This window comes from Solanum dulcamara, chromosome 10, assembly GCF_947179165.1.
Source record: "Solanum dulcamara chromosome 10, daSolDulc1.2, whole genome shotgun sequence".
Taxonomy (NCBI): Eukaryota; Viridiplantae; Streptophyta; class Magnoliopsida; order Solanales; family Solanaceae; genus Solanum; species Solanum dulcamara.
Window position 1 is genome coordinate 71,955,999 of NC_077246.1, and position 141,416 is coordinate 72,097,414.

Genomic DNA, 141,416 nt, shown 5'->3' on the forward strand with positions numbered 1-141,416 from the left:
ATCAGAAGTCAAACATGTTGAATTTATGGTTATTTTCAATTTTTAATGAATATGAACACTAACATAATCACGTTATTCACGTATAAACTTACTTTAGGGGTATACGCAAGTCGATTTCGTTCAATTTGTTTTGCTCAGATTTCAATAATATCGAGAGGAGAGGAGCATGTCAAATCCTCCAAAAGTAGAGTACTTTTGAAAAAATCCAAGACAATGTGACAACATTTTTGAAAACTCTAATGTAATCTCAGCAAACTTTAAGTGAATTTCATTCAACCACTTGACTTTCACCAGAGAAATGCAAATTGTTCTATTGTCTAAATTAATAAGAAAAAATTGAACAGTTTGAAATACATTGATTAAGATTAAAATTGCTTACATTAATGCAATCTCCAACAGCTACATTTCGATCGAGTCTACTCCTTTTTCGATTTGGAGAGAGCTTTCTTTCTCTGTCCGAGCATGTAACCATACATGTGAGGACTGCCTGCAATTCCGAATATAGCAAACTAATCAAAATCTAAAATGGAAAAAATCGTCATGACATATATCATTTTTGGATTTTTTCGCGAGGAAAGGTATAATACAATGTTGAACTAAAAGAGCGTATGTTTGAGGATACTAGCCTGGGACATAGATACCGAGGGCCACAAGTCCTGCATAGTAGTAATCGAAAGAGAAGTTCCATTTGTTTGGCATTCTAAGAGAATACTTATCCGATCCCTAGAAAAAGTAGTTTGGTTAGAAGATGCTCCATGCATATAAACAGAACGATCAGAGCTCGTGGCAAGGAGCAAAATTCCAATTACAAGAGCCGAATAAACATGGTATATATAGTTGCAGGAACTTATGCACAGGTGTCTCCGAAAGGCCAAGATAAAAACTATAGAGTAAATCATTTCTAATGTCAAGACAGGAGGGGAAGCCAGGAAAGGGAGCAACTGGAAGGCTATGGATACAACGTGTTGCTACTACACAAATAATCATTCCGTACAACATGAGTCGAAAGAGAGACATGTTTCATTACCTTGAGGTAAGGCAGAGCGCTATATATCAAACCAACTTCACTTGTGATGCCACTAGGATACAGAACCAAGAAGGTACTGTACCTGCAAGAAGAAAATCGATACCCAAACTTCAGCTTTGAGGTGCAAATCAAACTAAATTGTACCTGCCAGAAAAGGTATTTGCCACTACTAGAGAAGGAAAAATGGGCACGAATCTGATGGGTTGTCCATTCATATACAAGGTTTGCATCTTAATCCCATATGATGCACTTGTGAAAATTTTCTTACCCATTTCTTTTCACTTATTTTATATTCTGTTCCATTGTCGATCATCTATAATGGCGTCATTTTTTCCTCTATATAGAAGACCATAACGATTAAGATAGCATTTGATAATCCCATATATGATGCACTTGCAAAAAATTTGCTGCTCAAATGAATTGATAAGTCTCTTTTGTGTGGTTAGTTGATAAGAAAATAGGTGGTTCATTTTTAAATGGGTCAAAATTAGGTTGATGGGTTTGTTAATACCAGATTACCAAATACCTCCACTCCATTTATAGGGGAAAACTCATTTATGAGGCTCACAAAGTTAAAAGGGTCATACCTTAGCCACAAGAGCCAAGAAGGTGCAGAACCAAATGCCTCCTTTGTCCCAAAAAATGAATATCGAATGATCTGAAGTTTGACCAGACAGAATATACCAATAATCAACATGTTGCTTAACCATGAATTGACAGGAACTATCAACACATTATTTAGATATGAGTATGAGCAGTTAAACAGTCATGAAATGACGTCTAATGTGCTCTCACAAACTTAATGAGAGCATCAGGGAACATAAGTCTGAATTACAAGATTCTCTGTTAAGTGTTAACTACATGGAGTAAGGATAACTGGGGGGAATCTTTGTTGCATTACGATAATTAAGTGGACCATTAGAAAAAAACAAATCCATCAAGCAAACCACTACCTTTTGTCGACTGATATCCCCTGGTGTAGAGTATTTCTGAATAATTGTGTTAGAATTATGCTTTTAAACTGCAGTTTTTGAATAAATCCAAGTTAATAGTTGGTTAGCTAGTTTTTTCTATTTATTAGTAATTAGTTTATTAAGATATTTTGCAAATATATTCTAGGCTAGTTTACCATTATTTTTTTACTATTTTTCTTCGTATAAATGTAGAGTCCAAGAAAACAAAATAAAATAATTCTATTTAGCCTCATTGCAGTATTTTTCTCTCAAAGACTTTCTCTGTTATTTTCTTAATTTCTTTATTGAAAAACCAACAAATTGAACATCATCCAATTTCACAATGCACAAGGATGCTTTAGTGGAAGTTTTTCATTTCAAAACATAAATGTTGGCCCTTTCCAATAGAGAAAGGAAAAGCAAAAGACAAGGATAGCTAAGCTAGCTTATTTGTAAAAAGAACTGTCTAATTTTGTAATATCATTGCGTACTAAATATATTTAGCTTCCCCCACAAAACACTCTACAACTTTTGAAACTAAGAAGAGAACTCTGGTGAGAGGAATTCAGAAAATTTTCCCGTCCAGATACCTCTCTATCCTCTTCTCTGTTCTCTTCCCATTTCTCCTATCTCTCTTAAAAAGAACTCTTGTTTGTCACTCCAATTGAAGAGACTGACTCTTTATCCCCATAGGTCTCTCGTTGAGAACAAATAGGACTTGCTTATAAATAGTAATGTCTTTTGACAGGATCCTCAGGAAGGATGATTGGGATGGTTAAATCCTACTCATCTCCCACCCTCCCTTCCCCTCCAACCTTGAATCTGTTGCCTCAAATAGGCACATTTGAGTGTGGGTCTCATGGGAACCAACTCAGCCTCAGGTCTTTGCAGCTTCACTGATCTCCACAACATATACGGAAGATAAAGGCTAATATCTATATGTTGTGTCGGTTGGAAGGTTAGTAGGCAGTAGAGCGTTGTCTTGCTTATCTTTCCTTAGTAGTTGTAGTATTTCTTTGTAGTTTCTTGTCCTTTGATTTCTGTTAGTATCTACTATCTCTTGTACTTTGATTATCGCACTATTTTGTTGTAGTTATGCCTTTTTTCTAGAATGTTTTGTCATGCTTTCCTTAGTATATGATTTTTCTTGAGTTGAGAATCTATTGAAAAACAGTCTCTCTATCTCCATGAGGTAGGAGTAAGGTTTGAGTACACTCTATCCTCTCCAGACTTGTAATGACCCTGAAAGTCATTTTTGAAATTTTTCGTAAGAAGACTATTTTACCCCTCCCTGTAGTTTCTCCGAGTCATATCTGATTGATATCTGATGTTGATTCCGTAGTTTTCTTGAAAAGTTGAGATTTTTGGTAAAGTTTGAGTTTTAGAGGTTTAGATGACTCAAAAGTGGTATTTGAGGTCATTCGGAGTTGCGAGTATCGGAACAAAATTGCGTCGATTCCATCAGTTTCGGAACGTTGAAATTTATCTAGGAGAGTTGACAGAATCACATTTGGGGTCATATCGAGGATTTGAGGGGTTGGGTTGGAAATAGTTGAGGTTTTGGCCATAGGTTTGACTTAGGTCAACATTTGAGGATCGGATGCTCGGAATTAAATTCCGACGACTCCATTGGATTCGGAGGCCTAGGGAGAGTTCTTGTGTAATTTTCGGAAGCTCCGAGGGCGTTTGGTCTTTTGAGGCATAATGTTAGTCTAGTTGCGACTTTTGGTTTCTGGGTCACGGAGGCCTTGAAATCGAATTCTCATGTTCCCTTTAGTCCGGAATGTCGAGTTTAGTGGGGATGCATATATGGTTTGTGTAAACGGGATCCCGAACGAATTCCGAGGGTCATTTGAAAACTTGGAGACTTAAGTAACATTGCTGTCATCTGGTGCCTGAGAGTTCTCCACGTTCGCGGAGGCTTGTCCGTGTTCGCGGAAGAATAGTTGTCCCTCCTCTGCGTTCGCAGAGCTTATGCCGCGTTCGCGGAGGGACATCTGGTTAGCCTCCACGTTCGCGGAGAGCAAATGACCCCTGAACAGTGACAAAGTCGGGGTCTAGCCTATTTTCACCATTTTTGGTGATTTTGGAGCTTGGGGAGGCGATTTTCAGAGGAGATTTCGTGGGAAAACTTTGGGGTAAGTGATTTTAACCTCCAATCTTGATTACCCATTGATTATTTGAGAGTTTTAGCATGAAATTGAGGTTTTTAAATTAGAGAGGTTGGGATTTTCAAGAACTTGAATTAGTTTCAATGTTTTGATGATTGTGAGCTTTTTTAAGTCCAAATCATCTTTCGTTTTCACTAGTAAACTCCAAATACCTTGAGGATGTTGTTTATGTAAAAATTTCTGAAATTTTCTGCTCATTTCGGAATAGGGTTTTTTGGGCATTTCGGGTCAATTTCGGTCCGGTTTCCAAAAATATGATATGGATATTGTTGGTTCCGTATTTTGATTGGGCACTTGAATTTGTATAGATTGTGGTGAATTGGAGTGCATTCGGAAGGGGAAAGCTCACGTGGAGTGACCGATCGAGTATTGGCTAAGACAAGTGGACTCTTAAAACTTTGTGAATCTCTTAGAATTCCCGAATATCCCGTTGTACATGTATTGGGGCTAATGGGGATGAGGTTACGGGTTTAATTGTGATACGAATTAATCTAAAAATGAATCGATGGGGTTAATAAAAGATTGTGTGTGATATTGTTGAGTATTGAAACTTACATGCCGTAATTTAGATATCTATGTGTATTTGATGAAATACTTGATAGTCTAATTGTGATTGCGGTTTGCGTGAATTGATTATTCCTCATTACTTGTGTGAGCATGTTGTTGCATTGGTTCTGAAACACTGTGATTAGAGGTATATGATTGTGAGACCGAAGTCATTTCCGGTCAGAGATATGATATGGCCAAGGTCATTTTCGGCAAGAGATTGATAGGATGAGGTCATTTCCGGTGAGATTATATTGCCGAAGTCATTTTCGACGAGAGATTGATATGCCGAGGTCATTTCCGACGAGATTACATTGCCGAGACCATTTTCGGCGAGAGCATATGGCCGAGGTCATTTCCTGCGAGGTTGTGGGACCGAGATCATTTCTTGTCAGAGTTTATCATGCCGAGGTTTTTGCCGGCAATTGCACACATGCATGATCATTGAGTGTGCATATACATATTCTGCATATCTGTGTTGACAGTTTGATGCTTGTTTGTGACTTGTGAGTACTTGTACGATACATCTTGTGATATTGAGTTGTGATCTGTATCTTATTGAACTGTATAGTATGAACTATTAGGTTAGGCTGATTTCTGTGCAAGTTGTAGTCTGGAGGTTCAGTTGGATTGGAAACGGAGTTCGTGTATTCTTTTAGATTTACTTAGTTTTTCTAGTTAGCTTGCTGGGTACCGCGTTGTTTGGTACTCACCCTTGCTTCTACACTTGTGTAGGTTCCAAGCCTGGATTTTGATCACTGTCCCTTTTCTTGATCATTCGAGGTTTCTAGGGGTTGAGAGAGGTAGCCATTGATATCCAGCCAACTCTCGTACTTCCTGTATTTTTATGCTTTACTCTAATTGAGAGTTGAAGACATATTGAGACTTGTACTTTCATTTCAGTATTACTTTCTTTAGCGGCTTGTACATGTGACAATCAATCTTTGGGGGAATTTTAAGTTGAAAGACTTCCGCTTTTGTTTATTATTTACCTATTTCGACTATTTCCACTTTATTTATCGAAATGTTGGGTTTTAGGCTGACTTGTCTGTTGGAAAAGGACAGGTGCCATCACACCCGAAATCGGGTTGTGACAAGACCCCACTGGTGGGATTACACTATGCATGTTGTTGTTGTTGTGCCGGTTGGAACATAACACCGAATCAAAATGAAAGCAGAAAAAGCAATCTCAATTTTGCTTTCGGCACTCATTGCTCATTGGTTGTCTAGTACAGCGTAAAGCATTACTCATGATTGTTAGACTAAGATATTCCAAGTAAAAAGAACCAAGCTATGGACTAAGATTGAGGATATTTTATCGATCTTATAATCAAATCTTCCTAGAGATCGATAGAAATAAATGGATATGATGTGTTAAAAGAAAAAGCATATGAGGTGTGAATGATCTGTATCTTTTCATTTGTCTACCCAATGAAACTCGTTGTGTTCGCTGTCACTTCCAAACTAAGAAGTACATCCATCAAAATCAATTGAGTGCCAAATCATTGGGAATCAATCTTAATCTAAAACTATATAAAACTAGAAAAGAATGTGGGGAAAATATTAATGCTAATGGCTAGTTTGGAAAAGAGGTGTTGCTCGGCTATGCATATTATGGCATTCTGACATATAAAGAAGAAACAGAATAAATCTTTATTCAAAAAGAAAAGATTAAACAGAGTCAAGGCACAGTTAACAATGTTTGCTTCGCCTATATTCAGACGTATCTTTGATCTGTTTTAATTGTTGTGATAATCACTACAACAAGGTGTGGTGGAAAACAACTACTCTACACTTGCAATCTATGTTGCGGACTAGTCAAAAATGTCAACGGATGTGTGTCGGATACTCCAAAAGAAGTGCATTTTGGAGAATCCGACACAAGTGCGGCAACAGTTTTTGGAGAGTCCGAGCAACATAACTTGCAATTACTTGGTACCAGCATAAGCCTCAGATTTTTACTCAGTTGTTTCGTGTTCTTTTTTCTTATTCTTCTACCAAGTATAGTAAATAAAGTCTAGAAGAGAGCACATGTGGCAAGAGAACTTTTTTAAAAAAATTAATAAATCGACAATCTGACCATTGCAGTTATTGTCAGGCGACTTGTAAACTCAAATTACTATATATAGACATCTTTAACATAAACAAAAGTTGAAGCTTATGAATAAGCAAGGCTCACCTCTGTTATAGACCAGCTAATCACTAGAGAACTAACAAGAATATGAGACCGAAGCTGCATCAGTAAATGAATTCGTTAGTTAAAGTACTTTTATATTGTATGTAGAAATTCAAGGAAATTAATTAAGCTAACCTCAGGGAAACTCCATAGAATACCCCAGGTTACATATAATCTTGAACTTATCTGTGGAAGAGTTGCTGATACTGGCGATCTTACCAAACCTAGTTAAGGTTGACGGAAAAAACAAAAGGTTATTACAATAGTTTTAAAACTTCTCCCTGAGCTTATTCAGGCTTGGAATCTAGTAAACTTACCCACTAAACCATGAAGTATCTGTTCCGTGATTCATGTGGAAAAGAAAATTAACATGTTAGCATCTAATGATAATAACGCCATGCAATAAAAAATACTAAGCCCACAGTTCTGCAGCAACAATTATTTACCCAAAATTTGATTAAGAAAATCCATAAGCATATAATAAAAGAATGGAGACGGCACAAACAACCAGCTACATGTCGGTTACGGCTACACAGGGCAAGTTACATGTGAGTTTCAACTAGGACTTTTATCCGGCAACAGTAGCAACACTTAGAACTATCTAAAAAATGACAATACACATTATTCATTAGATTTAAGTAACTACTCCCTCCGTTTCAATTTTCCACCAAAGGGGGTTCAGCCCTACCTGGCTCCGCCCCTTACATAACCATGGTGGGAGTTACCTCTAAAATGGCGGCAGTTTGAGCTAAAAGCAGAGGCTTCTCTACAGCATCATAGACATGTTCATGCCCTGATTCTTTCAGAGTTTTCACAGCAAGATAAAAAACTTGAAACCTGAAATTTCCAATTAAAGATCTCAAATCTACAGTTAACTAAAAATGAAAAAAATAATAATAAGCAAATCAATCAATCATGTTCAATCCAAAAAAAGTCCATATCTCCCAGGTGTCTGAACCCCGTATTTTCAACGCAGAACATAAATTTATGTATAAAAACTCATTAAATAGCGAAAAATAAAATGGGTTCAAGAACCTTAAATAGTGAATCCATAAATTTTAAATCTTGAATCCGCATCCGAGTAGAGAAAAAATTACAGATACAGGAAGATAGAAGAAAAAACAAAAGGTGGGTATTGAAGCTTACCATCCAAAAAAGACAATCCAATTGTAAAGTGTGAGGTAAATGCGTCTAAGAACTGACAAAACTCCAGCCATTGAAACACTCCAAAAAGCTTAAAACTTTGGAAAAAAAATACAAAAAACCCAATTGGGTATTTGAAGAAAGAAGGTTATTTATGAGAAATTAATCAGTGTTGGTGAGCAGATGAACTACTGAATCTGCTTCTCAACTGTCAACGCTTAGCTGACAAATTTTCATTCAAAATCTTGGCAGCTCCATTAATGTTTGAGAGAGGAGACTAAAACGACGTCGTAGTAGAGTGATGGTGAAAGATTCTCATATTTAACCACGTGTCAATATGTTATGAATGTTAGGTAGATAAACATAACTAAGGTCACACTTTATAAGCCCGGGCTCGACCCCTACATGGGACCGAACTTAGAACTGATCTCAAATTTTTGATTTGAAATTCGATTTCCGACTTCACATTTCATCCACCGATTTAAAATTTGACTCTCGATTTCGAATCGTGACATATTTCTTGATTTTGAGTGTTAGTATCTAGGCTAAGGATCAGATTAGGTTTTAATGAACTAGATTTTGACTTATAGTAAAATGCAAATAAATAGTATTGTGGAGTATTTCTTGCAAATCAGTTAGCATATTACTGGAGTTCGATTTGGATATTGAATTCTAAAGAAGAGTATGATTTACTCATGAAAATATACATAAATTTATATGGATCAATCCGTTTTTTCCCCAATTCATTGTGTTACGCAGTTCATTTTTATTCATATGAAATATAAGCGGGCCAAATTATTATTTATTTTTTGTTGATCCATTTTTAAAGTGTCATTAGTCACTGTTAAATACGATGTTTAAAAAAAAATTAAAATTATTTTTTTTAAACACATATTATAAATAGTAATGTAATTGTAAAATATGTCATTAAATATAAATTTAGGTTGTGTCAAAATATAGGACAAAAACATTTTCTTTAGTGACTAAAAGAGAAAATGTGTCATGGATAGTAGTACTTTACTCTTTTATACTCCTATCCCAATTTACACAAAATTTTAAGAAGTAAATTGACATTCAATAATCTTGAATTTTTGACATATATTTGCCTTCGTAGAAAAGGAATTACTTGCTAAACTTATAGTTTTGCTCATAGGACTTACGGCGTCAAACATTCAAGACTACTCACCTCCAAGACTTGTTAATTACTGATTGTTTAAGAAAAAAGGTATAACGTTCAAAACTTATAATTTAATGCAAGTCATCAATAAATATGTAACTATAAATTATCTTATTAAAAGTCAAAAAATATCTAAATAAAGAAGTATGCATTTTGGAACAAACTAAAAAAAATAACCCATAAATTTGGACGAATATGTTGTAAAGTTTACTTGTACATTTATATCAAATTAATAAATATAAATATACATAATTATCATTTAAATATAATTAATCAGTATATATTTTATTTTATTAAATTATTTAATTATAAATATAAGATACGAAAAAAATATTTATCATCGAATTTTCACACTTAAAAGAAAATGATTGTCATAATTTAAAAAAAATACAGTTGAGATGGTCCATAATTTAAAGAGAGTATAGGTGGCCTAATTAATAGAGAGGTAACAAAATGCCACATCTTTCTTATTCAATTTTGTTTGTCCCCCCTAAAGGTAGATATAAAACTAGACCAACCTTAATTTAACCTATAAACTCAAAAAGACTGATATTATAATTTCCTTTTTTCCCCAAAAAAAAATTACAACAAAAGATTTAACAAATCTTACTATAATCGAAAAATAAATCAACTTTGTCGAAATTTTATATAAAGTTATAATTAAGTATAAGAATAATTTAATGACTTTCTGCAATATTAGATAATGTTGATCGACTTTTTCGTTAAAAAAAATAGTTTGATTACTTCAGTGTAATAAAATAAAAGTTGAATTTAATTCACGTTCATGTAATTTTATTTGCTATGGCTATGACTTATTTTGTAGCTAAATTAGCTCCCAACCATAAACCAAAAAATTAATTCTTCTTTAATCTCCTAACTAACAAGAAATCTTGAGCTTTTTCTTAATTCTTCTCTTTTTAGTTTTCTTGTGCTTTTCTCTCATGTGTTGAAACTCTTCCTCTTTCCTAATATGTTTTTGTTCTTTTGAGAAAAAAATTAAAAAAGAGGAAGAGTTTCATCAATCATGTGAATTGTTTGAAAAAGAAAGAGAAGAAGAAGAAAAAGATCAAGAATTGACAATATGTTGCAAAGAGCTGCAAGCAATGCTTATTCATGGTGGGCTGCTAGCCACATTAGGACCAAACAATCCAAATGGCTTCAACAAAGCCTACAAGGTATGGTTTTCAACCAAAATAAAAGGGTGGGGTGGGGGTGGGGGTGGAGGGTAGGGGCATTGGTCTTGATATTTTCTTAAATTTATATAATTGCAATATCGAGATCAACTTGCAAACATTAGACTAATTTTATAGGATACTTGTCACCTCCCATCAGCACATGTACTACGTAATTTTGTACAATCATAGTTGGATAGATAGGAAGAAACTAGCTCCTCTTCATTTATTTTTATTTTTTTGTTTACATTGTAATGCTTATATCCCTCCATTTTTATTCAATTTAAAACCAGGCAGAAAAATATTACCAAAGGGTTCTAGATATATGCTAGATTAAACAATCTTACTACAACAATAATTATGTAATGCGTCTCAATCCCAAGCCAGTTAGGTAGGCTATATGAATTTTAAATGTCATAAATGCTCTATTTAGGCCCATAATAAGAGGGAGGTTCATTTCAAAGCTATGTTGCTTGGACTTTTCAAAATATTGTCACACTCATATCTGATCCTTCAGAAATAGATTACTTTTGAAGAATTCAATATGCACTTGCCAACATTTTCAAAGAGTCCAAGAACATAGTTTCAAAGTGGTCAATGGTAGTGATGTCAATCAAATGTGTCATTTTCATTTTGGCATAATACATAAACATATATTCAAATTTGACCTCAATTGACAAGTAAGTACTCCAACTTTGAGAGTGTATATTTAGACACCTGGATCAACTTGATCTCAACTGGCGACTTAACACTCCAACGGTGTCTCGTGGATATGCAATGCTGACATGGTACATAAATTTGGATGCGTTTAGATGATCATTTTATAAGTTAGGGTGTTCAACTGACACATTGGAGACGAGTAAAAGTGTTTAGATGTGCATACTAAAAGTTGGAGTGTTTACGTGATAACTGAGGCTAAGTTTGAATGCTTGTTTTTGTATAATGCCTTTCTTTTTCTCCTTCGTTTTCTTGCTTTACAATAATTCTTGCTTGTTAACAGATATGCAAGGGAGAGTTGAAACTGTGATTAAGCTCATTGAAGAGGATGGAGATTCATTTGCCAAAAGGGCTGAAATGTACTACAAGAAAAGGCCAGAGCTGATCAACTTTGTGGAAGAATCCTATCGTGCCTATCGCGCGTTGGCTGAAAGATATGATCATCTATCGAAGGAACTACAGACCGCCAATAATACGATTGCTACAATCTTCCCGGAACAAATTCAACTAGCAATGGAAGAGGAAGACGAATATGGCGCCCCAACTCCAAGAATGCCAAAGGATTTTACACAAATTCCACCAAATGGATCATCAAACATACCAAAGGCTCCTATAAAAGACTTAAAAGGTCTTATGTCAACTACCTCAAAACAAAGACAAGGCAAGAAATTGACAGATGATGCAGACAAACATGATGTTGCGAAATCTGGTTTGTCCAAAAACGAGGCTATTGAAGAGATCGACCAGCTTCAAAAAGACATATTGGCCTTGCAAACTGTGAAAGAGTTCATAAGAAGTTCCTACAAGAATGGACTTGAAAGGTACAGGGGAATTGAAAACCAAATCATGGAAAAGCAACAAAAGATATGTACGTTGGAGGACGAATTCGGTGAGGGTCGGGTTATTGAGGATGCTGAGGCTTGCAGTTTGATGGCTGAAGCAGCATTACAATCATGTCACGAAACATTAACTCATCTCCAGGAGAAACAAGATGTATATACACAAGAAGCACGAGACGAATTCAACAAAATTGAAGATTCTTGCAAGAAACTTAGGTCCTTTATGCATAAGTATCTTCCCGAGCAAAATGATGAACAGAAGGCTGATAGATTTAAATTCCTGAACCAAAAAGTTGGTAAGGAGATAGAGTCATTACAAGACAAGATTAAGGACCAAATCGACGCGAGCTCTAAAGGGTCTTTAACGATGTCACAATTAGCAGAGAGAATCGACGAGCTTGTGAATAAGGTGATCAGCCTAGAAACAGAAGTTGCATCTCAGGCACTTTTGATTGACAGATTAAGAAGAGAAGCTAGTGAACTCCAAACTCAAGTTCAGTCATTGGAAGACAATAAGGCAGCTCTGACAGGCGATACGTACAATCTGAATATCAGGGTGACCGCGATAGAAGCAAAGTTGGAAACTATTGAGAACATCAATAAAGATGTTGTAAACCAAGACAGTAGCCTACGGACTCACTTTGTTGAAGCTCGTGCTAATATAGACCATTTATCCCGTAAATTGAGTAGTGTCAAACCGGATGAGGAGCTCGATGGAACAGATTCATCACCAAATGAAGTGACTATGAGACAAGATCCTGTAACACAAAAAGATCATCCTAGTTCAGGTGAAGATCTGAAGAACTTAAGTACCATAAAAGAAAAAGATAAAGAAGTTCATAGAGAGCACGATTCCGTTCTAAGTAACAAAGGGGAAGTTAAAAAACCTACAAAGAAGCATGTCACATTTCTGCAGCCAATAACAGCTGGAAAAGGCAACAAGAAAGTCTTAGCTCAATCCGGAACTAGTGTTTACGAGACACAAATAGAGGACGTTGCAGAGAAGGATGATGATCTCAATTGGCAACAGATGCTGTTGAGTGGTTTGGAGGATAAAGAAAACATTCTCTTAAATGACTATAAAACAATTCTCAAGGATTATAAGGAAGTTACAAAGAAGCTAAGTGATATGGAGAAGAAAGATAGAGACATCGAGTTCGACCTCACACTTCAGATAAGAGAGTTTAAATATGCTATCACAAAGAGGGATGAAGAGATACATAATCTACATCGAAAATTGAGTCTTATGCAACAAGGACATGCTTCTGATCAAGATAAAGAGCTGAAGGAAGAAAACACTTCATCTGATCGAAGCTTCAAACCCGATGATCTACCTCAAAGGAAGGACAACGATACTCCTATAGTAGAGCATGATGAAGAAGACATCAAGACGATTTTGGTTGATCAATGTGCATCAGTACTATCGCCAATTGAAGGGAAAATCCGGTTTGGCATTAATTCAATTCTAGACGAAAACTTGGATTTCTGGCTAAGATTCAGCTCAACATTCCATCAGATTCAAAAATTCAAGACCACGATCCAGGACTTGCAGCTCGAAATATCCAAACTCAAAGACAAGGAAATGCAAGATAAATCAGAAATCAGGCCTATATATAAACACATGAAGGAGATTCACAGTGAACTGACAATGTGGTTATCACACACTTTGCTACTAAAAGATGAACTCGAGTGCAAGTTCTCAGCTTTATGCAGCATTCAGGACGAAATTACAAAAGCTCTAAAAGAGGGAGTTGCATTAGACGAAATCGGATTCAGCAGTCATGAAGCTGCAAAGTTCCAAGGTGAAGTTTTCAACATGAAACAAGAGAACAACAAGATAAGAGAGAAACTAGAAGCTGGTGTTCGTCGGGTAACTACACTTCAACTAGACGTTGAGAAGATTATAACACAATTGGATCAAGAATTCGGACTTAACGGAAACCAATCACAATTGATGCACACAGTGAGCAAGTCAATAATTCCTTTACACTCATTCATCTTTGGAACTAAATCGAAGAAGCAAAAGCGTTCAGTTTTTTCACGCATTCACCTCAATAGGAAATACTAGGTCCTTGAGGGCTTGGGTATCTTTGTGTAGAACATGTATTCTTGATCTTATTTTTTCTTCTTCCTTTTGTCTTTCCCAGGTTTATACATGTATCTGGAAGTTTGTTAATAGTCTAAGCAGCTATTATTCTCTACAAACATTTTGACCAGCATAAAATTATGTTCGTGCTTGTCAAAGGTAGTATAAAAATGAATGTTGTAAGACTATGTTATAAAAAAATATGTTCTTGCTTGTCAAAGGCAGTATAAAAATGAATGTTGTAAGACCATAGTATGAAAATTATGTTTGTGCTTGTCAAAGGTAGTATTGAAATGTATGTTGGTAACACTATGGTATGAAAATTATGTTCGTGCTTGTCAAATCTCTCGAAGATTTGAGTTTCTAATAAGGTAATTACAGTATGGGACAACTAATAAAAGAAGACAAGACTCAAGGTACTAATAGTGTTTGTTTTCCTCCCATCCAAACTAGGAGGCCACATACGAGAGTTCAACAGAATTCAGTAGCTTTAATCCAAATCCTCTATTTATATTAATAAATCCACTAAATATATACAAAAATTAAATACAAAATTCAATTATTTAACATGTCGCTATCCTCATAAAGTTCAAATGCTGACTTCGTCGCTCAAACTTTCTCAGAAATGACATCCCATTGCCCTTGAGACAAACTCACACTCCTACAAAACCATTTCCTATGATTCTCATCTTCTTCATAAACAACATAAATATAAAAGAAAATGGCGCTTCCAGCAATGGCAACGACGTAAAGAAACAGAGCAGCCAAGAAGCCTAAAATCGGCGAAAACTGAAAGACAAAGCCAAACATGATGGCTGAATACAAGAACCATATAATAAGTCCTATAATGTCCTTATGTAATGAAATTTCCTTTGATGGAAAACGACGATATACATACGAAAAGTACACTAACATGAAGAAGCTGAAATATACGAATAAGATGAAAGCTAAGAGCGAATATTGCTCGTGAATATATGCTCTGTAGATATTCCCCAAAATGTTAAATGCCATCAAAAAAGAAATATATATCATTGATGGTGAATAGCATGCCATAGTTCTTCTTTTGATGTTGATCAGGGTCGGAGCTACAATTCTGCTTACAAGTTCTGGAAAATCCAAAGTAACTTTGGCTAAGACTCTATATGTATGGTTAAAAATCCGCTAAACTACTTTTGCTAGAATTCAGAAGTTATAAACTCAAACTCTTAGTTTCTCCTATGTTTATAAAAAAAAATATGAGGTTCAATGTTGAGTTTGGTGGTTTAATTTATAGCAAATTTTTACAGACTTTATTATGAAAGATATATAATATGAAAAAATGAGCAAAAATGTCTTTAAATTACTTGGAAAAGACTCAAAGTTAACATTGTAAAATTGGAATTCAATGTTGGAGTAATTTCCTTGAAACATCTATGAAGAATCGATACACTTTAGTGGAAGCTGCCTTTGGTCCTTTCTTGGTCAGCTAGGAAGGTAGTTGTTGGTGTGGGGCATGCAAACGAAGTCACATATTGATAGCTGAAAAGAAAAGTCAATGTGGTACAGACATTTTAAGAAAAATCGTGTAGACTTAATTTGAAACAAATGATATTAGTCTGTATTTTTGTTGTTTTAGTCCAGCAATAATTTTATTTCTTTTTAGTTTTTTTTAGTTATTTATTGAGAACGAGAAATCAAGGTGCAAATTACAAGATGAGAAATATATCTGACAATAATATGGAAGTTTAGATAGTTAACCAATTGAATTAGTAAGCTTTGCATGAAAGTAGCTTCATTTGCTTTCCCATTCTTGTTGTTTTTAAGTTGCCCGGCTTCTGTTTCATTTTACTTACCCTTATATTAAAAAATATATATATTCTTTTTACTTGTCTATTTTAATAAATTAAGAGAGATTTATCCCTTTCATAACATGGCTATATATAGTAATAATAGTCAAATTTAAATTTTTAAAGTATAATTAATAAAGCTAGCTTAGTTAATGAAACAAACTCCTAATATATGATTTTTTAAAGAGAAGTGTCAAATAAAAAAAGATCAAGTAAAATGAGCGGTGGGAGTATAAGGTAATAACATAAAATTAAATGGCTATATGGTGGAGGATCATCTATAAACTTATCACAGTCACTTACTATTATATTTTTATAGTCTATTAATTGATACTCATTTCTTTTTAATTTATGTTACACAATTTAATTGGATACCAATTTTAAAATGTTTGTACTGCAATCTTAAATATGTTGTGAAATTCATGATGCTAGGAAACATATTCATTAAAAGATAGAATAAAAAAAATTAAAATTAAATTATTTTTAAATATAAGAAAATAATGTCGAACGAAATTAAAGTACTCCTTGTTATCAAAAGCTCACCGAGAGAGAATTTCTTAACGATTTAAAAAATGGAAAAGTTATTTAAATACACAGCTTATTTTATTATATTTTTATTTGAAAAAAATTTTAAAAATTCTTATCAGTCGGATACATCACCTTATGTGATGTATCGGAACGTCAAATACATCACTTTACGCGATGTATCGGTCATATATATTACTTTACGCTATGTATCGGTCTGGGACGTCGGATACATCACTTTACACGATATATCAATTGGATACATCACTTTACGTGATGTATCAGAATATTTTGGGATGTATCCGAATTTCACAAAATTTAAGAGATTTTTATAATTTAAAAAAAGTATGAATAAAATATAATTAACTCAACACTAAGATTTAAATTTGCATAATCCTTCCTGAAAAAATCATAAAATGGTATTCACTGATCGTTTTGTTATCTTTTAAAAAATAGTCATTGTTGTGGAGTTTTAAATGACAACATCCTTTGGAATGTGAGATTTAGAATGTGAAACTATAATTGTGGCTATATTCCAATCAAATGGGCTGAAAATTGGCTATTTGTGAGATTTTGTGTCACCATAATGGACCTCTTTTTAACAGATAAATCGGGTTTAGAGCCCAAATGGCTTCAATTTCAAACCCACTTCAATTGCTCCAAGCCCCAATTTTGCGAGGGTTCTCTTTGTCCAAGTCGCCGGCGGCCGACGTTCTACTTCACTCTCCGTATCTTTCTGCTGCAAATTTCTTCATATTCTGTTTCTCCGACGGAATAAAATTGTATGTATTTCTCTCTTTCTCTTCATATATTTTCATGTTTTGTTTTTGCAAATTCATGCATGAAAACACTAATTTTCGAAAATTCGATTCTAAAGCTTTTTTTTTTTGCTCACATTTGAAAAAAATATTGCATATGCTACTTGCGGCTCCAATTTTTGTTTGTGAATGATGAGTTCTGAATTTGTGAATTTGGCTGATCTAGATGGCATTAAGAGGTGTTTGGCAGCTAAGGAAACTGGTAGTCAGCTATTGCAATTGGGGTGGAAGTAGCAGGGGAATAAGGTAAAGGTTAACTTAGTTTATAGTTTATATTGGCTTTTTTTACATTAATCAGAATCATAATGAGATTGTTTGTACTGGGAATCTTCCAATACCACGAAGAATGAAGTGAAAGAGGAAATATGTACTACTTAAACGTTTGGAAAATCAATGCTTTAATTTTACATATCTAAGAAATGTGGAAATTGAAATGGGGATGAATGGAGCAATGTTATTTCTGTGGGATTGAGTATTATAATGTTATGAGTCTGACTTTCTTTTGAAATCTTTTTCATACCTTATTGGAATGATAACACAATCTAGGTATAAGAAGAAAGTTTTTTGACATGTTGCAATCTGTCAAGAAGTAGTATTGGTTCTGCATATATTGTGATTTGAGGTAAGTGTATTTGCCTAGAAATTTGATGTATTGCTGATTTGCCGTTGTGCAATTTTACATATGGAGGTGTTCAGTCTTATTTGAAGTTTAAACATGTGGTCGCGAGAGGAAAAGATTGAGGCTTTTTATTGGTAAAACAAAGTGGAATTACAATTTTTAATCGTACTTTAGGAGCGAAAAGAGGAAACAGAATGGGCTGCTAGTTTCTGGATGATTGAGGTAGAGGAATATATATAGCAAAATAGCTCTGTGGCATATGTTAAGGTATGTATCTACTATTGCAGGGCATTCATGGAGTCTGAATTGCCAGCATTCAAGGAGAAAAATCCACATCTTGAGGTGGTCACTGAACTCAATCGTGGTCAGCATCCTTTCTTGAAGGGATTATACAGTAAGACTTTCTGCCTGTTTCCGCTCTATTCCATCTAAGGGTGATGTATATTAAGAGAGGAAAAATTACCAAGGTTTCTTTCAGTTTACTGTGGCTAGAGCATCTTCTGAGTTTTTCTTGGGTTGCCTAGGCATACCTTGACCTGGTATTGAGAAACTAAACAGGGTCCCACTCGATGAGCTCAATGTTTGAAGATTCTTTTATTGTGTGTTTTCCCCCTTTTTCTCATATATCTGCCAGGATCCTAGGTCAGAGGGAGCAAATTATCCAACTACTATATCCAGGGGCCACCATGATAGTGGATTACACTCTATGCCGAAGTTACTCTTACTGGCCTTTTCCATTATGGCTTGCTGAGATCCATTCTGATTTGGAACCCTCTCTAAGTTAAAGCTGTCTAAACAGTGGTTGGCAGAATAACTTTTTTACTCTCTTTGTTAATCAACTGTATTCAGTTACCATTCAGCTATGCCCATTGTCATTGGGTATGTTTTCCCTTTCATTGCAGATATTGTGTAAACCTCCTTTTTGAAAACTGTGCATCCTTCTCTTCTTATCTCTGTGACTTCATATACTTTACCACTGTTGACCTTTCTTTCACTACTTATGCCCCTGGGGCTCATTGGAATACATCTGATCTCTATATCAGTCATGAGCTTGGTATCTCTCTCTTCAGCTATGTCTGGAGATGAAAATAAGTAGCCAGTCACACCGATTCGGTGAAGATAACATAGTTCACGGCACCTTTGGTAATAAACAAGACTCATGCACGTAACTCGTCAAAAACTTATAATATCACTTGGAGACTTGATTCAGAAAAGATAAGTATTAAGTTATTATCCAATGATGCCATGAATGACGTTTTCTTTCACTGGATCAGTGTGACTTCTTATATTCTATCTTTCCAGACATAGCTGAAGAGATACACTGAGTCTATAAATCAATTAAGAGATCAGACTTACTCCAGCGAGCCTTATTGTCCATAGGTTATTACTAGTAATTAGTTGCATTTAGGGCTTAAAAAGTTGACAGCTCAAGGAAGTGTCAAATATAAGGTGTCATATCGAACACATTTTTCCACCTCGCACCCATGTGCAAATGTAGTCAAATACCTATACATGCATGAGCGTGTTGTATGTGTGAAAAATGTTTGTTGTGAAGTTAATATTCCTAATTATGCCTTGTATATTTGTGGTATCAGTTTATTTAAAAACCAATTGTTTTTCCTGTAATTTCTTTTCACGGGTGTGTACTGATTTGATTTTCACTTAGAGAACAAGAATGAGCGTGTTGTATGTGTGAAAAACTTGAGTCAAGATGAAGTACTTGAAGCAGCGATCAAGCTAAGGAATTCGCTTGGCAGAAAGGTTGTGAAGCTGAAGACTCGACATGTCACGAAACAACCAAGCGTTCAAGGTACATGGTCAACAGCATTGGAGTTATAAGCACCAAAGGAAAAAGTTATATGCAGGTGATTTCTGTCTTCCTAGGTTTTATCATATGGATCTGTAAGTCGGTAGGTGTAGTCCTTTTGGACAAACACGATATGAATTATGCGGTCGACGCGTATGAGAAGGTAGACTTTTTCAATCGGTAATGCACTCGACAATGTAATAATTTACTCGTGGTGATAGTTTTGAAGGGGATGCTATGTTTAAGATGTTATTGATGGAATGGAATGCATTTGTTTGTTATGACCATGTTGAAATTGAGTTCTTAGATTTGGTGTTAATCAACAATAACTATAATTTGATCATATTGTGACATGATTTGCTTTTCTTAACTGGTTTTTCAGTTCCTTAGTTGACAGATTGTTAGTAAATTCAACATTATTTATGTGATATTTGATTGATACTTTCGTTCTCGTAAATATGAAAAAATTTATGTATTATTATATGGGAAATAAAATTTGAATAAAGAATGTTGGTGTTTGCACGACTTCTTGCAAAATTTAGTGGTGCTAAATGTTGTTCCCACTCGACAACAGACGTGTGTAAGCTAGGTAGAATGTACGCAAACCTTTACTCCTAATTTAGAGGTAGAGAGACTGTTTTGGATAGACTCTTGGCTCAAGAAAAACAATCCAAAAGTACAAAAAGCAACAAATAGTAACATAATAGTACCACAACAAAACAATATGATAGTCAAAGTACAAAAACAACATATAATAACAGAAATTGTTCGAGTCTGAACCTCTCACCTACTTATCCATACAATAAGAATGAGAACAACAATCACCTAAGGTTCATCCACCATCTATTCTTGATGGGTGCAACAACATTGTCTAAGAGAAAATAGTAAGAACTGAGCATCAAAACCTCAACAAGCCTAAACCATGCTGCTCTCCAATAAGGATTGAGGAAGATTGCTGTAGCTATTCCTAGCACGATTGCTCCATAAGACACAGCAAAGCTGATGAAGAAACTCTCAGTATCCATAAAGCCTGTAGATTCCTCACTTCCATTATTTGTTGTATTTGATGATTTAGTGCCGCTACACTCGTTGTCTAATGGATAACCACATAGCAAAGGATTCCCCTGATAGCTGCTTTTGTCGAAAGTTGCGAATTGAGCTTTAAATGGTGGTACTGCACCAGATAACTTATTGTATGCTACGCTGAATATTGCTAATGAGTGTAGCTCAAGTAGGTCAACAGGAATTCTCCCATTCAAGCTGTTGTAAGATAGGTCTAGACTCTCGATTTCATGTAAATTTGAAAAGGTATTTGGGATTCTTCCAAAGATATGGTTGTGCGATAGATTAAATGCATGTATTTTGCTCAAGTTTCCTAGCTCAACGGGAATTTCACCTGTTAATCTGTTACTTGAGAGATCAATACCTGACATGTATTTTAGAATGCTTCCCTTATAAGTGTATGAGTTTCTTTTCGTTGAAAACTGGACTCGGGTTTCCACATCCATCAAATTGACGTCACTTAGAAATCCATATGAAATGTGGTAGTGCCTTGTTGAACTTATCCAACTCGAGAAATCTAACCACGCTGTCCTGGAAGACCCTTGATAATATATACTTCTTGTGTCTGCATCATTTTCCGCTTGTGTTAAGTTACCTAAACAAGGAAGGAGCGGACCATAAAGCTTATTAAAAGACAAATCCATGATGGATAACTTGTTCAGCAAACAAATCTGAGCTGGAATTTCTCCTTCCAATTGGTTATTATTGAGGAGAAGGAAGTTCAGTTTTGAAAGTGAGGCTATGGTGTGTGGGATGTTTCCTGTAAAATTGTTGTAGCCAAGATCCAACGTTATCAGAGACGATATGTTGAAAAGTGAATCTTCAAGTTCACCGCCCAATTGATTTTTGTCTAGATGAATGTGTTCAAGGGGTAAACCACTCACACAAGAAGGAACAGGTCCTGAAAGTCTGTTTTCAGACAAAGCTATGACTTGAATGAGCTTCAAATTGCAAATCTCAACTGGAATCGAGCCTTCAAGATGATTTTTCGCCAAATCTAGCTGTAACAATCTTGTGTTATCTCTAATCCATCTCGGAATCTCTCCAGAGAAGTTATTGCTGCTAGCATCCAATGCAATAAGGGGTTTGAGAAAAATGTTACTAGGTAACTGTCCCTCAAACTCATTGCCATTCAAGTACAAATAAAATAGTATACTTGGTCTGATATCCTTCGAAAATATTTGCCCTGACAACTTGTTGTTTGACAGTCGGAGGTAAGTCAGTACTGGAGAACCAATTGCCAGATCGCTAGGAACTCCTCCGGACAAGAAATTGTGAGAAAGGTCTAGCACAACTAAATGAAAGCTACCAATATCAGAAGGTATAGGACCTTCAAGCAAATTTTGTGACATGTTCAGAAGAATAAGCTTTGGGAAAGCTGAACTTACATTTGCTGGAACACGTCCGCTGAGTTTGTTATTAGAGATGTCAAGTTCCTCTAAACAGAGATGACTATTGGATGGCAACTTCCATGGTCCGATGAAAGCATTATCTCTAGCATAAAGGCCTGAAAGTCTGGTGTTATTCTCTAACAACCAAGTTGGAAAGTTTCCTGGCAATTGATTTTTGTCTATAGCGAGAACTCTCAAGTCGTGCTGGTAATGAAGGAAAGAAGGCAATTTTTGAAGGTTTATGCATCCCTGCATAGCAAAAAGTTGCAACTGGAAATTTGGGATCCAATTCTTGAATTCGATGTCTACAGTTATAATATTATAGCCAACATTCAAGTAGGTAAGTTTTGAATTGTTGATGAACTGATTGAACGATAGTGGAACTTCAAATTGGTTAAATGAAATATCCAAGAACTCAAGTGATGTGAGAGTTCTCCAAAGAGGATATGAGGCTATATTTCCAGTGAAGCTATTTCCGTCAAGTGCAAGCCATCGAAGTGATGTCAAGTTTCCAAGACATGAAGGAACTGTTCCCTCAAAATTGTTGTTAATGAGTGCCACCTCTTGAATGTTTTTGAGTTCACACCAACCTGTATTTTTTTTAAAAAAAAGGTTCAGATGACATTTAGCTAACATAAATTTCTACAATAAGTTGTATCTAAACTATATTTGTTATTGTTGTTTGTCTTAAATCCTGTGAACTTTGCACTGAAGAGTATGGCCTAGTGGTCAATGAGGTGGATTGTGAACCATAAGGTCTCAAGTTCAAATTCTAGCGGAGACAAAAAACATTAGGTGATTTCTTCGCATCTGTTCTAGCCTTGGTGGGTAGAGTTATCAGTACCTGTTGCTGGTGGAAGGGGCAATTGGTATCTCATAGAATTAGTCTAGATTTGGCCGAATCTTGTTATATCCCTGTGTTATTTCTTCTTTTCTATTAGTGTTGGTGCGGTTGTATGTTAGTTAACTCACGATCTTCGACAACAATTATGCAATATATGAATAGATTTATGGTAATTTTTTCAAAAAAAGAGAGAAAATAACACTACCTTGATTAGGGAGGGTGCCATAATTGCCACCAAAAGCCATATTCAGCACTTTAAGAGAATCCATTTGTCCAATGCTTGAGAGAAAATTCTCATTTAAATAAGATCCCTCCAAGTACAAGTACTCCAGTTTGCTCAGATTTCTTATTGCTTGTATCAGAGAGTCAAAGAAAAAGAGGGGAAAAAAAGCACAAGATCAACATAAAATAAAGTGGTGATAGAAGTAAAGTAGATTGAAACTTTTTTGTTGTTGATTAGAGAATCCGCAGCTGCTACCCTACGGGTGTGTGTGCGCACAAGGTAAATCCCTTTTCAGTGTAATAGCTCGCAAATCACATAGACTTGTGTGATGAGCTCGGCCGAGAAAGCATACAAGGAATTTCGAACCAGAGATTCCCAAAATGGGAGATCACCTGCTCAACCAACTCAGCTGCCCTTGCGGGATAATGCTGAAAGAGACTTTGAGTTAGAGCTTACCATTAGTTATGGCAGGAGCACTGAGATCACTATATTCATAAGAAAGCCCCTTGAGAGATGAGAATGATTTTAAGGATTGTAAGATGTTGGTCGAGTTGGAATAAGATCTTCCTAGTCGTATATTCCGCAGAGAACTCATTCTTTTACTACCTGTTTATCAGTACACCAGTTTAGAGTATGTGTGATGCACGTGTGCGTCACGACAATATAAAAGATTACATACAAAAATAATAAATAATAGATTATAATAGATGCAATAACATATTTATTTAAATGATATTACAGTATATGTTATTATATAGTTATTCAAATGAAAATATGTGTTTTTCTAATTTTAGTATGCGTGTGTTATTATAAGTGCATATCGTATCAATTAATTAGCACTAATACATACAAAAAGAATCGATTATTGAAAAATAGCAATTACCGTTAAAAAAATGAAAAAAATTATGTATAAGGTTAATACTATGATAAAGACAGTGCTCCTAAACCCCACTAGGCCTAAACACACCAAAACGTGAGTTAAAGTTCAACTATATGCTAACCTTCTAACCTAATTCACAAGTTCTGCACCCTCCTATCTAAGATTATGTCCTAGGTAATCTGAAGTTATGTCATGTCCTATCTAATTATCTCTTCCAGATACTTCTTTGATCTACATCTACTTTTCCTCATATCTACTATATATGTACAACCTCTTAAATCTCCTTATCGTCATACAAATATCTCTCATGTTTTATTTGCATCTCTCCTATGTTATTTTTTTTTATTGATATCTTGTGAAAAATGTCATAATAACTAATAGGAAAAAGGCTCAAATGCCATCGAATTATTAGAAATGGCTCATTTATGTCATCCTTTAAAAACTTGACTCATCTATTCCATCGCCGTTACAAAAAAGGTCCATTCTTGCCATTTTTTCATTAACAAAAATCAGATTTTCTTTTTAGAAATTTAATCATAATAAAAAAATGTTCTCAATTTATTTTTTTATTATGTTTATTATAATCAATATATAATATTAGAAGAACATGAAAATAAAACAGGAAAGACAAATTTTAAAATAAACAAAATCTGAAAATTGAAGCAAAGTGACGACAAAATTGCAAAATAAGATGCAACATCAATCGATGAATTGAAATAAACTGTACAAAAGATCGATGAATAAATTTTTGAAATCAAAAGACCTTTTATAAAAGTAGAGTAGTCATAAATCAAAATGAATATAAATTAATAGTTTATCATATTTAGTTCTAAACCTCTCCGCATATAATTAAGATTTATGTTTTTTATTATTATTATTATTATTTTAGGATGCATAGTGTCATAGGCCTACCCATAGCCTTACGTGACCGTGACCAGACATAATAAGGATTCATACACTATAGGCATATATAATTAGGATTCTAGTTAATAGTCAAGACGAATATGAGTTTTTTTAGGATTTTTATTATAGTTAATAGACGAATATGGATTACTTTACTATTTTTATTATAGTTAATAGTTAATATCATTAAAAAATAGAAAAATAGTAAAAAGATGATTCTGTCTAAAGAGGAGTGTTTTAATAAGGACAAAAGGTTTAAACAACATTATTAAGACCTTCATGTTTTTAATATAACTAGTGTCTATGAAGATCTTTGCACGTTACTCCTTATCAATTATCATACAAAAAAGAATTCAGATGACTAATCCGGAATCTCATCCCGACACCCGACTCGGGACTTGACCCCGACATCCGACCTTGACACCCGACACCTGAATCGGGACTTTACTTTCGAAACAAGATTTGACCCTGGCTCCCAACCAATTTCCCAATCCAGCACTTGTTCCAAGACTCAATCCGAGACCCAACTTCTAACTCGAGATCCAGTCTCGATATTCGGCTCTGGGCCCGACTTGAAACTCAACTCCGATATCCGACTTCCACACCTGACACCCGACACTGATTTGGAACCGCACTTCCGACACCAACTCCCGACCTAGGACCTGATCAGAATCCCGGATTGAGACCCAACTTTCGACCTAAGATTCTACCCTGTACCCAATTTTTGAATCTGGATCTGACCCCACCCAACCCTAACATCCGACACGAGACCGACCCTGACTTTTGATTCTTGACTCGACCCAACTTTTGAGTCAAGATCCGACCCCAACATCAGACTCTGAATCTGACTTGCGAAATGGGATTTGACCCCGAATTTAACCTAGGACTCCATCTCGACTTCCGACATAGGATCTGACTCCAACTTTTGATTCGGGACTCTACTTTCAAATCAGAATCCGACCACGAGATTCAAATTTTGAACCGGGATCTAATCCCTGATACTCAACCCCGACGATCGATTAAGTACCTACTTCGATACTTGACTGGGGACCCGACCTCGACTCTAGATCTAAAAGCCGACTACGAAACGCAACACGAAACCCTACCCTGACACCTAACTCGGGATCCAACCCTGACACCCCAAAATCTTACCTCGATTTCTGACTCGAAATCCGACACTCAAATTGAGATCCGACCCAAAATCTAGGAGTTGGCTCTCGAATCATCTTGACTTTAGGAAAAAAGGTCAATGGCGGAATCTCATTGAATTGTTGATTGAAAATTGTCTTTATTGAAAGACTCTGTAATAGATAAAATTATCCTTTACTATTTTTCTACAATAGACAAAATTGTCATTTACTATTTTCTTTAAATAATTGTTATTTAATTACTATGCAAATATGTAGGACTTTGAAATTAATTAAAGTTATAACTATTAAATATTACTCCTTAAGGATATAAAAGTCGTTCAATATTTAATGGATATTTTGATCTACTAATATTATTAAACGTGTAGAAATTCTCTACTTATAGTTTACTTGAAATAAATTTAATGTTAAGTTCCTAGTATTAATAGAATAATATGTATCCTACAATAAGCTTAGTTCTAATAGAAATATGTTTTGTTTAGTCCTACTACAAAATTACATTTATACCCATTAGTAAGTTTTTAGATGGAGGATTTTTAACTTAAAAGGGCAAATAAGTAAATCAATTTTTAGTGGATATTTTGGTTAATCAACATTTGTATTCATGATTTTATAATAATATAAATATAGATAAATGAGGGTAAAATATTCAAAATCCACTCCTAGTTAATGTTTTGTTAAGGGACCTATAAAAAAACACGACAAATAATTTGAGACAGGGGAGGGATCAAGTTTCTTTGAAGGTAGAAATCCATGTACCTTTGGTAGTCACAAAGCCCTCAAAATTGTTCATCCAGAGATCAAGAAATTCCAAATTCCTCAAGGCAATTATATCTAGACAAGTAAATCAAAATAAATAACAAGCACAACAAAAAGAGAAGAAATTCATTGGAAAGGCTCAATCTCGAGACCTTTCATTAAGGGTTAATGGATCTTATCCATTCCACTAACACTGATTTACAATAGTGAAGCAATATGCATGTGATAAAAGGGGTGGAACTTGGATAGTAAGAAGTTTAACGAACCACTCATTTCGATTTTTCCATCGATGTCATTGTTTGTGACATCCAAATTCTTGAGAGATGGAAGATGCTTCAAAGATGAAAAGATGGTGGAATTTAAGTGATTGGTAGACAAATAGAGTTTCTCTAAATTCCTCAGTCCAGTATGTGTACCAAGACCTGCATTGATTTATGAGATTTGTTATACATAATCTAGGCAAATACTATGAGGTAACGGGATGACGAGGAGACAATCGGCCCCGAATGCCACTTATGAAATTCATTTCCCTTACTCCTACCACATAAGTTATTTTCTCGACTTGTAAGCAACTTTTTTTTTGTTTTTCCTATCTAGTGTTTGATATCTATTTTAGGGGCTCTGACTAATCCAGATTCAAGCCGAGTAAGACCCATTAAGGGGTACACTCCCTACTACATTTTTTTTTATTTTCAAAGCTCGAACTCGATATTTCTGATTAATTTATACATAGTATATATATGGAAAAGGAGCTAGCTTACCCAGTGTAGAAAGGAAACTTGTGTCATTGATTCCATATCCTGCCAGCAATAGTACCTTTAAATTGCTCAACCCTGGACATTCCTCAGTAATTCCTTCATCTAAAAATAAAACTATTTCAAACGAGTCCTAATATTGCACAATATTATCCAACAATTGATATATTATATATACATTTGTATGTTAGAAAAAGGGTATGAAATTAGTCAAGATGCTTGGTGGAGAAGAAGCGAACAAAAGTACGCTCACTTGTTGTCTTGTGCTTTGTCGTGATCTGGGATAACTCACCAGCTAGGTTAGATTAGAGCAAGATTTTATGAGAACATATTACCCAAAATGAAATATTATTTAATTATGAAGATATAATGCCAGCCACATCTATCAGAATCGTAACAAATCAATTACCAAATCCACTTATCATCGCCGATATAATCATAAAAAAAAATTATTAAAAAAGTGTGAACCGTTATTAAAACATTTTAAAATTAAGATGTGCGTTAGCTGGATGGTCCGAATACCACAACTTTTATAAGAAAAAAATGGTGGCATCCAGATATTCAACAATTTTATATTTAAAAATAAAATAAAATAAAATAGGAGATGTATTTTATACCTATAGGAGCAGGCCGATTTTTCAACGAAGGAAATTTAATTGAACCCATTTGGTCCCCCAGAACACGATTAAGTCTTAGATCCTCAAGAGATGAAATCCAACACAAAGATGACAAAACATTTGGAAAGGGGAGATAACTGTACTGCAAATCAAGTACTTTCAAGTTGGTCAATTGTGTGAGTTTGTTGAACCCTGTATAACAAAATCACAAGTGAAAAAAATAATTTAAAAAATCACAAGTGAAAAAAATAATTTAAAAAATCATGTTAATGTATATACATAGTGTGTTTAAAAAAGTACTTTTGGGAAAAGTTACTCCCTCCGTTCGAAGTCCGTTTTTACTTGTTGACGATGGATTTTGCATACCACTTTAAAGAATAAATAAAGTGTATATATTTTATCATTATACTCATATTAATTAGTATAAAGTTTTTAATAAATTTGAGATATAATTTGAAATGAGTAATTAATGCTAAGTGTAAAACAGTAAAAAGAAATTATTTTTCTCTTGATGATGTGCTAAGTGGACAAGTAAATTTTAGTATAGTGAATAAGTAAAATTGAATTATTATTTTTTCTGTATAAGCTTCTTAGAAACATTTTTTGTTACTCGTCAAAAGCACTAATTTTTATGGGAAAAATTTGATCAAGTACCTCACTTTTTTAAAATGAACTCTTTTTGGTCTCTCAAAATTTTGGCCGAACACCTCACTTTTCTTTATGATAACCATTTTTGGTCTCTCAAAAGTTTGGTCAAACACTCTGCTTTTTAAAAATAATTAAGTATTTTAACATCCCAAAAGCTTAGGTGAACCCCTCACTTTATAAAATAATCGCTTTTAACCTCTTAAAAATCGTGTTATTAATCGAGTTGATGAGTTTCAGATATCAGATGATTAGTCGGTAGAAAAAGAGAGAGATCTAACCTTCATTTTTGTTCCACCCTATAATATAATTTTCAGACAATATAAGAACTTGTAGTGCTTTGAATGGAAGAAACAGAGAAGCATTAAAACTCCAACCATCCTCTGATCCTTGTCTTGATGCTCTGAGATTAAGTTCTATCACTCGACCTGTTGTTAAGTTGCAATTTACCCAACGCCATGAACAACAATCCAAAAAACCAGTTTCATTATAGGTTTCCCAAAGGGTCAACTTTCCACCATTTGAACCCATCATGTTTGCTTGTAGCTCCAATAGAGCACTCCTCTCTTCCTCCCAACACTTGTCGGGTACAGTAGCGGAGCCAGTAATTCTAACAAAGAGGTTTCAAGAAGATGTGTAATTGAGTGAGGGCGGCTCAAAAAAATTAGTGATTTAAAGTCAAATTATAATAAAAGGTCATGAACTCCATATAGTTGTGAGACGGTTTGAACTGATGAGGCATATTGGCTGACACATGTGTGTAGGAAGTCTGACGACTACATAAGCTAAAAGACCACAACTATAAGATGTGGAAGCGATCGGCTTCTATTCTCATTGAGATTGGATGTAGAAAAGACTTACTTCTTGAACTATGGATCTTAATGAAGAGTACATATAATTTAAGAAACAGGACGAATCAAAAAAATTAGTAACATAAACTCAAATCATAATAGGAAGAGTGATTTACTAAAATGATCTTAAAGATGGTTGATCTTGAACTTTTGAACTCATATGCAAAACTTTTCAAATTCAATAAATTTTGATTTTTGGCATAAAAAATCTACCCATAAAATAAGCGGGGGTCCAAAATTCAAGACCAATCATAATAATGAAACAAAAGGACTTACTTCTTGAATTATGGATCGATTAAACGAGACAATAGAAATAGCTAAAGTTGAATAGTTAGTAATATAAAAAAGAAACAAATATACATGGAGGAAAAATCAAAATTGAAGAGGAAAATAAAGGTAAAATCTATCATAATTTACTTATAACTCATCCAAATAATCTCAACCAAATCCAAAAAAGATAAAAAAAAAAATACATACAATTTGAAACTTGAATTAATGATAATTATATAAATTATATTTTATAATATAATTAGATTATTATTTTTGGAGCCTTCAATCCTTGGAGGCTTAAAGCTAAGCAAATGTCATTCATGGCCTTATCATTAAGTCGATAATGTCAAGGAAATTTAACTACTTTTTTTTTATATATATCCTATTTGTACGATGCAGTATTTAAACGAACGAAATTCAATTAAACTCTTTTTTAACACACTTACCTCTGCCATTGATTAGCCACAACCACCAGATAAAGCACCAACAACCAAAACTTAATATTCCTCAAATCATTCATCCCTAATAAACTAGTATATTTTTTTTTCTGATTATATATAATTTGTTTTTTGTTTTCTAAAACTATTGTTTTGTTGATATTGTAAACCTTGCTAGTAGAAGGCTTATATAGGAATATATTTTAGCACATCTACATCCAACAACAACAAAAAAAAGAAATTAGTCATCATCCCCCCTCCCCCCTCCCTATTGAAAGATACGTTTACTTCCTGCAAATTGCTTATGTAAGAACTATCATTATTTCTCATTCAAATTTTTGTACTGAAAAATGTGACTATTTTTATAGATATTTTAATTAAATAAATGAGAAAATAAAATAATAGTAATCTATGCTTTCGCATGAAAAAATTAAAAAGCTTTTCAGTATTTCAGTAAAAATCTATTTTTTATCATATATTTTTCAGTGAACTGATTCTATAAATAATGAATGGATAAATTATGTTTTATAATATAAATTTTTCATTAATTTACGATATTTCTAGTAGTATAGTACCTACTCCATCCCAAACCCCCAAAAAATCAACATTTTCAAGAATGCAGTGAGAAATGGGGCAAAATTTTGTTTGTTTTAGATGACTTGACCAGGAAAGATACAAGTTTAGAGATGAGCAAATTAACTGGAATATCAAATTATCAATCATTAAAAGCTATGTATCATATAAAGAAATTTTATACCATCGTGTCACAATTATTTATTGTTATAACTAGCTGATGATATATTTTATTTTCAATATTATGAATATATTTTGAGAAGGCTTATCTATAAAAAATATTTCTCCAATGATTTGATAATTGCAATTTTTTTTATACTAGTGATGTATATAACGTAAACAATATATAAATGAGAAAATAGGAGAATTTATAAGTCAATACTCTGCGAGCAGCATTTTTTTTCTACAAATATTTTGTCTTGGTCCTTTAAAATAAAAGCAAGACTTATTTTGAATTTCTTAACATTTCGGTAAATTAATTATATGATAATATTTATTTAAAAATTGAATATTTATGAATTGAAAAAAGTATAGGATCTTAATAAAAAAGAAAAAGAATTATTTAGTCAATGTAATTGATGGAGATATAGATGGATAAATTTATATTTTATTATTAATATTCTTCTTCTTTTTATCTCATAAATAAATTTTTCATAAGTATGATCATTTAACATTAAATTTTAAGTTCACTTGCGTATTTAAATCAAATAATCTTATAAAAATTTTAATATTAATTTTAAATTATTATAAAAATTCATACTTTAAATTCTGAATCCATAATGTTTCAACTATCCATTTTTGTTTAACTTGCTTCAATTTTCTACTGTTGTTGCCCCAAGTCTACGGCAAATTAAAGTTGTCGGGCATGCATTTATTTATGTGAATAGCATAATTCCCTCTAAGCTTAGGTCACAGTGACATTTTTTTTAAAGTCTATTTCAAAAAAAATATCATAATTTTATAATTAAAAATAATTTAATTTTAATTTTTATATATATTTAATGAAATGATTTATAGCTGCATAAATAGTTTCAATTTGTTTTAGATCTCAATTTTTTAAAAAAATTATTTTATCTTTTTATATCAAGTCAAATAATATCATATAAATTAAAATGGAGGATCTACGTACTAGTTGAAAATAAAAGTCAAGTCATTATAATGACAAATTTGGATGACACCTGTGACTTTAACTTTAGAAAGCGGTCAATTGAGGTTTTTGTCTAAATTGAGAGACTTATTCAAGTTATAAATTAATCAAGTGAAAATAATAATCGAGACTTTCGTGAATTCCTCGTATATACTAATGTATTTTCTATTTTCTTTCATAACTATTTAGATAATATACTTCGTAAATTCCAAATCTGTTGAATCACTTTTGTTATAATATTTTAGATTTTAGATTTTTTCATTCTGTCATTTGGCGTATATTCTTTATATAACATTTTGTTCGAATAACTCTATGAAATTAGGTCGATACTTTCATATCTCTATGAGTAAAGTATGAGATATTTCTATGAAATTAGCCTTTTATTCACTTCTGATCATTGAATAATTCATTTTTCTCTCTTTAAAAGAAACTTTATTCTTACTTAGCTGTTGCGTTCCCTGAAAGCCCTGCAAAGAAGTGCAGACATGATTAGTGGCTCCCGAATCTATAGCCTATAATTGGGGCTCTTCAAATTTCATCGATACCTGAAAGAATTTTTTTCTACACCAAACTAATAAATATAACATTTATTTGTACATAGATTTCTCACTTAATCAATATTAATTATAATATATTGTTAAGTAAATTAGTCTCAGTATACGAACTAAACTATTTCATCAAATCATATTGTATATTCATACCTATTAAATAGGAAGGAAAAAAAAAGGGGAGAGAGAGGCCGATTAACACATTAATTATAATTAGTATCTTAATTTCTTTAATTAAGAATAATTTGGGGTGTAGCTCATTGGTAGAGCGCTCACTTTGCATGCGAGAGGCAGGGCTTCGCTGTTTCGCACTTTAAATATATTTCGTCTCTACTATATATATATATATATATATATATATATATATATATATATATATATATATATATAAATAAAAATAAATTAACCATATATAAATGGTGTAATATTTTGCGATGAACCTCTTCGGCGCTACCTAGCTCCACCCTGATCAATATTTGAGAATAATTAGGAAACACTTTTTTTTTATTAGAGAATCGAATCCTTATCAATAAGGTGAAAGTTCAAATAACAAAGTTCTAATTTGCTGCAAAATTTTAAAGAAACACAGAAAAGGATGTGTCATTGTATGTACACTTGATATAATATCTATAGCAACAAGCCAACAACTTAACAAAATTCTACTATAGAATATACAAAAATATGATCAGCTACAAAATGAATCATCACTATGATGATTTCAGCCAAATCCAGTAACAATATGAAAGAAACATACGAAAATGTACACTTTTTTCAGATGTTATAATGCACTTAATGCAGTTCATTAATACTGCATTACTTGTGCTGCAAACTCGAAGTTATGGATGTTGATTCTCTGCATTAAAATGGGGCAGCATCTCGGAAAATTTCAACCAAAAATTAGCAGCCATCAACTAACTAGTTTACGTAGCACAGCAGAAGCAGAGCTAGGACCGATAGCTTTTGACAAAAAAGTGTAGAAAGATTACTCCATAACGAGCTCCATATGGCGGTTGAGATCCTGGAGATAATGTGTGCTTGTATATTCGTCTGAAAACATCAATGCTCTCCCTCCCATTGACTTCTGCTTCATTTCTACTGGAGCGTTCTCGCCTCTCAATAGCTGAACAACCTGCAGACTCAAAAGAATATGTCACCATTTGGTGAATGCAAAATTTTGATTTGCGGATTGTTCTGTTTTGCATATGTAAACATCGAGTAGCAACTCTTAATTCTAACTACAAAAAGCATCTTGTTAGTTGCTTTGGATATATGTTACTCCCTTCGTTTCAATTTGTTTGTCCAGTTTTGACTTGTCACGGAGTTTAAGAAAGTAAAGAAATCTTTTGAATATTGTGGTCTTAAACTGAAGATATGTAGAATAAACCAAATTATTCTTTAATCTTGTGGTCTTAAACATGTCATGTGGAAAGTTAGAATTAAAGAGCTGTCAAAATAGGAAAGAGACATTCTTTTTTTAAGTGGACTGAAAAAAGATGGTAAGACAAATAAATTGAAACGGAGGGAGTAAATCATTTACATTTAGGTGTCGTTTAAGATCCTTTCTGTTCTAACTTTATAACCAAGAATTCGTAGGTGAATGGATCCTTCACACGATCGATCTTTTCAGACGTGTGCGTTTACAAACTCAACACTTCCAAATTCTAGCAAGGATCAGCAATGCTTGAAATCAAAATTACAAATGTTGGTGGGATTCGAAGGTCATAAAGGGGACAGAACGTAAAAACGCAGTGTTACCTTTTTCATGTTTGGACGAATGTCAGGCAAGTGGTGAAGGCAAGATAAAGCTGTAAACATGGCGCGTTTCATCTCAACAACATCATAGTCATCACCTAAACGAGGATCTGCTATTTCCTTGATGTTGTTCTTCTCCAACAACGGCTTTGCCTATGCACAATTGTAACAGGTACCGGATACTTTTCAGAAACATTTCATGAATCATACTAAAAACCTTTCATATGAAATTAAATTAAGATGATCATTACCCACAACACAAGGCTCTTTCTATATGAATCAACTGCACGACGACCAGTAATAAGCTCCAATAATAGAACTCCAAAGGCAAATACATCCGTCTTTTCATTAACAATTCCATGCATAAAGTACTCTGGAGCCATATATCTGAATACCAATTTGCAATACATTAGATCATAACAAAGCAACATTGACAACAAATGAAGGAACGCGTAATACACAGTAGCGGTTCCTGGATTTTCACTCCAAGGTGTTCAAAAAATAAAAATGTAAAAAATAAGAGAGTCCCTAAGAATCAAATCTTGGACATTGAGGTGCATTTTGAATGTTCTAGACCGCTGAGCTAACCTTTTGCATATTGTTCACACGATTCAAAATTTAAATATGTACATAAGCACAAAATATCTACCCTATATATACAGTATAATTGTTTGCTGAGGGGGTTCCGGTGAACACCCTTTCGCCCCTCTAGATCCGACCCTGGTAGTGCAAATTAAAAGTTTAATGTTTACATACCCAAAAGTTCCTTCAATGGGAGAAACAACATGATGAACCCATTTTTCTGGCAGCCACTTTGCTAGTCCAAAATCAGAAATCTGCACAAGAAAATGGGGGGAAAAAACTTGAGAAATTGCAATGAAATCGCACTTCCCAATCGAAGTTTCTCAATGGAAAAAAAGATTGAAACCTGAGGTTCATAATCTTCAGTTAGTAATATGTTTGAGGCAGTAATATCTCTATGGATTATGCGCTTTGGGCATTCACAATGAAGATAAAGCAATCCTTCAGCAATACCAGCAGCAACTTTATATCTTATTTCCCATTCAAGTCTCTCTTCCGAACCTGAAATGCCGAGTTTTCTGTTTATCAGTCACTCTATAGACATTTCGTTCAACATAAGTGCATATTTATCAATCTTTAGGCAAAGAAATCAATATTGAACGAACATAGCTAGTATTAAGAGGGAATACAGCACCGTGTATTAAGGAACCGAGGCTTCCGTGGTGTAAGTACTGAAGAACAAGGTACAAACCGCCATCAGCACTATAACCGATTAACTTAGCAGCAGAAGGATGGTTAATGTGAGCAATGATTCCTAGCTCAGATAAGTAATCATCAACTTTGTCCTCATTGTTCTTTTCTTTCTTAGTTATTTTTTTTACTGCGACTACTTGACCATCAGATAAACGTCCTTTGTACACTTCTGCATGTCCCCCTTGCCCGATCAATTTGTCTGTCACATTTCAAGGCATACTTTAGTATAACAAAGGGTTAACTATGCACAAATTCAGTTCACTTTCGAGTAATACAGATTATGCAAAATACTTAAAACGGTTTAAGTTTGCAATAAAGTGACATCATTAGTGTAAATGTGGGATCAATGACGACAACAAGAAGATGCATCAACTTGTAAATATTTGTCGTAGAGATTTGCTTAAACTACCTAATAAGAGACTTAATCGCATAAATATTCTTTACACCATCAATGCGTATAACGTAAACTCGTGATAAAATTTATGTACCTGGACTGAAATTATCAGTAGCTTCAACAAGTTCCCCATAGCTAAAATTCCTCCAAGAAGGCTTTGGAATATCATCAGAATCATTAGCCTCTTCTTCAGCACTTCTATTCTTAGACAAAATCCTTCTTACATTTTTTGGTAAAATCATCTCATATCCTAATAATGGTATACTTGACAATCTTCTCATTGACCTTCTCTTTAATTTATCAAAAACATTTTTCCAATAAACGCCTTGACTTAATTCCCCTGAAGATGATGATGCGAAACTGCTGCTCCTATCATCACTGCTGCTAATGCTGCTATTGTCTGAATCCGACGAACCCAATGGGGGAGTCTCTAAAACTCCTCTTGGTGATGATGATGATGAGTACTGATCATCTCTATTGTTGTTGTTGTTGATGATGTCTTCCTCTTTTTTCTCATCTTGTTCCTTCTCGGCTTCATGTTGTTTCTTGTTTTCTCCAATTTCTTGGACATTAGCTGCACCTCTTCTACCTACAAATTTCATAGACAACAGAAGCAAAAAAGTTTTATCAGTCTTTAGCTCGAATAAAGGTGAACGGTTTCGTTATAGATTGACAACCAGCATATTTTTTAGAAAAGATACGGATTGTTTTGTTAGGATTCATCATGAATTGGTTAGTTTTACCGTAACCCTCCTCCATTATCCCAGCTTGGGACAGGCTATATGAGCAACTTGTTTGGAATTGAGGCATAGTTATCATGACATTTTAGTTAAACCATCAATATACATGTAACATTCATGTATCCAACAAACCAAATGAAGTGTACAAAATCTTTTATATTATAAAGATTCAATCTTTATTATGACACATTCTATTTAAACCATTAATATAATAGAACATTCATATACCCAATAAGCAAAATGAAGTATACACAATCTTTTCTCTTATAAAGATTCAATCTTTATTGTGATAGTACTATTTAAATCATTAATATACAAGAGCATTCATATAACCAATAAGACTAACAAGGTTTCTGATGGAGTAGTAACTACTCGTTCGTCGTCAAGCAAAGGTCTAGGATTTGAGCTCTTACTACGAAGTCGTTTGTAGTAGGAAACATTTTACCCCCAATAGGAACTTCTCGGTATGAATCCCAATTAAGTTAGGCTCCAATGCCTATACCAGACATCGAGTGGAAAACATCCCAAAAAAATATACTCAACTAGCAAAATGAAGCATACACGGAAATCTTAATAATTCAGTTGGTTGACTACCGACTACCTGAACTTTCACGTTATTGATGAAGGTTCGATTCCCCTCCTTGTAATCCCCTCCTCACTTCCCCTCCCCTTTCCCTTCCCCTTCTCCTACCCTCACTTTTTTTAATCAAAAAAATCATACACAATTTTTTATGTTATAAAGATTCAATCTTTACACCTATAATGACACATAAAAAGGAAATAAATGACAATAAGGTCAAAAAGAGAAAAGCTAAGAACCTTCCATGGGGGATAAAATGGAATTCTTGTCAAAAGCTCAAATGAATCAAGAAATCTTCCTGTGATAATATGAAATGGAAAAGAGCTTAAGAAAAGATTTCCATAAAGATAATTAGCTCTGAATAATATTTACATTTGAGCAATTTCCAACCAAATTCTTTCTTCTCCCTGCAAAAAATACAGGAAGAGGAAGAAGGAGGAGAAAAGAAAGGGAAAAAATTGAGTTTTTGAGAAAAAAAATTAATTTAGCTTTTAGAGTTATTTTCTTTGAAATAAAAAAAAATGGAGGTGAAGCTGCAGAAGTGGAGAGAAAAAAAATGGATTTTGGGGGTAATTGAGAAACTTATGTTTTTGTACATTTTTATAGGAATTTTTACACTGTAATGATGAGGTGGCATAATATCAGGTCATGAGAGATTTTAATAGTCGATTTGAAGTATCGTAAAAAATAAAAATATATTTTAATACTATAATGATGAGGTGATATGTCACATAGCGTCTATTTTATCATTCAAATATCAGCTTATGTGAGATTTTAATAACCACGATTTGAACCGTCCTAAAAATAGAGGTATTCTTTGTTACTTGGACAAATATTAGGAGCAATTTTGTCTCAATAATGTAGAAAATATGTAAAAGCAAAAAGATAAATTTTACTCTTTTTTCGAACAATTACACTTTGTTTGGATTTTTGTAGTATTTCGTTCTATCTATTATATTATATTGCATTGTTTTGATTATATCATTTTTCATCGTTAGATAATGCAATACGTCAACATTTTAAAGGACAAACTTATAAGAAACATATGATATGTGATAGAACTATTTTTAAAATTTTCCTCATTCGAATAGTCAAAGTTGGAATGATTTTGTTGCTAAAGTGTGGTTTTGATTTGAATAAGATTTAATATTAGTCATTCATGGTCATGATCAATCTGATGTTTCTTGTGTGTATACATAATTATCATAAGAAACAAATCTCGAATAATCAAAAAGTACTCAATTAGACTCCAATTATTAGTGTTTTGACAAATTAAACTTGATCCAAAATATTTGACGTTTTAGAAGTATTCAATATTGTATAATTTGGTGGGTGAACTAAACTTGCTAATCTAGTTAAATTATGCTTCATGATAAAAATAATTAATACCCCCCAACTAGCTAATTTACTTAATTTATAATTAGATTAGTGAAATTAATATACCCTACCAATGTCACTTCAGTTAGGGAAGTGCTGTTGAACTGAATTCTCTCCACAAATATAAAATGGGAAAAGCATATTAATAGGGAAAATAAAGTAGTCTTTTTATCCAAATTAATTTCTCACTTTAATTATTAGTTGTTATGGTTAAATTGTTTGATTTAGTGTAAATATAGGAAGTTTTTACCTCGTTATTTCTAGAACTTCTTATCTCACCAGGTTGGGCGAGATGAGAGGTTCGTGAACAACAATTAATGAATAAAATGAGCCATGATACATTTTGAAATACCAAAATGGTAAATAGATTCATTTTCTTTTCTATGTTTTATGAAGACCTACAATTCCGAATAAACCTAGATTTGCGTCAGAAAGTCTCGAGTTGAGCCAAGACTTCTAATTTCAAATAGAGTTAGCAAAGATGCTATATCAAGATGGTCAAGAAGGAATTGAATTCTCTGCTCCTTTTTTCTCAACTAAACAACAACTTAAGGCTACATTTTTCCTCTTTTGATGGGATATTAATCTTAGTTATGACTTTTTTCCCTAATAAAGTACCAAAACAGTTAGCATGAAGTCATCATCAAAAGTTCTTACTTCTATTAGGTAGTCAAAATTCAAAGTGGGGAACCAACTTATAGGGCTATTATCCCTGTTCACACAAGGTCCGAGGAAGTCGCATTTGTGATGTAAGCAGTTTACTATGATACAAGTAATCGTAGTTCATTCTCACGGCTCAAACCCGTGACTTACAGCTCACATCCAGACAATTACGTTATTGCTCTGAGGCTCCCTTCCCAATTGGAAGTTACAACATATGGCGAAAAAATAAAGTACTTGGGTACTTTAAGCATTTGGGGCTCTCCATTCAACGACTAATTTGAAATCATCATTGGATGAGCTTGTATGAAGGAGCATTTTAAAACACTATGTACCAAGAAGTTCTCAGCTCGTACAACTAGAACCCAATTAAGTATTATGATTAAGCCTTTCAGACCCCAGCTTAACACGGAATGCTTTGCGCACTAAACTGTCCTGAACTCGATTCAAGATATATACACTAAATAGAAATTTAGTACATCCAATGCAAATCAAGTTGGCAGCTTCAAGTCTCAACCATAAAAGGCACCATTTAAAGACCACATAAGATGACTAAAATCAAATTCCAAAAGGCCCTGCAGGCCAAGTACTGTTAGGACCATAAAGTTGTCGACTCAATGCCATGTCGTGTAAATGAAATATATCTAAGATAGTATTCAAATGCTTCCAATCGGTAGAATAATCAAATCTTCGAGAGTGTTCATAATAAAAATACTCTCATTACGAATAGTTCTATAGAACAATTGTGATACTGCACAATGTTAAGCTTATCATGTCTAGTATATCCACAAGATGAGTATCGCAGAAATACAAATGTTAATAAGAACTACTTAATCATCCCAGAGCCAAAACCAAGATTTCGAGAAGATGGGTGCACCAATGTACAACCTAGTCACAAATTTATACATTTTGATGTTCAAAGATAAATGTTCTTACAAATTCTTATAATTCAGCTGTCACAAATTTTTCATAGCAAACTCATAATAAAATAGAGGAATCACACCCCATCCGCTTTCAAGAATGAGGGAATCACACCCTTGTAAAATCGTGATAAACTAGAGGAATCACAACCCTTTCGCATTCAAAAATGAGGAAATTGCATTATCATAATAAAATAGATGAATCACACCTCTTCCGCATTCAAAAATAAGTGAAATCACGCCCTTGCAAGTTCATAATGAAATAGAGGAATCACACCCCTTTCACATTCAAAAATAAGGGAATCGCAAGCACATAATAAAATAGGGGCATCACACCCCTTCCACATTAAAAAATAAGGGAATCGCAAACACTTAATAAAATAGGGGAATCACACCCCTTACGCATTCAAAAATAAGGGAATCACACCCTTGCAAATTCATATTGAAATAGAGGAATCACACCCCTTCCGCATTCAAAAAAAAAGGGATCACACATGCAAATTCATATTTTAAAATAGGAGAATCACACCCCTTCCACATTCAAAAATAAGGGAATCACACCCTTGCAAATTCATATTGAAATAGAGGAATCACAACCCTTCCGCATTCAAACAAAAAGGGATCACACATGCAAATTCATATTTTAAAATAGGGGAATCACACCCTTCCCCATTCAAAAATAAGGGAATCACACCCTTGCAAATTCATATTGAAATAGAGGAATCACACCCCTTCCGTATTCAAAAAAAAAAAGGGATCACGCACATGCAAATTCATAATAAAATAGAGGAATCACACCCCTTCCACATTCAAAAATAAGGGAATCGCAAGCACATAATAAAATATGGGAATCACATCCCTTCTGCATTCAAAATAAGGGAATCACCCCCTTGCAAATTCAAATTGAAATAGAGGAATCACAACCCTTTCGCATTCAAAATTAAGGGAATCGCAAACACATAATAAAATAGGGGAATCACACCCTTGCAAATTCATATTTAAATAGAGGAATCACGCCCCTCTTACATTCAAAAAAAAGGGAATCACACCCTTGCAAATTCATAGAAAAATAGAGGAATCACGCCCCTTCTGCATTTAAGAAACAGAATCACACTCTTGCATTTTCATAATAAAATAGAGGAACCACACCCGCAAAAAAGAAAATCACATCCTTGCAAATTCATAATAAAAATAGAGGAATCACACCCCTTCCACATTCAAATATATGGGCATCACACCCTCGCAAATCCGTAATAAAATAGGGGAATCATACACACCCCTAGCGACCAAACCCATGCACCACTCAATCTTTTTTGATCATGGGGCAAATAAGACAATACTGGATATATTTTTAGAATTATGTACATCATATACCTAGTTCGGTGGGGTGACCACGTGTTCACATGAACCCTATTTTCTATGGTAAATCCGCCACTGAATCAGCATATAAAGTAAAAAATAATATTAACATATCCATCTCCAGGCATTCAGAGACCTCAAAATACCAATATAAATGCAGCCAAAGTTGTAGATAGATTATCATGTACATACTTGCATGTCTCCAGCTTTACACCAAACATTTATGTGTAGAACTCCTTGTCCCATCTGTTGCATCAGGTCAGCAACCTCCAAAACATCATCTCTTTGAGCCCAACTGCATCAGCAATAAAGGCAGAAGAAAGGAGGAGAATCATAATCTAGAAACAAGATAGGCAAATACGAGCAAAAGAACCTCCGGAGAGTTGGGAAACTTATATGCTAATCGGCATTCCTTCCTTTTATTTTTACTCCATTCAGTGTTGGTCCGAGGTCTATCAAAGCATATATTGTAAGCTACCCTGAAAACAAAGTAGTATGATAAGCAGGTACACATCAGCTGTAACACTAGCCATACCTGTCAATTAATATGCTATATACAAAGGTATTCCTGGGGATGCTTTTAGCACTCATTTCTTTTGTCACGGCCAAAGCACTTCGCATCCAGTCTGATTTAAGCATGCCTTGAGTAATGCCTCATTTTTATACATGTCAAGCTCCAAATCCTCATTTTTAACTTTTGCAAAATATTCACAAGTTGTTCCAATATCACCAGGAGATGCCTAACCATGCATAATGGTTGTATATCTGACTCACTTGGACTAGTGCCTGCAGGCAACATATCGTCAAAATATGGTACAGCCTTCTCAATCTGTATCAGGTTAAAGAAAAAGTGAACAAATAAGGAGCTAGAGAAACCAGTTGCAACAAATAACGCATATGTTAGCACCAGAAACTGAGACATCAGTTTGTTCATCATTTATTTTAAAAACATCAAGAACATGACAGAAATGAACAATAGAAGGAGAAATACAAGAAAAAGTTAATAAGCAAAGTAACTTGCTTGTTACCTCTCAGGAGTAGCTGCATATACTATGTGATGACTCTGAAGTGGTTTCTTGAAAAGAAAAATCCCCATTAACTAAATAGCCTACAGGCATGGAAATGAAAGATCTTTATTGAAGCAACAGCATATCAAGGTGCACATGAAGATCTTCATTTTTTTAAAAAAAAAAAAGAATCTATTTTAAAAAGGTGCACATGAAAAATCGTAAAAGTAGGAATTTCTTACTTTATTCATTGTTTGTCCTATCAAGTCCCTCTAGTAGCAATGAATATGTATGGTCACTGAGTCGAAAATGATTCTTCTCCATGATATCTAACAACTCCAAACATCTATCTACAAGTCCTCTCTTAAGTAAGCCATCAATTAGAAGTTTCCAAGCTACTTCATCATTATTGTACCCACAACCAAGAAGCCTGAAGAAGCTCATCTTAGCTTTCTCATTGTTTCCGTCATCATACAACCCACACACAAGGAGCTTGTATGACTCTAAGTGTGGTAAAAAACCTTGCGTAAGCATAGTGTCAAGAAACCTTGCTGCATCCTCATACATTTTCAACTTGCAACAACAATTTACCATTGAGGTATATATATCTTCACTAAGAGATATTCCAAAACTCTGCATATGATCAAGTAATCTCGAAGCTTCCTCAAGTCGTCCTTCTCTACAGAGTCCAGTAGTAAGCGAACTAAAAGTGTTTGTATTTAGAGGACAGCGATGTTCCACCATTTTATCAAAGAGTTCAAGCAAAGTTTCATATTTCACCACTTTCCACACATCAGCAATATTAATGGAACTGGCCTCAGTTTTGATATCAAGTCCTCCTTGGGACAAATGTTTGATCAAAATGGAGTAAGTGTACTGAGAAGGTTCATGACCAGCATCAACCATAAATTTTAGCACATCAAAGGATCGATTCAATAATCCTGCACGACCATAGCCATCAATCATTACTGTATAGGCCATCACATCTGGCATAACTCCCGCCTCTGCCATCTTATCCATCACGTCCTCTGCTTCTTTCAATTTCTCTTCATTGTAATATGCAACCAGAAACGAAGTGTAAATGCAGACATCAGGTTTGTGTCCAGTGGAAACCATTAAATGAAAAACCTTATAAGCTTGGCCAAAGGCAGATTCTTTTAGTAGTTGCTCAATCAAGATACTGTAGGATTCAATTGTGGGTTTAACACCACTTCCTGGCATCATTTTAAGTAATTGGTCTCCTTCCAGCTGCTTACCCTGCTTACATAACCCTTTAATTAGCACATTATAAGTGTATGCATTTGGAGAGCAACCTTCCTCAATCATTTTCTTAAACAATGTCAAAGCATAATCAGCTTTTTCAGCTTTGCAATATCCGTCAATGAGAGCAGTGCACATCGCAACATTAACCTTTATACCCTTCTCTTTCATAGAACTAAAAATGGTGGAAGCCTCTTCAACTCTGCCTCTTTCACACAAGCCATCAACCAGAGTACAATAAGTCCACTCATCAGGAGCCAAATCATTCTCTTCCATCAATCTAAGCAACCTAAATGCACTACCTATTTCACCCTCTTTACACTGTCCATCAATTAACAAGTTAAAAGTGACTTTGCTAGGAGACAGTTTGCGCTCAATCATCTTATCAAGTAGTGCCATTGCCTTATGCACCTTCTTTATCATACAAAAGCCAGAAATCAATTCATTGTACGTACGCACATTCGGGATACAATTATTGGATTCCATCGTGTCAAAAACATCTAACGCAACATCAACCAAACCTTTCTTACAGTATCCATCAATCAAAGCATTGTATGTCACCACATTCGGAACTAATCCCTTTTCCGACATCACATTCAATAACTCTCTCGCTTCATCAAGCTTAAACTCTTTACACAAGCCATCAATGAGCACAGTGTAAGTATGAACATTCGGCTCACAGCCCTTCTCCTTCATCTCATCAAATAAGCGCAATGATTCTTCCCTCCTATCCAATCCACACAACGCATCAATCAGAATCGTATAGCTCCTAACATTCGGATAACAACCATCATCTCCCATTCCTAAAAACAACTCCATCCCCTCATCAATCCTCCCCCCTTCACACAACCCATGAATCAAATTGTTATACGAAACCACATTCCTTCGACAACCCTTCTTAGACATTTCCTTAAACACCTTAAAAGCACTATTCACATCATTTCTCCTACAATACCCCAATACAAACGACGTATACGTGTGTGTGTCCGGATTCAAACCAGCTTGCAAGATCTTACTCAAATAAAAATCAGCTTCAACAACATTACCCAATTTACAATAAGCATTAATCATTGTATTAAAAGTATAAATATCAGGCTTAATCATATCACTCAACATCTCATCATACACACATTTCATATCCTCAATCATAACATACCTCGATAAACACATTAACAACTTGTTATAACCCCAAACATCAATCTTGAACCTGCACCTCATCTCCAGGACAAAACCCATCACGAAAACAGCATCATCACGGGTTTCGCAAGATTTAATCATGGAAATTCGGGTTCTTTCAGCGACCCGGAAGAGGTTATTGGAAATCAAAATGCGTAAAAGGGGTGCGAAAGATTGAGGGTTGGGTTTGAATAAAGGGGTATTTCGGGTAGATAGATAATCGAAGAAGGAGATTACAATGTGGGGGTTAAGATTTGGGTTTTGTGAAAGGAAAGAAGAGAATTGAGAAGGGGATAAAGAAGGAATAAGTGTGTTGACAGAAGGGTGTTTTCGCCAATTTGGGTTTGAAAGGATGGAGAGGAGATGGTGGTTAATGGAGGAAGAAGAAGAAGTGATGGATTTGATGAAGAAGAGGGAAATTGAGTGAGATGAACGGAATGTGAACGGAGATGGAAGCAACGCCGTTGATTTTTGTATCATTTTCTGAATCGAGAAATTGGACGGCCGAGATGAAGAGAAGGAAAATGTAGAAAGTGTTAGAGATCCATTGGAGCTGAGAAATGGAGCTCTGCTGACTGAGTTGAGTTGAAGAAGGAAAGCCGGTAGGGCTTCTTCTTTCTATTTTCTATTTTCAATTTTTGTCCTTTTTTTTAATCGAGAATTTATCGTAAATAGTCAAATAAAAAACCTTAAAATTCACCCGATCTATCTATGAAATTTGAGGAGAGTTGAAAGTCTTTCGATTCTTAGATAAGGAAAATAATTCAATCAGTGTGATTAATCCACTCTTCTGAATAGCAAATGATAAGTTGGTATCTTTGGTGGATTGCCCACAAAAGTTAGAAAGAAATGAACATAGTATCAAACACCCAATAATAGTAGGGTATATTATTGTTGTTGTTTACTTATGTAAGCTCTTTTTTGGATGAATACATGGATCATATCTTAAATTTATAAGTAAATTTCATTTATACGAAATTATGATATAATTTAATTGAACGTATAATAATTAAATTTGAAGAAAAATTATGCTTGTGATCTCAAGTATTTATAATATGAATAAGTTGATTAAATAAAATATGTCATATTTTTTAATTATACACATTAATGTCTATTGGAATAAGATTTAAGATTTTATAGTTTATTATGGTTAATGTGTAATTAAAGGTGGAGACATATTTTAAGTTGTCAATTTTTGTAGATAACAAGCGTTTAAGAGTATGTAGAGAAGCTTTTTCAAAATTTGAGTCGAGAAATATATGATAAAGATGCTCTATTATGAGTTTAGAGCCTTGATCGAAATATATCATAATTTAAATATCTAAATAAAATTTAGTGACAAATTTAATGTAAGAGATTATTAATGTATTCAACTTTCTTTTTAATTTCTAAATTCTAATAATAGGTGTCCCCTTCTTTTCTTCTTGGGCTTTCTTTATTTAATTTCTAATACTAATATGCTCTTCTTCTTTTTTTCTTTTTGGCTTTCTTTATTTCTACTTTATGTCAATCAACTAGGAATATTAGCCAATCATCATGAATATGCTTATACATATCTTATTGCTTCAAATGAATAGTTTATTTAACAAAATTATATAGTATGTTTGACTTGGCTTTTTTAAAGAATCAACTCATATATTATCCTTCCATTGTAAATTGAGTTATTATTATATATTAATTTGAGATCAAATCGATATGAGTTGTAGTAAAATAATTGAGAAATCTTTCCCTTTTAATCAAAAATCTTAAATTCAAATCCATAAGAATGAAACAAACTGCGGTAGAATTTCATAAACTTCAAACCAACATAAATAACGTATATCAGGTGGAAAATAAAAAAAAAATGATAGAATTTCATAAACTTCAAATGTTGAACCAAAAAAATTGATAGAATTTCATAAACTTCAAATGCCTAATGGACCAAAAGGAAAAAAAAATAATCATAAATTTCAAATTCTAGATCGTGTCTCTGCTCTCTAACGTAACTCTTTTCAATTTCATGATCTTAGTAATTGATTAAATATTCAATGTAATGATGTTTTATTTACTTTGGATCTTGTTAATATATGCTTAATTAATAAATAAATTAAGTTGAATTGATCTGTCATGTGCTAAACCTAGAACACTACGTTAAAGCAAGAACCTGATACCTATTTGTCCTATAAATACACAATTCTCCCTCTTAAACTTTATCATATTATTTTTCATTAGTTGCTTAAGTATTCTAATTATTATTATAAGTGTCTCTAAAGTTTCTTTTGAAGCATTTCATTGAAGATAAATTATGGGTCATTTGTGGACTTTGGTCACTAATCTCCATACTCTTGCTGGGTAATATTATAATCTTTTATATATTTCCTATTTTCTTAATTCTATTTTTACTTTTGTTTGGGAATTCTTGAAAAGTGACAAGTTTATTTTGTACAAAAATTGCAGGCCAGTGATGATGTTGATCTATCCTCTGTGAGTCGTAACATTCTTCTAAAAAAATCTCACTCATCTCCAATTTATACTTCGAGTTACATCATTATCAAGCCCAAAATATGTCTCTATCATGTAAAATTGTATCATAATTTATGAAATTCTTCACTTTTTCTTTCATTTCAATGTAGAAATTACTTAAAATATCATATGCATCCCTTCTTCACAAGTTATCTGCGTTATGTCATGATGGTCACACTTCCCATGTCCCAATGCATGTTCAAAGCCATAAATTAAAACTAATTCTTGCATCTTACAAATAAATAATTATTTTTTCAGATAACGACAAGTATGAATTTGGCAGAATTTAATATTTTTTTGTTAGATTTATATTTATATTAAAAAATTCATTTAATATGTACAAACAAGTTATTCAGAACCTAATAAGAAAAAAAATAATTTAAAACCCATAATTATAAATTTAAAATCTTAGATGTGTGTCTGCTTTTAGTTCGTGAACTAAGCAACATTATATTCATGATCCTGTGATGAATCTAGTTTATTAATCTAAAAATATTATTTAGGCATGGGGGTTTCTTTCGTCAAAAAGTTATATTGTATATATATAAGGTTAAACATATTGTTGACATATAAATAATAAGTGTTGAATCCCTTTGGCTTCTTCTTATATATATTTATTTATATTTTGAACTCTTTTATTGAAAACTCTGACTCCGCCGTCGTGTATTTGGTAGATATGCATCAATAGTAGCAATAGAGAGCACATCCAAATTGGATGATGAACAATGGCTTGCTTATTGGATTCTATATTCTCTTCTTACACTTGTGGAAATGCTATTTCAACCCATTCTTAACTGGTAACTAAGCTCTCTCACAAGTTTTTAATTTATTTATTTTATGTAAATTCAATCTAAAAGAATATTTTTTATTTACTTTATTTTTTCTGATTTTTTAAAAATTATTAGGATACCAATATGGTATGATGTGAAGTTGATTGTTGTGGCATGGCTAGTTTTGCCCCAATTTAGAGGAGCTACTTTTATATATGAGACTTATGTTAGAGAAAAAATAATCAAGAATTATGGAGAGCAAGGCAAGGCCAAAAAGAAATCTGTTCACTTTATGACTCCAAAGAAGGTGAGTTAACTGAATAACATTTTATATATGAGACTTATGTTAGAGAAAAACATATTTTTCTAATTTTAACTTGATTTTCTTAAAGAACTTTGAGGGGGGAGCTTTGGAGAAGGGTAAATATGTCATTTTGGTGTTAAATCACGAAATTAATAATCTGCAGATTGTTATTCTGTATGAGGTGTGGGATAAGAATAATTCCGAGATTATTACTAATCTCTTATCCATCACGCCAAACGATTCCATATTTGTAGTGATCATCTTGGTCCAGGGATTGATTCTTTCTTGTATGTCAAACACATTAAAGTAAGGCTTAATCTTATCTTTGCAACACTAAACAACTTCTAAGTAGATCATTTTGCAATTGATTCTTATTTGACCAGTATAATTTACACAATATATTTTGTTTGTTAATTAGGAGGAGGATGAAGCTTACTGAAGGAAATTACAAGAAATGCTACATTACTGACCATTACTCAGTGCACAACTCTAACAGCTTTGATCGAAGCAGATTCGGGATTTAAAATTTATGAATTCTAAAGTAATTTATTATACATACATATTTAGTGAATTTTCAACAAATATACATAGTTTTCCATACTTTTCATACTATTATTACAAGTGTACAACTAAATATAAATTTTGAATCTAATATATTAAATAAATTATGAAAAAACTTCAAGCTTAAACCCATAAAAAATTCATATCTTGAATCTATCATTAATGGTCGTGAGTATATATAAATTAACACCCTATAAAAATTAGCCCATAAAAATATTTCGCCGGCTCATTCTATAATAATACTTCGCTATCAGTCATCCATGAGTATTTATCAATTCACATGGGATTTCATGTGTCCCAGGCAACTAATTAGGTCAGAGCGCTATCTAGGGTGCAACATTTGTGGTACTGCACTAGCACGACATATTTGTATTGCTCTTCCATAATTCTATTTTCATGTCATTGTACTTCAAAACATTTTTTAAAAATATTTATTCGATCATTTGATATTTTTATTATAATTAACATTGATTATTTTAAATTCACACCACATAAAATCTATTAAAGAAACAATTTAAATAGATCTCTTGTGTTTGCTTTATTTCTCTGCTTTTGAGGAATTCACAGATCAAAATGTTGTTAAACAAGGGTGCCACAGCAAACACAAAGCTCTCTTTCCCACAATTATTGTTCATGTAGGGGAAACAGTTTGTGCTTTCTAAAAATAATCCATATTTTTATTTAGATAAATTAACATAATATAAAGAAATTAAGAAGACTTAACAGTTAATATGAAACATATTTCAATGAAGATAACAATATAAACCTATGATGCTCGACTTTATATATAGAGTGTTTATCGACTGTTATTTAGATGGAAATGTTTCCATAACTTTTGATACGATACGATAACATTACAATAACAAGAGCTTTTATTTCTCATATCGACAAATTCTCATACATAAAAAAGACTAAATAATGTAGTAAGTAAATAAATTGTATTGTACTCCTAAAACTTTGTCAAAATATGTATAATCCCCCCGTATTTACTGTGGTGGTCCTTCAAATCTAATATAATCATACATGACTCCCTTAAAAGGACTACCACCTTTAGCTTGCGTTAAATATATGATATTTTCTCCAATTTGTAAATTATACCCCGGAATTTCAAAAGTGAAAAGAGAGTATAGTCCATGAATTCCATGTCTTGCTATTGCATTACTTTGTCCAACTCCTGGGGTCTCAAAATTTGGCCTTGGTCTAATAAGGTTGTTTATTCTTACCTAAAATTCAAAGAAAAAAAATAATATTAATATTTAAATTATATATTTTTAACTAGAAACAAAGAGAAAAGTAACGCATTAAGCAATTTATCAATAGGATTTAATTTGTATCTACTTACTTGCAAATGAGAAGAAGTGGCAGAAGCCAATGCTATATGGAGTGTATAAGTTCCACTTGGATCCACAGTTGAAAGATCAAATAAAATTTGCCATGTTGTTGGTATATATTTCTTATTTTTAGTCCTCCTGCAATGGAAAATTAAAAAATTGTCAATAATATGTTATTTAAAAATAAAAAAACAGTTCGATGTATTAAACTTCCGCTATGGTACCTAGGGTTCAAAGAAAGCACGATCATAAGGATTTATTATATGCAGTCTTACCCTACATTTTTCTGCAAGAGGCTATTTTCAGAGCTCAAACCTGTGAACTTTAGGTCACATAACAGTAATTTTACCAGTTACGCCAAGTCTCCTCTTCAATAATATGCTATTTGTATCAAATAAAAACTAATACTCTTAAAAAAAAGGCAGCAAAAAGTGCTCAAACGGCTTCAGTAGCCTAAGGGTGTGATATAAACAACCTATTAGTAGGTGCTTTCACGACTCGAATCCGTGACTTTATAAGTCACATGGAGAAAACTTTACAGTTGCTCCCAGACTCGATCCCGGCCCCTTAAATAAAGTATAATATATTGCTAATTAATTACCTTGTTACATGGGCATAGAACCAATCTTTTCTGTAATCACTAACACCAACTCTGTATACTAAATCTTCATTAGAATATAAATCTGTATAACGATCCCATAAACCATATTGTCTAAACCTGCAAATAACAAAAGATTTATCAAATTGAGCAATATTCAGAATATTGACTATAAGTTTTCTTATACACACATGATAAGAATTTAAGTTATATACACTGATTCTGTGTAACGTCTTTTACATATCAACGTAATTGAACATGTTGTTGAAGTAGGTTACACTACTAAAAATGCACGTTTTAAGGTCAAAAAGCATGGCGCCAATTTTTATATTTCTAAATTTTTTTTTTGGACCAAACCGATGGACACTGAATAATGCACGTATCGATCCTTAGATGTACTAGTTTACAAGTTAGTAATGTTTGTCGTAGAAATTTACATGCAATTACTTTATAACTGACATGATTATGTAAATATTTGGCATATCGTCGATAATATAGAACTTTGAACTCATAAAATAAAGTTAAGTAGGTTTAATCAAAACTTACTTTTGTGTAGTGTTGATGAATACATGGTTGGTGAGGCTAGGCAACGGATCAGGCACAAAAAACTCAGCAGCTGTTCTATCAGGAATTCCAATTTCCCATACAGTTGGACCATTTCTTGGAGGATTATAAACTAAATTACCAAGATTAAATTCACTTCCTGCAACCATAAAATTATTTTTGAGAATATTGTTTCCGTGTGATATATAGGTCACGGATTCAAGGAGTGGACACAACCACAAATGTTTGTATCAAGGCAGATTGTCTACAATTCTATATCATACCCCTTAAGGTGTGGACCTTTAAAAGATTCATGCGAGAATGTCAGAATGATTTATGCACTAAACTGCCCTCTTAGTATTGAGAAAAGGAAAAGAAAAAGAACCTTGAGTGATGGTAAAGTTAAGGTTGTATTTGTAATCTCCAATAACTCCAGGGACCCATGAATACAAGTTATAAGTTCCGGGTACAACTCCAGTAATCTTGAAATATCCAGTCTCATTTGTTTGAGTCCAAAATTGATAACCCTAACCAAAAAAAAAGTTTTTTTTTTTAAAAAAAGAAGTTAATCTTGATATATTCATATAAAGATTACGTTGTTTATATGAACTTGTTTAATCAGACACAAAATTAAAAAAATAAAGAAAGACATACTTTTGACATATCAATGTCGCTATAAAATTATGTCACTAAAAGTAAAATGTACAATTTAACATTAAATTATTTTCAAATACAAATAAACTATCGATCTATTTTTAAGAAATTTAAAAAAAATAGTGTCATATAAAATGAACGAAGACTAACCTTGGTCTCAGTTTGCCATGATCCAACATCTCCAGGCAGCGCCAATCCAACATATGCAGATTTTGCATAAAAGTGATCTTCACTTATGTACCTAAAACAAAGTTACAAAATATTCGATCCAATAAGTGAAATAAGGGCATTTTTAAACTGAAATTTAATTAAAGTGGGGCAAATATAAGTCTTTTTAAATAGGTAAAAGACATTTTTTACCTATCGTTAACCAACAAACGACCGCTAACTGTGGCCCGTTCATTGGCTTTGGGATATTCTTTTAATTCTGGGAAATCATATGGCCATTTTCCAGTTTCTTCAAACATCTGCAAATTAAATTAAGAAAATTTCATGTTATATATATGTTAGTTTGTATTTATCGAAGATATAATTAAATAAATAAAAATAATGCTCGATCAGTACATACTTCAACATGTTACTAGACAGGTTCGGTATAATTCAATAATATAATTTTGATATTCCAAATCTTATATATTTGTTAAGAAATTCACTAAATACGTATATATATAATAAACTTTCAAACCTATAACCTTCATATTCTGAATCTGCATGCCTATTTAACCAGAGTTGAATATGAACATTAAATTACCTGTCTTTTAGCATCCTCCCAAAGTGTGTGATGGTTATTGCCAGAATCTGAGTTGAGATAAAAGAAAACAGGACCAAATACTTTTTTCCATGATTCTCCTTCTTGGAGATTCACTCCTAATTTTGGACCTGTATAATGTCCACTGAAAAACGTCTGCAAAAAAATGCATCACATCTGAAAGAACAGTGTGTCACGTAAATTGAAACAGATAACACGTAAAATTACTTACAGTTAGGGATGTGGGACCAGAATGAGAAGTAAGATCTTGTTTCATTGGTCCACCACATGTATATTCATTAGTTGGTGTAATTACCCAAAAACCTACATGAGGATTATTACAAATCCATCCATGAAATTTGATATCCTTGCTATCAAAAGAATATTGGTACTTGTCATCAACCTAAATAAATGTAAAATTATCAACATTATATTAATGACCAATTGCAATTTTTTAAATTAATAACATATTTAAAAGTTTTTATTTAATTTAATCACCTCATTCTTGAATTGAAAGTGGGATGGATGTGTTATTTGAACAGCTTCTCTATAGCCAAGGATTTTTCCATGGGAAATTTCTTGGTTTGTTGGCATCACCCTTTGCATATCATCTGATACAGCCATATAGTGAAACCTAAATAATGTAAAAAATAATTTATTAATTCACCAAAATTATAATAGTTTAATATATTTAATTTTTTTCTTGGGAATGCTTAATTAAGTGGACTCCAATCGGTGATTTTTCTGTTTCGGATGTGAAGGCTGGTCTAGAAGTCACTAAGATCTCTAAACTAATCTATTTCAGTTTAAATTGTGACCTCTCGATCACAAAAATATGTACTTGTAACTTTGCATAACTCGATATTAAAGAGTAAGAGTGGAAATTATAGCCGACGAAATGAGAAGATAATATAATGCTAAATTAATTAAGTGGACAACTATATGGTGAAGTCACTAAGATTTTTAAAACTCGTCTATTTCAATTTAAATTATGACATATCAATCACCAAAATATGTATTTGTAACTTTATATAACTCGATATTAAGAATAAAAGTGGAAGCTATAGCCGACGAAAAGAGTAGGCAATGCTTAATCAATTAAGTTGACAACTATATGATTTTGAGGTCACTAAGATCTCTAAACTCACCTATTTCAGTTTAAATTGTAACATCTTAATCACCAAAATATGCACTTATAACTTTGTATAACTCGATATTAAAGAGTAAGAGTGGGGGTTATAGCCAATAAGAGGAGTAGGTAGGCAATGCCTAATTAATTAAGTGGACAACTATATGGTGAAGTCACTAAAATCTCTTAAACTCGTCAATTTCAGTTTAAATTGTGACCTCTCCATTACCAAAAATATGCATTATTTTACAACTAAATACAACTTGAGGTTAAAGAGCAAGGTACATCCAACATATATGATAATCAGTTGAACATCGTTAGTCGAGAAATTATAGTGCCCATACACATATATATGTATATAGAATCTTACAAGTTTTGACTGGGCTTGATTGCAATCCTGGCTTCATCTAGCCTAAGTTTAGGCATCCCCTCTGGATGTTCAAATTTCCCATATGAATAAAATCCTGAATTTCCTCGTAGCATCACAAACCTGTAAATTATAATATTGTGAGAAAATGAACAAAATGGTTCTTAATGTATGGGTAGTGCTTTATTTTGGTCATTAATATATTTCACTTGATTGAAATAGTCCTTAATGTATAGCAAATGTGTTCATTTTGGTTTTTTATCCTAAACCTAAAAGATTAATTAAAAAAAAGTGTTAAATTTAACTATGGAACCTACATGGCTAACAAAATCTACCATTGTTGTCTTCTTTGTTATCTCCATAAAATTTTATGTTTTAAGACAGAGAAAATAGTACATTTTGTTAAAGAAAGAAGAGACAATGATGTTAGATTTCATGAATTTTTTCTTTGGAGCTAACTAAGAAGACAACAATGATGGATTTTGTAAGCCACTGAGGTCCACAACTAAATTTCACACTTTTTGGGGGATAAAATATGTTAGGTTTAGGTAAAGGACCAAAATGAATATTTTTTGTTATACATTAAGAACCATTTCAATCAAATGAAATATATTAAGGATCAAAATGAACACATTTGTTATACATTAAGGATCATTTCAATTAAATGAAATATATTAATGATCAAAATAAAACATTACCCATACAGACCATTTTGGTCATTTTCTCTAATATTGTTCATGAAAAAAATTAACCCTTATTTCTTTTAAATTATATAAAAAAAAAGAAGGAATAATTTACTTACGATACCTAATAATTAGTTGACATTCACAAACTCATATTATTGATAGTAATATATAGATGTAGGGAAAATAATAATTCGGTTTCTCGGTTATTGATAAATACATATTTTAATCTTTGTGATATATGACCAAACATACATGTAACCTTCAACCAATTAAAATGTGTATAAATGGTCTCATGTAGGAAATATATTATATTTTGGGCTATTTTAAGAGTATATTACACTATGTTACTCTTAAATAAAGAATAACAATAAAAGTTTAATATAACAATAATTTAACAGTAGAACAGTTAATAATTCTAAAAACTTGTGAATGTTCATATGCAAAAGGGATAAAGTGAACATTTCAAGTAATCGAAAATTATATATGCTTAGTTAGATATCAAAAAGACTAAAAATTAGAATTTATCGAAAATTGAGTGATCAAAAGTATTATTAACCTTATAATAAGATAATATTAACCATCCAATAAAAAAAACTCACCTTTTGTCGATGTTTAGAGGAAGATCATGGTGTGCATTGGGATTCCACGTTTTTGTAAAAGAAACTTCAACTTTATTATCATCTTGTGATATAACTTTAAATTTTTTCATGAAAAGCCTGAGATAATAATTTTTACTTACATAATTAATAATAAAGTTAACACACAACATATTTAGATAACTTACGTATCAAAAGTGCTGCCCTTGTCTTGTGGAAGTTTCCACATGATATCCCAATATCTACATTTGAAAAACAAAATAAATCCAAACAAGATAACTAGTTAATGGACCTCGACTCGAGTTTTCGCTGTATAGGATTAAGTGAGATGACAAAAGCTAAAGCCATAAATATTCATACAATTTTTGTGGATTTTACTATTTCTCATGATAAAAAAATAAAGATCAATAATTGAGACAGATGAATTTGAATTTAATAAATGTTTATTTGTAGTTCTTAGCGATGAGCTTCTATATATAAGTATCGAAATTATTAAGTTCAATGTTCATAAGACGAGTTTTATTTTTAAATTGTTGTTATTGTTATTATTATTATTATTCATATTTATCATTGCTAACATTTTTTACTAAGTGTCTTTACAGGTGTCCAGAGTTTTCACCCAGAGAAGCTATTCGAATTAAATTCGAGTAATATTTTTAATTTATTATTGTGTATATTATTGACGTTAGACAAGTATTAGGTCGTTTCTTATATATTGTTTTACTTTATTCTTATGTATATTTCATGTTTATTATACTTGTTATATTAAAAAAAAAAAGTTCAATTGAACCTAACTTTGTAGCTGGAAATAAGATTTACCGGTAATGTTTCTTAAAAACAATTCGTAAGTAGGTTTTTGAAATGAGCTTTATATAATTATAAGTTACATCTGTCGTACTGGCAATCGATATTATCCAACCCTAAATTATTCTTTATTGTTATAGTGAAAGAATAAAAATAAAAATAAAAGTACTTACCCTCTCCTTGATTCTAGAAGCCTTTTCTCCAGTAGATTATCAATTCCTTTGTAACTTATTCCAGAAATATGTCCTGTTGGATTTGTTAGGGTAAGTTGAACAATGCCATTATCTATTACCACCTGATGATAATAATAATAATATCATAATATATAAGTCACCAATCACATATCATCACTTGTAATTAAATAATTACAATAATTATATATTTAGTGTAATCTCACAAGTGAGATCTCGAAAAGATACTTAATTAAGATATAGTCACACCTTATTCCTACTTTAAAGAATAAAAAGGTTATTTTCGATATATCCTCAACTCAAAAGAGAAGTTATTCAAATTAAGAAGGATTAAAAAGAAGAAAATCATGACAGCAAAATATGAATTGAAATAAGCAAAATAATTTAAAGCAGTAAATAGTAAAAGCACATTGAAGAATAAAGAAACTATGCAACACGTGTAAACAATCAGATTTATTAAATATATTTATCCTAGTTGTAATTATTAGATGAATAATTTGGTTCATGAATTGGTAAACTATATATTCGATGAAACAATTAAAACATAAGGTTAAATAATCAAAAATTGAACGTTGGACAATTTTTGTCGCTAAAATACAAAACAGAATAACAACATATTATTTTAAAAAGTATGCTAATTACGAGTTATTTAGCAATAGAATAACGATAAATTTAGTAACGAATTCCAATTTGTTAATGGTGATTCAAGTAAATAAAAGTGATTATGGGACTTTACATAGTGATTTGAGATCTGTAGTGTGACTGGAGGAGAATGCATCATCCAATGTTGATTTACTGGAGTATGCCTGTAATAATTAGACAAATAAAAAAAATTAGATATATAAATCATCAACAATATATGTTTGAATAAAGGTCGTTTATTTCAATTTACATTCGTGTAAATGGGACACAATGATCGAGTATGGAGTGGTTTGATCTAATAGGGGATCAAACCATTATATATCTCAATATTATTGGAATTGATCTCTTAGGTATATATTGTGCATAATAATAATGAGACCGTAGGGAAAAAAAAGTTTTAAGTTTAATTGATCATGTTATAGTATGCATTCAATAACGTATAATAAATTTGAGTAAGTATTATCAACACGTAGAGGCGGATCCAAAAATTTTAATTGTTTATGGTTATGTACTACAACGCCTTTATTCTTCTTCTTTTTTGTAGGATTGTGAATAAGTTAACTATTTTCGAAAGACCATCAACTCAATATAAGTATCACATATACTAACAGTATGTAAAAGAACATGCATTAGCTATCAGTATCGTCGTACCTCACATGATGCATCGTCCTCGAACTAGTAACAATCGAGAAAAGTTGTATTATAATTGTAAACCAAAATAAAATTTGTCGATGTAGTCTCTCTCCTTTCATCTTTCCCATTATAAGACACTGCAAGAGAACAAACTATCAACATTAAAGACGATGAATATATAATTAAGTAAAAAAAAAAGTATACTAACAAGTCACACAATGAATCGAAATAGTTAAATATTCTAAACTCAATTCAATACTCCCTCTATTCACTTTTACTTGGCCACCTCATTTTTACCTTAGAGAAATCCAATTTGAAGTTGATCTTGAGGATATAATTAACTAATGAGTGGAAATTATGAAAGTTTTTAGGTTTAGATAATATAATATATAGTAGTTGAAATCAATAAGAAAACGTAGTTCAACTCCTAGGTGTTTAGTGGTTGTGAACCTCTAATTAGTTGAAGTATTTCATTAAGACTAGAACATTGATTAGGGTATTTAATTACCTTGATAATTGACATGGCCAAAAACGTATCTACTCAAAATACATCAAAAACCAACCTAAAAAAAAGGGAAAAAACACTTCTATCTCAAAAAAAGAAACTATTTACAAACAGCTATTCATTTACTTTCATACCCCTATTTTTATAGCTAATTCACATTTAGTGGTTCAGTGAATAGAACAATAGGGCAGACAGGTAAATAATTTGGATCTTAGATCTAACTCGGATAAATAGTTTGGATTAGGTCTAATTTGAATAAATATTTTATCTAATGGGTCCAATTTGTTTAATTTTTCCAAAAAAAATAAAGGAAGAAACATGGTTTGTCAAGGTTGCGTTTTTTCGAAGATTTTTTTTTTAAGAGTATGAAAAAAATCAAAATATTAAACCTACCTGCATTTTATATGGCGATTTAATTATCTGAGTGTGCATTTTATAATTATGTAATTTAATGTTGGTCTTTTCCAAAAAAAAAAAAAGACCTCACTGAGATTTTACGTAAATAAATATTTGTGCTAAAATTAAATATTATTGAGACCACTCCTACAAGGATACAACAAAGTTGGTCAAGGAAAATTAGACGATTTTTTTTTGGAGAACTAAATATAAGAATTCAATTTTAATACTTTAAATAATTATAATATGGAAGTCAAACTACAAGTCTAAAATTTATTAAAGTAGGAATAATTTCTTCCTTTGTTTGCCAATCCAATATCCTCTTTCCAATTATCTTGTACCAAATAATTAACAAACTTTGAACCATTCATGAGGCATATGATTTGATAAATAAACTCACCAATATATGACTAACTAAACGATTACTAGTGATTCTGACTTCATATTAGTGAGTTGATCATCGTCAAACCTCCTTCACTTCATTTCGTACAGATTATTCCCTTTATCTCAAATTATATGGCACATTTTGAATTTCGAAAGTCAAACAGTTTTAGTTTGAACGTGAATTCGAACATAAGATCTTCAAGTTTTTAGAAATAAAATTTATATATTTGAAAATTACGTGAAAATATTACAAGTCACAACAGTTAACAATTAAAAATATTTAAAAGGTATATGAAAAAATTATTGTCAAAGATAAACTTGTTCGAATCTCGAAAAGTGCTACATAAATTGGGACGGAGAAATATTATTTTGATCCTTGTGACATATATACACAGATACATACTAGTTTACAATTGATGAGATACAATCAAAAAATGTTTATGCATCTTTAAAATAAAAAGAAGAAAGAACAATTGCAAGAAACATACCTCGAGGAGTTTTATGTATGTGGTTAGAGGGAAGGTCTTTTAATATATTAATTAAAGAGATGGTGTTTAAATATTTATAAAAATTTGATAGAATCCTCTTTTAACCCAAAAGTCTCAATGTTTTATTTTGGTGAAAAAGATTAGCAAATATTGTTAGATAAAAGATTGGAATACAAACTTTGTCCATATATAGAAAAAGTGTCCGTCAAATTTTTTATTTTAAATAATTTTGGTTTTGAAATTTTAAAAAGTTAACCTAAGTAATACAAATTGGTAAAAGAATTCTAAACCTAAAGTGATACTAATTATTGCTTAATCCTAAAGTTAACCCTAAAGATAGTTATAAAGAATGCAAAATTAAATGGAGAATTTTCGTATATAGCCACTCCAAAGTATCTTAATTATGCTTCATAGTTATAGTTTATTCACGCAATATTTGTATATATTTGTATAATTCGCTATACAATTAATAATTTTTGTATAACGTTTGTATATTTCACTATACAATTCATGCACAACGTTTGTATAATTCGCTATATAATTTGTAGTGTTTATATATTTCGTTATACAATTCGATCCGCGCACAGCGTTTGTATAAATCGCGCGAATTATACAAAACTCAACTATATAATCGCGCGAATTATACAAAACTCAAATTGTAATTACAGCTAGATGTTTGCCGCGATCCATAATTAATTCAAACTATAGCTATGTTAGCTAATTAACTAGTATATGCTTACTTATCCGCATAATTTTTCCAAATTAAAATTACAATTGCAAGATATAAATAAATTAACAACTACAAATATTTAATCATTTGTAGGAGGTCCTTCGAGACGAATATAATCATACATGAGTCCACTCCAAGAGCTCGAACCTCTACTTTGTTTAAGAAATATAACATTAGTTCCAATGGAGAGAAGATGACTAGGTACATCTATACAATACATCGAATACAATCCATGAATTCCATGTCTTGCAATCGCATTATCCCTGCCTATCGACCCTGTTGTAAAATGAGGAGCATGCTCTGCATTTTGATCGTTTATTCGAATCTATAAAAATTGAAATACGCAGTTAATTAATCGGAAAAAAATATAATGTATATATATATATATATGAGGATATACTAGTTGTACAAATTAAGAATAATGTAAAAAATTGTTTAGTCCATACTTGTAATTCAGCTTCATTTGTTGAGGCTAATGCTAGTTGAAGAGTATAATTTGAGGAATCCTTTACTTCTTGAAGATCAAACACAATTTTCCATGTAGTTGGTATATATGCTTTGTCTCCATCATCCCTGTTTGGAAAAAAGAATAAGAATCGGGTACGCAGTATAATATTACATGTGAGGTCTGGGGAGGGCATACATATTTTACCCTACCTTACAATGGTAGGAAGACTCCTCGACTCGAGAAGAGATGAAAAAGAAGCAATAATAACGTAACAAATAGTAACATAAGCAAGATAATAAGATAAATGAAGCGAAAGAAACAATCAGATAGTACTAAAGATCTAAAAATAACCACCTTAAAAATAATACTAATACTACTAATAAGGAAAAGAAATACGCTCGGCAACCTACTAAGCCTCTACCCTAATACTTGACCTCCACACCCTCCTATCAAAAATCATGTCATGAGTAATTCCAGGTAAGTACAGCTCATTGTAAGTAGATTAATTAGTAATACTACTAAACACACGTTAATTTCTGAACGGATTAATGTTCAAGGAATATCCATCAGAATTTGGCTCGTCAGAAGCATTTCCACTGAAATTTCATATTTTTAACGGTATTCTGACGGAGATCGAACGTTCGTTTGAAAGTGACTATTTTTGTAGTAGTGTAACTTTCAGAATAGGGCAGACAACCTACTATGACAAATCAAATTATCTATGTAATTTAAAATTTATTTATACTGTCAGTGTATAAAATGCAAATAAACAAGCTAAAGAGCATAGGATGTTTGTGAACATACTTGTAAATATATCTATTCACATGAGCAAAGAACCAATCTGTTTGACAATTGCTTGATCCAACAGTGTAGACTAAATCATCATTAGGGTATATTTCTGTATAACGATCCCATAATCCATATTGCCTAAACCTGGAAAAAAATTTAGATAATTTCATGAATGGTCACTCAACTTTTATTTATTAGATCAAATTTGATAAACTATCCAATCTTTTATAACAAAAGAATCACTCAATTCTGCCTAAGTATCACAAAAGTCTTTAAACAATTTTTCTTTTGTAATTAAAACAATTATTCAACTCCATCTAAGTATCATATAATAACTTTATATGATATGTAATCGAAGTTGAATGACTTTATTGTTACAAGAATAGTACTATAGTGACTTTTGCGGTACTTAGATAAAATTGAGTGATTTTTTCATTACCAAAAATAAATATAGTGCATAATGAAATTGACTTACTTTTCTTCATAACGTGTAGTGTATAATTGGTTTTGGAGTTTTGGTTGTGGATTAGGAATGAAGAATTCTGCAGCAGTTCTGTCTGGAATGCCTATTTCCCACAATGTTGGACCATTTCTTGGAGGGTAATACACAAGAGTGTGTAGCCTAGTTCTTGATCCTGTTTTTACAGAGACGGATTCAGAATTTAAATTTAAAAGTGAACATGTTACACATAGAAAATTATGGGATCGTAATTCAATATTCGTTGAAATTTTAGTGAAATTTGTATATATACTCTATGTTGAGTTCAATCGAACCTCGTAGGAAACATGTTACATCTGCATCTATATGGTAATATTTGATTGGTTATAGAGTTTAAGAGGGAATTATAGACATTTACGACAAAGATTTGCGGTTGTGGAATGAAAGATTAGATTATTTTTCGAGTATAGAAATGTGTTCTTTTTTTTCCGAACAGACTAATAGAGAAATAGTGGCACGTCAAAGAAATCGTAAAAATATATCATGCCTGGGTTGATGTTGATGTAATCCTTGTATTTGTAATCACCAATAAATCCAGGGACCCAAGCATACAAGCTATAATTTCCAGGGATGATATTGTTAATCAAGAAGTATCCTTCATTATCTGTTTGAGTCCAAAATTGATAACCCTGAAAAACAACATACAAAATCATATACCAAAATTAGGGATGAAAAATTATCCCATGAAAATATGACTCGCCAAATCTGTTCAAGTTTGGACGGATCATCCAATCGTCTATTTATTAACTCAATCCATTATAACACGTTCAACTCAATTTATCTAAAAATTGTGTTGATTTTGTGTTAAATATATAGTTCAAATAATCCATGAGAAACTTTGTCAAAATATTTATATATTTTCTGATTTGATATATTGTATATCGTCATAATTTTAAAAAAAAACGTCATAAGGTAACTAAACACATTATACGAAAACAAACAAAGAGATTATCGATCAAAATCATGTAAGAGTTGGCTAGATTGGTTGCACATTTAGCCATTGTTTAGCGCATTTTGACCTAATTCATCTCAATTCAACTAATTTTTAGCAAGTTACTTACTCGATCATTTATTAACTCAACAGTCAATATATTTTAATTCGTCTGAATTCAATTCAACCCGCTTATTTAATAACATCAAGTCCAAAACACAAACCTTATTTTCAAATTGCCATGATCCAACATCTCCAGGTGCAGCCAATCCAATGAAAGTTGAATTTGGAGTGATAAGTGTTTTACTTACATAGCTGCAATAAGAAACTTGTAGCTTATTAATAATCAATAAAAAAAAAAAGCAAATTGTTCGATTGTGTTTGATGTGCGAATAAAATTTCATCTTAATAGTTAAAAAGATTAGGAATTTATCTATAAGTTATAAAAATACTTTTAATGGTACGAGGCATTTTGTGGAAAACCTCTGCAAGCTTCCCACAACAATAAGTTAATGTACCTGTCGTTGACAAGTAATCTGCCACTTATAATACCCCGTTGATCAGCACCAACGAAATCTTGTGAACGAGGGAAATCGTACGGCCAATTTTCGGTTTCAATTAACATCTGTTTTTCATTAAATTCGAGATCAATAATTAAGAAAAAAACTTTTATGTACTATTTTTCTTGGAATATTGTGTACACAAATTAATTTAGTACCTGTTCTTTTGCATCTGTCCATAATGTTAGAATGTCTTCATCATCTGATGAAACAGAGTTTAAGTAAATAAAAACCGGACCAAAAACTTTCTTCCATGGCTCTCCATTTCGAAATTTGAGTCCTAGAATCTCCCCGCCATAATGTGTACTGAAGAACATCTGTTATATATACATAAAAAATAATGTTAACCTTATATAGAGAATTTTTAAAATTTTCATTAAAAGAGATTGAATGAACTTCTTACCGTCCCCTAACTTCCACCCTGATACCCGTGGTTAACTAGTAGTGTTGTATAAGTGTGGATACTACCGTGTGGATTCTAAAAGAACAATAAAATTTAGAAAGAGGAAAAAAACTAGACGTTTGATGGATTTTTGTTCAAAAAGGAAATCTTATTTGAATTGTCCATAAATCCTCGTAGGTTCCTGTAGGAATGATTCGGAAGATCCAAAATAGAATACAATAATATTTACTAGCAACGACATAATAGAGACAGTTACTCAAAATAGATTTGATCAAAAATCTAATTCAAATCCAATATAATATTTATAGTACACAAGATTAATTATGGGCGTTAAAGTAGTTCGAATTGAATATGAAAATTTAAGTTTGGATTTTTGATTTTTGAATTCAAGAAAGAATCCAACTATACTCTACATAAGTTCGAATTGGATTGATATTTAAAGTTATGCTTCGGATATATCGATTTGGTTATTTGTGATTTTATGGTTTTTAGCCTATAAGTTGAACTTCTTTATTTTCTTACATAAATGATTATCCAAAATAAAATGCTCGTATCGAATTCCCTTAATAATTGATCATTCTCACCACAATCATCCAAATAAAATATTCATACGAGCGCGATAAAATCATCGTAAAAAGTATTATATACTCACAGATAGTGTTACTGGGCCGGTGTGAGAAGTGAGGTCTTGTTTAACAGGCCCACCTGTTTGGAACTCATTACTTGGTGTAATCATCCAAAATCCAGTTTTTGGGCTTGGGCTTATCCACCCATGGACCCTGTTATCTTTGTTTTCAACAGAGTACTGATATTTATCATCCACCTGAATAAAGAAAAAAAAGTAAATAAAATTAAAAATTAAAAAAATGATTAAAAAGATAGGAGAAATAGCTAAGATGTATTATAATGGTCGATATATGCAGATGTCCTCTTTTTACGTTATCATTTAAATTTTGTTTCCACTTTTAAAATTCGTGCAAATATATTCAGACTCATTCGAACAACGTTAAACTCAGATCTAATATTTGTTCATATATTTCTCAACCTTATATTGTTCCCTTTTTAAGCTATTATTTAAATTATGTCTTTACATTTTAAAAATCGTGCAAATATAGCCCGGATCTTGGGGACAATGTTAGACTCAAATATAATATTTGCACATATATTATTGAACTTTAGACACCACATTGGACTGTTCCTTTTTTAGGCTATTATTTAAATTTTGTCTCCACTTTTAAAAATCGTGCAAATATAGCTCGACTCTTTTAGACAACGCTAGACTCACGTCTAATGTTTGCATATGGATTTCTCAACCTTTGAAACAAAACATTAGATTTTCTTCTAACATTTATAATAATTTACATAATTTTAGATTGTTTTCTAATGTTTTCTTATAAGATTTTCAGTTTGCAAAAAACGAGAACTTAGACTATAATCTTAATTTGTGCATTATAATCATGAAATGTACCTCTCCTTTGAGAAAAGAACTAGATGGGCCTGTAAGAAGTACAGCTTCTTTGTAATCAAGCTCTTGGCCCATTGCTCGATCTTGTGCTGTAGGCATTATCCTCTGCCTTTCATCTGAAATAGCCATGTATGAGAACCTGTTCAAAAAGTTGAAACTATTTAGCTTGTAATTGTTAGTAAACTGTATTGGAAAATATTAAACAATAACAATAATTTCTGAAAGTAATAAAAAAACAGAATCTGGAATGAATCTGAAAATAATAACGGTATATAAAAAATTATTGTAAGAACAAAATCGAGCCCACTGAATACACAGTGTGTCCTTAAGGAAATTATTCCCCTCAAAGTACCCGAGGTTTTGGAATCTTTCCTCCCAGAATAGAACGATTTACTCACCAAAGTAGAGGTACTGCAAATCTTTGGTGACTGCGAACCACTTGAAGGTTGTATATCACACGAGTTTTAGGAAGTGCAGAAAGAAGAAGAAGATGTTATTTCAAAAATTTCATATGGAACATTCTGAGGATTAACAGATATATATAGACTGTTTACACCTTTTAAGAAAAGGCACCTGTTGGGAATAGATTTGTCTGTTGAGAAAAGGTTTGCAACTTTTCGGACAAGGTTGCAACCTTTCAAAAATCCATTGAAAAAACGGAGGGAAATATTTTTTAAATTAATCCGGGAAAGAAATGGGTCGCGGGTCACGGGTCACGATTTTTTCACTAAATTAATTAAATAAATAAATAATATTAATTAATTAAAATTTAAAGGAAATTTGGTCCAAAAAGATTATCAATCAATCAAATCCAAAGCCAAAGCCGAAGCCGAAGCCGTAGCCATAGCCGAGCCGAGCGAGCGACGACGACAACGGCGCTAGGGGAGACCCTCTTCTTGACCCTTTAGCAACATAAAGGAGTGCTTCTACTTTTAAGTAGGAGACTTTTTCTTTCCACCACATATGTGGGACCAAAACTTATTTAATAAAGCAAGAGAGAACATATCATTTTTTCCTCCACTTCTTTTTCCCTCAATTTCTCATTCAAACTATCAATTAAACCCAACAGTAATCACAATAAAACATGGCTTGGTGCATAAAGCATCCTTATTCATGCAAGGTTCAAGAAAGAATCACACACTAAAGGGGTGTGATATAGACAAGTTATTTACAAGAAAAGAAAAGTTTCATAGACTCGGTCAAATCGCTTATAGAATGCCGACGATGATTTTCCACTTAATAAGTGAAGGAGATAGGGAAGCGAGGCTTAGCAAGCTTTATAAGAACGACCATTAGGTAAGCCGCTAGCGGAGAAAGCTCGAAGAGCTTTTCTTCATTCATTACTAAGACAAGGTCCCAGGTCTCCAAGTCAGCCCACGCTTTTTCGAAGAATCTTGCACCCATGGGCATACGGCCTGGCAGGCCTTCCCATACCGCCGGAGCTTCATGGGCGTTGCCCTGTTCCCTAATCAGATTTTGGATGTGAGCTATAATGCGAGGAGCCAAACGGGAGTATGGCCCTGCCTTGCCATTTGACCTCTTTTTCCATGTGATTAGGAATGCTCAGTGATGCAAGTATCAGTGAAAGATTTCACGATAATTCTAAAACTTAAATAATTGTAAGGAGTTTTTAATCTACTAGAGTTTCTTTGCGCTATTACTTTTTCTTTCTCAACTATTCATGTATCAACTCAGTCAATAGATTCTTAACAATATATATATATATATATATCTACTACATACAAAGACATTTTTGCGCCACATATGTACATACGCTCATACGTAGACAAGTACGTATATACATATGCATATACCATTTTCTTGCAATCTTCCTTCCGAACATATTTAACGAGGTTATTTTCTCATTGTTAGGGTGCCAAAATGCCTCCTTTAAGACAAAATTTTCACCCTTCTTGTTATACCTTCGAATATCTGCTTGTTATTGTCATTCTCAACAACTCGAGTTCAGAAATAGAACATCTATATACATACACATAATGTGGGGTGCGGGGGACGATGTTGTGTTACTTACAACTTTTCATTAAGCTTGAATGCCATTCTCCCTTGATAGACATCTATGTCTGGCCATCCTTCCAAACGCTCAAAAATTGCATAGGAATAAAAGCCACTACTCCCCCTAAGAATTATAAACCTACAAGAAATTAAACTAAATTTTATAGTGAAAGAAAAACCATAATTTCATATTAAAAAATTTTAAAATCTTGTATTGAGCATCAAAATATTTTTTTAATTTGGTACGTTTAAACTTTGCTAAATCATTTCTAGCATTTGGTTAGGTATAAAGTTACGTAACAAATGATACTTGTAGAATTTGTGAAATAAGATTCGAAAAAATAATATCAGAGTATTATTAGAGCCAAGTGGTATATAGTAAAAATTGAGATAGTAGTAGAAAAAAATGACTTGTGCTATAGATTATATAATTTCACTAATTTAAAATGATCAAACATTACAAAGTGAAGTTATCAAATATATTTGGTTTTTTGAGAAAAACATTAGTGGTAATTCATGCAAGGATTAAAGACTTACACTTCACCTTTTGTCAATATTCATAGAAAGACTTGAGGAATTTAATGTCTTCCAAATCCTTGTGAATGAAAGCTCTACTTGATTTTCATCTTGCAATATAACTTCAAACTTTGTCCCTTCAAGCCTACAATATGTCATAAAATGCAAAAAAATTAAAAAGGGGGGAAAATGCACTTTTAATTCCTCAAATATCGTTGATCTTTGTGATACTAAGCATATTTAATCTTCAATTGATTAAAACGTTTAATTTTTATCCTTTTGCAGCTCTCTGCTTGTGAATCTTCACAAATTTATCAAATTATTAACCGTTATACTATCTAGTTTTCTCATTTTATGCTAAGTTTTTGTAGCTACACTGCAATTAGAGTTGATACTATTGTAATTTAATTAAAAGTTAAATATGCTTAATCTTATCTCATTATAATCGAAATTATAATTTATCAATAATTAAGGGATCGAAAGTGGTATTATCCTAATTAGAAATTCAGGCGACAAAAAAAAAAAAAAAAAACTTACTTGTCAAAGATGTCCCCTTGTTTTTCTGCTCTATTCCAAACAATATCCCAATATCCTCTATTATTTTCTTTATTTTTATTTTCCAACAAATTATCAATTCCATTGTATTGTATATTAGTAACCATTCCCTCTGGAATAGAAAATGTGATGTTGAAAAGGCCATTATCCACCAACACCTGCAAAAGGGACAAAAAAAAATGTTGGTACTATCAGCTTATAAGTCCATAAATTTATTACTCCCTCGGCCGGTCCATTTTAGTTATCGTGCTTATTAAAAATAATTGGTCCAAAATTATTATTTTGAACTGACCACCTTGCAGTCTAAGTAGATATATCACTGATTAAAAATACTGTAGATGTTCTTACATGTTTATTCAGTCTAAGTAATTGCACTGGAGGATAGGATTGCAATTCCAATTGGATGTTTTTCTCAACAATTCTCCTGAAAAACAATACAAAAAATAAAAAAATAAATCCATGTGAAAATTACATATATATTACATATAAATAACATTAATTAAGAAGGTTATTTGACTAAATTAGTTTTTACCTCTCTTCAACATTAATTAAGAAGTAGGTGAAAATTATTTATTGGAGAAGGATAAATAGGATGAAAATAATAATATCATCATCCTCTCTTTTTTGTTTATTTATAAAAAAGAAACTCATTTATGATCCAATTTGAAAGACTAGAAAATTTGTGCTTTCGATAAAAAGTCGTTATTCGTCCATCTATTGTTGTGATCCTCTTTGTGAGGAAGCACCCTTCTCTCTTCTCCCAAAGTTACGAGATCATTTTACCTAGTCTTTTAAGAGAATTATTTCACATTCTTATATATATATATATATATATATTTTATCTATATTCGTGTCAATTTAAATATAAAATACCCTCTCACTCAAAATAGTTCCAACCTATGGGGTGAAAGAGGAAGTATTCTTTGAAATAATTAGGCGTAAAAGTTAGGTAAATTATAAATCAAGTTGAAAGTAAAAGCTGCAAAAAGAAAAAATTGGTGGAACTAATTTACATTATTGTGGACAAAAGTGAACCTCACTTTTGGGCTTTAGTAACTGTTTTAAGATATTAAAAAAAAAAAAAAAAAAAAAAACAACATATTCAATAATTGCTTTTACATTAGACTCCTAATCTAGAACCACTAAAAATTTTATGTTTTTTTTCTATGTTCTTTTTCTTGGGGAAAGTGTATGGGACAATATTTTAATAGGTTAATTATGGTAGAACCTAACCTAATCACTTTAAAGCTACAAAGTTATTCACTAAGGACTCCGATTCATTTGGCTTAAGAATAAAGTTATTTCGGAATTATAATTTTAAAACTAAGTTATCACATTTAGGATGTGGAAACAGAAATTTAAATTAGATAGGATATTCAGGACTAAAGTTGAAATTAAGAATGTGTTTGGTATGAAGAAAAATATCTTATCTATATTTTATTGGATTGAAAATATAAATTTATTAATTTCAGATTAAAATTATACATTCAATTTAATATAGCATAATCTTAATTCCAATCATCCCATTTATTCTACGTACAGAATGACCTCTTAAGAGTAAAAAATTAAAATCTATAGCATGTGTAACTTTATATTTATTTCGTAAAGAAATACATACCTTTCCCTAAGCACAAGAAAACTAAGTCATGCGCCCATAAATTAAGGTACCAAAAAGGAGACAATTTGTATTTCTTGAACTTAGATTGTCCCAAGTGAGGGGTTGCATTATAATTGGGCGATGAGTACTTGTTCATCAAATTTTGATTTTAATTCATAAAAATGAAATTACTAATGATAAAAAGAAAGAGTAAAGGTGTCAAATAATCAGGTTGAATAGAATTCAAAAGGGTTAAAATAAATCGAGTTAATAAATAGATGGTTAATTAACTAGTCAAAAGTTACTTAGATTGAAATGAACTAAAAAATGGGTCATAATCAAACTCTCACTCATGGTAGTACTAAGCTTTAGTTTTTTTTTTAATAATAATCTTTAGTACCTACTATCTCCGTTCCATATTAGATGGGTATCTTACTAAAAATGTTTGTCTCATAGTACTTGAGTACTTACTAAATCAAGATAGAATTACTTAAATTTTTTCTATTTTACCTCTACAATTAATAGGCCTTTTGAATGTAAACAATTCTCAATACTATCTATTTCTATACTTTATGTATATTGCATTGATATAAACAAAGGGCAAAATGGTAAAGTCTTTCAATGTATTAATAATTTTTTAATCACCGTATAAAGTTGAAAGCCCATCTAATATGGGACGGAGTAAATAATAAATTATTTTTTTCTTTATTATTGTTATATATAACATATCAAATAAAAGATATATTTTTTTAGAAAATTTTTGACATTACTATTAGAAATCTCGAATTCGATCTTCAAGTATATAGAAAAATACTTTCATTTTAAATAAATATTATACAACGTAAATTCAAATTAGTCTAAGAGTATCAAACACCAAATAAAAAACAAAAAGAAAGAACAGCAATAACTGAAAACAAAAAAGCAGGGCAAACCAAAAAACAGAAAAGGGAATAGTTCCAGTTCTCTAGATTCTCAAACAAAATCTAAGAACTCTATTTCATATATATTATGTTAGCAATTATAAATTGTCAGAACAGAGAAAATAGCAAAAATAATCATACTCTGATATTATGCTTATAATGCCAAATATTATTTTGCTCCGACTCTTTAAAATAGTAAATTCTTCAAAAATAGTTAGCTATCAATACTTTTGAAGAATCCGAGTAAGGTAAACCAAAAGGCAAATGTAAGATAAAGAACAGAACAATACCTTGTTGCTGCACAATCATTAATTAGCAGAAATAACTGAAGAAAAGTTCCCAAATATCCAAGAAAAGAACTCCATTGTCTCTTCCACCAAACTTTCTTCATTATTTTCCAACTTCTTTTTTTCTGCAAAAACACATTAATTAGTAAGTTCATGTCATGTAGAATCTTTTAAATGTTTTATGAGTTTAATCTATTATACAGATAAATTAAATCGCTTTATAAGCATGTAACCTAAAAAGATCGTTAACTTTTTTATTATCACAAAGTTAAAATTTACTACACAACGATAACATGCTCAGTGTAATCCATCAATAGGGTTTGGGGAGGGTGTAAAATACACAACCTTATCTCTATCTTGAGAGAAAGACTCTTTTCGATAGACTCACGAATCATATTAAAATCAGTAAGAAAAGAAAATACTGTAATGAAAAAATTATATAGAAAATTATGGAGAAAAGAAGAAAAACACCGTATAGTACAATAATTGAAGCAAAGAAACAAGTTAAAATTCACTTAAAATTGGGGGGAAAACTTAATATTAACAGTGTATATGACTTAAAATCCGTCATTTTTACACAAGAATATAACATAATGAAAGTAAATAAAAACAAGAAGAAGAAATTAAGAAGAAAAAATGCATACCTCTACAATGACAAGAAGAAATTGTTATATGTTTTTTAAAGGTAATTTTTGTGAATTACTTTTTTTTTTAAAACGTTACAAGGTTTTTATTTATAAGAGTAAAGTTTCAATTTATTTTCTTTCAAACAAGTACTACTTGTGCTTTCAACAATGGATTCTCTCTCATGTATTTATAAGCATTTGCTAAGGGGTTTGAACTTTAAAGAATGAGTCATTTAATTATAGTTGTACTGTATGTTAAGATGGCAATATCACCGCAAACATGGTTGTGGTGCAGTGGTGGATTGTTTTACCCTTAATTAGAGGTATCGGGTTCAAGTCTGAATATGGAGAAAATCTTGTTGGAATGCTATCTCCGAATGAACCCTGCAGTGTGCGATCTGAATTTAATCGGAACTCTCGAAGGGAAACAAAAAAAAATGGTAATATTTCAAAATTCTTCTCAACTTTATGGATTTTTGAAATTCTGGCTGATTTTTTAAATATGGTAATATGAAAAATTGGGGTGGGGGTTTAAATTATTTATGGGAACCAGTACAGTTAAATCTCTCTGTAAAAACGTTGTTTGTTAATTGAAAATTTTAGCCTCATATAGATGATTAAATGTGAAATCATATATATAATTCTGAAAGTAGTGTAGTTTTAGAGAATATAAAACTTTATTAAAGAAAAGGGTAAAGATGGAATAAGTTTTAAACATTCATCGTGAAAAATAAACAATTAAATTATTTTGAATATAAAAAAAACTCCAAAAAATTAATTAATATGGAATAGAGGGAATATTCTAAATAATTACATGACTTAACATGAAAGTATTGCACCATGTGCTTTAATATTTGTACCTTAGTACTATGGTAATCTAACTTTTTTTCCTTGGATGGTAATCTAATAGTAGTAGTTCTAAATAGAGATGCTTGATAATTGTAGCTGACTTATATATTCTGCTTATTAATTAATAATGCAGTTGGAAGTTTAATTTGTAATTTGTCATAAATATAAAGTTTGCCTGTTTGGGGTGGTAAGTTCAAAAGTTTGATAATAGTTACCTAACTCCTACTTTGGGGGGCTCAAATTATTTATAGTGATTTTAAAAAAAATACTATCTCGATGATTTGTCATTTCAGTTTAAGATAAAATTAAGCGATAAATATAAAAATTATTTTATCGTGTCAATCAATAAAAGATGTTTATAAAGCAGAATTATAAAAATGTAGTGTAAGGCTCCGTACAATAAATTTTTACAATTCGATCTTCTTCCAAATACAACACATAGCGAAAACTTAATATATCGATCTGCCTGTTAATCTATAAAAGATAAAATATCAGTTTAAAATTATTGTTGTTATTGTTTGTTGTTAGTCTATAAAAGATATATAAAGTGATGGTGAAAATAATTAGAGTAATATTGTGAAAAAAGTAAAACATGGGGTGAGCAAACACACTGGAATTTATCTAATAATTTATGAGTTCACGTAAATTTAATAGTTTTTGTTTATATTATATATTCATATCAAGAATTTATCAAATATTTATAAAAATTTAAATATAAATTCAAATATTATTATATTATATATTAATTTGAGATTACTATGAACTTCATATTCTGAATTTGTGTCCGATAAAATTTCTAAAAGCAAGTACTTGTACCATATTGTGTGAAACCATAGATTAAGTAAAAGACTTTTTATCCCTTTCATAAATGGCAACTCTTAAAATGATGCTCCTAGAATTTCTTGCACCTTGAGCAGTAAATGTGGGGAATTAGTTAACTTTGGTCTTTGCAATTATAACTAAGATGTTTTCCTTCTCTTCATTAATTCTATATAGACTAAAAATTATGACTAATTTTATTTAACAATCAATTAACGATAAAATTCATAGCTAATTCTATTTTCTTTTATAACATTAGGGTTAACTTTACAAATTTACGATATTTCAATAAAGTTTGACTTATAGTCCACCATTTTTACTGAACCATTCATGCCGACATCGTATTGGGGTAGGGTGGATGAAATGGAGTCTCGCTTCCGGTGTGCTATTTGACAAGAAGGTGCCTCCACAACTTAAGGGCTAGTTCTACAAAGTGGTAGTTAGACCGGCTATGTTATACAGGGCGGAGTGTTGGCCAGTTAAGGTATCTCACGTTTAAAAGATGAAAGTTGCTGAAATGAGAATGTTGAGATGGATGTGTGGCATACCAGCAGTGACAGGTAGAAATGAGGCTATTCGGGACAAGGTAGGAGTGACCTCGGTGGAAGACAAGATGCGGAAAATGCGACTGAGATGGTTTGGCTATGTGAAGAGGAGAAATACGGATGCCCCAGTGCGGAGGTGTGAGAGGTTAGCCATGGATGGTTTCAGAAGAGGTAGGGGTAGGCCGAAGAAATATTGGGGAGAGGTGATTAGACAGGACATGGCGCAATTACAACTTACCGAGGACATGACCTTAGATAGGAGGGTGTGGAGGACCCACATTAGGGTAGAAGGCTAGTTCATAGTCTCGCCATTCTTCCTTATTAGTAGGCGTATTAGTGCACTATAATTCCCTGTGGTCTGATGTATATTATTATTTATTACTTTCATTGCTTTTTGTACTTTGATTGCTCTATTTTATCTGGGTTGCTTTTGTTACTTGCTTTTCCATATCGCTTTGAACTTCTTATTCTTATCTGACTTCTTTTTTGATTTTACTGAGCCGAGGGTCTTTCGAAAACAGTCGCTCTACCTTGGTAGGAGTCAGGTCTGCGTACACTTTACCCTTCCTAGACCCCACGTTGTGGGATTTTACTGGGTCGTTGTTGTTGTATCCATGCCGACATGCAATAGTAGTAGGATAAGAGGTTGATATTTCTATAATAACTTTAGTCCCGACTTTGTATTTGGGTTAGACTCACCTTGTATGTATACATAATTTATCTACAATCAGTAAAAAAATAATAATCTAGAATTCAAGAATGCATAAATTAAGATTCTGACTTCGCTTTGTCGGTACTTGATCTATCTGAATCTAATATTTTTGACACAAAATATATATTAACATGTAAAATTAAAATAGCAATAAATATTAGACTTAAACCTGTAATTCTAAAATATAATAAATTAAATATTAAAAATCTTAAAAGATGAGTATATCAACTTTAAATTTTGAATCCGTTAGGTAACTTGCAATCTTGCTAGTTGAATTTTGCTTTGAAGACTAAAAAGAAAGAAAAGAAGATTGTTGGTTGAGGTTTGCTTGTTGTATAGGTAAAGGTTCCTCCTAATCTAATTGTAAAGCAATAGGAGGAAAAAAAAAACTAAAAGGGAAGGCTAAAATATAAACTTAATTCACCATGGTGGAAAAACCACAAATTATAAATAAGCTTTTGCAAATAAAATTACTTATAAAATTAAAGGCGGCAATTAAGAAAGGATTAAATGCTAAATTACTATACCTTTGAAAATAAAATAAAAACATAAACTTAGAGCATTCACTTGCACCTCTTTAAGTAATTTTTTTTTCACTTAGAATTTCTTTGGTATAGAAAAGATTAAAATATATATATATATACACACAAAAATTTCATAAGCAATATGGTTTAATCTGTCAGAAGAAGAAACTTCATTTCTTTGTGCGTAGCTTTATGTATTTTTTTTTTCGTTTTAATTTATTTGTCCTATTTTTCCTTTTAATCCGTCTAAAAAAAGAATGTATTTTTTTTGAGAACTCTTTAATTTTAATTTTCTATATGTCGTATTTAATACCACAAAATTAACTGATATTTTGATATATTCTACATATCTTTAATTTAAAATCATAAAATTCAAAAGTCATATTTTTTTTTAAAACCTACGTTAATTCAAAACCAGTTAAATAAATTCAAATGGAGGAAGTAATAATTTGTATTTATAATTGTGTCCTTTGGTTTGTCTTAAAATCGACTCTTAATTTGCCTCTTTTTGGATATGTTTGATGGTGACAATCGGTGATATTGTTAATTAGTTTTAGAGGCACTCTTGATATTTACATGAAATTAATGAAAGCATGAAATGTGTGCATATTATTTTATTACGTAAAGTATATTAATGTACATTTTTATCTGATTTATCATGTAACATGGTATAGATAGTGATGGAGCCATATATATTTGAGGTGTATCAATCGAACTTTTTAAATTTTATACGATTTTATTTTTTTATATTTTAATATTTATTAGTTGAAATTCTGATTCCGTCATAGTCGTATAGATATGTGCCTTTTCTAACGGCTAAACTTGTTAGCTATACTACTAGTTTTGCTTACAATTATTTTCTAAAGATTTTCAAAACTATACATGATGTTAAAAATGCAATCAAAGACCTTTTTTATTAGGACTAAACAGAAAACTTGATAATATTTTGGCTTAATTTTATTTTTATACAATAATAACAAATTCAGAGTAATCTCAAGCGAGGATTAAAGAGTATAGGATATACGTATTCTTATTCCTAATTTTAAGAGATAGAAAACTTATTTTCAATTGATTCTCGACCACTCTCCTTTTTTATTCGAGCTTAGGACAGACAATGTGAACAAGTTCATTCCTGCGGAATAATAAAATTATATTTCTATAGTTTTGTTTATTCCCTCTATATTAATATAATAATTCAACTTAAATGAAAAAAGATGTTTCGTGGACCATTAAGTTATTATATGATTCATTTACAGAAACATCCAAAAAAACAACTAATTGCCCACTTTTATTGCTAGAAACTCTTTAGTATGGAAAGTACAAAAATGAAGGCACACAGATTTATTTTATTTTTTAAAAGAAAGGTCCAATGTGATGGCCAATAATTGTATGGCCACTTATGACAAAATTCTACATAGTGGTGGACTCCTTTATTATGTTTCTTTGTGTTTCTAAAATTCTAAATTAATTATAGCTAGTCCCTTTTTCTTGTTAAAGTTTCCACAGGAAAGAAAAAGGTTTCTTGGATAACATAAAGAATTTTTGAAGTTTTCCAAAATAATTGATTAGTTTTCCACTAGCAAGAATTAAGTCTTTTTTTGGCTACTCTTTTCGAAAAGTTGGTAAAACATAGCGTTTGGATGAATAATTTAAGTCCATGACATGTAGTGATTAATCGAGCTTAAAAATGTGTGGATCATATGAATGTACGAAGTTTTTAATTTTTTTTTATTCTAATTTGAAATTCGTCTAAGATGTTAAATGTATTTTATTTGTAAGTTTGTCAACCTAAAAGTCTGTCAATCCTTCTTTTTGACTTGCCCTCAGTCACGAGTGTTACATATCCCTCCCCCTTACCCCTCTTAGGGACTTTGTATCCTTGTTGACGTTTGTCATACCGTCATATTGAGTGAGTGTCTTACTTTGATACTATAGAAAATGGTCTAAAAAATCCTTGAACTATTGGAAAAGATACAAAAATGTCCATCATCCATCTGTTGGACCTAAAATACTCTTTACATCCACCTTTAGGTCCAAAATTGACCTTTTCTTTAATGGAAAAGGGCATTTTAGGTCCAATAGATGAATGAAGGTATTTTTGTACCATTTTCAATAGTTCGAAGATATTTTAGGCTTTTTTGATAGAATTTTAATTAAATAATTTGAATAGTTTTTTTAAACACGTGGCGATCATTTATTGGTTACAATTTAATTATAAATCAAAATTTATTTAACAGAATTTTAATTCAATAATTTAAATAATTTTTTTAAACACGTGGCGACCATCTATTGATTACAATTTAATTATTTAAAATTAATTATAAATTAAAATTTATTTAACCAAATTTTAATTAATTAATTTAAATAATTCTTTTAAACAGACCACCTTAATCCTTATTAGTCTTCTTCCATTGGCCACCGTCTCTGTACCGAAACCAAATCCGTAAAAGCTGCTAACAAATTTCAATCTTCACCCAAAATTGTTTTATGCCCTTCAAAATTCTAAAACATTTTATACATAAAAATTATTTTTTTAAGCCCATTCAAATGCTCTATCATTCAAAAAAAAATATTTTTCAATCTCATTGAAAAAAAATTCCATCTTTACCATCAAAATTTCAAATCTTTACACTTTTCCCCATCAAAAACATCAATCTCTACACTTTTCCCCCATCCTCTTCACCACCTTCTCCTGTATTTCTCTCCATCTTCCTTCAAGAATCCCAGATTCGTTCAACTTTCGGTCTTTTGCTTCAGGTCTTGGTAAGTTTTCAGTTCTTCTCGTTTTTGTTATATGGATCGTTCTTTTGTATTGTTTGTATGTACCTGTTTTGCTTCAGATTCTTGTGTGGATTCTTCAATTAGCCAAAAATTGGAGATACCCATATCGGATTTTTACACATCTGGGTCGGGTTTGAATTGGTTTAGGGGAGTCCATGTAACATAGGTTGTAAAGGTTCAAGTTTTGTTATGGATGAATTACCTGTGTGCTGATTTACATGCGTATTTAGCTCATGTTTGATGTTTTTTTTACTTTCTTTTGCCCTAGTTTTTCATGGATATAATTCATATTCTGGTATAAATTGAAGACTGGTTGCTATTGTAATTAGATAATGATTGGCAAAGATTTATGTCTTACAAAGGTGAGCCAGGCATTACAAAGGTGTGTCCTATAAATTCTAGGATAGATGGAGACATCATCGTACTACTATTAGAAATTTTGACAAGAAAATAAGATTTCATAGAATAGTACATGAGATTTCAATTGTCAGAATCATGGGTGGCCTCTAACATGAATATGATAGGCAATTTTCCTCCATAACACATCATCATGAAGCTGGCTTTATTCGAATTATTTCTTTCCCTCCATAGTAGAGCTACCAAAATGGCAAAAGCACACCCAACTAAAGCACCCTTTTCCAAATGAATTTATATTCTGGATGTTTGCTCATTGTAGCTCACTTTGCCAGCCACCAATACTTCTGGAATACCAATGCAGTAATCCTGCCCGAATAGACTTTGTGACAGTGCAATCAAAAAACAAGTCACCCACAGACTCTAAATCAGTGTTGCAGAAACTACATTCTAAGGGTACATGAACTCCAAGCTGTTGAGGCACAACCATTGACCAGCAAACATCTTTTCACAATCAAGATTGGGATTTATTGAACTAAAATCACCAACTGTCAATTGAAATTTCTTAATAACGATGACACATGTATCCCCACTTTGAAAACCATATATTTTATCACAAATAGTAATCGAATTCCCCATGGATCCATCTATAAATCACCCAGACAAGAGGATATACCAGTTGTTAGAAAAAATGAGGATGTATCTTCAAAGGAAAGTGTAAACATTGACTACGTATATGTTCAGATTCATTCTCTGGATATTAGTGTGCAAAGCCATGTCTATATTCATTCGTTAATGTGTCATAATTAATGACCATATTAAAGAGTCTATTTTTAATCGTTACCGGCCGTTATCACAATTATGCCAATATTTCTTCAACCACGATTAATAGAGTATATTAGATGGCCTTGAATATAATTAAAAAACCTTTATCATGTCTTTATTGTACTGAGTTTTTTTTTTCTTATTGAATCATTGTTAGTTTATACATTTCTAATTTTATATTAGAAGAGCTTGTTGAGTCCTGAGGATACACCTATACTGGGTGAGCTATCAAGAATTTCCTACAAATTCAAAATCAAGTATGTTCTGTAAGATTTACCACACTAGTTTCAGTAGTCATTCAAATTATAAAAGCAAAAAAGGAAATATATATTTCCTCATATACCAATTATTAATCGTCTTAGTAAACTGAAATTCGTTTCAATAAATATAACTTTAAGTACCAATTTTTTTTTTAAAAGACAAATAATATGAATCGGAAATAGTGTATACTTAGCATAATTTTACCACAGATTTAGGTAAAATTAGGGTCTTATACTCTAAATGGGCTTGACCTATTTAACTAAATGGACTTGTCCTATTAAGGCTTATTTTTATGGTTACAAATTATAATTACCATACATATTTTATATGTTTAGGGATAAAAATATAATAAAATATAATAAATTCTTAACGGTTTACCCAATAACAAAATTGAGTAACCCCCCCCACACCGATAAGCCGTTAATTATAAAATTTAAATTCATTCCCACACGCTAATCCGATAACCCAATACCAATAAGCCAAATTTGTGGTTGGGTTATCGGTAACGGTCGGTTTTGAACAGTCCTACTTTCGGGACTGAGTTTAGTGAAGGACAGCTTCTGCATTTCCCCTTTTTCTTGCGTTTCTCTCATCCTCTCTTTCTCCGGTGACTGGTAATACTTTTGTGAGCTTCATGTTTTTGTTTCCTTTTGATTTTCCATAAAAAGTTGAAATTTAGATAGGTCATAACTTCTCTTAATTTGATATTAATAAAAAATTGTAACTGTGAATTTGTGTTTACGACTGAGATGTGAGGGTTAATCTGTAATAGAATTGTGAGATTTTTATATGAAATTGTTATAGATTTTGAATCATTGTTCAGTTTTTTATATAGAAAATGAAGCACCTTTTTCTCATTCATTATTTCTCTGTCATTAAAACAAATTATTAGTCAATAACTCAATATTCAGACTGGGTCTTCATTTATAGTTATTTTGGTTTCAATTTAGTTGTCATTGGGACGATTTAGTCACATTTACCATTATTTGTAATTTTACAAGTAACATAATTTGATCTATATAAGTTTCGAGGCTTATCATTGTGATCTAATCAATACACAAACCTGATGTGTTGTTCGAATCCATCTTACCCGCAACATCAGGGTCAGAACCTTATATTCTGATTGCCCTTGGTTGCTCTCTTCTTATCATTGTGACCTAATCAATACAGCAAGCCTGATGTGTTGTTCGAATCCATCTTACTCGCAACATCAGGGTCAGAACCTTATATTCTGATTGCCCTTGGTTGCTCTCTTCTTATCATTGTGACCTAATCAATACAGCAAGCCTGATGTGTTGTTCGAATCCATCTTACTCGCAACATAAGGTCAGAACCTTATATTCTGATTGCCCTTGGTTGCTCTCTTCTTTTACTAGTACGACAGTGGGTCGTTCATAGTTTAAACATAGGGGTGGGAGCCATGTTTTCACTTGAGCCCCTGATTTCAAATTATTATTTTTTGTATAAAGATCGGTCTTTTAACTTACATTTGTTATTTACCGAGGGTGGGTGGAGGGGAACATCCACTGGTTTATCAATTATAACCAAAGACTAATCCAAAATTTAGATTGGTCAGATAAGTGCAGTTTGTACCCACATTCGTAATACAATTATGGTCTGCAACAAAGTCCACCCATGATTCTGACAATTGAAATCTCATGTACTATTCTATGAAATCTTATTTTCTTGTCAAAATTTCTAATAGTAGTACGGTGATGTCTCCATCTATCCTAGAATTTATAGGACACCTTTGTAATGCCTGGCTCACTGGGATTCAATTGTACTCTATGTTTTTTTTTAATTTTTTATGGGAACAGACCCTACACGAGGCTCCCACTTCTCGTGCACAGTCAGGGGTTGAGCAGCACCCCCAAGCCTTATCATAAATAAAAATAATAATAAAAATACACGGAGGGGGACATAAACCTTACCTCCGAACTTAAGGTGGTTCATAAGTCGGCTAACCTACTAAGGTCGACCAACTTATCCTCGAATACTAGATGGAAAAGCGATAAACCTATGAGATGACTCCTCTCGATACAATGCGACTAAGAAATACGTAAATGAGGGAGACTCTCCCCTTCCATGTAAATCAAGAAAGAAACCTACACTAGTCCTATTCAACTAAGCTACATTAAAAACATAGCTAAATCGAAGTAGAGCAAGTATACGAAACTTCCCATTTCCATGGATCGAGAGCGGTCGTGTCATCGTTGTCCTTCTTAGGCTTGTCGTACCGAGTTTGTCCATGAGATGTGAATGCGTCATGCATTGAAAGCGGCTGATGTCATGATGTTGCTGTTTTGGATATGAATAATGTGTCCGTCATTGAAAGAAATTAAGACGGCAATATTTTCAGGGTCGCTCGACTAACGTCTCCGATTACCCATTCGAGCCGCAACTTCTTGGGATCTCCCTATGTACCTGCACAAACAAATAAGCAAAAGGAGCCCCCAATAGTGTTTGGTGTTGTTGGTTGTTGCATTCTGTCAGTTGGCAGCTTCAAATTGTTCCTCATTTTAGTACTGTAGACCTCTTTGTTTATGTCAGTTGGCCGCTGAACTCTGCCTAGGTGCTGTTGTTGCAAACTGGTAGAGTTCCACAGCTGCTGTAGTTGTCTTTGTAGCTCAATGAAGTCTGCTGTTGCTGTACTGTAGTTGCTCCATGTGTTGTTGTGGAGATGTTGCATGAACTCCAGGCTCAGCTGCTGCAACACCACCACATGGCTCAAAGTGACATGATACCTGCACAAAGAGACACCCAACAGGAAACAGAATTGGAACTAAAGCTTCATTTTTGATGGCTGTTGAGTGTGGATCCATGTGTTGCTGGTCTGGATTGATGTTGCTGTATGCTCTTGTGTGTTGTGGTAGGTGGAAGTTCTTGTTCTTGGAGGGTGCAGCTGTGTAAAGTACCTGCACAAGGTAAACAAACAAGAAGACACCACTACTATAGCTCTTACTTCTAAATGTATGTTAGTAGTTCTACTGAAGCAGTAAACAAGGGAGACTCTCCCCTTACAATAGGAAATAACTAGGTGGAATAAGGAGAAAAACAAATTACACATAGATAGTCTATTACACATTGAAAATGAGATCAGTCAAGAGGATAGTTTGATCCTTTTTAGAGTTTTCCTTCTGAAGCTTGCCATTCCTAGCTTGTCCATCTTGATGTAACCCTTTATTTCATGTGGTAGTTGCTGGAGGTTGTAGAAGTGTTGTGTATCATTGAACATGTGGCTGCATTTTGATAAGGTATCTGCAGGATGGTTTGCTTCTCTGAATATGTGTTTGCACTGAAAGAGTTCCAATTACTGGACCAAAGACTGTAATTTTGTAACATATCTGTGAATGCTCCAAGGTGGTTTGAGGTCTTGTTTCAGCCACTTAGTCAATAATTCTGAATCAACTTCCAATATCACTCTATCAAAGCCATGTTGGAGACACCAATTGAGGCCAATAGTTGCTGCCTGCACTTCTGCTTGGTTATTAGTACCCATTCCCAATGGAGTTGCAAAGGCATATATTAAGTTACCATTGTGGTCTCTTAATATTCCCCCTGCTCCAATTTTCCCAGGGTTGTCTAATGCACTCCCATCAGTATTCAACTTCACAATGGAAGATGGAGGTCTGATCCACATAACTTTGGTCACTCTCATGTCTTGTTGGCACTGTTCTACCATAGGGACCAGTTCCTTCCAACTTCACAAGAGCAGTGCTTATCAGCATGTATAGGTCCTTGACTATGGAGAATTTAACTCTAGTAGTATTGGATTTCTTTCCTTCATATTTACTAGCACATCTATTCTTCCATATATGCCAACAAACAAAGATAGGAGTGGCCTGCAACATGAGCTTATGAACCTCATTATTGGACTTGGCAGTCCACCATTTTATCAGGATGCTTCTCAAGGGGCAGGTCCCTTGCAGTATCCCCCATGAACTAGAGAATTGTTGCCAAATATGCTTGGCAAAATTTCCAGAAGCAAATATGTGATCTACATTGTCCAATCCTGGTCTGTAGCAACAAGAACATGCTGCTGGTACTGCTCCAAATTGGACTAGTTTATCATTAGTGGGGAGTTTCTATCTCACAGCTCTCCATAGTAAAAAGGACACTTTGAAGGGAATGTTAGTGTGCCAAGTGCATCCATCAGTCAGGGTCTTGGCTCTTTTTTTTTTAACTGTACTCTATGTAGTATACTTAATTGTGGACTATCTTGTTGAAGATACCAATATTTTGCTGCAAGTGCTGTTACTCTAAGCTAACACTATAATCATGTGTTAATATCATTGTTAGCTGCAAAATAGTATTAACTAATTGGTTAAATTCTTTTCTTCATTTGGCATACATATAGTAAACTGATTCACAGGTGAAATATGCAATCGTTAAGGCGCAATAGGTTGGAGATGGGGGAAGCGACTGTGGTGTTCATACCTGTTAGTTATCATCCTTCTTGAGTGTAAAAGAGAATATAGAAGGCCCCACTGAATCATTATTATTAATCCAATTTAATGGATGCTATGCATTTCATAAAGCTGTACGGCTGTACCAAAAGAAAAGGAGGGAGAGAATAGTTCACCCTTGTTGATTAGGGTGTTCTGGATAAGGTAGAAGTTCTTATGAAAGATGTTGAACTGATGGACTTTTGTTTTAAAGTGATAGCAATGAATTCGTCTTCTAACTCCTGATGTCTTCTTGATTTTTTCTCTGTCAATCGGATATATTTGCAATTGCATTAGACTTCTCACTGAACCCTTGTTGGTAGTGGCTTGCGCAGATCTTTAGCTGTCACAATTCAACTTGTAGACATAATTGGGTCTGTAGCTGTGGCTAAGGCTTTAAACTTCTTCAGCTGTGTGATTTTCTAAGGCTTATTCCTAATTGATGTGTTCTTTATGCTGGTAGTGTAAGAGAATTTATACTCTCTTAGTCACTAAAAGATAACTACAAGTAATCATACATAGAAAGAGAATTGTAATATGGGAAATAAAGCAACTTACATGATACAAGAAGTTAAAATATATTAATTGCAACTTGAGACTCTGCTTCTTTGGGCAGATAATCTGTGTTCTGAGCTGCTTTTGGAACAAAGAAATGAACTTTGGGAGACTGAAGAACGTGGTAGCTGCTGCAGCCATTGAAGGGGTGGCTGAGGCAAGGGCCAGGATATTTGGTCATGTGCTTAATCCAACCGGGCAGAGATCATCCCACAAGGTTTTACGCAAGAAGCTCATCGGTGAGAAGGTGTCACAATGGTACCCACATGATATCATGAAAGATGATCCTCTTGTGATGGCACGTCAAGAGCAAGAGCGCCTGAGCAAGCTTGAAATGCTTAAACGTCGTGGAAAGGGACCTCCTAAGAAGGGTCAAGGCAAGCAGGCTAAAAAGCGCAACAAATAGAGATGATACTTTCACCGGCTTGCAAATAGTATCAACAGCTTCGTGCTGTTGCTATACGTTACTCCTTGCAATTTGATTGCCTTTTTGCCACTGATCTCATAGGATTTCTTTTTGCAACTCAAGCATCTACTTTCAATAGTCTTTGTTTTCATGCTTGTTTCTGACTTTTAATATTGCTGATACACATTTGTTAGTATCAACTAAAGTGAATTTAGGGGTTGATTGGTTTGGAGGAACATTTGGGGTTAATTAGTTCAAATGAATAAGAAGTGTGTCCAAACGTCATTAACTACTAATGAAAGTTTTACGATGACTTTTACAATCTAGAAACATTATAATATTTTCTTGGAGACTCCATGCATGCATAAAGTATTCGCAAATATAAAACTTTTACACAAAACGTATATATAAAGCATCAAGTCATCTTTACATATTGTAATATAAAATTTATCTTATTTTCATGATTACAAATTTCATTTTTTACAAAGATTTTCACATATATATCCCTTGAATGATCTAATAATGTACACTAACAACATATATAACTTAAATTCTACATATATCGTACATTAAATTTTTATCTACATGAAAGTGACAAAACAAAGGACAAGTTATATATTCAAGAATAACTCTCCATGACTCCACAAATACAAGAATTTAATCAACTCAGCATCCGCCGCCGCTGTCGCCGCAACCACCTCATCCTCCTCCCCCACCGCATCCACTGCCTCCTCCACCACCACAACCGCCTCCACCATCTCCTGCTTCACCACTACAACCGCCTCCACCGTCTCCTCTTTCGTCACCCCGACGTCTCTTTTGTCTGTTAGAGGAGTCTCCACAAACAAAAATGACCATAGAAATCATTAAAACAGACATAATAACCATTCCCACCATTATCATTAACCCCGAACCCTCAACCGTTGAGCCACCATCTACCACACCATAGAATCGTGCCATTTTTTTTTTGCTTAGAATTTAGAACTCATATATCAATTAAATTAATATCATGATTCAAGAATTGAAGATATTGACAAAACAGAGAAGCTAAAATCTTCAAGTTCAGATGGAGTAATCCATATTGATTAATTTCCTCATACAAGTGTAGATGATGTTGGTAGGCTTGACGATCATGGTAATGCTCAGAATCAAGTCCGGATCAATATGTTGATGCTGATGATAACAATGATGTTGTTATTGATAATACTCCTTCTCATGAAATTGTGGAAGAAGCAAATAATCCTCTTAAGAGGTCCACAAGACAACATATTTCCTCATCTCGCTATTCACCTAATGAGTGTGTGCTACTCACTGACGGGGGTAAACCTGGGTGCTATGAGGAGGCCATGGAAGATGAGCATAAGGATAAGTAGTCTGAAGCCATGCTAGATGAGATAAAATCTTTGCATGAGAATCACATTTATGAGTTGGTGAAATTGCCTAAGGGTATGAGAGCTTTGAAGAACAAATGAGTGTTCTAAGTTAAAGTTGAAGAACACAACTTGAAGCTCAGATACAAAGCTAGATTGGTTGTTAGAGGATTTGGTCAAAGGAAGGGTATTGACTTTGACGAAATATTTTTTCCTGTTGTGAAAATGTCCTCCATTCATACAGTTCTTGGCTTAACTGCTAGTCTTAATTTAGAGATTAAGTAGATGGCTTTTCTACACGGTGACCTTGAAAAGAAGATTTATATGGAACGACCTGAGGGCTTCAAGGTAAATGGTAAAGAAAATTTTGTGTGCAAACTCAAAAAAAAAAATTCGGGCTAAAACAAGCTCCTAGACAGTGGTATAAAAGGTTTGAATCTGTTATAGGGGAGCAAGGCTCCAAGAAGACTTCTTCAGATCATTGTGTATTTGTACAAAAAAAATTTGACGATGATTTTATCATCCTTTTGCTATATGTGGATAATATGTTGATTGTGGGCAGGAATTCTTTCAAGATTGACGAGCTGAAGAAAGAGTTGTGTAAGTCTTTTGCCATGAAAGACTTGGGTCATGCCAAGCAAATTTTGGGCATGAGAATTACCCATATCAGAGATAAAAGGAAGATTTATCTGTCACAAGAGAAGTGCATTGAACGTGTACTGGAGCGCTTCAACGTGAAGAATGCTAAGCCTGTTAGCACACCTCTTGCTGGTTATATGAAGTTGAGCAAGAAAATTTGTCCTACAGCTAGGGAGAAAAAGGAGAGCATGACCAAAGTTCCATATTCCTCCGTCGCCGGAAGTCTAATGTATACAATGGTATGCTCTAGACCTGATATTGTTCACGCAGTCTGTGTATTCAACAAGTTTTTCGACAATCCAGAAAAAAAGCATTGGAAAGCTGTAAAGTGGATGCTCAAGTATCTGAGAGGAAGCTCAAATAAATGTTTGTGTTTTGGAGGATCAAATTCAATCTTGAAGGGCTATACAAATGCTGATATGACAGGTGACCTTGATAATAGAAAATCCACTACTGGATATTTGTTTACTTTTTCAGGTAGAGCTATATCATAGCAGTCGAAGTTGCAGAAGTGTGTTGCACTGTCTACAACTGTAGTTGAGTATATTGCGGCTACTGAAGTTGGCAAGGAGATGGTATGGCTCAAGCAATTTCTTCAAGAGCTTGGCTTGCATCAGAAGAAATATGTCATCTATTGTGACAGTCAAAATACAATAGACTTGAGCAAGAACTCCATGTACCATGCAAGGACGAAACACATCGACGTGAGATATCACTAGATTCGAGAAAAGATAAAAGACGAATCTATGCAAGTTAAAAAGATCTCTACAAATGAGAATTCTGCAGATATGCTGACAAAAATTGTAACAAGGAACAAGTTCGAATTGTGCAAAGAACTTGTTGGCATGAGCTCTCTCTGATAAGACGAAGATACCTCATTACAGTTGCATGAGACTGGAGGGGGAGATTTGTGGCGTCCATCTCATACAATTAGTCAATAATAGCTGCAAATCATTGCAGAATTGTCAAAGGCAGTAAATGTATTCTTACTATAAAATTGAATTGTCAGCAAATGTTGACAAATGATTTTTGACTTGTTAATTGTCATAATGTCATCAGTGACATCAATGGGAATTTTTTTTTCCCTATAAATAAGAGCCCTCAGCTCATTTGTTAGATATGAATTCACAGAGAGAAAAAAAGAAAAATATTTAGAAATATGTCATAGACTATAAGAAAATAGTCTGTGAAGAAAAAATAGAGTGTGGGCGATATTTTTTTTAGTAAGGTGGGAGATCAAAAGAGTGTTATTCCTTTTGAGTGTGTGGTAATTTTTTTTTGAGTATTGTACTCGTTAAGACCCAGTATAAAATTTCTTACTATAGTGATATCAGTTGCTCTTCTTGGCCCGTGGTTTTTCCCTTATTTAAAAGGGTTTTCATGTAAAATTCTTGGTGTCATTATTTTTCCATTTTATTTTGTCATTTTGACCATATATATTTTTATGTTAGTCCACATTTTTCCAACACTAGCCACTGTATATGGAATTTGGTTCATTCAGCCTCACCACACCCTGGATTGCAGCTTCTTCTTTTGTTGTCGATTCAAGCAGGGATGGATGTAGCGTTGATGGTATGAGTTCAGCAGAATCTAATAACCTGTATTTGTCCTAAAAAGATCACTTAATATGTACATATTATTATAGTAATTTAGAATCCAATAACTGAAGGAATAAAATGCCGAACCTATAAAATTCAATTCCTGAATTCGCCTTTGAGCTCAAGCACTCAGAAAGACAAATAAAGCAGAAAGATGACTAACTGTAGGGCAAGTCAGAATCACATAACCAAAGTCTACCTATGAAGGTTACTGAACTGTAATTCTGCAGATTATATTACCCTAAAGGGTAAATCAGAATGCTGCCGAAGTCAATATAATGTTGCAATTTCTTTTGACTTGCCGCTCTTGATTAACTTTTTGCTTTACAACTTATGTAGTCAGTAGTCAACATATTCATGTCCATAAGCATCATAGGATTTATATGTATTGACTCATATGTACTTTTATTCATTAGCATAATTGTACGTTATTACCCCAGCTAATGATCTATATAAATTAGTAAAGGTTAAAACATCTTCTACTATATCTATAGTAACCATGGATCATTTTGATTTTAGGCATGTTATCTTTAATGTTTGTAAACATTTTCAAATCCGGAATCAGAATGCCCTGGCAATTGAATCCATTCAACATTCACCAGTTTACTTTCATGGAAGCTAGCATTCTTCTTGTGGTTTTTGTTATCTTCTCTACCACCTCCATTAATATTCGTCCGAATCTCCCATTCAGTAACACTAGAAGCAGGCAGTTGGTAAAGTTGCTGCCATGTGACCAGAGGTCATGGGTTCAAGCCTTGGAAACAGCCTCTGGCAGAAATGCAAGGTAAGGCTGCGTACAATGGACCCTTGTGGTCGGGCCCTTCCCCGGATCCTGCGCATAGCGGAAGCTTAAGTGCACCGGGCTGCCTTAGAAGCAGGCAGTGGCAAATATGTATAGGAGTAGGAGATTTCTTCAAAATTCTTACTCTGTCATTGCTAGTCTGTTTGGCAGTACCAAAACATACATTTTGGTATGCTTATCCAATGATCATATTGATTTCCCTGTGGTATAATTGGCTTGCCAAGACTTTCATAGCTTCCTATATTGGCGACAAGAAATGTCTCCCTCAATGCCCGTTTTCAATATTTTTGTCGTAACGAGACTTGACACTGCCAGTCTAAACTTTGAAGAACAACAACACAGTTCAGAGATCGAAGCTGTATAAATAACAGATGGACAATGAAGCTATTTGTACTTTTTATTTTCGAACACATTGATCAATATTGAGTAGTGACTATTACGTTCCCTTTTACAATTAAAAAGAAGGTATCAATAGCTTTGTGATGGGAATTCACACCGTACGAGACCAAAAGTGTTTGAGAAGACTTCGTCTCAATTATTCAAATCGTTCCAATTTATGTAATGTGTTTGATTGGGAGCGCAGTTTAAGTAAACTTATTTTTTTTAAAAAAAGATTTATTGTCTAAGACAAGCTACATATATATGTGCAATTAGAAATTAATAGGAAGTTTAAAAATTAAAACATTCTTTTTTGGATCATTACTTATAATTTAACTCACCTGTAGATAAGTGATAAGTAATACATATTAAAGTTTAAACTAATACATAAAATATTTCATAGAGATAATGGATCAAAATCTCCCTGAAGTATCATATTTTTGTTAGTAACATACTTAAACTATGCGACAAATGACAAACTGTGTGTAACCACCTCTTTAGAGGAGCATGAGGGGCCAAAAAAGCCATCTAGGTGGCTTTTACGGCTACTAATTAAACCACGGACTAAGCAAAATAGAGGGAGGAGACAGAATTTTTTTTTTTGAATATATAGATATGTTCTTCAACCTCTCAAAGTTTAGGATTTTTTTGTTCACGATATTTGATTCACACTTTTCATAGAGATATATGAAGTGTTGATATATTTTTTGATTCACACTTTTTTTGATCATTAATTCTCACCGTGTTGATATATTTACTATAATTTAACTTACCCATAGATAAGTAATAAGCATTACATATTAGAGTTTAAAGTTTAAATTAATACATAACATAGCCACCTCCTTAGAGGCGCATGAGGGGCCAAAAAAGCCATCTAGGTGGCTTTTACGGCTACTAATTAAACCACGGACTAAGCAAAATAGAGGGAGGAGACACAATAAAAAAACTTGTGAATATATAGATATGTTCTTCAACCTCTCAAAGTTTAGGTATAATTTTGTTCACGATATTTGATTCATGCTTTTCAACCCCAAGAAACGATAAATCAAAATTTTATACACTGAAATCGTTGTGAAGTCGAACCAAATGAGAGCTGGTTTACTTGAATTTCTCTATAACAAATAGAGAACTCTCAGTAAAATGGGTCAAAAGTGGCACTTCGTTTTTCTCTTTACCTTTATTTTTTAATCTTCCTTTTAATTTTTAATTCCTTTTTTCTTTTAACTTCTATTTTTTTTTTGTATCTTTACTTTTTTACTTAGAATTAAAATCATTGATAATCTAAATGAAATTTGAAAATAATAATTAAATAACATGTATAGTATCACTCAACACTCTTTAATTTTTTTAGAGCATAATGTCACGTGCTTAGTCTTTTACTACGCGCACGTGTGGCTCTTGACAACTTGCTCACGTTCTTGCACTACTTGCTTACGATCTTGCTATGCCAAGTCAGCCTAAGATTATAAGAATCGCTAAGAGAATGGGAGAAAGAACACAAGAGAATTGTTAGGAAGAATGTTGTAGATAACTTTGATTGAATTTTGTTTGATTTTTTGGTTGATGAATTTACAAATAGATGTTCCTCTATTTATACTACTCATCTTGGGGCTAAAGTGTAAATAATAATTTTTTACATAAATCTCTATATATTTACATTAAGATCCTTTCTCTAGAATTCTCGTCTAGAATATTCTAGGAATCTTGCATGCAAATCTATAATCTTTTATGGAAAATATCCATATTTCTCTAAAATCATCCATTAGGACAACTCTTTTTCCTATATAAGCCTTCTCTATGAGCAACTTTGTGCCATGCAGCACTTACGTGGCGCTTATGTGCCATGATTTACTGAGGGAAGTGGACAGAAAGCTAATATTTTGGGTATTCCTAGCTATCTGCGTGAAAATGTTCAACCACTTAGCGCCTATGTAAGAATTCCTTGTCTGTTGTCGCATAATTAGCCTTATACATGTTGTTTCTTGCTTTTGGTATTTGTGACCATCTATTGCCTACCGTGTTTCAGTTACCGCATTATTTCGTTGTTGTTACTGTTGTATTGATTTCCTTATTAATTGACATGTTTTCTTCGCTGCTGTATTTCTATTTCATAATTATGTACTATGATTTTCTGCATTTGAGCTGAGTGTCTTTTGGAAACAATCTCTCTATCTCTATGTGGTAGGGTAAGGACCTCTATGTGGTAGGGTAAGGTCCGCTGACACTCTACCTTTCCAAATCTCACTTGTAGGATTTCATTGGGTTTGTTGTTGTCCTTGCCTAAATACAATCTAGTGCAGTACAATGCAACTAATTTGAGGTAGGGTAACGTCTACGTATACAGATTCCACTTGTGAGATTTCACTAGGTATGTTGTTGTTGTTGTCCTTGCCTAAATGCAATCTAGTGCAGCACAATGCAATTAATTCATATTGGTTGGTTGATTGGTTGTATAGTAATGTTTCTAAATTTTGTGTTTTTCTTGATGTAAAGTAGGAACGGAGTCAGGATATTTAGTTTATGGATTTTGAATCACAACTCTTTTTACTTATTGGGTTCTAAATAGTTTATTTATACATATTAAGTGAATCTTTTAACACAAATACATGATTTGAGCCTAAATGATTGGGTTCTGCCAACTCCGTAACTACAATGTTGGCTCCGCCCCTGATTATTTATTGAGAAGTTAACTATTTGTAAATACAGGCAACACCCGTTGGTAAGCTAATTGATTTAGGAACCCCGAGTGCACCACCGATAGTTGATATTGGAGCAGATGAAGCTAACTCTGAACTAGCAAGTGGATTGAGCACTTCTGGAGGATTGACTGAAACTGAGCATAATTATAAGAAAGCTTTTTCAGAAACACCAGAAGAGGCCTGGTATGGAAATGGATTGTGTATTTCTGAAAGATTGTCTAGAACACAGGACAGTAATAAGATAAATATTCCAAACGTTGCACAAGTTCTTTCAGCAATAAGATAAATTTCTGTTATTTCTATTTCTGTTATTATTTATTACTTTCTATAATTTGATTACTCTATTTTATGTGTGACACTTTCGTTATTTTTTTTTCCTGTAACGCTTTTAATTTCTTAGCCTTATTTGATATTTTTTTATGCTTTTATTGAGCCGAGGATCTCCAGAAAACAGCCGTCCTACCTTGGTAGGAGTAAGGTCTGCGTACACTCTACCCTCCCCAGACCCCACATTGTGGGATTTCACTAGGTTGTTGTTGTTGTTGCACAAGTTCTTTCGGAGACTGAAAATAGAGGGTATGAAAAAGTTGAACTGACCTTCAGAATATGTAAATATTTGCAAATGTCCTTCATTTCAGCATGAAGTTCAAGAAACCAATTACAGTTTCATTTTGGTGCAGGGGAGATAAGGCAAGTGATGCACTTCCCTATTCCCAGCAAGGGAATTCGGTGGGATTTCCAAGCCGTTATGATACCAGGTTTTACTTCACTTCATTTGTTTTGCTTGCTACTCTTGCTAAACAACTCTCTTTTATATAAGTGTGGAACTGTGTCATTTCCTGTTCTGTTAGCATGTGCCTTGACTCAGCAAAAGTCCACATAAAACTGTATTCTAAGAAGGTACAGGAATTATTAAAGAGCATAAGGGGATTGTGTTTTATCATGGACTTATATAGGCTTCATCTATGGTATTTTCCAAAAGGATGACCGTCCCTTGAAAATCCCCCCTCCCCCTTTTCCATAAAAAAAGGAAAAGAAAATATTTTGACAGAATTTTAGAGATTAAGGTGAATGGAATGATGAGCAAAAGTTAAGTCTGAGCTGCAGGAATTCTCAGTGGGTTCTTGTTGAAGTAGTAGAAGAATCTACCAATAGCTTAATTAGCATATCTCTTATGTTGATGAAGCCCAAGTCTTTTGCTTCCCTCTTCTCCTTATTACTACTCTAAGTAGCTATACATCTAAACATTTTCACTCGGCCTCGTTCCAGTTTAGGGTGAGAAAAAGAGGTGGACTTTTTTTGAATCTAATTTTCTTTTAGATTGCAATTACTGAACATTTCTTTGAAAACAACAGTCAAAACGGATGGCAAGTTCTCCTGGCTTATGATGCTTGCATCCGTCTATGCCTAAATGCTTGGGCAAGAGGATGTGTTGAGGCACCTGAGTTTTTACGCGATGAATGCCAGATGCTTCGAAGTGCTTTCTGGTTTGCTAGCTTATCTTTTCTCATATTGAATCACTTTAAAAACACCTTTTTATGGATTCGACTTAATTTCCATGACCAATATTCGCTCTATCTTATCCAACGTCTCAGCTTGCAGAAACTGTTGTTGCAACCTCGATGCATGCAGACAACAGAAAGGATTCATAAGACCAATGGACAAACATTACCCTTAAAAGTGAGAAAGTTAGTCGGTAAGGTTCGTGTGGAAGGTATAACTCAAAAACAATTATTTTTGCTTATTTTTTTGAGGTTATTGGTAGTGCACTTCTTTGCTCTTCTTTTTTTTTTTTTTTGTGTGTGTGAGAGAGTGAGGTAGGTGCGTGATTTATAATTTAGAGCTAGTAATTTCTACTCATATGAAGACATATTCGAATAATAAGTTATGGTTTCATCCAACTGTTTGCTACACTATCTTGTTTACTTTTAGACACATTACTTTTCAATTGATAAGTCAATGAAATAAAAGCTGTCAAACTACATGTAGATTTCTTATTCTGTAGTGTAATGTGTATCTTTAACCTACATATTGCAGTAAGAAAGTTAAGAATTGTACCAAAGAGGAAGCTTAAGAGCACCAACTCAATGCGAGGTGCAATTAGCATGCATGCAGGAGCAGATTATGTCCGACATGTTTCATCACTGGTGAAAAATGGAATCAGCTCTCTTAAAATTCATTCATCTCTGTTGACATGTGAAGGTTAGTAGTTCTTATTGAAAGAGGTTAGTAGTTCTTATTGAAAGATTCTTTCTCTTCCATTGGATCGAGGAAACAATTTACCTAAAATGCTTGAGTAGAAGAAACATAGTCTTCTAAAAGATTTATTGAGTTTTTCGACAACAGCTATACTTGATTCTTTCGAATGGTGGTTATTCTAGGGGATGATAGCAAACTGATTGATTTTATTCTTTATTTCTCCTTGTAAACTATGATGGTCTCTAGGTGTGAAAATATGATGATTGGAGAGTGCTTAAAGGGAGGGGATATCTTCCACGTTAAATCACATGGAGAGAAGTGTCTCAAAAGAACTACTACCTTTAGCAACAAATGCGAACTTGGTTAATGTTAGTAAACTGTATTGAAAAATATTAAAACAGTAACAACAACTAAAAGTAATAAAACACAGAATCTGGAAATTTAATGCAAGAACAAAATCGAGCCCACTGACTGCATAGTGTGTCCTTAAGGAAATTATTCCCCTCAAAGTATCCGAGGTTTTGGAATCTTTCCTCCCAGGATAGAACGATTTACTCACCAAAGTAGAGGTACTGCAAATCTTTGATGACTTCGAACCACTTGATGGCTGTATTTCACACTAGTTTTAGGAAGTGCAGAAAGAAGAAGAAGATGGTATATATTCAGAATTTCGTATGGAACATTCTGAGGATTAAGAGACATATATATAGACTATTTGCACCTTTTAAGAAAAGGCACCTGTTGGAAAAAGATTTGCCTGTTGAGAAAAGGTTTGCAACTTTTCGGACAAGGTTGCAACCTTTCAAAAATCTGTTGGAAAAAACGGAGGGAAATATTTAAATTAATCCGGGAAAGAAACGGGTCGCGGGTCGCGGGTCAGGATTTTTCCACTTAATTAATTAAATAAATAAATAATATTAATTAATTAAAATGTAAAGAAAATTTGGTCCAAAAAGATTATCAATCAATTGACCAAATCCAAATCCGAAGCCGAAGCCGAAGCCGTAGCCGAGCCGAGCGACGACGACGACGGCGCGAGGGGAGACCCTCTTCTTGACCTTTTAGCAACATGAAGGAGTGCTTCTACTTTTAAGTAGGAGACTTTTCATTTCCACCACCTATGTGGGACCAAAGCTTATTTAATAAAGCAAGAGAGAACATATCATTTTCTTCTCCACTTCTTTTTCCCTCAATTTCCCATTCAAACAATCAATTAAACCCAACAATCCCCCACATGAATGGGGAATGTCTACAAGATAAAGGAATGCACGGATAAGTGTGTGATATACAAACGAAGATTAATTGCATCTGGATAAGTAGGTTTCCCTTTGAACTTTCCATAGTGAACTTATATAGGATATACTCGATCAATCGGTAGATGCGATATCTTTGAACCATCGAACTTTTGTTGTATAACTAGACAACATAAGTCACACAATTAATCATCAACCATCTATGGTTCTCACGGTTGTGTTCGTTTCAGCCATGAACACCGCCTGGTTTCGTGAATGCATAGAGAATGGGCCTTTACCGTCATTCCCCTTGAAGCGGCTTATACTTCACATTCATATAGGTGATTTCTAAACGTGTAGTCCTATAAACACACTATCTAGTCATTTTCCGCCAGATTTAGATAATCATTAAAAAACCTTTAATGCTTTATTAACTCATTAAAAAGCCTTAAGGTTTTATCCTTTATTTATGAACATTGTCATCATCACGAGAATGGGTTGAATTATTTGACAATGTTGAACCGCCAATCATAACTTTGTTTGATCTCTTTGAACCTAGCTCATGGGATCTCCAGTCTACTAGGTAGAGTTACCGCCATGATGACTTGTCCTAGGTCTTAACCCCATTCCCCTCGATGATCTTTCAACAGCCTCTCTAGATAGGCCTTTTGTTAGTGGATCCGATACGTTATCTCTTGATTTTACGTAGTCAATAGTGATAACACCACTAGAGAGTAGTTGTCTAACAGTATTGTGTCGCCGTCGAATGTGACGCGATTTTCCGTTATACATAACGTTTTCTGCCCTCCCTATTGCCGCTTGGCTATCACAATGTATACATATGGGTGCCAAAGGTTTGGGCCAAAATGGAATATCTTCCAAAAAAATTCTGAGCCATTCAGCTTCTTCATCAGCCTTGTCTAAAGCTATAAATTCAGACTCCATTGTAGAGCGGGCGATGCATGTCTATTTTGATGATTTCCAAGACACTGCTCCTCCACTAACGGTGAAAACATATCCACTTGTGGATTTAACTTCAGATGATCAGGTGATCCAGTTTGCATCACTATATCCCTCAATTACTGCGGGATATTTATTATAATGCAAAGCATAGTTTTGGGTGTGTTTCAAATACCCCAAGACTCGTTTCATTGCCATCCAATGAGTTTGATTGGGATTATTCGTGAATCGACTCAACTTGCTAATAGCACATGCTATATCTGGTCGTGTACAATTCATAATATACATCAAACTTCCCAAAACTCGTGCATAGTCCAATTGTGAGTCACTTTTACCTTCATTCTTTTGAAGTGCAAAACTTACATCAATTGGAGTTTTTGCAACATTGAAATTTAAATATTTGAACTTATCAAGTATATTTTCAATATAATGTGACTGTGATAATGCTAGACCTTGTGGAGTTTTATGGATCCTAATTCCTAAGATCAAGTCAGCAACCCCTAAGTCTTTCATGTCAAATTTGCTAGTAAGTATACGCTTTGTAGCATTTACATCAGCAATGTCTTTACTCATTATCAGCATGTCATCAACATATAAACAAACAATGACTTCATGATTTGGAGTATTTTTAATGTGAACACATTTATCACACTCATTAATCTTAAATCCATTTGCTAACATTATTTGGTCAAATTTCGCATGCCATTGTTTAGGTGCTTGTTTAAGTCCATAAAGTGACATAACAAGTTTGCACACTTTCTTTCTTTACCTGGAACTACGAAACCCTCAGGTTGTTCCATGTAAATTTCTTCCTCCAATTCTCCATTTAAGAAAGCCGTCTTAACATCCATTTGATGGATTTCAAGACCATTAACAGCAGCAAGTGCCACTAACACCCGAATAGATGTTATCCTTGTTACCGGCGAGTATGTGTCAAAGTAATCAAGACCTTCTTTTTGCCTATAACCTTTGACCACAAGTCTTGCCTTATATTTATCAATAGTGCCATCAGCTTTCATTTTCCTTTTAAATATCCATTTTGATCCTAAAGGTTTATTTCCAGGAGGAAGATCAACCAATTCTCATGTATGGTTATTCAAAATTGATTGAATCTCACTATTGATTGCCTCTTTCCAAAATGCTGAATCAGAAGAAGACATTGCAGCTTTAAATGTTTGAGGCTCATTTTCAAGCAAGAAAGTCACAAAATCTGGTCCAAAGGAAGTAGATATCCTTTGACGTTTGCTACGCCTTAGATCCTCTTCAGTTGGTTTACTTTCCTTTGGTTCTTCTCGTGGTCGTTTAGATCTTTCACTTGAGGACTCACATTTAGTTTTATACGGATAAATATTTTCAAAGAATTCAGCATTATCTGATTCAATTACCGTATTAATATTAATTTCAGGATTGTCCGATTTATGAACCAAAAATCGACAAGCTTTGCTGTTTGTAGCATAGCCAATAAAAATACAATCCACGGTCTTTGGTCCGATTTTTACCCTTTTGGGCAAAGGAACTTGGACCTTTGCTAAACACCCCCACACTTTGAAATATTTCAAGTTGGGTTTTCTTCCTTTCCATAGTTCATACGGAATAGTTTGTGTTTTGCTGTGGGGCACTCTGTTGAGTATTCGATTAGCTGTAAGGATAGCTTCCCCCCACAAGTTCTGTGGTAAACCGAAACTTATTAATAAAGCATTCATCATTTCTTTTAATGTTCGGTTTTTCCTTTCCGCAATTCCATTTGATTGTGGTGTGTAGGGGGCAGTAATTTGATGAATAATTCCATATTCTAAACATATCTTTTCAAAAGGAGATTCGTATTCTCCACCCCTATCACTTCTAATCATTTTTATCTTTTTATTCAATTGATTTTCCACTTCGTTCTTGTATTGCTTAAATGCATCAATTGCTTCATCCTTACTATTAAGCAAATATACATAACAATATTGAGTGCAATCGTCAATAAAAGTTATAAAATACTTCTTTCCACCACGAGTTGGTGTAGACTTCATATCACAAATGTCTGTGTGAATCAATTCTAAGGGACTAGAATTCCTTTCAATAGATTTATAAGGATGCTTAGCATACTTAGATTCAACACATACTTGACATTTTGATTTATTACAATCAAAGTTAGGCAATATATTTAAGTTAATCAATTTTCGCAAGGTTTTATGATTGACATGTCCTAAACGTGAATGCCATAAATTATTTGACTCAAATAAGTAAGAAGAAGCTTTAACTTTATTATCATCAACAACCATTACATTTAGTTTGAAAAGACCCTCAGTGAGGTAGCCTTTTCCTAGATACATTTCATTCTTACTCACAACTACTTTGTCTGAAACTAGAACACACTTGAATCCATTCTTGATAAGAAGGCCGGCAGACACCAAATTCTTTCGCATTTCTAGAACATGATACACTTTGTTCAGCGTCACCACCTTGCCGGATGTCATTTTCAGAAATACTCTCCCATATCCTTCAATCTTAGCAGTTGCATAATTTCCCATATAGATCGTCGCATTAGGTGCTGCAGGGGAATAAGTAGAGAAGGCTTCTCGGACTGCACACACATGCGAAGTAGCTCCCGAATCAAGCCACCATTCTTTGGGATTACCTACTAGGTTGCATTCTGATTGCATTGCACACAGATCATCAATACCTTCTTTATTTTCCACCATATTGGCTTGTCCCTTTCTCTTGTCCTTTTTCGGAAGATGATAATCTGGAGCTTTGTGTCCAACTTTCCCACAATTATAACAATTGCCCTTGAACTTTTTCTTGTTCTGCTCCTGATTCTTTCCAAAAGGTTGCTTCCTTTTCTTATTCTTTGGAGCAGCATCTTCAACGATGTTCGCTCCCATAATTGTTGAATTTCCACGCAACTTCTTTTTTGCTGTTTTGTTATCTTCCTCAATCTTGAGACGAATCACAAGATCTTCCAACTTCATTTCCTTACGCTTGTGCTTTAGATAATTTTTGAAATCTCTCCACGAAGGAGGCAACTTTTCTATCATCGCAGCCACTTGAAATGCTTCATTAACTACCATACCTTCAGCAATAAGGTCATGAAAAATAAGTTGTAGTTCTTGAACTTGGGTTCCAACAGTTCTGCTATCTATCATTTTATAGTCTAGGAACTTAGCAACCACAAATTTTTTCAAGCATGCGTCTTCAGTCTTGTACTTCTTCTCAAGTGCATCCCACAATTCTTTAGAAGTTTTTACAGCACTGTAGACATTGTACAAATCATCATCCAAAGCACTTAGGATGTAGCCCTTGCATAGAAAATCTGCCTGTGTCCATGCCTCAGTAATCATAAATTTTTCATTGGTCGGCATATCAGCAGCGGGCACAGGAGGGTCTTCGTTAGTGAACTTCTGCATACCAAGAGTGGTAAGCCAAAAGAACACCCTTTGCTGCCATCCTTTGAAGTTGGCTCCAGAAAATTTTCCTGATTTTTCTGCCGGTGGCACAGAAGTGCGGCTTGTTGCAGCAACAGTCACAGAAGTAGTAGGAGTATCACTTGTCATTTTTTTTCACTGTCAAAATAGACAAACAGTCTTAATATTTCAGAATATCAGACCTTTTACAAAAAACAACGACGAAGTTTTTATACTCTTCAAATCGTTGTACAAGTATGAACTTTAATATTCCAACGAAGTTTTTATACTCTTCAAGTCAGAATATTTATTTCATACGGAGTAGAAAACCACACAGGTTTTAGTCTCTAAAGACAGAATATAGTTTGATCAGAAAATAATAATAATAGTAATTTCCTTAAAATTGTTAGTAAACTGTATTGAAAAATATTAAAACAGTAACAACAACTAAAAGTAATAAAACACAGAATCTGGAAATTTAATGCAAGAACAAAATTGAGCCCACTGACTGCACAGTGTGTCCTTAAGGAAATTATTCCCCTCAAAGTACCCGAGGTTTTGGAATCTTTCCTCCCAGGATAGAACGATTTACTCACCAAAGTAGAGGTACTGCAAATCTTTGATGACTTCGAACCACTTGATGGTTGTATTTCACACTAGTTTTAGGAAGTGCAGAAAGAAGAAGGAGATGGTATATATTCAGAATTTCGTATGGAACATTCTGAGGATTAAGAGACATATATATAGACTGTTTGCACCTTTTAAGAAAAGGCACCTGTTGGGAAAAGATTTATCTGTTGAGAAAAGGTTTGCAACTTTTCGGACAAGGTTGCAACCTTTCAAAAATCTGTTGGAAAAAACGGAGGGAAATATTTAAATTAATCCGGGAAAGAAACGGGTCGCGGGTCGCGGGTCAGGATTTTTCCACTTAATTAATTAAATAAATAAATAATATTAATTAATTAAAATGTAAAGAAAATTTGGTCCAAAAAGAAAATCCGAAGCCGAAGCCGTAGCCGAGCCGAGCGACGACGACGACGGCGCGAGGGGAGACCCTCTTCTTGACCCTTTAGCAACATGAAGGAGTGCTTCTACTTTTAAGTAGGAGACGTTTCATTTCCACCACCTATGTGGGACCAAAGCTTATTTAATAAAGCAAGAGAGAACATATCATTTTCTTCTCCACTTCTTTTTCCCTCAATTTCTCATTCAAACTATCAATTAAACCCAACAGTTAATAATAGAATACAGTGGAAGCAAGGAATACCAACTAGTAATCGTTATTATCTGTTATAGAAGGTGTCTTTAAGGAGGTATTTAGTATGTTTGTGGATATTTATGTCAGTTTTAGTGTGAGATTTAGAGATACTCTAGTTTTAAAGAACTCCTAATTTTTCCTAGAAAACAAAATATTAAGTATTAGAATGAAATGACCTGAATCAAGTGTAATGGTTCCCATAGATTCAAACAACCGATCCCACCTAGTTCAAGGTCGATGGTATGTGTAGGTTATTATGTGCGTGTTGAGAATTTACGTGAGCTCCCTGAAAATAAGTAGATCTTTTGGACCTATCAAATCAAACAAAAAATGTAGAGCTTTTTTGATCCTCATACATAAGTAAGATAATTGTTTTTCTACTCTATTCTCTGCAGAATCCTTGAGATGCTTAGTTGTCCTGAAGAGTTCAACTGAAGATACTAAATTCGAACCAAATTCTGCTGTTACGCTGATATCGGGAAGTGGTGATCACCATGACTTGTAAGTTGTCATTTTACTTTGTTGCTGTCCATACTGGCTGTATGCTTATAAGTCCACTTGAACAACCTTGCTTGCACTTGCTTCGAGTCCTGAATATTGTTAGGAAAGTGAAGATCAAGTTGTGTGGATATCTAATAATTGAGCACTTCTCAAGATTAGGATAAGCTTTATATGGAGGCGGGAGGCTAAAGGAACTTCTTTTCTCTGATTAAAATCTGCAAGAAGATGAAAATGGGTCACCTTTTAAGTTAAAAAAGAAGATGTTTATAATAAGATTTTTTGTGATTCCATGTCTGGATGCTTCCATTCTATGCATAGTTCTGTACTTCCAGATTTCTATTTGTAATATGTATATGATGATCTAGCTCGGGGATCAAACCGTGATGTTGAGATGTTAATTTCTCCATACAAGATAACACATGCTTCTGAATTCAGTTTTCCAGAGAACCAAGGAGATGCTCTTTTGCTTGAAGTACAAGATATGAAGAAAAGTTCTTTGGGTCGAACTTCAATACCAGTTTCAGCCGTGGCTGACAATAATGTATGTCTAGTCCTCCAAGTTGTCATTATTTTTTAACTGATTTATTTAGTTGTCAAATTTTTATCATTACCGCCTTCTTACATCAGTTTTGTAATTGCTCCAGAATGATAAGATTCGCTGGTGGCCCATTTATCATGATGCTACTGAATGTGTTGGGAAGGTTCAGCTATCAATCAATTGTACAATCACAACTGATGAGACAACACAAGTCACCACTAATTTTCATTTCAGTTCGATGGAACATGTTCTTTTTTGTCTTAGTCTTAAGGTTGAAAAGGAGAAGGAATGCGAGTACAGAAGAGATGATATCAATTGTTCTTCACTCAAGCTAGTGGTTATAAATTTATTTTTAGTTCACCTACTAACTTCCTAAGCTTCACTTTCAATCAGCATCAGTGCCTGTTTCTGTTCTGGGATTTATATACATTGTTTTTGCAATTGACATTTGAGATGCTAAAATGACATTTCACTGGAGACAACCTTAGGCCCTTTTGAGGAGACCATTTACTTGAGGTGTCTACTCCTGAGGCCCTCTTGTAGTTCAATAGTGTTATATGCCTGTTATTGTTAAAATATAGTACTAAAACTGTGCATATGTGTGGTGTCTTAACTCATTTTATAGGTTTTCAAATTAGTAATAACATTTGATATGCATTTGAATCCTATTTATGACAGAGTGGACCAATTGCGGAGACTCTTGCATATGATCTGCTACTGGAAGCTTCAATGCATGCTCAACAGTTCTGTGCACGAAGTTTAAGGTCTGAGGAACCTTGGAACAGGTTAGTCACAGAATTTTCTGAGTACTATGGGGTAACAGACACCTATACTAGACTGAATGTTATATTTTCTTGAATGTCATGGATGTCACAACTCCAACAAAAGCTGACAATCAGAGTTCAACAGGTACCTTTCATATGTCATGGATGTCGCGACTCCAACAAAAGATTGTTTGGAGCTCATTCATGAGTTGCTTGTGCCAGTTATGAAGGCAAGGAGTGACAGAAGTATGACAAGACAAGAGGTATTGAATTCTATTCAAGCTTGATATGATGCTGGAGATTTAGACATTGCAAATTGTTTCACAAAATCAAATTCCACAGAAATGCTAATCTAGTTTCCAATAATTGCAAGAATTCTAACAGTTTCTGAAATTCATTGCAGCATCCTTTTTATTTCAAACATATTACTCCCTTCTGCCATTTCATTTTGACCTGCTTTGCATTTTACTATGTCCAGAAAAGATTGAACTCTTCCTTCTAAGGGGAGGGAAATGTTACCATTTTAGAGAAGGTCCAAAGTAATATATACTTTATGCATTTTCAAGCTTAACGTGATATTTTAACCTCCACGTCCTTTTTTAAGCATATGTTTAATCAATTCAAATATAGTAACTTAGTTAAACTTTCTTCTTTCTTATGGAAGGTCCACTAGGTCAAACAAATTGTGTTAAAGGAAGAGGTACTCTGATGGAAGCTAGTCGAGTCGGTTTACCTAGATAATGGTCCATGGGAAAAAGACAGAATAAAAGAAGAAGAAATTCTTGCTGGGGAGATGATACCATATTCTGTGTTTGCACTTGATGGTTTTAAAGTTAAACAAACCAAGCTAGATAACAATGTAAGTTGGACATACTAAATGAATGCAAGTGTCTCTTATGCACATTCAGATAAAAGAGTTGTGAGCAGCTGGTTGTCTGGTTTTGATTGCACCACTTGTCTAATCACAAGTCTAACAATATTATAATTTAACAGACAGCAGCAGCAAAGAGGTGCCGAAAGCACATGATGGAAACTGACGACTTCTTGTCAATAAACCTTGATGGCTTTGTCATGGATTCAATAACAATATCCACTGCTTATTCGAAGATGAAGAACCTCTGCTCCAACATATCAAATGAAATCCAGGCAGATATTAAGATCCATAACCAACATATACTTCCTAGGTATGTTGGAACTAATAGTAAGATGCATTTGGCACCAATCAGATGTTGCACTATCCATGATTGTGTTAGGTTACATTTTCCTACAATTACCGCTCCAAGTAATTATATTATACTGACTGTTTCAGTTGTGCAACTTAAACTGCTATCGATTGACTTTAATGTTACATTCCTTTTTCAGTTCAATTGATCTCTCTAGCATAACGGCATCAGTTTATAGCACTGAATTGTGTAAGAGGCTCAAGAGCTTTCTTGCTGCATGGCCTCCATCGAGTCCTTCTCCACATGTGAATGAGCTTTTGATTACACCAGCTGATTTTGAGAGGAATCTAGACTCATGGAACATCAGGTAAACTTGAATAAAAGTATATTTGTAAACAAATACTATTTTTAGGCTTGCTTGGACAAGTTCTTCTCACATTGTTCTGTCCTATCATGCTTCAGCTCATTGCAAGGTGGTGTAGACTCAAGGGGTCTCTTTCATAGTTATATAATGGTATGGATAGAAGATATGCAGCTTCACTTACTTGAGCTTTGCAAGGGAAAAAAGGTGCACAACACTGCTCTAATACTCACTTAAATATCCCGGTATCTCTTTTGTGCATCATAGGCTAAAGATTTTCCGGAGATGCAATTGGTTTGATGAGGCAGCATATTTCTCACTCTATCACCTCTTTCAGGTGTTACGGTCTGGAGTTGTTACTGAAAGAAAACAGAGAAGACAAGAGAAGTCAAAAAAAAAGGAAGAAAAAGAAGAAAAGAAAAAGTAATGAGAAAAGTTGAAAAGGCAAAAGGGGAAACAACACGTTTTTGTTGAAAAACAGAAAACGCGTACTGTCCAACTTTTCTTTTAATTAACGCGTTTACGCGTTTCATCCTCCTATAAATAGAAGGCATTCTTCCCTCATTTAAATCATTCAATCATCCCAGAAAGAGAGAGTAAAAAATACAAAAAGAGTTATACACCAAGATAAATATTGTAGTCTTGAGTGTCCTCTTTAGTAGTTGTTCCTTTTACAAGAGAGAAGTATTAATTGTTGTTTTCTCCTTGTATTTGAGAGCTGTGTACTTCATACAAAAAGAGTGAAATCCTTCTACCCCGTGGTTTTTCCCCTCTATCAGTTAGAGAGGTTTTCATGTAAAATTCTCGTGTCCAATTTATTTTCATATTATTTGTCATATCAAACTTTAGTTGTGGTGCTTCCTCCCCCCAATAGTGGTATCAGAGTCCTCGATTATTCTGTCTATTTTATGCGAAGGTACTATCTGTGAATAGTAACTTTTTGTGAATAGTAAAATTCAATAAATAGTACTATTCATGTGAATAATAAATTTCGATGACGGTACAGTTTGTCACGATTGTTCGCAAAAACATTCAGAAACGATCTAGAAGGGTGTGAAGCAAATAACAATGTCGAGTATAACAAAGTTTGACGTTGACAAATTCAATGGGACTAATTTCTCATTGTGGAAAATGAAAATAAAAGCAATACTGAGAAAAGACAATTGCTTAGCTGCAATTGAAGGCATGCCTACAGACTTTGTTGATGACAGCAAGTGGAACGACATAGACAGCAACGCAGTTGCTGATCTACACTTGGCACTAGCTGATCAAGTGTTGTCTAGTGTAGCAGAAAAGCGGACGGCGAAGGAAATATGGGATACTCTTACGGGGTTGTATGAGGCCAAGTCTTTGCATAATAAAATCTTCTTAAAAAGAAGATTGTATACTCTTCGAATGACAGAATCCATGTCAGTTACTGAACACATCAATACTTTGAATACTCTGTTTTCGCAACTTACAACAATGGGTTGCAAAATAGAGGGGACTGAACGTGCGGAGCTTCTACTTCAAAGTCTGTCTGACTCGTATGATCGACTCATCATCAACCTGACGAATAATACAGACAGTTTAGTTTTCGATTAAATTGCAGCCGTTGTCTTGGAAGAAGAAAATAGGCTCAAAAATAAGTACAACAGACAAGCAAGTTCGCAGCAAGCTGAAGTTTTGATGATGGTGAGAGAAAGACCAACGGAACGTGGCCCCAGTGGGAGTCACAATCATGGCAGATCTCAATCAAGAAGTAAGAAGAATATCAAGTGCTACAACTGTGGCAAGAAAGGGCACTACAAGAAAGATTGTCGGTTCAAGAAGAAGAGTGAAAACCCTGAGCCATCAAATGCTCAAGGGAATGTTGCATGTACCTCAGATGACGGAGATATTTTGTGTAGTGAAGCAATATCAAATATTGAAGGCAGAAAACGTTTCACTGATGTCTAGATCATGGACACAGGAGCAACATGGCATATGACTTCCAGGAGAGAATGGTTCCATCAATATAATCCTATCTCAGGAGGGTCTGTGTTCATGGGAAACGATCATGCTTTGGATGTTATTGGTATTGGGTCCATCAAAATAAAAATGTATGATGGCACGGTACGCACCATCCAGGAGGTACGACATGTAAAAGACTTGAAGAAGAATCTATTGTCTTTAGGACAACTAGATGATAACAGATGTTCATATAAGACTCATGAGGGAGTCATGAGAATATCCAAAGAAGCACTTGTAGTGATGAAAGAAGAAAAACTTGCGGCAAACCTATATGTGCTTAAAGGTGAAACACACCAAGAAGGAGAAACATCAACCGCGTCAGCAAGTTCATTTGAAGAATCAATGATGATGTGGCATCGTAAACTTGGCCATATGTCGGAACGAGGTTTAAAGATTCTTGCTGAGCAAAAACTTCTTCCAAGGCTCAAAAAGGTTTCACTACCCTTTTGTAAGCATTGTGTTACCAGTAAGCAAAATAGACTGAAGTTTAGCAGTTCATCTACTAAAAGCAAGGAAATACTAGATCTGGTCCATTCTGATGTCTGGCAAGCACCGGTGGAGTCTCTAGGAGGAGAAAAATATTTCATGTCATTTATCGACAATTACTCCAGGAGAAATTGGGTGTATCCCATCAAGAGGAAGGCAGATGTTTTTTCAATTTTCAAAGAATTCAAAGCGCGGGTGGAACTTGAATCTGAGAAAAAGATCAAGTGTTTGAGGACAGATAATGGAGGAGAATACACTAATGATGAATTTAATAACTTCTGTAAACAAGAAAGTATTAAACGACAGTTCACGGTGGCATATACTCCACAACAAAATAGAGTAGCAGAGCGGATGAACTGCAGGGTTGGAAAAACCATTCTGGGCAGAAGCAGTCAAAACCGCCTGTTATGTGATCAATCGGTCACCATCAACCGCAATTGATCTGAAAACGCCAATGGAGATGTGGACAGGAAAACCAGTTGATTATTCTCGCTTACATATATTCGGAAGTTCTGCTTATGTTATGTACAACACCCAAGAAAAATCGAAGTTGGATCCAAAATCAGAGAATGCATTTCTTAGGGTATGCTGATGGAGTCAAGGGGTATCGCTTGTGGGATCCCACAGTCCACAAGGTGGTAATCAGCAGGGATGTTGTATTTGTTGAAAACAAGATACAAGCAAAAGAAAATAGCACTTTAAAAGAAAAATCAGAGACTACTACAGTTGAAGTTGAAGAAATAGAAGAAGTTCCAGTTTCTTCTGAAGCAGCACCAGAGCACGAAGAACAAGAGCAAGCTGAGATCGAAACTCCACAAGTTCGACGGTCAACTAGGGAGAGAAGAGAACCAGCTTGGCACTCAGATTATTCTATGGAGAGTAATATTGCATACTGTCTACTAACAGAAGATGGAGAGCCTTCAACTTTTCACGAGGCTATGAAAGGCCAAGAATCATCTCTGTGGGTGGCAGCAATGCAAGAAGAAATTGAAGCTCTTCATAAAAATAAAACATGGGATCTTGTTCAATTACCACAAGGAAGGAAGGCCATTGGAAACAAATTGGTCTACAAGATCAAACGCAATGGTAATGATCAAGTGGAGAAATATCATGCAAGATTGGTGGTGAAAGGATTCGCTTAGAAAGAAGGTAAGACTTCAATGAGATATTTTCTCCAATGGTTCGACTCATAACAATTCGAGTGGTCCTGGCGATGTGTGCTATATTTGACTTATACTTGGAGCAGTTAGATGTCAAAACTGCATTTTTTTATGGAGAGCTTGAAGAAGAAATTTATATGCTCCAACCAGAAGGTTTTGAAGAACAGGGAAAAGAGAACTTGGTTTGCAGGTTGAACAAATCTCTATATGGTCTCAAACAGGCGTCGAGATACTGGTATAAGAGATTTAATTCCTTCATTATAAGTCTTGGATACAACAGACATAGTTCAGATCCTTGTGTTTATTACAAGAGATTTGGTGATGAAGATTTTATTATTTTGTTGTTGTATGTTGACGACATGTTGGTAGCAGGCCCAACAAAGATCGTCTTACAAATTTAAAGGCACAGTTGACTAGGGAGTTTGAAATGAAGGACTTGAGACTAGCAAACAAGATTCTAGGGATGTAAATTCACTGAGACAGAAATAATAGGAAGATTTGGCTTTCTCAAAAGAACTACTTGAAGAAAATCTTGAGACGCTTCAAGATGCAAGACTGTAAGTCAATTTCTACCCCACTTCCTATTAATTTCAAGTTATCCTCAAGTATGAATCCTAGCAATAAAGCAGAAAGGATGGAGATGTCTCGAGTACCGTATGCATCAGCAGTGGGAAGCTTAATGTTCGCCATGGTATGTACAAGACCTGACATTGCACAAGCAGTGAGAGTGGTTAGTCGATACATGGCTAATCCTGGTAGAGAGCATTGGAATACTGTTAAGAGGATCCTGAGATACATCAAGGGTACCTCAGATGTTACAATGTGTTATGGAGGATCAGACTTTACTGTTAAAGGTTATGTTGATTCAGATTATGCAGGTGATCTTGATAAAAGCAAGTCCACCACAGGTTATGTGTTTATTCTTGCTGGAGGAGCTGTAAGCTGGGTTTCAAAACTGCAGTCTATCGTGGCTACATCTACGACGGAAGCAGAATATATAGCAGCTACACAAGCTAGCAAAGAGGCAATATGGATGTAGATGTTATTGGAGGTAGGGGTGGGCATAAAATACCGAAAACCGAATTACCGAACCGAATCGATTATTTCGGTATTTCGGTATTCGGTATTCGGTATTTCGGTCCGGTATTCGGTACCTAAATGTTAAATTTCGGTATTTCGGTTTCGGTTTCGGTATTTTATAATTTTCCCGTTCGGTATTCGGTATTTACCGAATACCGAATTTATTTCTATTGGCAATTGGGCCTCCTATAATTATTTCTGTTGGGCCCATTCGTATAATTTAACTATATCTAACCTACCCTAAGTCCCAGCCCAACTATGTAACATACCCTAAGTCCCTAACAGCCCATTAGCCCAATTAACTTATCCATTTCAGCATTCAATATTATCTCTATACTGCCCAACGCCCCAACCCTAATCTTCACTCTTCACTCATCACTCTTCACCTCTGAGTTCACCACCGCCCTTTAGCTTCACGCACGCCGCCTTCAGCCCTTCACGCACGCCGCCTTCAGCCCTTCACGCACGCCGCCTTCAGCCCTTCACGCCACCATCAGCTTCATGTTCTCCATCAAATATCAAATCTTTTGGAAAAATTTGTATGGAATTAGTGAAATAGAAGTTCCAGGTAAGAGATTCATGTTGATTGATGTCTCTTATTATCCTGAAAATCTGAAAATCTGAAGTGAGTGGAACTGTAGACAAGAACTGTATGGAGGGTTCGACATACAGCTGAGGCAACATGTTTAGTCTGTCTTAGCAACATACATTAGAAGTTGGTATCAGATTTTTGTGTCCATTCTTCACAAAGTTAATTTCTTTTTATTGTTCGACTTCTTTGTGTTTTCAGAGTATAAAGTTCATATTTATTTCTTTCTTGTCAATGGTAAGGAGGAGGAAATTACAATATGCAAGAGTCAGCAAATGATTCTGTGAGCTTCAATATTTATGCTAATGTATTCTGACTTACCTACTCTCCAAGTTTTTGTTTCCCTTTTTTTTCTTCCATTTTTCGATTAATTTGTTTTCTAGAATTCAAATTGGGGATGCTGTTCAATTCCTCTTACCTAGTTAACCATGTTTGTACACATTTACAAAACATAAAATCATTCATTTTTAACCGTGTTTTGTAGGTGTTTGCCCATTGTTCTTCTTCTAATGTTTTTTTTACCTGCTGACTTGTTGTTCTGAGTTCTCTGTCTACTTACTTGGGTCCTTTCTTGATTTGTTTTTTTTCTAATATCTTTCGATGTTTAGATGGAAGATGAAACAAGTCGACAACTAATGTTAAGTTATAGGTTTCCAAGAGAGGTTTAAGCTAACATCATTCTCCTACCTTGCATTTCTCTGTTAATTTTCTTGAAGTATTTAAGATGTTACTCCTTTAATCCTTTTGGTATTATAGTCAGTCATTGAGAAAACTTAACAGCCTCATTGGCTTCTGTCACTCTTTATGCCTAATCTGGTTAATGCTCTTTCCAAACCCCAACAATTACACATCATCTTAATCTGCTGATATTTGGGATTATGATATTTATTAGCTTGTGTTTGTTTAATGGTTACTTCTTGTTAGTCAAAATTCCAGTTTCATTTGCTCATTTTTACTATTTTCATAGGCTCATTTCTTTGGATCTAGAAATTTCTGACTTCTTTATTCCTTTCACAGGACAATCTGTTGACTGAAGTGGTGAAAAGGTTCAAAGGAAGAAACTGGAAAAGAATTGGTAATAAACCATTTATTCTTTCATGTTCTATACTTTTCAGCTAGTTTTTTGGATCAGGTTACTTTTCAGCTAGGTTAACCACAAAGACCAGCTCTTAGTAACTCACTGTATCAGCTCAAAGTCTCCTTCTTTGTTGCTTTGTTTCTTGCTTCCTTTCTTTCAAATGAAGATGATTGTTAATTTATGTCTTATAACATTTGTATTCTCTTCAATGTTTAGATGGAAGATGAAACAAGTCGAACGACCAATGTCATTGGAAGCGCACCTTTGGCTCTTACCGAGTCTCTTGATTCAACAATGGAAGTTCAACAACATGCATTGACGGTGAAGAGAAAAGCTATAGAATCAAGATCTGCTGCTTGGCCGCATTATGAGAAGCTCATAGAAGATGGAATTAATAAAGCTAGGTGCAAGTATTGTGGTAAAGTTCTCTTAGCTGATTCAACTAAAAATGGAACAAGTGGACTGAATAAACATTTGAAAACTTGTCCTAAAAATCCAAATAAGGTTAACAATTTCAATTCCAAGTACAAACAATCAAATTTAAACTTTTCCTTAGAAGGTGAAATGTGTGATGGGGCAATTTGGACTTTTGATCAAGAGGCATCTCGGAGGGCTTTAGTTGAGATGTTAATCCTTGATGAACTTCCTTTTCGTTTTGTTGAAAAGGAAGGTTTTAAGAATTTTATGAAAAAAACCCAACCTTTATTTCGAGTTCCCTCCCGTAGAACAGTGACTAGGGATTGTTATCAAGTTTTTGGTGAAGAGAGACAAAAGTTTATGAAGTATTTGAAAGAAACATCACCGAGAGTTTGTCTAACCACAGACACATGGACATCTATTCAAAGAATAAATTATATGTGTTTGACAGTACACTTTATTGATAGTGATTGGCTTTTGCATAAACGAATTTTAAACTTTCAGGTTGTTACTAGTCATAAGGGTGATGAAATGGCCCGTTGTATTAGTAAGTGTTTGCTTGATTGGAAATTGGAGAAAATAATCACTATAACTGTAGATAATGCTTCTTCTAATGATGTCATGGTGAAAGAGTTACACAAACAAATGGTTAATTGGGGATCTAACATGAAATGTGGTAACCATCTTCACGTGAGATGTATGGCTCACATTTTGAATCTTATTGTGCAAGATGGCATGAAAGAAGTTGGTCCATCGATCAAACGTGTTAGGCAAATGGTGAAATATGTTAGACAATCTCCCGCAAGGATTAGAAAATTTGAGGAATGTTGTGAACTAAAAAATATAGACAGTAAGAAGTCATTATGTTTAGATGTTTCAACCCGGTGGAATTCGACCTACTTGATGTTGGATGCCGCACAACATTTTGAGAGTGCATTTGATTACTTTGATCTCGAAGATGGTGGATTGTCAACTTATCTTGCTAATCATGTTTGTGAAGATGGAAGCGTTGCAGGTGTACTTGAAAGTGATGATTGGCAAAAGGTGAGAAATATGGTCATATTTCTTAAAAGATTTTATGATCTAACTGAAAAGGTTTCAGGTTCACTCTACGTCACTTCTGCTGGTCACTTTGAAGATATAGTTGAGCTTCACAATCATTTAAGAGAGTGTATGGAAGACAATGATCCTTCTTTGGCAAAAATGGGAGAAAAAATGAAACAAAAGTTTGTCAAGTATTGGGGTGTTCCTGAAAAAATGAATAAAGTGATTTTTATTGCCTCTATCTTAGATCCTCGTAACAAACTTGAGTATGTTGGCGACGCACTTGAGGATATGTTTGGAGATGAAAAGGGGAGTGAAATAAAAGATGAAATGGTGACTTACATGAAATCTATGTTTGAAGAGTATGTAGCAAAATTCTCTAATGTATCTCGACGCCCATCTACTCTCTCTGATTTATCGGGTCAGACATCGGATTCATCTATCTCTAACACTAGCACAAAATCCACAAAAGTAAGAAATAGGATCCAAATGAAGAGGAACAAACTAGATGGTACAGGTTTGGGTAGTAAGTCGGAGTTGGAAAGGTATCTTAGTGAAGAACTAGAGCCGACTGATGATGACGACAATTTTGATATCTTGTCGTGGTGGAAAGTTCATTCTCCTAGATATAAAATTCTTTCCGAGATGGCTCGTGATGTGTTGGCAATTCCAATTTCTAGTGTGGCATCGGAATGTGCCTTTAGCACCGGAGGCCGTATTCTTGATTCATTTAGGAGTTCTTTGACTCCGAAATTGGTGCAAGCTGTTATTTGTCTTCAAGATTGGCGTCGAAATGAGCCTTATCCCATAAATGTTGAAGAAGATTTTAATGACCTTATGAAACTTGAACTTGGTATGTTTTTCAGTTTCGGTATTTTATTTTTATATTTTTTTACTTTGTTTAATTATTGACACATTTTAAATTCTTTTTAGCTATGGATGATATTGACTTGCATTGTTCAAGCTGAAAAACAGTAAAAGCAAATTTTGGACTCTATGTCCTCTGCTGCTACTGTTTCTGACTTCTGATTTTGGAGCTACTTCAGCCTTCAGGTGGTGGTGGTGTTGTGTGTAGTGTGCTGCTGCTGCAGGTAGTGTTGCAGCTTATGTTGTTTGTTGTTGTTGTGTGTTGCAGCTGAATCATTTTGTTGTTGTTGTTGCATGTTGTATGCTGTTGCAGGTGCTGTTGACTGTTGTGTGTAGTGTTGCAGCTTATTGTTGCAGCTTATTGTTGCTGCTGGTTGGCTTATTATTGTTGCAGTGCAGCCTGCAGCCTGCAGGTGTTGTAGTTTGTTGTTGCTGCTGGTTGTAGTGTGTGTAGTTTGTTGTTGCCTGTTGGTTGCTGCAGGTGTTGTTGCTGCTGGTTGTAGTGTAGGGAGCTGCTGCAGCCTGCAGGTGTTGTTGCTGCTGGTTGTAGTGTGTGTAGGGAGCTGCTTGAGTGTGTTGCAGCTTATTGTTGCTGCTGGTTGGCTTATTGTTGCTACTTGGTGTTGTAGTGTGTGTAGGGAGCTGCAGTTTGTTGGAATTGTTGATGCTGAAGAAGGTGCAACTTGTTGGAGATATGTTGCTGCTGAAGAGGTGCTGGAGAATAGCCATGTAGTGCTCTAACAACTTCAGATTGGTTGTTGTTAACTTAATCTGACTTTGCTGCTGACTGCTGTTGGTTGTTGCTTGTTGTTGGCTCCAAGTAAATTGCATCCTCCAAGTTGCAAAACCATTTTGAGTGCATTAATTTGGTGGTAGTCTCTGCTGTTGTTGTGTGATGTTTCTGCATAGGAGAAAAATGGCTCCAGGTGTTGGGATTTGCTGCTCCAGTAACCTGCATAAACACCATTTTTTGCTGCAGGTGTAGTTGTTGGAAGTTGCTGTTGCTCCTCCATGTTCAACTTCAGTTTGCAGATTGTAGTTGTTGTTGTGTGATGTTTGATGTGATATTCTTGATGAGCAGCTCCTTCCAATGTGATGTGAATGCACCTTCCATAGTTGTATTTGTACCCTTGTCACACCTATACAAGAAAGATCAAACAAATGCAAACAACCAACCAAGCATAGTTGTCTTCTCAGATTGTGCCAATGTGTTGTGAACCTGTACCTACAGCACCAACCAACAAACAAACAAACAACCAGAAAAAATCTCCAATGTTATTGAAATCCTTGAACCCTGATGGTGGTGCCATCCATAATGTGATGCAAGTGTTGATCTTATAAGATGCAAAAATTTGGGTATTACCGAATACCGTACCGAACCGAATTTTTATTTACCGATTACCGAATTACCGAACCGAAGTTTGAAAGTTTGGTATTTGGTATATACTTTGAATTACCGATTACCGAATTATCGAATCTAAATTTTGAAAATACCGAACCGAATACCGAACGCCCACCCCTAATTGGAGGAGCTCGGGCACAAACAAGAGAAGATTGCTTTATTTTGTGACAGTCAGAGCGCTTTGCATCTTGCAAAAAATCCGGCATTTCATTCAAGGACAAAGCATATACGAGTTCAGTATCACTTTGTTCGTGAGAAGGTGGAAGAAGACAGTGTGGACATTCAGAAAATTCACATTAATGACAACCTGACAGATATGTTTACAAAATGAATCAACAGTAATAAGTTCATATGGTGTCGATCTTCTATTGGCCTAGTAGAAATATAACATTGCAGTAATTGATAGCAAGGATGGTGTGAAGACTTAATTGATTTTCAATTAAATCTTCAAGTGGGAGAATGAAAGAAAACAGAGAAGACAAGAGAAGTCAAAAAGAGAATAAGAAAAGTTGAAAAGGCAAAAGGGGAAACAACACGTTTTTGTTGAAAAACAGAAAACGCGTACTGTCCAACTTTTCTTTTAATTAACGTGTTTACGCGTTTCATCCTCCTATAAATAGAAGGCATTCTGCCCTCATTTAAATCATTCAATCATCCCAGAAAGAGAGAGTAAAAAATACAAAAAGAGTTATACACCAAGATAAATATTGTAGTCTTGAGTGTCCTCTTTAGTAGTTGTTCCTTTTACAAGAGAGAAGTATTAATTGTTGTTTTCTCCTTGTATTTGAGAGCTGTGTACTTCATACAAAAAGAGTGAAATCCTTCTACCCCGTGGTTTTTCCCCTCTATCAGTTAGAGAGGTTTTCATGTAAAATTCTCGTGTCCAATTTATTTTCATATTATTTGTCATATCAAACTTTAGTTGTGGTGCTTCATCCCCCCAACAGTTACAAACTATTCGACTTCTCCTTTTGTTGAAGAAATGTTCGAAAAAAACAAACAAATATTAACCGAGTATGAAGTAGTGATCAACCGTTGGCCTCAGTACACAGTCATTCTGGAGAATGTACGCTCTATTTTGGTATCCAGGGAACATTTAGACCAATGCTTGATGTGTTTTATGACCCTTCTGTTTGCTGATAATGCTCTCTGCTGATGTTATATATAGGCTGTTGCTAATGTAGAAAGAGCAATTACAAAAGCCATGGAGAAACAGTATAATGAGATCTTGACCCCCTCAAGGACAGCATTCCAAAGAAGCTCAGAATACAAGTTCAGAAATTAGCAAGAAGGGAATCAACTACTCTTTATAGCATTCCTAATCAGGTAAGTGCTAATCAAAATTGAAAAACTTGTCGAAACAAGTAGACAAATCATAAGCTACAACTAGGGGTGCTCACGGTTCGGTTTGGATCGGTTTTTATTTAAAAAATAACCAAACCAATTGAGTCGGTTTTTCAAATTGTCAAACCAAACCAAACCAAACTATATCGGTTTTTACTATTCGGTTTTTGTCGGTTTTTATTGTTTTTTTCGATTTTTGTCGGTTTTTAAAATACCTTATAGTCACTATTTGAATAAACAGAAAATAAATTTCAAAAGTATTTTCTTATTATAAATTTCATTGTAGCCAGTAGCTACTAGCCAAGATTGACGCATACATGTTTAATAATAGAGAATGACTCACCTAAAGTTTTACTATTTGTAATTGTGAGTAGCTTTTCTGCGTATGAAGTCCACATTTTATTTATTTTTACTTTATTTAGTATAATTCAAAAGAATGGCCCAAGATCAAAAATATAAAAACTCAATATAAATTATATTTTTTTCATAAAAAAATTAAAATACACACACATATATATACAAATTTAATTTTTAAAATATGTATATATAAAGCCGGTTTGGTTCGGTTTTTTCGGTTTTTTTTAGACTTGAAACCAAAACCAAACCAAATATAGTCGGTTTTTAAATTTAAAAACCAAACCAAATCAAACCAAATAAATGTCGGGTTTTTTTCCCGATTTGGTTTGGTTATCGGTTTGGTTCGATTTTTTGATTTTTCGTGTTCAGCCCTAGCTACAACCACCAGAAGGGGACGATTTCTCTAACTCTCAGTCTGCTCCCTCAGTCTTTGGATTGTACTCCTCATTGGCTTTGACTTGCCGCAATCTTTGCAATCCCAAATTCCCACTGCTTTCCGCCTTACTGCATACTTTCCACAAAACTCACAAAAGTATTTGCTGTGCTGGCTAACATCCATTTTCTTAATCTGCTTACGCAGACTGGCACCATAACGGGTACTATACTTTCCAATGATTCCAGCCTTCTTGGTCCTTTTAGTCATTTCTGTCTATTGATTTTCCGATATGTTCTTTTGATGATGTTTACTCTTGTTGTGAATTTTGGCTAAAACATGAATTTCTTTGAGGTTTCAGATCTTTGGTTCACTGATTCTTTATGTTAATGTGCTAAATCCTCACTTTATGTCTAAATCGGCTTCGAATCTACTTTGATTATTTCTGTTAATTTTGGTGTGTGCTTCATTGATTTTGGCGTTATTAAACTATTGGTACAAAATTGATTATCGATATCGTAACTTATTTTTAGGTTGTTGATTGAAATACAGGGACTTATATATCGTAGCTTACATGTTACCACCAATACACCGCCCGATAACCGTTCGATAATTGCTAATTCGATACCGAACCAACCGATATCTTATAGGTTGGCTAGCGGATTAGTACTTTTAAAAGCCGATAACCGTTAAGTCAAATTGTTAAGCATAATAATCTATCCGATCCAGCCGATAAGCAGCCCTACATGTGGTGGTTATCTATTGGTTACAATTTAATTATTTAAAATTAATTATAAATTAAAATATATTCAACAAAATTATAATTAAATAATTTTTTAAAACACGTGGTGGCCATCTATTGATTACAGATTAATTATTTAAAATTAATTATAAATTAAAATTTATTTAAAAGAATTTTAATTAAATAATTTGAATAATTTTTTTAAACACGTGTTGGCCATCTATTGGTTACAATTTAATTATTTAAAATTAATTATAAATTAAAATTTATTTAACAGACTTTTAATTACGAAAAAGGGCCTAAAATGCCCTCGAACTATTGAAAATAGTATAAAAATGCTCTTCATCCATCTATTGAGCCTAAAATGTCCATTTTCGTTAAAGAAAATATTATTTTTGAACCTAAAGGTGGATGTCAAGGACATTTTAGGCCCAATAGATGGATGAGGAATATTTTTATACCATTTTTAATAGTTCGAGGATATTTTAGGCCCCTTTTCATTGATACTATATTTGTCACGATCATGACACATTGTTGGCCCAACATGCCTCACATATTTTTCCCTTTAGCTACATCAAAATTTAGTTCAAAAATGCGTATGCCATGTGAACTCGTGATATACCTTATAAAACTCTTCATTTTTTTCCTCTCTTATTCTGATATTCTGATATGTGTTTTGTCTAAGATGTCACAGACACTCCTTTTTAGAAGCTTTCCAACCTAAAAGTCCTTATGTCCTTCTCTTGACTAGTCTTCATCTACCCACCCTTTATTATGAGTATCAATAATTAAAGGCCAACTCATTTGAAGGACATGATTGTAATTTTCTCTCTCTATTGTGCTAAGGCTAACAAATTACATCGAAATGAATGGACTCCAAAAGATTGGAGAAAGCAAAGGCCCAAAAAAGACAACATCTGGGACAGAAACCCATTTGATGAATAATAAGGCCCAAACTGGCTACACTCCCAATTTCAAGCCCTAATCTAGCAACTAAGGCCCAAACAACAACTTGATAACATATTCAGTGTAATTTCATAGATAAGATCTGAAAAATATTATACACAAATCTTACCCTTATCCCATGGAGGCAGAAAAGTTGTTTCCGAAAGATCTTTGATAACATATTCAGTGTTATCAAGACTACACCGAAATAGGGGTAGTCCATGCAAGAACTTGATAACATATTCAGTACAGTTTCATAAGCAAGGTCTGAAGAATATAAAGTGTACACAAATCTTATTCTTACCCCATCAAGGCAAAGAAGTTGTTTTCGAAAGTCTCTTAACTCAAATACAGCAAATCAAACCAATTATGAAAAAGAAAATACAAAAGCACAAAAAAATGACATCTAATTAGAAAAACATGACATAGCATTCATACAACAACAACAAAATAATGCAATAATTGACGTTGGTAACAAATATCAAAAGGCAATAAACTACATGAATTTGGGCCTATCAAAAAGCCCATCTTTCAATTTCATTAACAATGATGGGCCGACCACCCCACTCCCTACTTCTACCCCTACCCCCACCCTTAATCCTTATTAGTCTTCTTCCATTGGCCACCGTCTCTGTACAAAAACCATATCCCTAAAAACTGCTAACAAATTTCAATCTTCACCCAAAATTCCTTAGTAGATCTCCCTCTAGATCAAATCTTTTTCAATCTCATTGAAGAAAAATTCGATCTTTACCATCAAAATTTCATATCTTTACACTTTTCCCCATCAAAAACATCAATCTTTACACTTTTCTCCCATCCTCTTCACCTTCTTCTCCTGTATTTCTCTTCATCTTCCTTCAAGAATCCCAGATTCGTTCAATTTTAGGTCTTTTGCTTCAGATCTTGGTAAGTTTTCAGTTCTTCTCGTTTTTGTTATATGGATCGTTCTTTTGTATTGTTTGTATGTACCTGTTTTGCTTCAGATTCTTGTGTGGATTCTTCAATTAGTTAAAAATTGGAGATACCCATATCGGATTTTTACGCATCTGGGTCGGGTTTGAATCGGTTTAGGGGAGTCCATGTAACATTGATTGTAAAGGTTCAAGTTTTGTTATGGATGAATTACCTGTGTGCTGATTTACATGCGTATTTAGCTCATGTTTGATGTTTTTTTCCTTTCTTTTGCCCTAGTTTTTCATGGATCTAATTCATATTCTGGTATAAATTGAAGACTGGTTGCTATTGTAAATAGATAATGATTGGCAAAGATTTATGTATTATTATGGCTATAATTTTTCCTCAATAAGCGGAAGAACAAATGTTATTATATTTCTTTTCTTCGGTATGTTCTTTGATATACGTTGGGGGTCCTTGTAAACAGCCTCTCTACCTTCTTGATGTATTGGTGGGGTAAGCGGTAAGGTTTTGCCTACACTCTACCTTCCCAGATCCCCATCTTGTGGCATTATAAAGGTAGAGATAAGGGTAAGGTTGTGTACACTCGACCCTCCCTAGACACACTGGGGGTTTATTGGGTATGTTGTTGTTAAGTTGATGAATGTAGAGAAATGGATTGGATCGAGAGGCGATGCTTATGCGGACGACCACGGTCCCGGCCTTACCAGCACCGGAGGTGTACTAATCAATGAATCCACGAAACCACAACTCGTGTATCGTATAGAGCTTTTTCCTATCCTTTCCGCATAGACTTGCTTCGCACCTGTGTCAAAAGCCAGTTGAGTTTTACTCTTCAGTAAGAATGATAAAGCATTTCGCAAGCTTGAATCCCTATAAAAAGTCCGTCCCAACCTCCTTTCTATTGAAGAAAGAGAAAAATAGAATCTATCAGACTCAGATGGGTAAATAATCAAATTGCCATCTATTTGGGTCATTGATATGTGATCTATTCAATATTTGTATAGAATAAATCCTTTGAGTTAAACATGGGAGCAGATGTACCACACAAATAATTAGATTATGCAATTTTTTGGTGTTGATTATCTAGGTCCATTGTTACTGCTGATCTGTGCTGAATTGGATTACATTGTTGATATAAAACTTACATTGTCACTGATGCTGTCCATTTTAGCAATCATCTGTGTTTTGAGTATTTATTTTGAACTAACAATTTTCTGGTTGAGCTATTTATGTGACATTCAAACTTACTAACAAATACTTATAACTATTTTATCCTTTTCTACAGACTGTTCTTTTTGCTGCCGGTTTATTGGTCTGAATACTTCATGGCTTCCTTGGATATGACTCTTGATGATATGATAAAAAGTAGGAGAAATAGTGAGAAAGGAGGTAGGGGACAGGGCAGGGCCCGGCGTGGAAGAGGGCAAGGAGGATCAGTTAGAGGTGGAAGAACAACAGGAGCTCCTCGTAAAGGGGCACTTGGTGTAAATGCTCGGCCATCTGCCAACAGAATTGCCAAGGCAAGCTCAAAACTGTCGGAGTCTTTTGCATTTCCTTGACCATTTGATATGCTTTAGAAATGAAACTGAAGGTTCTCCATATATTTTCTTTAGAATTGACATACAAGAGATACTGATATGTTTGGCTCCAAGGAGAAAGTATATATTCAGCCATTATAAGCTGTTGAAATGGTAGTGCAAGTATCGATGATCCTCGAACTTCTTCCATTTGAATGGGGTTTTTCCGAGGAATTTGCAATGGATTTTGGTAAAATGGAATATTCAGGTGGCCCTGTTCTGGCATACATGGCTTCTTTGTAGCATGTTGCTAGAGGTGCTTCAATAACTGGAAAAATTAAAGAGCTTTCACCATTTAATTTCCATAACATCTAGAGGGTTGTATTTTGTTAACCATCTCTTGTCCTCACTATCTAATAGCAATTGCTCTAGTTTCTCACCACTGGTCTAAAAGGGAGTTTGCAATTGTCCTGATGGATCCTACTGCAATATGTGGAATTGCTACAGTATCGAGATCTTCTGTTACTATCTAGTTCATGGCCTTTTCGCAAAAGTGGCTTCCTTCACTGAACATCAAAAGTGGAGCTCTCACCTTTTGTTTAAGGACGTGTTGATGTGCAGTTGGTCAAATACTCCATTCCACCAACACTTTTTCTGCATACTTCATTCCCCTTTCTCTATTAGGTTACATTGTATTTTGAGCAATTCGACGTAAGAAACTCTTCCTAATTCAATGGGAAACTGATGATATCTGATTTAATCTTGAAGAATGGTTATTTGTCTTATTTTTGGTAGTATGCTGACTTTTAACTTTCCACCTGGATATCTTTTGGGCATTCTTGCTTCAGTCTTTCCGCAGAACCAAGAATTTACCATGGCAGAATGGCTTGCTTGAAGATAGTCTTAGAGCTGCAGGGGTATCATCAGGATTAGAGAGTGGCACTAAGGTGTATGTTTCCAACTTAGATGTTGGAGTAACAAATTCAGATATAAGGGTATACCTTGAGCATGTCTTTCACATATATACTTTTTTCAGTAGATATCTTTCAAGATCTGTTAAAAAGGACTCTCTACACAGGAACTCTTCTCTGAGATGGGTGAACTGATACGATATGCTATCCATTTCGACAAAAATGGTCGTCCAAGTGTAAGTTGATCTTCGCCAATTGATATCAGAGTTCTGCATTTACCATAAACTCGTGCTACTTGATCATCACATGCACAAGTTCATCTGTCAGTGATAAATAAGCTGCACTAGTTTCAAACTAATTACATGTCAGTATGGGCTTATGGATCCACAAAAAAGGTTACTCCAAATGATTGGAGTCACAGAATGTTAGGGGGAAGAGAGAAAGAAAGAATTATGAGTTGGTTGAAGTTTGACGTGGTTAGAAATGCAATTTCTGATTTTTTATTATTAGAAGTTCAGTTAAAGGGGGAAACAGCCTTACAAGACTTGAGAAATATAGGAGTCATCCTAAATAAAATATTATCTTGTAATCTGTCATACATAGTTGCATCAATAAATTTCTGCATATGAATAAACCAGAAGTTTTGCGTAACCCGTATCCTCTATTATCTCAATTTGTCCACTTAAGGATGGCCCTCATTGTTTTCGGTAAGTCAAAGTAATACATGAGATCCACATCTGGAAGCTGCTTTCAACTTGCAACATTTCCCCTTACTTTCTAAATAAGAGCCTTACTCATGTTGAGCTCTTGGAGTAACTGGTAAAGTTGCTGCCATGTGACCAGGAGGTCACGGGTTCAAGCCTGGAAACAGCCTCTGGCAGAAATGCAAGGTAAGGCTGCGTACAATAGACCCTTGTGGTCGGGCCCTTCCCCGGACCCTGCGCATAGCGGGAGCTTTAGTGCACCGGGCTGCCCCCACTCATGTTGAGCTCTTATCTTGGTATAATTGTGTTGGGTCAAAGCATTGCATCATATCTTCTATTTGATTTGAGATATCATTTTGTTTGAAGTTGCAAGGTAGTTAAGGTAGAATCAGTTGTGCAAGGAACTTGCATACCCCCCCCCCTCCCCTCCCCCTCCCTCCCCCCCAAAAAAATACATAATAGGATTGTGGAAGGTATAAGGAGTAGTGATACTTAATTACTTGGTTCGACACTGTTTTTCTGCGTCTTTTGTCCTTGTATTGGCTGGTCAGTTATTGTTTCTTTTGGATTAAATACTCCAGTTGTTCTTGTAGTATGCTTATATAGTTTTGAGTTACTATTGCTGATCACTTATAGGGCTCAGCGGAGGTGGTTTTCGCTAGAAGGAGTGATGCATATCAAGCACTTAAAAGATACAACAATGTTCAGTTGGATGGGAAGCCAATGAAGATAGAAATTGTCGCTCCCAAGCCGGACATTTCTTTATCAGCCCGTGTAGATGTTGGACGAGCAAATGGAAGGACAGTTGTCATGGTGTACGTAATATTAATTTTGTTCTCTCTTTGTACCTCTGTTAGTTTGTATCAGCATCAGCTTTGTCTGAAAGACTGATGCAGTATGGACTACCAAAGAATATTTTGCACTTGGTATTGTGTTCTCGCCAAATAACAAGTGCTGCAGATAATGTTGTTTTAGCCTCTTATTAGCTTTGACAAACTTTTTAGTTTTTAGAAAAATTGATGTTGGAGTCATTTGCTTTTTTGTAGTAAAATTTTTAGCAGGATGTGGTAGTTTTGATTGGGGTCGTCTTATAGGAATATTGTTCTCCAAAGTATGTGCTGCTATTGGTGAATTTTTCAATATAATTTTGGAAGTTAAAAGTGAACCTATGTCTTGTGTAGGCCGGGCTCAGCTCGTGGAAGAGGTGCTGCATCTGCTGCTAATCGTGGTTCAAGGTGAGTTTCTCATGTGCATGGTTATTTATTCTTTGGATGTGTGGTTACTGGGTTGTGGTGGGAAGTTAGACATGTTTGTTCGGAGACCGGCCCTAGGGCTATTTATTAGTAGAATGACGGATTTCTCATTTTAAGGCAAGTAATAAAGTTGATGGTTAACAGATATCAGATAGTGGAACTTTTTCTCTATGCATAGCTAATTGGATGACTATCGTTCCATTTTGAGTTGTTCGCAGACTATATCTTCTATTATGGGAGCTTTGAGATCTAATTTTTGTCGCAAGTTCTAAAGTCTTATCACATAAAACATAAGTTACACAGCTTATTTTTGCTTTGATAGTGCAATCTCTTTCTTTTCAACAATGTAATGCCGTGTAAATTAAGAGATCTCTTTTGGATGGGCAAATCAAATGTACTTTAGATGTGGATATGGCTTAGTGTTACTTTTTCGGAAGTTGAAATTTTTAGCATGTTTTGTTCTGCCTATAATCGCACATGTCTAGATTGAAGTTATATATACGAGTAAATGAAGGTGATCATTTCATCAAATTGAAATGATAGTTATTTGCGGAAATGAAATAATTAGATGAATCCCTTGATAAAGGAAAGAGATGCTTGAAAGTCTGATATATTGGGATCAGTGATCACATTGTGCTTCTTAAACAATTTGTTGGTATTTCTAAACTTCTTTTTTTAATCTCATTGTATAGTCAAAGGGGCCATGGTGGCTTGGGAAATACTTCGGGTCGTGGGCGTGGTCGTGGACGTGGACGTGGACGTGGAGGACGCGGTCGTGGCGGTAGGGGTAGGAAGAATGGCGTTGAGAAGTCAGCAGAAGATCTTGACAAGGAGCTGGAAAACTATCATGCTAATGCAGATGCTATGCAGAGCTAATATAGTGTTGCACTTTCGATTACTGCAAGAACATTTGCTGTAAAGTTTCCTGACTGCTATAGTAGTTTTTCTGATATTTTCGGAGGATTCTAGTTTTGGTTTTAATGGTTTGTAACATGAATTTTAGAACGTCGATGTGAGTTAGATAATGTGAGTTTAGTATAATGTCCATCCAAGTATTAACCATGGTTCTGCAACTAACTAGCAAGCATTTGCCTGGAAAAATGAGTATGATGAGAAAGTTGAACTTCAATGTTTACTTCATTTGTTCAATCTTTTGTATTGTGCATCAATTGGATGCTTCACAAATTGGTTTTTGTAGGCATTACAGTGCATGCATGTGTTGAAAATCGACTATAATTTTTGTTTTTTCTATGGTGATGCAATAGCTGCACTTGAGCGGAGTGTCTTTTGGAACCCTCTTTGCCTGCCTCTATAAGGTAGGGGTAGGGAGATTCTTCATATCGTGCTCGTGGGATTTTACGGACTTTGTTGTTGTGGCGATGCCATAGACAGTAAACAATGAATCAAGAAAAACTTGTGTCAACTTATCAGCTAATTCTGCACGAGTAATTTCACTAGATATATAAAATGAAAATAGTACCAAATCAAATTAATCTGGCATGATTAATCTATTAGAACTTGTAAATAATCAAATGTCATTATACCCTAAGCAAAACACCTTTGTGTGTGAAAAAAAGTATTTTTGACTCTCGAAAAGTTTGATCAACGAGCTTTTAAGTCTATGCACGGTAACAATCTCAGGGTTTCCCTATAATACTTTCATGTAGTTTGATCAATATTTAATATATAACATGATAAAATATGGAATAACACACTTTGGGTTTCCAATGAAATGAATTTAACTTGGCATGGGCCATGGAGTACCAGTGAGAATTTATGTAGTTGACTTATCTTGCTTGGAACATAGATGTGTGTTGTTGTATGTTATTACTCGCCAATAATAATAATAATAATAACAATACTACTAATAATAATGGAGGACATTTTCAATACATAGATTCTATGCATGAATAATATATAGATATCCTAATAAATTATACATATACTAGTTATGCGGGTTTTTAAATTGCAAACTAATAAACATCGTATTAATATTATACATAATTATCTTATCTCTTACCAACTACAAAATTAAACGTGATATTACTTATACAAAATGTAATATTTACATAACTCATCTCCAAATCTACTACCAAACGACCCCAAGATTGAATTAGTGACAATGTACATAATTGTTGCAGAAGTCATGTGTTGGTCTTTTTTCTATATCTAATGATGGAATATTTTTTGTCTTAGAATAAATCTCAAAAATCAAATTAAAATTTTAATTTAAGCAAGAAAAATTGCGACATGCATAGGTCACGCATGTGTCTTTCATTATACATTTACCCCCCCCCCCCCCAACCCTCTTACCCCACCCCCAGGCACCATCATCATTCATCAAACAATTGACAAAAGAACAAAAAGTTCCTCTAGTTTATCATATATAATATATAAAATAACTTGATGAATCATGAGTAATAATGGGAGACACATTATTTTTATAGGAACTTTCTTGAATCAAACACGTTTAATTCTTCAAAAAGATGATGTTGAAAACCTATGTATTTTTGACATGTTATTTCAAAGTGGCATCCAATGAGATCAATCCTAAGTGCACCTTAGTAGTATAATATGTCATTGTAATTATTTATGGATAAAGTAATATAATTTCTAAGACTTAGTGAATGAAGCTCTTTTGCAATTGGAGAATATTTGCCCACTTAAGTCAAAATCCTAACAAATCCAAAAAGCTTCAACTAATGTAGCAATCCTAACAAACTCCAAAAAAGTTCACCAAATTCCTAAAGCAAGGTGTTAAAAAGTGATTGAAACAAGTAACCACTTAACCAATCAAGAAATTGGTGACCACAAAGACTATAATAATGAAAATGGAAAGGGGTATATATGTGTATTAGTTAGGTTGATTTCTTTTTATCCGTCTAAATTTTTAGAGGACAAAATTGCTAATGAGAAATAATAAGCATTTTATAAAATTAATTGACGTATACAAAAATTGATCTGGATATATACCACAAATTTTGTATATTAAAATAATAGTGTATTTTTTTCAATGACTACCCTTTTTATATAGTGTACTCAATCTCCATTTTCTTAGGTCCTCGTATCCCAATTAATGGAGCTAGTACACTTTGACAACAAAACAAGAAGAATGTAGAAACACATAATATGATAGGTAAGGATAAGATTTTATATATATCATATTAAATGGATAACACTATTAAATGAGTAGTTCTTCAAACGCCTTGTCCCTTACTCCACAAGAAAAAGAAAAAGAATAATTATCCCTACCAAGTTTCAATTAAAATGAAATAGGATAAATCAATGCAAATTTAGGGGTCACATACAATGACATCCCATATAATACACCTATCAATTGGAGTATCCTTATCCTATGTGAGAATGATGGAGTTGAAGGTGTGAAAAAGAAAACACAACATTAAATCCTGGTTACATATTTGTATTTTTGAAGGTGGCGGATTCAATCATGAGTTTAGTAATCCAATAAAAAATAGTGCTTCTGAATATAACTTAATATGAAAAATAAGTTTATAACGTCTAAATTCTAAATTCGCGACGTGATGGTCCAATGAGCAATGGTTCTTGGGAAATGTTTATATCACATTTGGTGATGTGTAGGGCAAACTTGTTCACAAATGGACATCATGTTTGATGGACTATTAAAATTGGAAAGTGATAAAGAGCAATACATTCTAAATCTTTGGATACTACATAGATCTATCTTTGTGGGGTTTCAATTATGGGGCAATGGTTATTGAGATGTCAATCTTTTGTTGGCTAAAAAACAACGATATCATACTTAATGTAATTTTATAAGTGAGATCTACGGAGCATGATGTGTACGCAATCTTGAAATGGTAGGGAGGCATAGACCATCAACTCATGAAGTAAAGCATTAAAATCAAGTATGTAAAGTAAGTAAAATAATGAAGAATTCACACTGAAAAAGAAAGATAACAACAACAACAGATTATACGATAATCGAAATCAAAGAAATGATAAAATTGAAGAATAAGAAAGTAAGAGTAATGAAATACCAAAAATAAAATTAAAAAAATATTGGTAACCAGTGAAATGTTCCACTCTCTGTTGGTCCCTCTAAAACTCCAATAAAACTAAGTCTTAACTCAATTTAGAAATTAAAAGTTGGCCTTTTCAGTGCTTATTACTTACTATTATATAATATACTATACACTATAAAGAAAAACTAAAACCGATTAAAGAGCTAATGTGTCAAGCCAATCCCCCCCCCCCCCCCCACAATTCCTCTTGCTTGAAATCTATGTTAGCCTTACATCATTTTTTTTTTTTTAGAAATAGAGCTTTCACCAAAAAGGTGGAGGTTTATGATGCTAGGGGACAAAACAATGGGGTGCAAGCAGGTTCATTCAGATCCTTGTGTCGAAAAATTATATTATATATATAAAGTTAAATTTATTTTAACGTTATATAATATGTTTAAACTTGGTAACTTCGTGATGTTTTACTTATAATTTAAACTTTCTTACGAAAAGTTTATAGTTCAATTGTCGTATGGTGCTGTGGTTAATCGAATTGTGATATACGCACTATTGAGTTTAGAGTGGGATTCCTATTCGGATGCACATTGGGTAAATCGACTCATGTACATTACCTTACAAACCACACATGGTAAACTGCACTAGGTAAGTTCGGTGCGATAAGCTTTGACTGAGAGTTGGTGAAGGGAATTTGATATCAGGTCTCCCATGCGAGAAATCACTCATTCAACCAACTCAGTCAACTCTTACGGGTATTTACAATTTAGTTAATTGCATAATTTTTGTAATTTTACATATATAATATAGAGGCCGTTTGGATTGACTTATAAGCTGTTTTTAGTTTTTTTTTTTGAGTGTTTGATTGACCAACTTAAAGTCATTTTGTGCTTAAAATAAGCCCCAATAAATAGTTGGATTTATTTGGATAAACTTATTTTAAACAGTTTATAAGTTGAAAACAGCTTATAAGTCAAAAAAAAAGTTGGCCTGCACAACTTTTTTTAAAAAAAACTTATAAGCACTTTTCAACTTATAGATTGCTTAAAAATAAATCAATCCAAACAGGCTAATTGTGTGAAAATATTGGACTCAATATATTGAACCGTAACAAATATGTTACATACGTATCTCATTGAGTTATTTCCTTGAAAAAGATTTTGACATTTCTATTTAAAAAAACAACAAAAGAATTATGTATACCATTCAATTAATTTGTTAAAAATCTTTTACGTGTTTGCCTATGTCATCCAATCCAAGGAGTCAACAAACCCTAGTCATATAAAGATGTCATTTTCTATTCTAGGATTTGACATGCTATGTGATGATTGGTTAATTGAAAATTGATGAGAAAGATTTAGGCCTAACCCGATGGCCCCTCAAAGTTGGCACCAACATTCACTTAGACACTTCAACTAAGCTTTGTTCATTTTAGACACCTCAAGTAAGGTTCCGATGTATCATTTTGACACTTTTTTTTACAACCACTCAAATATCTAAAGTGTGTGTAATACATTTGCCGCTGATGTGTCAAAGTGACCAATTAAATGAAGTTAATGACAACTTTTTTGTTAATCAAAAGTCATTATTTTAAAATTATTTTTGATATATCTGTCACGTTTCTTCATTTAATTGGTCAGTTTGACACATCAGCGGTAAGTGTATTATACACACTTTAGATATTTGGGTAATTATAAAAAAAAGTGTCAAAATGACACATCGGAACCTTACTTGAGGTGTCTAAAATGAACAAAGCTTAGTTGAGGTGTCTAAGTGAAAGTTGCTGCCAACTTTGAGGGGCCACCGATGGATTCCGCCGAAAGATTTATGTTGTTCATATATAACTTTATCTTACCGCCAGAAGGTTATGGTGGAGTGCTAGGCACTTTTTTATTTTTATCGAAAGATTTAAGGTTTGAGGTTTGAATACGGTCATATAGAGTCATTTTTGTTAGAGAAGATTATTTTACCAATTCAAAGTAAAAAATTTCGATGGTAATTCAGATTAATCAGACTCCAAAATAGATATTAGACAACAGATAAGAAATTAAAAAAAACTCTTTTTGTTTCATTTTACTTCACCACTTTATCAAAAATAGATGCTCCATTTTATTTGTTCAATTTAGATAATAAAGAGAAGTTTATCATTTTATTCCAATACTATCGCTATTATTAAATGACTACATAAAGTAATAGTAGTCAAATTTAAATTTTGAAAACATCATTAATAAGGTTAATTTAGTAACTTATATATTTCTAATTAGAGATTTTTTAAGAAATGTGTCCGGTTAACAGGGGCGCAGTAATATGAGCGGAGGGAGTATTAAAGAATTATGGAAAAATTATTTAAATACACAACTTATTTTATCATATTATTTAAAATTTCCTACCATTTGAAAAAATTATAAAAATCGCTACTCTTTCTTATTCTCGGATACATCACTATACGTGATATATCGATCAGATACATCACTTACTTGATGTATCGGAACGTTGGATAGTCACTTTACGTGATGTATCCAAATTCCACCAAATTTAAGAAATTTTTATAATTTGGAAAAGAGTAGGGATATGATAACTCTTAACATTATGAAATTTGTGTAATCCTTATCAGAATTATTACTTTTTTCTTTTCTTTATCCTTTTTCAATTTTAAATAGAAAAAGATAAATTTAGGCCCCATAATCCACTAAAACAGACCAATAAGATATACGCGTGGGCCGACAAGTCCATTAGGATTCTGCTGCCGCCCCAATGAAAAAAATTAATGCATTTTATTTTTAATGTCAATTTAGATATAGATTTTATAATATGAAATACATATTTTACAACTACAAAATATAGTATGTTTTATCTCACGACGAATGATAGAAACAGATTCTTATTAAAATGTTTAAGAAACTTCTCTAGAAACAAATTCTCGTTGAAATGTTAAGAAACTTCTCTTTTCTCTCTAATTTAATCAATTGATGGGAATGTCATCGAACTTATTGTTAACTTTTTAATGAAAAAAATTATTGATTAGCAATTAAATTATACTATTACAAGTAATTTTTAGGATATCTTCCCAAATAACTTATTGTGAACACTGAAGGAATTATCAAGCAACAGAAAAAGCATAGCTCACCCAACAATTTATCAAAACAAATTTAATTTCAAAAACGAAAAAAAGGTTTATATTCATGCGCTGCATAAGTTATTTGGTGCGTCTATATATATATATATATATATATATATATATAATTCAAGCACGAATATTATTTATTATGATAGGCTTATCTATTTGATTAGAATCTTTCCTTTTAATTAAGTTATCCAATTCAAGCACAAATATTGTTAATAAATAAAACTCATGTGGCAATGTGTCATATTACCTTTTTATCATCAAAAAAGTTATTTGGGATGCTTTTATTTTGTGTCTATGAGGGATATAATACTAAGTATACAAACGTCATATTCAAGGGATTTTGGTGTCACAATGATGTAATAATATATTGGGAGGAGTTATTTAGAAGGATGCTAAAATATATTTATATATGTTTTAAATTAAAAATTATAGCTTTGCCCTGAAAAATTAATTATTAAGTATACAAAAGAAAAGAATAAAATTGAGAGAGGAAAAAAAAGAATTTTAATTAATATTTTTGAGTCGGCAGTCGGCCATAAAACAATAATAATTAGGGATTATATTTAACCCGCCAAACACTCAATTATGTTTCCCCCTTTTAAAAGTAAACATAATAAGAAAATGACACTCAATGGATATCTTATATTTCACAATCAAAACTATTCCTTTTTGTATTAATTTATATGATACAATTGAAATTTCGTGAATCAATTAAGTTTTTTTTATCGGATCGAAGTTTCTTTAGTCTTTTAAATATTTTAAATTATTAATAATTATAATTTATAGTAATTTTATCTAGTTTTTAAATATATAAATTTTATCTCAAAAAATTTAAAACTTTCAATTATGCGACATAAATTAGGATGGAGGGAGTATACATTATCCTTCATATCAAAATCAAATCAACCAGGTTAAGTTAATAAAATCTTAACGATTAGACAAAATGCTTTTCAACTAAATGATAGAATGTTTAAACTATTATTTTTTTGTTGAAAATATGCATTTATATTGAAAGCGAAATAGGAATTTAAAGACTATATCATTACAAAAAAAGAAATCAAGTAATGATCCTTCTTTATTTATTTATTTTGGTTTTCCTGTCCAGTATCTACACTAAATTTTGATTAATTTGGATTTGTGCCACATAGATCTCATTTGGACCAGTATTCACATTAGATTCAGACTAATTCAGATTTGCGCCACTCGTAGGACCCATTCGGAGTAATATTCTCTACCAATTTTTTTTTTCATACACAAGATTCAAAATCGAGACGTCACTAAACAATATATAACCTCATTGCACCACATTATTATTCGGTAATAATGATCCTTCTTCACAGAGTTTTATAACCAATCACAAACGTTTTTATTATTTTTTTATTTATTGAGACTTTACGACTTTAATCAAGTCAGTTGAAAAAGTAGTCTTCTAGCTTAAGTACGGGCTATCATCAAAATTTAGGTAGGCAGTAGAAAAAACCTTAGTACAAAAATTAATAATTAATAATTAAAAAAATTATTGAAGAAATGCAAGTAGGTTGACATAAGTTGAAATATGAGTTTTTAAGGAAAAAAAAGTCGATATAAGGTGTACATGAAAGTATTACAAATAAATTAATTTTACTTGGGTACTACTTTGACAAATGAAAAATATTTTCAAAAAGAGTGTGTGAAAGAAAAATATTCCAATATAAATGGCATGTAAAATACTCAAACATTCACATTTTCACATTCATTACATTATGCAAGTACATGACTTGTTATTTAGCAATTTTTTTTTTATTTTCATCAATGATAGAAAATAGACATTAACAGAGATATATGGGAAAAAATTAGTCTCAAGTACTTTCAATTGTTCCTTCGAACCATTATAAGTAAAATCTTGACTTGTACATATATTACGGTGTCTTGTTGTCAACTAAACAAGACGACTACTCTCTACAAGCTACTAAACAATATTATTTAATTTTATAGAAACGCAATCATGCAAATTAAAAAATGGTGATCATTTAATTTTTACCATAACGTGGTCATTGCATTCATTTAATAAAACTAAAGTCAATTGCGTAGTAAGAAAAATGTTGAGAAAAATCACCATCAAAATTTAGTGTTCATATTTAACAGTCAAAATTTAATTTGCATAAACTGTGTACGGTTTAGTCAAAAAGGGATAAATACTTTGCTACATTCATTGGTGGATTATTAGGTAAATGAATCTAATAATTATGTGTTCCTATTAGAGTTATAACTCGATGCATAAAATATTACACGTTTATGTAAGATTTGAAGAAGGATCGCGTGCATTTTAAGAAATATACGAGGACAGACATTACAGTCTCATACAATTATTATCTCAACAAAGAAAAATAGCAAAGCAGCTAATCATGAAAAGGATGTCACAATGAAATCACCTAAGAGGTGTTATAATGATAAAAACGTATTCACACTTGATATTTAAATCAAATCATACAAATTACCTATCACGGCTAAGTTATTAAATAAAGTCATTAAGATCGATAATAGCAGTGGTAGTTTATTTACAAAAAAATAATAATTAGAAAACACAAATTTATTTAAACAAAAAACATTACTCGTATGAGAAATTACCATCAAATTAAGGAATCTTAGGTAGGCAAAGAGGAATTTTCAGAGAGTTATTAATATTCGATAAAGAATTCATAAGTTTTTCCATCAATTCAACTACTCATATATAATATTCAGATTCGAATCTTCTCACCTAATTTATTAAATTAAAAAAAAGACACACGCAAAACCAAAGAGATTCCTTCTTCCCAAACACGAAATCAAAATTTAATTTTATTGATTTAATACTAGATTCGATTAAACTCGTAACTAATAAACTGTTAAGTCCTATCTTAAAGTTAGTAAACTAGAAATAATTAAGATGAAAAGAAAGAAACAATATTCGAGTCCACAAAATTCACTGTGTGTCCTTAAGAAATTTAATTCTCTCATTGTACCCGAGGTTATGGATTATTTCCTCCCATAATAAAATGGATAGAACATTAAAGAAGTAGCGATACCTCAAATTTTGATAATTTCAACGAACTCAAAAAGTAGCAATGTAATAGAAATTTCGATGATGAAAAATGAGAGAAAAATCCTCTATTTATAGACAACAAAGGGTAATGTGAACAAGTGCTTATTGTGGTTTATCGGAAAGGTCACAACCCTTTGAAAAAGTCACAATCCTTCAGAATCACAACCTTTCAAAAATATCACAACATTTTATTTTCCATTCACACCTTTAAACCCAACATGCATTACATCCGCCTCTACGGTTGTTGGAAGAAACAAAATTTCTAAACAAAAAAAAGATCCTGATTCGACCTCAAACTTGAATGTTTTTCTTCTTTAAAACTAATAATTGATTTTTTAAAATTTCATTAATTTATGATTTTCCAAGATCTAAAAAAAACATTAAAAAAAACAAGTGATCCTTTTTATTTTATAAAAAAAATGGTGGGAAAGGAACAAAAGGTTCAATATTAAAGTAAAAATTTACATCTTTAAGCAACATCTCTACCATAGAGAAAATCACTCAATTCTCGAGCACTATGTTTTTTTCTTAATTATATTGTCATTGATTTGATTAATGTAGATTTACGTCAGATAAATTAATAAAATATTTTTTATAGTTGTTTTGTTTCTACGATTCGAACTTAAAACTCATATTGTTTTGATTAATGGTGAAGAAACTCCGATCATCCCATCATATCCCTCAACGTGTTAATGGTCTTGCTTAGCATCATCAACATAAGAAGTAAAACAGAAAATAATATATATAGTAAATAGAATGAAAACCACAATATTTCAACTAAATAGACCTAAAATTGACTTATAAATGTTCATCTAAAATCATACATAATTACCAAAAATTCAAAATTAGGAAACTTAATTTCAAGATTTTGAACTAAATTGGACCCATATATGTCATTAGTTTTGTTAGCGTAAGACTTTATTTTTACAAAAATAAAACCTATATTTGAAAATCCTGCCTCCTCATCAAGGCACTATATATATTCATAAAAATAAATCTTTTTTAACTAAGAAATATTGTTTGGTTTCTCGATGTTCAATACCTCCATTGCCATCCTCCCCCTCGACTAATCTAGATTCATGCGGCATAAGATCTTTTTAAGTGAAAAATATTTTTAAATAGAATTTTTTATATCCGAGGCTCGAATCATGCCCTCTAATTAAGAGCGGAGTATACTCTCTATCCACCACAATCCTTATTGGTGGAATTCTTTATTATTGACTTAATTGTGATTTGTGACATTATGTTTTTGTTATTTCCTAACAACTATATAGGTTGATTTGCTTCGGTTCATTTAATAATTCCCATATTGTGTCTTATTTAATAGTATTTTGATAGATATATTCTAACAAATATTTTTTAAAAGAAATTAAACTAACAAACGTACGAAGAGTCAATTAGTTAATTAATTGGAATTATATATGTTTCCAACATCTTTGAATTTGTAATCATATCATATTCTTAGTTGGAAGATATGGTTAGGTCATCTAATTATCAATTCAAAAACCAACTAATTAGACAATAGCAACTAGCATATTTTCTTGATCGAACTCGCTCGTTGAGACTTGTCTAGGACGATTTATCTTCTTGTGTAGTTTGCGTACTACTATATTATAGCGGTTTTTTTCAAAAAATTGCGACGGCGGATTTTTTTTTTCAAAAAAAAACTAGCAGGATTTCAAATGAATACCAATTAAGATGTCTTTTGTCAAATTTTAAAAATATTACTAAGTTCACACTTTGGAAAAATGTAGCTACATAGAATATTGTTCTTGTAATAATTAATGCTGTTTATTACACATATAACTCTTGTACCAAAGTCAGTGTTGCAAAGTTTGACAAAAAAAAGTAGAAAATGAGTTAATTGTTCTAGATAAGGAACTATATCATTAATGCAACAACATATATACATATATATATATATATAAGGTATATGCAAACTTTATTTCTGTTTTGTGGGGAAGACTGAAGAGAGATTGTTTCTGATGAATCCTCGGCTCAAAAAAAAGTGGAATCAAACATGATTGAAAGAAAAACAATACCAACAAAATTGCAAGACAAACAAAGCAAATGAAAACACAGATAATAATGAAAATTAAAAAATAAGATACTATGCAAAAATAGAAGAAAAAGTATCAATTTTGTTCTTAATCTCCTAATAAAGATTTAACATGAGAGGGTAATTTTAAAACATAATTAAAAGTTGATGCTAATTTTAACTTTTGTTCTCGAAAAATTTAAACACATAAAATTCACTAATTTCACCTTGAAGCTTCATCAATTAATTGTAAGGGCAAATACAAAACGATTTGCTAAGGACAAAAGTGAATAAACTAATATATAGATTGAAAATAACAAATCTAGATAAAATAGTTGAGGTGTACGACAAACTAAGCCGTGCAAAGGTTACTTCTACTCTTCTAATTTTGCATTTAGTCAATGATAATATTTTTCTATAATGTTTGGCATCTTCCACTATTTTTTTTAATTATCTATTTTCATTTATAGTTGAGACTGAGGAAGGTTTAATTTCCACTTCGAACTTGCGATTTAATTTATTAAATTAGTAGAAAATGTACTTGATAGTTATTTGACTTGCGTAATTAATATATGTAATTTGTCAAATTCCCATATATGAACTTCTAAGTTATTATTTGACTCTTGAGAAATTTCATAGAGTAACTGGACGTCTTAATCAGTTAGGTAGAATGATTATTGTAGGGAAAATACGAAAGTTTTCTTCATTATTTTTAGGTCACACGTTTAAATCGTAAAAATAATTATTAGTGCTTGTATTATGTTAGGCTATCTATATCACCACTACTTGAGGTGCGGACCTTGACGGATATGCTAATGGATGATGCTTTAACTGATTGTTGCGATATCTTTTGCATGTATTCAATTATTTTACTTTTAAAAAGTCGCATCTCTTTTATCTACCATAAAAGCAAAATAAAAATTTCATCAATAAATTAATGAAATTTAACATGCACACTAGTTATACTACTAAGTGATTTCATATCCATCATAAAATTATGAGTTGAATGAATTTTTGAAATATGATTCATAAAAAATTAAGCAGCGTAAAAGACAGGTAAAACACACATAAACAAAAAGGGAAATAATATTATACGTTTGGTAACATGGCGATGCGATTGATATAAAGAAAATAACACTAAAGTTTAGAAAAGAGTTGTACACTTTTGTATTATCATCCTTAACATAAATATTTGATGAAGCTTTTTATCTCCATAAACATGTTTTTTTTTTATTGTCCATGAACTATAGTAACAACTTTACCATCTAAACTTCTATAGACAATACAAAAAGAAAAGTTGACTGGCCAATTAAAAGAAAGAGCTTAATTTTGCTCTCCTTTAAAAAATTAATCACAAGAAGTTAACAACGGTCACTACTAAAAAAAACGTGAATTTTAGTTTTCAACAAACTTTTCGATGGGAAAAAAATATCGTAGTTCCAATGGAATGTTCATTGAAAATTTCGATTTTTTTTAGTAGTGTGCTAGCTATTTCAAACTTCCAACACTTGTGACCAATCTTGGGAAATGGTGGTGTTGTTCATGTCACTAACATCATCATCATTGAATAAATAATCCAAAGTGCTACTGAAATCATCATCTGCCCAACTAATTTCCATGTTGAAATCACATTGCCAATTTGGCAAAAGGTCTTCAAGAATATTGATGGATGATTGAGAAGAAAATGAAGATGTTGATGATGTTGTTGATTCATGAGGGACTAAAACTTCTTTTGGTGAAATTAAGGGGACTTCATTAGTACAAAAGTTATTATTCATGACTTCATCAATTGAGTTGATGTTTTTTGGACATGTCCCAATGTTCTCGTTTTCTTGCTGATTCAAATTTGTTTGAGACTGAGGCGTAATTAGTGTTGTTGTTGTACCAATGTTCTTATTTTCTTCTTGTTTTTCTTGTTGAATAATTGTTTGATTTTTTGTTGGTTGGTCACTAGTAATTGGATTGTGAGTGATTGGATCAATCCCCATTTTCTTGAGTTTCTTCTTGATATGTGTGTTCCAATGATTCTTGATTTCATTATCAGTTCTTCCTGGTAGATGAGAAGCAATCTTAGACCACCTGAAAATAATTTGAATAAGCATTGAGCACAAATATTGCACAATATATCAAGTATTGAAATATGTTATAGCGAATTGTTTGTTTATTTTTCAGTTAACCAATTTCACTTATTATAAACATATTATAGTATGCTAATGTTCGTATTAAGATAGACTATTTATATAACACCTTTTAAGTCGTGAATTTTTTTCAAACTCGTCATGAACGTAAGATAAAAGTACACCAAACTACCTTTTTTAAGTGAAAAATTCACTTACCTTTTCCCCACTTGTGTAAAGAGTGTAATGAATAGGCAAAAAGAAAATTAATTTATAAAAATATCAAAGTGAAAGAAAGGTATACAGTGGAGAATGGGTGCCCAAAATTGAGTTTGAAATTGTTGTTTGCCACTTTAGATAAGCTCCACATGTACCATTTTTATATATCATAAAAAACACAGAATTTAAACGTTGCGAATTCTAAAAAAAATATATAATTTTATTTATAATTATTTTTCGCGCATACACATATAAAGAATTAGATTATGATAATCCTACTAACCTAGGATTGTATCCGAACACATATCACAATGCTAAAATCAATTAACACTGCTTTGTTAAAAAATTATATTTGTACAAATAAATTAATTTGAATTTCATTAGTGAAAATGCCGATTCCAACATAGTATGAATGAGAGAAAATTTACCTATTGCCAAGTTGAGCATGAAGATCAATAACCATTTTTTCTTCATATTCTGATAAAAGTCCCCTTTTCAAATCTGGTCTTAGATAATTTGTCCATCTCAATCTACAACTCTTTCCACATCTCAACAGCCCTGCACCAAATTTGACACCCACCAAAATTAAAAAAATAAAATAAAACTCACCAACATTAATAATAAAATAATAAATAAATAAATATTCATATATTTCATCCCATGTTTGGATATTTTTATGAGAATTGGACCAATGGGGTTGGTATAATCATTGAAATTAACAACCCTTTTTTCATTTCCGAGAGGCAAAGAGCTTTGAATTTCTTTATCAAAAAATTATACTGTTCAAATAAAAAAAAATCTTCATTATATATTATAAACTATTGAATTCCTCTGATATAAAGAAAGACTCTTTACGTCACAAGTATAAATCCAAATCACAAAGATGACGTTTTAGTAATTTTTTTGAGTTTTTTGACATAAATTTCTGACTTCGATATTATTCTATCGTGAGTAAAAGAGGAATAATGAGAGAGGAAAATACCTGCAAGTTTAGGGAGAGATCTCCAACAACATTGGCCATTATTAAGGATGAAATTAGTGAGTTTCTTGTCTTCCTCAGATGACCATGGACCTTTTTTCACTTCATTTTTGTCACAACAAGGTTGTCTCCCCATGTTCTTTCAAGAAATTAAAACAATAAAAATATAAACTTTGGGATAAAATGTTATAACATATAGTTTTATCAAAGATTATAATGTTGAGAGAGAAATAGAGTTTTTTGTTTTAGTAGGAGGGGAGGTCCTATTGAAGACTAGCACCAAAAGCCACCTACATATATATAATCAAAATCAACCCACCCCCAACCGCCCCCCCCACCCCACCCCACAACCCACACACCTAAATTTCAAGATTTATATATTATGATGGTAGTTTAATTAATCTATTATGGTAAGTTGATTACCATTTTTCATGTTTATGTGGACCTATGAATGTTTGTTATTGAAATTTAATAAGCAATTATGGAATGTTTTGTGCTACTAACTATGATTTCAACTGAGTTTAGATTTTTGAAGTAAAAGGTATAAAGTTAATTCGGAATTTGAATTTTATGAATTCAAAAAATACGTACCTGTTACATCATTTGAATTAGTAGGTTCGAAATTTTTTTTTTACGAAAAAAGTATAAAAGTTGATTCAAAATTTGAATTTTATGAATTCAGACGGTACGTACCTGTTAGACCATTTGAAATTTAATATTTATATTATTAATTTTAAAAATATATATAGCTAAAATTACTAATTTTTCACATTCATTGTTCTTTTTTTTTTGGTTGCTTATTTAGAAATCATTTGATCTATTTTCTTAAAAAATTATTTAGACTTTCTCTACACGTGTCTCTTGGTCATGTAGCGCGTACTAGCGCGTGTCATTGTTTACCTTTTGAAAACGCCACTTCAACATCTCCTTTCCTCTCATTGCTTTAGTTTAAAGGGAAAAAAATATTGGGACAAAAAAATTCAAAATTCTTATAGGGGCAAAAAATGTTTCAAATTATATTTTAAAAAACAAATTTGTGTATTTATACAATATACTTTTAAAATAGTTTTCTATACGTTGACTATATAAGATAATTTTTACAATTTTAGTGTAGTTAAATATGACAAAAAATCTATTGCTAAAAAAATATATATAATAAATAGATTATGTATGAGTATACGCATATTGATTAACATTAACTGATGATATGATAAAAATAATAACTAATTAAACTTATTATCTTGACAGTGTAAAAACAATTTTTACGCGGATCATATATAATTTAATTTTAGATAATAAAAAAAATTGCTTTTGATATTTACATCAAAGTAATAGACGCATGACGTGTATTTGCACATAAACTTCTACCACTTAACCATGATAATTAGTTAATGTGCATTACTGTTTTGTTAAATCACTTAACTATAATAAATTAACATGAT

The 141,416-nt window shown here is 33.2% G+C and overlaps 15 protein-coding genes across 21 annotated transcripts; 8 read left to right on the forward strand and 7 right to left on the reverse strand.

Moving 5' to 3' along the window:
• Window positions 1-242: 242 nt before the first annotated feature.
• LOC129871080 (very-long-chain (3R)-3-hydroxyacyl-CoA dehydratase PASTICCINO 2) lies at window positions 243-8,320 on the reverse strand. The gene is made up of 9 exons (XM_055945948.1): window positions 8,020-8,320; window positions 7,599-7,710; window positions 7,191-7,209; window positions 7,009-7,097; window positions 6,877-6,930; window positions 1,615-1,685; window positions 1,028-1,109; window positions 627-723; window positions 243-487 (listed from the first exon to the last, which is right to left on the reverse strand). Exons 1-9 carry the CDS (start codon window positions 8,088-8,090, stop codon window positions 417-419), a joined length of 666 nt encoding a protein of 221 aa, XP_055801923.1. The 5' UTR covers window positions 8,091-8,320; the 3' UTR covers window positions 243-416.
• A 1,885-nt stretch (window positions 8,321-10,205) lies between these two features.
• LOC129871228 (kinase-interacting protein 1-like) lies at window positions 10,206-13,989 on the forward strand. The gene is made up of 2 exons (XM_055946124.1): window positions 10,206-10,368; window positions 11,366-13,989. Exons 1-2 carry the CDS (start codon window positions 10,275-10,277, stop codon window positions 13,987-13,989), a joined length of 2,718 nt encoding a protein of 905 aa, XP_055802099.1. The 5' UTR covers window positions 10,206-10,274.
• A 3,011-nt stretch (window positions 13,990-17,000) lies between these two features.
• Window positions 17,001-19,889, forward strand: LOC129904921 (54S ribosomal protein L51, mitochondrial). Its single transcript, XM_055980336.1, has 4 exons — window positions 17,001-17,140; window positions 17,343-17,422; window positions 18,083-18,189; window positions 19,462-19,889. Exons 2-4 carry the CDS (start codon window positions 17,343-17,345, stop codon window positions 19,632-19,634), a joined length of 360 nt encoding a protein of 119 aa, XP_055836311.1. The 5' UTR covers window positions 17,001-17,140; the 3' UTR covers window positions 19,635-19,889.
• A 409-nt stretch (window positions 19,890-20,298) lies between these two features.
• Window positions 20,299-30,542, reverse strand: LOC129904920 (receptor-like protein 13). Its single transcript, XM_055980335.1, has 9 exons — window positions 30,397-30,542; window positions 29,111-29,439; window positions 28,185-28,376; window positions 27,574-27,672; window positions 27,079-27,234; window positions 26,813-26,887; window positions 23,579-23,728; window positions 23,105-23,251; window positions 20,299-22,645 (listed from the first exon to the last, which is right to left on the reverse strand). Exons 1-9 carry the CDS (start codon window positions 30,468-30,470, stop codon window positions 20,424-20,426), a joined length of 3,444 nt encoding a protein of 1,147 aa, XP_055836310.1. The 5' UTR covers window positions 30,471-30,542; the 3' UTR covers window positions 20,299-20,423.
• A 2,707-nt stretch (window positions 30,543-33,249) lies between these two features.
• LOC129871664 (receptor-like cytosolic serine/threonine-protein kinase RBK1) lies at window positions 33,250-37,883 on the reverse strand. The gene is made up of 8 exons (XM_055946622.1): window positions 37,636-37,883; window positions 36,171-36,665; window positions 35,624-35,881; window positions 35,336-35,490; window positions 35,164-35,243; window positions 34,659-34,794; window positions 34,411-34,560; window positions 33,250-33,784 (listed from the first exon to the last, which is right to left on the reverse strand). Exons 1-8 carry the CDS (start codon window positions 37,640-37,642, stop codon window positions 33,638-33,640), a joined length of 1,428 nt encoding a protein of 475 aa, XP_055802597.1. The 5' UTR covers window positions 37,643-37,883; the 3' UTR covers window positions 33,250-33,637.
• Window positions 37,884-41,507: 3,624 nt separating this feature from the next.
• On the reverse strand, window positions 41,508-45,875 carry LOC129870425 (pentatricopeptide repeat-containing protein At5g65560-like). Of its 3 annotated transcripts, XR_008762084.1 has the most exons (4): window positions 42,962-45,874; window positions 42,741-42,820; window positions 42,248-42,498; window positions 41,508-42,007 (listed from the first exon to the last, which is right to left on the reverse strand). XR_008762084.1 is itself a non-coding variant. In XM_055945215.1 (2 exons), exon 1 carries the CDS (start codon window positions 45,633-45,635, stop codon window positions 42,963-42,965), a length of 2,673 nt encoding a protein of 890 aa, XP_055801190.1. In that variant the 5' UTR covers window positions 45,636-45,875; the 3' UTR covers window positions 41,508-42,498; window position 42,962. The 3 variants fall into 3 exon arrangements, 1 of the variants encoding a protein (XP_055801190.1); XR_008762085.1 differs by having other exon boundaries at window positions 41,508-42,498; XM_055945215.1 differs by lacking the exon at window positions 42,741-42,820 and having other exon boundaries at window positions 41,508-42,498; window positions 42,962-45,875.
• Window positions 45,876-47,374: 1,499 nt separating this feature from the next.
• On the forward strand, window positions 47,375-49,266 carry LOC129871089 (HVA22-like protein e). The gene is made up of 5 exons (XM_055945961.1): window positions 47,375-47,486; window positions 47,592-47,618; window positions 48,332-48,454; window positions 48,563-48,734; window positions 49,150-49,266. The coding sequence occupies exons 1-5, from the start codon at window positions 47,440-47,442 to the stop codon at window positions 49,168-49,170; spliced, it is 390 nt and encodes a 129-aa protein (XP_055801936.1). The 5' UTR covers window positions 47,375-47,439; the 3' UTR covers window positions 49,171-49,266.
• An 880-nt stretch (window positions 49,267-50,146) lies between these two features.
• LOC129870751 (uncharacterized) lies at window positions 50,147-58,390 on the reverse strand. Its single transcript, XM_055945611.1, has 16 exons — window positions 58,233-58,390; window positions 57,676-57,745; window positions 56,922-57,043; window positions 56,133-56,186; window positions 55,948-56,064; window positions 54,666-54,785; window positions 53,665-53,800; window positions 53,399-53,569; window positions 53,170-53,322; window positions 52,779-52,885; window positions 52,569-52,659; window positions 52,150-52,291; window positions 51,768-51,924; window positions 51,225-51,341; window positions 50,635-50,761; window positions 50,147-50,515 (listed from the first exon to the last, which is right to left on the reverse strand). Exons 1-16 carry the CDS (start codon window positions 58,340-58,342, stop codon window positions 50,279-50,281), a joined length of 2,031 nt encoding a protein of 676 aa, XP_055801586.1. The 5' UTR covers window positions 58,343-58,390; the 3' UTR covers window positions 50,147-50,278.
• A 2,354-nt stretch (window positions 58,391-60,744) lies between these two features.
• LOC129870435 (probable rhamnogalacturonate lyase B) lies at window positions 60,745-72,450 on the reverse strand. Of its 2 annotated transcripts, none has more exons than XM_055945228.1 (16): window positions 72,345-72,450; window positions 71,704-71,825; window positions 69,245-69,320; window positions 68,879-69,054; window positions 68,370-68,486; window positions 67,845-67,949; window positions 65,816-65,951; window positions 65,000-65,170; window positions 64,103-64,261; window positions 63,903-64,009; window positions 63,609-63,699; window positions 62,941-63,082; window positions 62,430-62,589; window positions 61,970-62,098; window positions 61,164-61,290; window positions 60,745-61,042 (listed from the first exon to the last, which is right to left on the reverse strand). In XM_055945228.1, the coding sequence occupies exons 2-16, from the start codon at window positions 71,802-71,804 to the stop codon at window positions 60,797-60,799; spliced, it is 2,043 nt and encodes a 680-aa protein (XP_055801203.1). In that variant the 5' UTR covers window positions 71,805-71,825; window positions 72,345-72,450; the 3' UTR covers window positions 60,745-60,796. The 2 variants fall into 2 exon arrangements, with proteins under 2 accessions (XP_055801203.1, XP_055801202.1); XM_055945227.1 differs by having other exon boundaries at window positions 67,845-67,964.
• Window positions 72,451-78,200: 5,750 nt separating this feature from the next.
• Window positions 78,201-85,740, forward strand: LOC129870728 (uncharacterized). Of its 4 annotated transcripts, none has more exons than XR_008762120.1 (2): window positions 78,201-78,538; window positions 84,354-84,680. XR_008762120.1 is itself a non-coding variant. In XM_055945576.1 (2 exons), exon 2 carries the CDS (start codon window positions 85,094-85,096, stop codon window positions 85,400-85,402), a length of 309 nt encoding a protein of 102 aa, XP_055801551.1. In that variant the 5' UTR covers window positions 78,349-78,538; window positions 85,058-85,093; the 3' UTR covers window positions 85,403-85,740. The 4 variants fall into 4 exon arrangements, 3 of the variants coding, with proteins under 3 accessions (XP_055801551.1, XP_055801553.1, XP_055801552.1); XM_055945576.1 differs by lacking the exon at window positions 84,354-84,680 and adding an exon at window positions 85,058-85,740 and having other exon boundaries at window positions 78,349-78,538; XM_055945578.1 differs by lacking the exons at window positions 78,201-78,538; window positions 84,354-84,680 and adding exons at window positions 80,538-80,610; window positions 85,058-85,740.
• A 7,787-nt stretch (window positions 85,741-93,527) lies between these two features.
• LOC129869956 (uncharacterized) lies at window positions 93,528-95,095 on the forward strand. The gene is made up of 4 exons (XM_055944510.1): window positions 93,528-93,646; window positions 94,244-94,375; window positions 94,484-94,602; window positions 94,926-95,095. The coding sequence occupies exons 1-4, from the start codon at window positions 93,528-93,530 to the stop codon at window positions 95,093-95,095; spliced, it is 540 nt and encodes a 179-aa protein (XP_055800485.1).
• A 9,612-nt stretch (window positions 95,096-104,707) lies between these two features.
• On the forward strand, window positions 104,708-111,733 carry LOC129869957 (uncharacterized). The gene is made up of 5 exons (XM_055944511.1): window positions 104,708-104,913; window positions 105,092-105,259; window positions 105,355-105,460; window positions 111,578-111,635; window positions 111,693-111,733. Exons 1-5 carry the CDS (start codon window positions 104,753-104,755, stop codon window positions 111,731-111,733), a joined length of 534 nt encoding a protein of 177 aa, XP_055800486.1. The 5' UTR covers window positions 104,708-104,752.
• Window positions 109,952-114,126, forward strand: LOC129869959 (zinc finger BED domain-containing protein RICESLEEPER 2-like). Its single transcript, XM_055944512.1, has 4 exons — window positions 109,952-110,539; window positions 111,578-111,635; window positions 111,855-113,952; window positions 114,033-114,126. The coding sequence occupies exons 3-4, from the start codon at window positions 111,855-111,857 to the stop codon at window positions 114,065-114,067; spliced, it is 2,133 nt and encodes a 710-aa protein (XP_055800487.1). The 5' UTR covers window positions 109,952-110,539; window positions 111,578-111,635; the 3' UTR covers window positions 114,068-114,126.
• A 5,618-nt stretch (window positions 114,127-119,744) lies between these two features.
• Window positions 119,745-125,478, forward strand: LOC129870103 (THO complex subunit 4D-like). Its single transcript, XM_055944706.1, has 7 exons — window positions 119,745-120,038; window positions 121,336-121,570; window positions 122,416-122,562; window positions 122,646-122,714; window positions 123,819-123,997; window positions 124,364-124,417; window positions 125,128-125,478. The coding sequence occupies exons 2-7, from the start codon at window positions 121,376-121,378 to the stop codon at window positions 125,309-125,311; spliced, it is 828 nt and encodes a 275-aa protein (XP_055800681.1). The 5' UTR covers window positions 119,745-120,038; window positions 121,336-121,375; the 3' UTR covers window positions 125,312-125,478.
• A 12,298-nt stretch (window positions 125,479-137,776) lies between these two features.
• LOC129870482 (transcription factor MYB20-like) lies at window positions 137,777-140,225 on the reverse strand. Its single transcript, XM_055945287.1, has 3 exons — window positions 139,978-140,225; window positions 139,424-139,553; window positions 137,777-138,738 (listed from the first exon to the last, which is right to left on the reverse strand). The coding sequence occupies exons 1-3, from the start codon at window positions 140,108-140,110 to the stop codon at window positions 138,153-138,155; spliced, it is 849 nt and encodes a 282-aa protein (XP_055801262.1). The 5' UTR covers window positions 140,111-140,225; the 3' UTR covers window positions 137,777-138,152.
• Window positions 140,226-141,416: the final 1,191 nt, after the last annotated feature.

What these genes read in the sequence shown, in the direction of transcription:
- LOC129871080 (XM_055945948.1), bottom strand. Translation starts at nt 8,090, where the DNA reads ATGGCTGGAGTTTTGTCAGTTCTTAGACGCATTTACCTCACACTTTAC. An exon ending in TTAGCTGGTCTATAACAGAG is followed by an intron (nt 1,686 to 6,876) that starts GTGAGCCTTGCT and finishes GTCAAACTTCAG; the next exon opens with ATCATTCGATATTCATTTTT. An exon ending in GCGCTCTGCCTTACCTCAAG is followed by an intron (nt 724 to 1,027) that starts GTAATGAAACAT and finishes TACTTTTTCTAG; the next exon opens with GGATCGGATAAGTATTCTCT.
- LOC129871228 (XM_055946124.1), top strand. Translation starts at nt 10,275, where the DNA reads ATGTTGCAAAGAGCTGCAAGCAATGCTTATTCATGGTGGGCTGCTAGC. An exon ending in GCTTCAACAAAGCCTACAAG is followed by an intron (nt 10,369 to 11,365) that starts GTATGGTTTTCA and finishes GCTTGTTAACAG; the next exon opens with ATATGCAAGGGAGAGTTGAA.
- LOC129904921 (XM_055980336.1), top strand. Translation starts at nt 17,343, where the DNA reads ATGGCATTAAGAGGTGTTTGGCAGCTAAGGAAACTGGTAGTCAGCTAT. An exon ending in GGAAGTAGCAGGGGAATAAG is followed by an intron (nt 17,423 to 18,082) that starts GTAAAGGTTAAC and finishes CTACTATTGCAG; the next exon opens with GGCATTCATGGAGTCTGAAT. An exon ending in TTTCTTGAAGGGATTATACA is followed by an intron (nt 18,190 to 19,461) that starts GTAAGACTTTCT and finishes ATTTTCACTTAG; the next exon opens with AGAACAAGAATGAGCGTGTT.
- LOC129904920 (XM_055980335.1), bottom strand. Translation starts at nt 30,470, where the DNA reads ATGAATGATTTGAGGAATATTAAGTTTTGGTTGTTGGTGCTTTATCTG. An exon ending in AGGGTGGAACAAAAATGAAG is followed by an intron (nt 28,377 to 29,110) that starts GTTAGATCTCTC and finishes TTTGTTATACAG; the next exon opens with GGTTCAACAAACTCACACAA. An exon ending in AAGTTTCCTTTCTACACTGG is followed by an intron (nt 27,235 to 27,573) that starts GTAAGCTAGCTC and finishes AAATCAATGCAG; the next exon opens with GTCTTGGTACACATACTGGA.
- LOC129871664 (XM_055946622.1), bottom strand. An exon ending in CCTCGGTTCCTTAATACACG is followed by an intron (nt 35,491 to 35,623) that starts GTGCTGTATTCC and finishes TCGGCATTTCAG; the next exon opens with GTTCGGAAGAGAGACTTGAA. An exon ending in TTCGTCCAAACATGAAAAAG is followed by an intron (nt 33,785 to 34,410) that starts GTAACACTGCGT and finishes TTGAGTCTGCAG; the next exon opens with GTTGTTCAGCTATTGAGAGG.
- LOC129870425 (XM_055945215.1), bottom strand. Translation starts at nt 45,635, where the DNA reads ATGATACAAAAATCAACGGCGTTGCTTCCATCTCCGTTCACATTCCGT.
- LOC129871089 (XM_055945961.1), top strand. Translation starts at nt 47,440, where the DNA reads ATGGGTCATTTGTGGACTTTGGTCACTAATCTCCATACTCTTGCTGG. An exon ending in AATCTCCATACTCTTGCTGG is followed by an intron (nt 47,487 to 47,591) that starts GTAATATTATAA and finishes CAAAAATTGCAG; the next exon opens with GCCAGTGATGATGTTGATCT. An exon ending in ATGATGTTGATCTATCCTCT is followed by an intron (nt 47,619 to 48,331) that starts GTGAGTCGTAAC and finishes TGTATTTGGTAG; the next exon opens with ATATGCATCAATAGTAGCAA.
- LOC129870751 (XM_055945611.1), bottom strand. Translation starts at nt 58,342, where the DNA reads ATGGGAAAGATGAAAGGAGAGAGACTACATCGACAAATTTTATTTTGG. An exon ending in ACTTTCAATTCAAGAATGAG is followed by an intron (nt 53,570 to 53,664) that starts GTGATTAAATTA and finishes ACATTTATTTAG; the next exon opens with GTTGATGACAAGTACCAATA. An exon ending in CTGGTCCCACATCCCTAACT is followed by an intron (nt 53,323 to 53,398) that starts GTAAGTAATTTT and finishes ATTTTTTTGCAG; the next exon opens with ACGTTTTTCAGTGGACATTA.
- LOC129870435 (XM_055945227.1), bottom strand. Translation starts at nt 71,804, where the DNA reads ATGAAGAAAGTTTGGTGGAAGAGACAATGGAGTTCTTTTCTTGGATAT. An exon ending in AATGATTGTGCAGCAACAAG is followed by an intron (nt 69,321 to 71,703) that starts GTATTGTTCTGT and finishes ATTGTTTTTCAG; the next exon opens with GAGAATTGTTGAGAAAAACA. An exon ending in TTCAAGCTTAATGAAAAGTT is followed by an intron (nt 65,952 to 67,844) that starts GTAAGTAACACA and finishes CTTTTTGAACAG; the next exon opens with GTTCTCATACATGGCTATTT.
- LOC129870728 (XM_055945576.1), top strand. Translation starts at nt 85,094, where the DNA reads ATGAACTTTGGGAGACTGAAGAACGTGGTAGCTGCTGCAGCCATTGAA.
- LOC129869956 (XM_055944510.1), top strand. Translation starts at nt 93,528, where the DNA reads ATGAAGTTCAAGAAACCAATTACAGTTTCATTTTGGTGCAGGGGAGAT. An exon ending in ATGCTTCGAAGTGCTTTCTG is followed by an intron (nt 94,376 to 94,483) that starts GTTTGCTAGCTT and finishes CCAACGTCTCAG; the next exon opens with CTTGCAGAAACTGTTGTTGC. An exon ending in CGGTAAGGTTCGTGTGGAAG is followed by an intron (nt 94,603 to 94,925) that starts GTATAACTCAAA and finishes TACATATTGCAG; the next exon opens with TAAGAAAGTTAAGAATTGTA.
- LOC129869957 (XM_055944511.1), top strand. Translation starts at nt 104,753, where the DNA reads ATGATGGAAACTGACGACTTCTTGTCAATAAACCTTGATGGCTTTGTC. An exon ending in AACCAACATATACTTCCTAG is followed by an intron (nt 104,914 to 105,091) that starts GTATGTTGGAAC and finishes TTCCTTTTTCAG; the next exon opens with TTCAATTGATCTCTCTAGCA. An exon ending in AGCTTTGCAAGGGAAAAAAG is followed by an intron (nt 105,461 to 111,577) that starts GTGCACAACACT and finishes TTCCTTTCACAG; the next exon opens with GACAATCTGTTGACTGAAGT.
- LOC129869959 (XM_055944512.1), top strand. Translation starts at nt 111,855, where the DNA reads ATGGAAGATGAAACAAGTCGAACGACCAATGTCATTGGAAGCGCACCT. An exon ending in CCTTATGAAACTTGAACTTG is followed by an intron (nt 113,953 to 114,032) that starts GTATGTTTTTCA and finishes AATTCTTTTTAG; the next exon opens with CTATGGATGATATTGACTTG.
- LOC129870103 (XM_055944706.1), top strand. Translation starts at nt 121,376, where the DNA reads ATGGCTTCCTTGGATATGACTCTTGATGATATGATAAAAAGTAGGAGA. An exon ending in CTGCCAACAGAATTGCCAAG is followed by an intron (nt 121,571 to 122,415) that starts GCAAGCTCAAAA and finishes TTCTTGCTTCAG; the next exon opens with TCTTTCCGCAGAACCAAGAA. An exon ending in TAACAAATTCAGATATAAGG is followed by an intron (nt 122,563 to 122,645) that starts GTATACCTTGAG and finishes CTCTCTACACAG; the next exon opens with GAACTCTTCTCTGAGATGGG.
- LOC129870482 (XM_055945287.1), bottom strand. Translation starts at nt 140,110, where the DNA reads ATGGGGAGACAACCTTGTTGTGACAAAAATGAAGTGAAAAAAGGTCCA. An exon ending in ATCTCTCCCTAAACTTGCAG is followed by an intron (nt 139,554 to 139,977) that starts GTATTTTCCTCT and finishes AATTTGGTGCAG; the next exon opens with GGCTGTTGAGATGTGGAAAG. An exon ending in CATGCTCAACTTGGCAATAG is followed by an intron (nt 138,739 to 139,423) that starts GTAAATTTTCTC and finishes AATTATTTTCAG; the next exon opens with GTGGTCTAAGATTGCTTCTC.